General features: G+C 39.8%; 1 protein-coding gene and 1 long non-coding RNA gene across 3 annotated transcripts; one reads left to right on the top strand and one right to left on the bottom strand.

Annotated features, from left to right (window-relative positions):
• The first annotated feature begins 47,917 nt into the window (after positions 1 to 47,917).
• LOC127414033 (uncharacterized) lies at positions 47,918 to 49,584 on the top strand. Its single transcript, XR_007892727.1, has 3 exons — positions 47,918 to 48,024; positions 48,549 to 48,687; positions 48,803 to 49,584. It is a non-coding gene; the product is annotated as an uncharacterized LOC127414033 (long non-coding RNA).
• A 15,779-nt stretch (positions 49,585 to 65,363) lies between these two features.
• bcl11aa (BCL11 transcription factor A a) lies at positions 65,364 to 135,687 on the bottom strand. 2 transcript variants are annotated; one of them, XM_051651694.1, is made up of 3 exons: positions 135,118 to 135,687; positions 131,013 to 131,348; positions 65,364 to 70,659 (listed from the first exon to the last, which is right to left on the bottom strand). In XM_051651694.1, the coding sequence occupies exons 1-3, from the start codon at positions 135,170 to 135,172 to the stop codon at positions 68,603 to 68,605; spliced, it is 2,448 nt and encodes an 815-aa protein (XP_051507654.1). In that variant the 5' UTR covers positions 135,173 to 135,687; the 3' UTR covers positions 65,364 to 68,602. The 2 variants fall into 2 exon arrangements, with proteins under 2 accessions (XP_051507654.1, XP_051507655.1); XM_051651695.1 differs by lacking the exon at positions 135,118 to 135,687 and adding an exon at positions 134,326 to 134,382.
• Positions 135,688 to 144,179: the final 8,492 nt, after the last annotated feature.

Raw genomic sequence — 144,179 nt, 5'->3', positions numbered from 1 at the left:
TGGAATAGATTAGTGCTCTGCAGCATCACTTCAGCTCCCAGGCCAGCCCGTGTGTGTACCCCCACTCCACAATTGTGTTTAATCTTATTTAAATGAAAGGGACTTTGGCAAGAAGGCGACAGGGAGTGCCAGCCTGCACTCTGAAGCTGGGAGGAGGATAATGCCCAGCTCGGTGGCAGTGAGAGCAGGGTTGGGGGGAGGGGGAGGCCGGAGGGACGGGAGTCCAATCCAGCCCAGCAGGAAGCTCCAGATGTGAGGCCACTGAGCTGACAGCGCTCGCTCCCTCTGGGAAAGAGTGTGGCTAGCACAGCAAAGAGAAAGAAGAACACAGAAAGAAAGACAAAGGGAGAGAAAGACCTATAGGCTTGTGTAATTTATTCTTGTGAAATAGACACAGTTTTCAGTAAGCCATAAGTGGTGAAGAAGAGAGAGTCTATGAACTGTAAAGGCATGAAACCACCAGCCCCCTTTTTTATGTGCAGAAGAAGTGATGATAGAGAAAATGGTGAATGTAGCCAATCCAGAGGTCACTCAATATGATCAAACTTACAGTACATGGACTTGTTCTAACCTAGTCTCAGAGAAACACTTTACTATACCTACATTTTTGTAAAGTTATTTTTATGTGGCTTATATGTATCGTGGCAGTTTTACTGGTGAAATGAACACTAGAGGGACTAAAACAGCTGTGAGTTTTATTCTCTTTCACACAAATCATGAGTAAAAGGGCATGATTATCAGTTTAGAAACATTTAATTTTCACCCTGTTCCTAAAGCAAAGCTATCTTATGACATCAAAACAAGTGTTGACACATGACACATGACAAATGACTTGTAAGGCACTAAATTTAAATTTTGCATTACATTACTGACTACATTTACAAGATTGCTCAAGAGCAATCATATTGTGAGGTAGCTCAACTGACAGAGCATTGCCCTAGTGATGCAAAGGACCATGGTTTGAGTCCTAAGAAGCATGCAAGTTGACACGTGAGCCAAAAGTGTCATATAAATACCACAAAATTCATGAAACACAAGCAGAACAATTTTTTGTGTTAATCTTTTGTAAAGCTCTTCTCATGTAAATTCCTGGATTCATGAAAGTTTTTGTATTGTCAAAATGTTAGTTGGTACAAACAAATTTACACCTGCTCCTAACCATGAATCATGTGTAAGACATCCAGACATTTTGTGTTCTTTCAGACTAACTGCCATGACTACATTTTGACAGGAGTTAAAAATTGGGTAATGAAAAAATAACTATTAATTAAATGAGTAAAATTAACCTTAAAAAAATATAAATTATGGGGGAAAAGCAGTTAGTTTTCTTTTTAAACCGTGTACTTAATTGTAAAACGTTTCTTTGATGCTTGCATTTATTTTTTCAAAATGTATTCCCAACTCTGCTTCATAAATTTTATATTGTTTTTCCAGCAAGTACTTTCCATGGGGTGAAAAGTTTGTGGAAAGACGTAGTTTTTGTCTGATTTTACTGAAAAATGAATGCCCTCTAACATGACTGGTTAGAACGTGTGGTCTATGTTAATGCTGTAAAACCTATAAATAAATATACACTATATTACCAAAAGTATTCGCTCACCCATCCAAATAATTGAATTCAGGTGTTCCAATCACTTCCATGGCCACAGGTGTATAAAATGAAGCACCTAGGCATGCAGACTGCTTCTACAAACATTTGTGAAAGAATGGGCTGCTCTCAGGAGCTCAGTGAATTCCAGCGTGGTACTGTGATAGGATGCCACCTGTGCAACAAGTCCAGTCGTGAAATTTCCCCGCTACTAAATATTCCACAGTCAACTGTCAGTGGTATTATAACAAAGTGGAAGCGACTGGGAATGACAGCAACTCAGCCACGAAGTGGTAGGCCACATAAAATGACAGAGCGGGGTCAGCGGATGCTGAGGCGCATAGTGCGCAGAGGTTGCCAACTTTCTGCAGAGTCAATCGCTACAGACCTCCAAAGTTCATGTGGCCTTCAGATTAGCTCAAGAACAGTGCGTAGAGAGCTTCATGGAATGGGTTTCCATGGCCGAGCAGCTGCATCCAAGCCATACATCACCAAGTGCAACGCAAAGCGTCGGATGCAGTGGTGTAAAGCACGCCGCCACTGGACTCTAGAGCAGTGGAGACGCGTTCTCTGGAGTGATGAATCACGCTTCTCCATCTGGCAATCTGTTGGACGAGTCTGGGTTTGGCGGTTGCCAGGAGAACGGTACTTGTCTGACTGCATTGTGCCAACTGTGAAGTTTGGTGGAGGGGGGATTATGGTGTGGGGTTGTTTTTCAGGAGCTGGGCTTGGCCCCTTAGTTCCAGTGAAAGGAACTCTGAATGCTTCAGCATACCAAGAGATTTTTGGACAATTCCATGCTCCCAACTTTGTGGGAACAGTTTGGGGATGGCCCCTTCCTGTTCCAACATGACTGCGCACCAGTGCACAAAGCAAGGTCCATAAAGACATGGATGAGCGAGTTTGGTGTGGAAGAACTTGACTGGCCTGCACAGAGTCCTGACCTCAACCCGATAGAGCACCTTTGGGATGAATTAGAGTGAAGACTGCGAGCCAGGCCTTCTCATCCAACATCAGTGTCTGACCTCACAAATGTGCTTCTGGAAGAATGGTCAAAAATTCCCATAAACACACTCCTAAACCTTGTGGAAAGCCTTCCCAGAAGAGTTGAAGCTGTTATAGCTGCAAAGGGTGGGCCGACGTCATATTAAACCCTATGGATTAAGAATGGGATGTCACTTAAGTTCATATGCGTCTAAAGGCAGATGAGCGAATACTTTTGGCAATATAGTGTATGTCACTGGCAAGTGCATATACACAATACAATGGAAAAAGAAAAAAAAAGAAAAGCCCTGTACACCGTCGTTTAGCTTGCAAATCTTTATTAGCTTACAGCATTTCGGTCAAAGATCATCTTCAGGCATTCTATTAATTTCTCTAAAGATTCTTCCAGTTGCAACAGAAATATTAATGTTACCATCATTATTTACCCGAGAAGTTTCACCAGTGATGCTGGCAATGCGCTTAACTGAACGTGGTGGACATCCTCCTCTCAATGCGAACTCTTGGACTGTTTGATTCAGAAAAGAGCCTCCAATGACAGCAAAAACATGCAATGATTGTAATTTAGGCCAATACCCTGTCAGTCATCAGTACATTCATGTACTACAATAAGAGTCCCCAAACATTTATGATCAAAAGATTATGTTTCTTACCTGCTCATCTGAAATACCTGCCTGTCTGCTTTCCTCGCCCTTTAACATCTCCACTGACTCCACATTTGACCCGTGTGATATATTTCATGTTTTCGAAATTAATAGGATAGTTTTGTGTGGGGAACAAAACGAATCTTCTGTGCATCGGCATTTAAATCTCAGCATGTTTTATGTCTTTTTGGAGGCGTTTTTACACTGGATAGTATTTTTTAATAAAAGCTGATAATTGCCAGGATTCATACTTGTGAATGAAAATATGCCTCAGCGTTATCTATGAAAGAATGTTTTTAAATTCTCAGTCAGTAATAATAAACGACTGTGATTGGCCCATCCTGGTCACTGCTGAGAAAAGTTACAACAGAGGGGGGGACTTCAGTTTTTTGTCTGATCTGTGTCTCGTTTGGAAGGCTGCATGCTAGGTAAGATGTGTCCTTTGAAGGCTGCAGTATACCGAGTGTCCTCCTTTAAACAAGCCTCGTTAAAAACGAGATGGCCTTTGCAGGACAAACGGAACGTAACATGGTTGCTATGACAGCACGTCACTCGTTAACAAGCGGGAGCGCTTTGAGTGAGAAGGGAACAAAGTCCCTTTAGAAGGGAATGCATGAGGTACATTTTAGGAGAGTTAAAATGATGTAAAGAGAAAAGAAAATAGATTTTACAGGTGTACTTTTAGTCTAATACTTTATTTTAATTACATATTAATATAATTATACATATTATATACTCTGCACCCATCTACTGAGGTACCTCAACTTGGGAATTTGCATTCCTTGCGTTTGAACAACATATTTACAGGCAAATTGGCATCATTTTTTTTAGACATTTCCGTTGAAGCAAAGAATTGTGGGTTATGAGTGCCCACGAAGGATACACCTCATGCATCCTCAGAATTCCTGTGAAAGAAGGTCACATTCGAAGGCTGCATACGAAGTGTCCTACTCGCTTTTCTGAAACGAGACAGCCTCGATGATGTATGCGGCCGGCAAATGCGACCTCCGGAGGACGCATCCTTCCAAACGAGACACAACCTATAACAGACTTACAGTCAGGCAATTGCAAGGTATCTCATACTAAATTATTTTAGTATGACACACACACACAATTCTACGCCACACACACACACACACACACACACACACACACAATTCTACGCCAATGAGTCACGATTATAAAATTATATTATAAAATTTGGCTAACAATAATTTGTTATAAAATTTTTATTATGATGATAAATTGTCATTCTTCTTAAGATTTATGTGTGCTTAATTTAATATAAATGTTAAAATATTTCCAAATACTTAAAATCATCATTCTCTTTGGACAACTTTACATTTATATCATTTTTAATTAGTGCTGTCAGCGTTAACGCATGCGATTAATAAAAAAATGTTTAACACGTAAATTTTTCACAATCGCGATTAAGGTGTGTACTGATTTGACATTAGATTCTGACATTTTATTCAGCTCCATGTGAGTTTTACACACTGTTACAGGGCGGGGCCTTTGCGATGTGTTTAGTGGGGACATTACACTCGTATACACACTAAAAACAAACACACAATAGCGAGACCTAGCCAATGATCAAGTGCTGGAGAAAGAACCTCTTATAAAACTAATACTGAAGGGACTTCACAGGACTTAACTGAAGTCCTTCACACATCTTTTGTAAGTCAGCATTTTACCACATAATCATTTCAATTCTTACAAGCCCGCTGTGCAGCTAGTTTTTCTCCCTGTTGACGCTCCACTCAAATTTAATATAATTTCAACTTTGTACCTGCTGCGCTGAGCTTTTGAATGGTCAGCTAATGATCATCGGACAGTTTGGATGAATTATCTTTATATTGGAAGTGGCACCCTTAAAGCAGAACAAGATGCGCTTTTCAAATGGAGTTCAATACAGCGCTGGAATCCCTGACACGAATCATGTGCTTTCCATATCTAAAGTGAAAAGACAGCCTGCTGACTGATTAATATTAAATGAGGGTTTAATGCATTGCAATAAATACTAGTTCTTTCAGTCAGTCAACATCCCGCTTAGACTTTGGAAATGTTTAATATTACTCAAATTGTTGCTATTTTAGTGAATTTCTGTCTTTATACTGTGGAGTTTGGAAACTGTTCATAAAGCATTTTTGTTACATACTGTATTGTTTTCATCTATTGTGTTGTTCTTTCCAAAGAACAATTAAATGCATTATGACTGGAAATAAGTATATATAGTCAAATTTTACTACTTTTAAAATCTGAGATTAATGATGAAAGATTATGAGATTAATCGCAATTAAAAATTGTAATCTACTGACAGCCCTATTTTTAATATAACCTAAACAATTTTATTCCAATTTATTTTCTTATATTATGCACTAGTAATATATTTCTGTTCTAAATTATTCACTTCCATACGTTATGTTAAGGCTCTCCGATTAAACTCACAAACCCTTATTTCGCATGAAGGAAGACATTTGAGATTCGATGTGTATTTGTATATATGGGTTTTGTTTTTTTGTTTTTTGTTTTTCGTTTTATCATCTCCACAGGAATAAAGCAGGTGAATCCTCTTGCGTGTCATTAACACTGCGTGTATGAGTTAACCCAAAACATTTGCCATTACGCGAACATTAAATTAAAGTGAAACAGAGCGCTTTACATTCACTATCTAAATCCTACCTTGTATTTTCGTGGGAAATACAGTGCTTCAAAAATGTTCATCTTTACGTGTTCTTCAGTAGCTGCTGTAATCGGAGCCGGGCCACTATTCATTGGACTGGAAAATGAGACACAACGCGGTCATGGTTATATTGGAATTTCCATATTGGTTTAAAATTACATTATTTGTACATAAAATTTGTATTGGAATTTAAAGTACACAATAATCGCTGTTAGATCAAATAATCTCATCGGGCGATGATGCAATGCAGCTATTGTTGGCAAGCGTCGAGGTACTTATGTCATAATGAAATACAAAGCAGACTAGTAGGCTAAAAACCTAATCTGTTTGGGAGAAAATTTAACTCGCTTTTAGCGCCACTCAATGGATGTTTCACCTTGGAACTGCCGCGATACGTGTAAGGAGCCATGTAATATAATTTTGCAAAAATCTTGCCACAGTCACGTAATTTGAATAAGATCAGGCTCATTGTGATGGTCCCTGTGTGTGTGTGTGTGTGTGTGTGTGTGTGTGTGTGTGTGTGTTTGTGTGTGTGTGCTTGTGAAGTGGGGGGCAGTTTGAATGGGTGAGATATATAGCTATATACAGTATGTGTTCCATAACTTATCGTTCTGTAGTTACTTGTGAGTCAACAGCACACATATACAAATGTGCACACACACACACACACACACATGTAGTGTTGTGTCAATGTGGCCAGGGGCTGAGAGTGTGGTGTTGGGCCAGATAAGGGGCCAGTGGATCAGGCGTAGTGTTCCGAGGACAGTCTGAAGCCCGATAAGAGCAGATAAGATTAAGCCTGCAAGTGCTTATAGGAACATATAAGCTGAGAGACCCTGCCACCAGCCCCCAAGACTGTGTATGACACTCCAGAATCCCAAGAGGAAAAACCTCACACACACATTTACCCTCACCCCCAGCCCCCATATGGCAAAGAATCGAACATTTACATATTGTCATAAGAATAAATAATTTTCATATTTTTTTAATTAGGCACTTTAAATGCAATCAAAATCTTATGAGGTTTTGCAATGCAAAAGTGATTCTGTGATTCTAATTTGACCTGAAATGAGCTTCCCTACATCCACAGTGTGAAAGGGGAGGATCTTACACTCTGTTCACTTTAGGACCTTATCTGGAGGTTTACTTACAGACAAAGCATGAAATACGTCAGTGACAAAGGAGACATTTTGAAGGTCTGGTTGTGGATATTAAGGTCATGAATTTCTTACAAAACATGACCTTTATTTTCTAGGAGGAATTTTTTAAGAGCTCAACCACACCTCTTAAAGGGATAGTTCACCCAAAATTGAAAATTATTTCATCATTACTCACCCTCATGTTGTTCCAAACCTGTCAAAAATTGTTACCCCGTGGAATGCGACAGGAGTTGTTAGCACGTCAGGATGTTAACTTTAGTCTCTGTTCACTTGCATTTTATGGAGAAAAGATTAATTGAAAGTGAATGGGGACTGAGAGAGAACATTCAGTCTAAAATCTCTTTTTTGTGTTCCACAGAAGAAAGAAAGTTATACAGGTTTGGAACAACATTAGGGTAAGTCATGACTGAATTTTTATATTTGAACTATTCCTTTTAAGTGTCCAAAAGGAGGAGTTAGAAGGTGCAAAGGCCAAAAAAAAAAAAAAAAAAAGGTTCGAAGGATGCTGCTCATAAGTAAACGTCACTATCTCGTAAAAAGTGGCCTGTATATTTTTCTGTAACATAGTGTGTCTACATCCTGCAAACATTTTCTAGGAGGAAGCCACCACACGGACCAGGAGCTGCTTTGCATTTGATACAAACTATGTGTTTAGCTGTTGGGCCTTAGGTTTATTTTGAGACATTTATTCTAACACAGGTGTTATTTTTTCGGAGAATCAGGAACTAGACTTGTCTGCACAGAATACCGTGCTCAGCCAAGTGTCAAAAGGACAGCTTGAACGAAACTGGCCCCAGAGGATGTGCTGGCAGGGGCGGGGGGTAGAGAGAGGGTATAGATGCAGCAGAAGAGCCAATACGACCATGCATGCTCCCCTGAAAGGGAAGGAAGGAAACAGGGGCCAGTGGTTCCATCAAACAGAGAGTCTGAAGCCCTCCACAGTCTCATAGTTGTTACCACACCATCCCCCAAGCTCAGAGCTTGCACGGACTCTTGACTCTCTCACAGGCCAGAGAGTGAAAATAAACACCAAATTTCAGCGACCATACTCCATAGTATTTAATGAAAGGAAAGCATTTTAAGAGGTTGCTGAAAAGTATGGGGCATGATCTACATCACTACATCACTTTAAATTATGAAGACATCTTAAGAATTTATAAATGTTCCCTTTATATGGAATGAAGTTTATATCTTTATGATTTACACAACAAATAGTTACAGTCCTCTGTCTTGGACAAACAGTGTTCCAAGAGTGCTGATATTTAGTACAACTTTTGTTGGGAATTAAGAACCAGTTTTTGTTCAAAACTGGTTCTGTAAAAAAAAAAAAAAAAATTCAGAAATTACAGAACCAAATGATTTTCATGACTTTCAGTTTCATTAACGGTTCCCATTCTTTCGCTGAAGTGGACAACACTGTGCTAAAATACTCTGACAGTGTTTTCTGCAACCACTCAGGAGGACTGCAACACCACTATAGAATCAGCAACACAAAACAGACAGTGAAATCAGTGTAGTTAGATTCCAAAACGAATTACTCTTATGAGCCGGTTCTTATGAGCTTACCTACTGCACGAACACAGTAGCCTAATTCATGAACAAATGACTCTCGTGAGCCAGTTCTATTTAATTTACCACACTAAACATACAATGTGAACACAGTAGCCTGATTCCCAAACAAATAACTCTATGAGTTGGTTCTTTTGAATCAACTCCGTAAATCACACAGCGCAACAACTGAATGAATGACTCATCTTATCTTGTCAGCTGGCTCTTTTCAGTGAATCAAAAACCGCAAGACATTCATTTTCTTAATGTCCAATTCCAAATAAACCAAGAATTGTTTTTGTGTCATGTGTACTTAAAGGAATAGTTCACCCCAAAATTATAATTCTCTCATTGTTTACTTACCCTTATGTTGTCTCAAAATCGTATGACTTTGTTTCTTCCGTGGAACACAGAAAAAGATTTTAATGGAGATATGATATAGTCTGTTTGTCCATACAGTGCAAGTAAATGGTGACCAAATTTTCAAGCTTCAACAAGGACATAAAGGCAGCATAAAGGGAATTCATAAGATTTTGGTGGTTTAATCCATGTCTTCTGAAGTGATCCAATCAGTTTGGGGTGAGAACAGACCGAAATGTTCACTGTACGTCTTGCCATTTCTTCATTTACACTTCCTAGCACTTGAAGCATGCGCAGAGTAGGCTACTAGATAGCGCTGATCTTGCTTTTACTTTTTTTGGAACGTTTTTCATTGGCGAAGCAAAAATAAACTAATTAACTGCCCATGTTTTGTTTAAAATGTGATTGAAATGTGAATATTAGCCATGCTGAAATTCATTACAACAGCGCTCTTGCTTGTGTGCTACATTATACAATTTTAAAAGATTTATTTGTTCAAATAAGTTAACTGTTAACATTATTATTTGTAATCAAACTTATTTAACTTATTTATTGTCATCAAAACAATAAATTGTTGCTTCCACTGTACCTGGAACACTCTCAACAGTTGTGCAAAGGAACCTTGTGCAAAGCCTCCAACATGACTTTGAATTAACTGTGGGCAATAATGAATGGATATTAATTTTTAATATCTGGGACTTTGTAAAGCTTGTCAATCTGTCACGAGGCTTTTTTGAAATGGGAGTTTTAACATTAATAAAAGAGCTTGAAAGCCTGCCAATGAGCAGCATCTGCTCCCAGCACAGTGAGACGGGGCTTCTCAATGAATTAATACACATCCTGCTTCTCCCTACAATGAGACCAAGTCAAAGATAAGCTCCTTGTTGATGTCTGTCAATGGTAAAGGTGTCACCACTGCAATTAATCTCTTTAACAGAGAGCAGGATGTTACTTTGTTTATTTTGTTGGTTTCTGTCCTGCCTGGCTGTACTCCTCACGGCCCCCTGCACACACGTTTATCAGGCCCCTTATTTCCTTATCGGCCTGTCATAGCTGACCATGGCCTCTTGAGTAACTATGCTGAAGGAAATTATGAAAAAAAGGGGAAAGAAGCAAACAGCAAACCCATTCAGATTTCCACGAACTGCCTTATCAGAGGAGACCGGCCGACCTCCCTCTCCTCACCATATAGCTGAAGAATTACTAGACCTTCCTCTATATTTTTTCCCTCCTTCATTTACTCACCCATTTTCACCTCATCTCCTATTTGAGCACTCTTAACAGCACGCTTAACAGCACTGTAGTATCCATGTGGACCAATGCTTCCAACCTGCTTTTCCTCTCATGCATCTTTTTCTCGTATTCTCATGTTTCTGTGGACCCTTTTCATCATTTCCAGGTTTGGAACTTGGCAGTAAGCTATAGCAGGGTATAAACTTCTACAAAGGTAAATGGGATACCACAGCAAATATTATTTTTGATTTTCCATTGGCTCCAACAGCAAAATAACAATACACCGTTACATTTGTATGACTTTCCAATAGAGGATAAAAATTGAGATGGATTATGTTTTGTGTTAGACTATGTCCTCATAGTACATCAAACTATGAGAACAAGGACAATTGTGTTTCCAGGTATATAGCCCCTCTAAACCAACTTTACTGGACAGAGCTGTGTGTGTGTGTGTGTGTGTGTGTGTGTGTGTGAGAGAGAGAGAGAGAGAGAGAGAGAGAGAGAAAGAGAGACATTCACAGGTGTAGGATCAGTGTGAACAGTGGAAGAGCAAAATGTTCCAGAGACTGTGAGCATTCTCCTTTGGCTTTCAGATAAAGGCATGGAAATGAAGGGCAAGTTGGCTGAGCTGTAAGTACAGCCGACAGAGCACAGATCAGGAGAAATCCCTCGCTTCAATTAGTCATTCTTTTTCTTTCTATCTTTCTCTCGCTTTCTTTTTTTTTCCTGACATCTGATTAGAAATGTATTCCTGGATCTCACCGGCAAAATGAAAGAGAAAGAGAAAGAGAGATAAAATGCAGGATAAAGATAATCCAGCAGCTTAGGAGATACCCCATACAGTCAAACCAGGGCATAGAGGATGTTTAAAAAAACATCAAGACAATGGTTAAAAAATAGGCCAGCTTTAATGAGTCAGTGGCCAGAAAAGAGAAAAGAGGAGAAAGAAATTCTGGCTTTGAATTATCCCTCATTAGCTCCTCAACTGATGTCACACATTGGCAATCTCACAGCCATGAAGACAATAAAGCACCAGCAGCCATCTTGTGAGACTTAAGGAAAATGTGCAGCAGCAGTATGTATGTAAACAAACAAAAAAAAATTGCACTGCACTGTTCTAAATGTGTATCCACACATGTAGCATGTTACTTACTGAACGGATATCACACACTAACACACACTTATGCTTGTTAAGTTGAGTTTAGATGCTTTTATATATATAAATAATACATAAGTGTTGAGGAGGGCTACAAATAGCGAAGCTATTAGCTTAACTACATTTCTGAATAGCGAGGTAGTAGCTTCACTAATTTTTAAATATAGTAGCTTTTCAGTATTTTTTTGAATAGGTAGCGCGTAGTTTTGACAAAAGCTACACCGCTACAGTTTACTATTGCGAGTTTTGAATCAGAACAAAAGATGTATGACTCACAAAATAATCGCTCCATCTGAGTCGGTTCTTTACAATGAATTGGTCACACGTTATAGCAAAGTGGTCTGAATTGGTTCGCGATTCAATCTGAATGTCTCAGAAAGCTCATGCGCAAGCTGCTGAATCATTTGGTGTGCGCTCTTACTTGCCAACATGATCACGGAATATTTTAAAATACGGAAAATAAAGATAATGCTGGTTGCAGTGGATCTACAATCAATGGAAACCAAACCTGCAAATGCATCCTATCATTTGCAAGTGATGAAGAAGATCTTTATTAAGTTCAACACATGTACAGATCGAATGGCACTGCAGGTAAATATTTTACCAACGAAAGAGTGTCAAAGACTTAGTAGCCTACACGAAAACACATCAGAAAGTACCATGGCATTAACATGTTTTTTTGGAAATGCACAATTACCTGGGAGCACCATGTTAATACAGTGGTATACGAAGGTAGTCATATAGTGAAGTACCATAGTAGTACCATGGTATTCTTTGAATTACCTTGAAGCACCATGTGCATTCAATTGTATATGAATGTGGTAATCATACATCAAATTGCCATGGTAGTACCATGGTGTTCTTTGAAGTTCTTTGAAGCACCATGTAAATTCAGAATAGTACATAAATATGGTAATTGTATCTCAAAGTACCATGGTAATACCATCTGATACCATCAGATATCACATTTGTATTGCCCAGATGTGCTCACACACACACACAAACACACAAGAAATTTGGCCTCTGATCAGAAGCTTCCAGTACATACAGAAATACAACAGCAAGACACAGAATTACAAGATAAAATGAATAGTATATGTACAGAGTTTTTATACAGGAATATGTAAAATAAGTTATGTTCAAATGGGTATGGGGCTGTAGAGGTAGTAGTATAAATGTCAAAAATAAAATGTAAAAATAGTGATTTAACATGTTGATGTAATGATTACCCTGGCAACCATCAGGGGTCACTATGTATGTTTATTGTTCACTTCGTGTCTTTCGTTTGATTATGGGTTTTGTAGTTCTTTTCCTTGTCATTGTTCATTGGTTCTTGTGTTTTATTATTCCCAGGTGTGTCTTGTTAACCCTATTAGTCCTTGTGCATTTAATCCCTATGTTCCTCTGTGTTCTTTGTTAGTTCTTAACCTTTCATGGATTTAGTGGTTTGTTCTGTTTTCAGTTTCTTGTGTTTATTTTTCTGAGTTTATATTAAGAAGCCTGCACTTAGATCCTCTTTTGCTCATCTCATTCCTGCAACTATTATAGAAGAGCTGACCACACTATGGCTCTAGCGGCTTTACAACTGTTGTCTCTCAGACAAGGAGGCAGTACCATCGAGCAGTATACAGAGCAGTTCTGCAGTCTTGCCTAGGTTCTCAGTTGGGGAGATATTGCACTCAAGGACTGTTATCATTTTGGAATCAAGCCTGTGAAATCCTGTCTGCCAGGAGGTAGATGTGATCTTTTCTTGGTTGAGCTCATTGACTATGCATTGATGCTCACATTCTCCCCTTATACTGTGGGGTATGGCAGTAATGCCATGGTCAACGAGCGCCCGAGTCCCCGACCGTCCCAGCGCCCGAGTCCCCGACCGTCCCAGCGCCCGAGTCCCCGACCGTCCCAGCGCCCGAGTCCCCGACCGTCCCAGCGCCCGAGTCCCCGACCGTCCCAGCGCCCGAGTCGCCTCAGCCTCCTATTAACTATTTTTGTTTTGTGTTGAGCTTCAGGAGCCACTGCTTAGATTGTGGGGGAGCTCTGTAAGGATTACCCTGACGACCACCAGGGGTCGCATGTTTATTCACTTAATGTCTTGTTTGATTATGGGTTTTGTTGTTCTTTTACTTTAGTTCAGTGGTTCTTGTTTATTACTCCCAGGTGTGTCTTGTTAACCTTATAAGTCCTTGTGTATTTAATCCCTGTGTTCTTTGTCAGTTCTTAACCTTTTCATGGCTGTAGTGGTTTTGTTCTGTTTGTGTGTGTGTGTGTGTGTGGTGGGGGGGGGGTTTTTAAGGTTCTTGTGTTTATTTTTCTGAGTTCTATATTAAAGCTTGCACTTAGATCCTTTCTCGTCTCGTTCCTGCAAACATTAGTTGAACACATTGGTTTGTATAGGTAGCATGTCTAAATATGAATTAACATGTTTTTACGTGCACACTTTTGCACAATACTGTAAAGTTGTATACTGTATTGCATTAAACTGTAATATACTGTACCATGGCTTTGATAAATGCTCTTTATGACTATTCTGTGCATCTGGTTTAAGAAAGCTTAAGTGTAGCAAGCTATTTCTCGTGTGTAGCTTGTAGTGTAACTTGCTACTTTCTCAGTGTAGCTTTAGCTCAACTAATTTTTATGAGCTGTTGGTGGCTTAGCTTTCTAAATTTGAGTAGCTTGCCCAACACTGGTGACCGTAACTCAGCTGTATTTAAAGTTCTGTAACTTTGGAGGAAAGGGAAAAACTATCAAGCTACTTTGCTTTTTTTGGTCATTCAAATGAACAGGAAAATAAAAATTGATTCATGAAAGGAAAAATACATATAAGATACAAAATATGAGTAGCTGTATTTCATTTAAAGTTGCAATTTATGATTCAGATTAATTACATTATTTAGACAATATTTAGATTGGCCTACTTAATAGACAGGGTTGGGAGGGTTACTTTTGAAATGTATTCCATTACAGAATACATGCTGTAATTTGTAATGTATTCCGTTAGTTTACTCAAGGTCAGTAATGTATTCTAAATACTTTGGATTCCTTCAGCACTGGTAGATTTTTCTTCACTTGTTTTGACTATGAAAACTACCAGTACAGTATGACAAAATACACATGTTAAAAATACATTCTCTGAAAAACCTAAATATCTTATGCAGTGTTGTTTCTAAAACAAGATCAATCTAATTGGATTTTTAGGGATTTTTACAGGAAAACGATACAAAAATGATCAAGAATACGATTTCTGCCCTAATATCAAAGGTATTACTAGAAAAAAGAAATTATGATCCAAATTGAATTTTCTTGATAAATATGATCATGCCTGGTAACATGTGCATGTAAAATGGCTAGAAATAGCATTTTAGCTTAGCGTAAAGCTGACAATTTACACAAGGTTTATTTCTATTTCTTCCGCTCTAAACTTCAAACTTCTCTGTCTGCTCGTATGAATGTAACAAGCATTTCACCGCTGCTCAGATGCACTTTGGATTGCATCATTTATGTTTTCCATCTGAAAGGACTAAATATTAAATGAAACAAATGACAATGAAATGACAATGAAATGCAAAGTAATCTATTCAGTAATCAAAATACTTTTTGAATGTAACTGTATTCTAATTACCAATGATTTAAATTGTAACTGTAGTGGAATACAGTTACTTATACTTTGTATTTTAAATACGTAATCCCGTAACATGTATTCCGTACTATATTAACGTACAACCCTGTTAATATAGTACTTTAAACTTTACTGACATTTGTTTTTTCATTTCATCTTTACCTGTAGTCTACTATTTTCTGTTTGAAAATGTATGCAAGAAGGCAATTTGGCATAGCTCTTATATTCTCTTATAAGAGAATGAAAAACAAAAGCCATGATGTGTTTATGTCATGGAAATACGAAGACTTTCAAATTCTGGTCAAAAAATAGCAATGCATTTTGTGTTTGCTAACAAGTAAACTGTAATGTAATGTAATTCTCTCCAAAAGATTCAACCTCTAACCGGAGGAAGTATCTTAAGTCTTTATCAATATGAAATAGTTTAACCAAATCTTTCATTAATATTCTCCTGATGATGTTGTTCCCAACCCGTGGCATTCATTCTTCCATGGAACATGAAAAGAGACATTTTATCTTCTGAAATCCTGAAGCCAAATGTTGGTTTTGTGTGAGGAACAGATTGAAGTCACTATTCACTCTGTGCGTTCATGAACATTCATACAGAATCATTCTTTTGAGTCAGATGTTGTCAATGAATCGGTTGATGCAGTTCACAAAACCAGTCTGAATGATTCATTTAATTATCAAACTGATCTGGTTCTCTGATCCTGATGCATCAGTTACATTATAGGATTAAGATAAAATTATCAATGAAAAATAATTACTTAAATTCAGTCTGTTCCTCATTCAATCCTATTCTATGGCATAAAAAGACTTACATAAATGATGCACAGGTCATGTGGACTACTTTTATTATACATATATGATTCTTTTGCATCCGTTTTGAAGCTTTAAAGCTCCAGTCCCCATTATTTTTGATTGCAGGGGGAGGGGGGTGGGTTAATCCAAAAAAGGGACAAAAAAGTAATCCAAAGTATTTAGACTGCCACTTGTGTGTGTGTGTGTGTGTGTGTGTGTGTGTGTGTGTGTGTGTGTGTGTAATACATGTATGTCTATGGATGTGACTGAGTGACTATGACAGTACATACATAGTAGACAGAATTGATTGAAGATGAAGCTGAAAGAGGTCTAAGGTCATGGGTCTCTCCCCCTCTCGTGGGCAGGGAGCTGGGCTTGTCCGTTTGCTGAAGACACAGTCCTATCATGGCACGGCCACTCATTAGACTCTTGAGGAGCAGGAATAAGCCGGCTAGACAGGGGCTCACAAGGGGACAGATATTGATCAAGGATCAAACACACCCACACACACATACTCATCACACTCATACATTCTGACACACAAGTGCACTCATACACAGCAACTTGAATCAAGGGTGTAAATTGGGGGATGTGAACAGGAGAGATAGGGGATGCTTGATGAAATAGAAGCCAATATATGATCAATACTCCCTGAGATTTTCTCCCCAGTCCATTTCAATTGTCATGGTGCAAGCAATTACACAAGCCGCCGTTGCCTGTGAAGATAGTGGGCCAGATTTACCGCCATTACAGGGGCAAAAAAGTTACTGTTATTATTTTTCTTAGACAATATGCTTTGATTTTTCGAAATATAACTTAGCATGGAGAGATGGTGGAGAGATGTCCTTAAGCTGACAGCAGGCCACAGAGGGCAGGTCACTTATCAAAGATGTCCTCCTCCTGAGAGGACAAGGAGATGGTAATGTTTGGAATGGAATATTTGCTCAGTGGTTCTCAACCTTTTTGACTGTAAGGCCCCCCACTGTCCAAGACCATTTTCAAAGCCCCAGAATCAAGGAGTGGCAATAGATCAATATACTTATTAGGGATGTCCTGACACCATATTTTTGAGGAGTACGAATATGGATACTTTCTTTTTGGTTCTTGCCGATACCAAGTGCAATACCTGTTTTTTAAATTGTCTGTAATTTATTTAAATGTTATTATCATAATGGTGTTTTAAGAAATGAATTTATTAAAACTTTAATTAAATTAAAGAATAACAATTCATTTTCAACATCATTTTGTATTATTTTTATCAAATGAAGTGCTTTTATACAGAATCTCACAGCCCAATCCAAAATACAACATTGGAGTTATATTTGTGTCAAATAAAGTGCTGCATAACAGAGCAACACAGATATGAGATCTAACACAATTAGAGGGGGACTGGGTAGCTCAGTGGTAAAAGACACTGGCTACCACTGCTGGAGTTCGCTAGTTTGCTAGTTCAAATCCCAGGGCATGCTGAGTGACTCCAGCCAGGCCTCCTAAGCAACCAAACTGGCCTGGTTGCTAGGGAGAGTAGAGTCACATGGGGTAACCTCCTTGTGATCACCATGATGTGGTTTGTTCTCAGTGGGGCACATGGTGAGTTGAGCATGGCATGAAGCCTCCACACATGCTATGTCTCCATGGCAACATGCTTAACAAGCATAAGATGCACGGGTTGACAGTCTGACAGACTGAGGCAAATCACTACGCAACCACAAGGACTTAAAAGTACATTGGGAATTGGGCATATATATATATATATATATATATATATATAACACAATTACTATTGATTTATAATTATTGTTATTTGTAGTTGTGGTTGTACAGTGAATATTGCATAACTATACAGCAGTGATATATTCTGTCATACTTTTTTCCCTTTAAATTGAGCTTTCAGTTTAGCTGAGCTTTTATTTTGAAGAGTTTCTATGATGTTATGATCAAGGAGCTCTAACGTTATGACAGTAGCTTCTCAATCCGGAAAAGCTGGTCACTACGTGACTTTAAGTGAATATTAAACCACAAAAGGCTGCTATTTAATTAAATAAATAGTCTGTATGTGCCTCATGCTAAAAAGTGAATTAGCGCTCTGCCTGCTCTCATCTGCTACAAAAATAGCGTGTGATGCTCATTATGGTGTTTACCATGTTTGAGTCAAAGAGCTCTAAAAGGTATGAGATACAACGCCGGCTCCACACATTCACAAGTGCTCACATTTAAAGTGCTGTACATACAAACAATATATTTATCTCAATAAAACGCAGCTTTTGCTGTTAAATTATCTCACTAGGACATACAGTGATTTTAACTTGTGCGCTAAATGTTTACGTAATGACATTTATATGTCAGGTGGTATTGGTTTTTGGTATTAGGGCATTTTTACGAGCACGAGTACGAGGACATGAGAGCGGTATCGAACCCGATACCAGTTTCGGTATCTGGACATCCCTAAAACTTATCACAATTAATTTTGTGATTCCAGCCGTTTTAGGAACTGTCAGTTTATATGTTTTATGCCTAAATCATGATTTGATTTCATTTTAGCAATTACATGAAGTTATCATATTTTAATAAGTCAACTTGAGGCCCCCTTGGATGTTTGCTGAGCACACCTAGTGGGCCCAGCCCCCTGGTTAAGAACCACTGTAGCTTACTTACCTACTTTTTTTTATTTATAATTTTTTTTTTATTGTATGCTACATTCAGGGCTTGACAATAACACCCAACCACCCACCCACCAAATTCAGGTAGAAAACAGATGTGGCGTGTAACTCCGTCACCCTTACTAGCCACTTTGGCGGGTGGCCACAGCTGTAGCAAATTTAAATGTCTTCATCTCGTGTTCAGCACTTTATAAGCACTAAATAAGCCTCTCATAATGTACATGTGCATCTGTGCAGGCTGAATGAAGTATGCTTTTGTGTGAACCAGCATGCGTGCTCAGAGATAAGATCGCCAGAGCTCTGGGACAGCACAGAGCAAAACTTGCGTGATTCAGTCAGGCTTCACTTGATATCGCAGTGGCCGGCGGAGGACACAAAACTTATGTGACCCATTTGAATTCTACTGAGAATCTTTTACTTTAAAGTGCTATATGGAGGAAGTTGAACCTCTCAAACTGCTAGACAGCCTTGACATTATGAACAGCACTGATGAGGTAAAGAGACAACAGTGTGCCATGCAACCACATCGACTACAAGGTTTTTAAAATACACATCATCAGTAACACTGGTATTGATGCATATTAAATCGATTAGGCTGAATCTATAAGACTTCATTTTTATTAATGATTATTATTTTGTCATCATTAACTTACCTTTATCTTGATCTAAACCCTAGGACTTTCTTTCTTCCATGAATGTATTTTTCCATTTATGGAAAAAGGTGCAATAAAAGTGAATGGTGACTGAGTTTAATCGACCCAACATCTCTTTTTGTACTCCATGGAATTATTAACTGTGAAAGTTGTAGTTAAAGGTTTCTAAATGTGTTTAGGCTATTAGTTTTTCATAAATGAATCCTATAGTTTTATTTTTTAGAAAGTCTGTATTAGCCCAACCACAGTAATGTGGAGCCATCCATAGTCTGACCTGTGGTTATGGCCTTATTATTACAAATGCCACTGTTAAAAAAATAGAAGAACAATTGTAAACTTTCAGTGAGGCAAGTGCAATTTAGAGTTAAAGGGGTTAAAGGGGATTAAAATCAGGACTTCCATGGACAAATTGGCAAATAATTTTTTCGACTCGTGCATACGCCACAAAGAAGTTGTGTCAAACACATCTGTATTCGCTCGCTGTCAGAAGAGTATACTCACAAAGGCAACGCGGTCGACCAGGCGCGAGCTGAAAAACAAAATATACCTGGGCCTTTAAGCAGTCTTATGAGTCAAGAAAGAGATGTTAAAAATTGTTGCAGTAATTTATTCTGGTTCATTCGTCACTGTAAATTGAAGGTGAAGTCGAGCGCTTTGTTTATTATAAAGTATTCCATGCAGTGTGCTCTTTTGCATACTGCATATTTTGGCAAATATAGTACTCGTTTAGGGATTCATATGGACAATTCACTTACTGTGCATAGCATACATACAGTATAATGCAGAAATTGTAAGATTACTGTGTTAGTATACTATTCGGAATATAGCCTTTGACCAAGGTTAGACAGATCTGTTCACAACAGTTTACATGACACACACACACACAAACACACTCTTAGATACACACACTGTACTGGTTGACTAAGGTCAATCTGTGGAATCTCAAGTGCATAGTGTGAAATACTGTAAGTGTTGTACTGTAGTTGTCTTACATTCTCATCACATATCCAGTATAGAGCACACCTGCACACACATGAATAAAAGTACAAAGAAATATCAGCTGTCATGCATAGCATTTAGACTGCAGTGCATGTCCTATTGTACATACTAAAATGTAGGAAAAATCTACAATTATCATATTTGGTATTAACTGTTCTTTAGTCTTTCTAAATGTTTTTCCCTACTCCACTCAGTGTAAACACACCTGTTAAAATTTTCCAAAAGATGTCAAATTATTTAAATGGTGACATGAAAAGAGTGGAAATGTGATAGCCCATTTTAGCCTATACATTTATATTAGATAATTTAACAGTGCATTTACAGACAATGTGCAATGAATAAAAAACAAAAGCAAAAAAATAACATGAATTAAGCATTGCTTAGTTTAGTGCTGACATGAATGCTCTGTTTGGCTCTCATATGCATGCCATTGTTCCAAAGCACTGATATGTGGGGAAAGAAAATCTTGCAAGATCCTTCACATGACCTTCAGCGTCTGCATAGTCTGAAGAAGCTAAACTCCTTTTTCCAGCAGGAAATGTCACGCAGACCCGAGTCTTTATCTCCAACCCAGTTTTTCATGGACATCTTAAAGGGCTGTTTGAGTACGCTGAAGTGTTTGGACAATAGGTATTCATTAAGGGCCTGTGTACATTGTACAGGGCTGTTTTGTCTGAGAAAGGAAGATAACAAAGGGACATGGCAACCCACTTCAGTGTTTTTTAAATGATTGGCTGGGGCGGAGTGACAGTTTAGCATTCAGTGTCAGGTGTAAGCCGCAATGTACTTTCTTCTTGTTTATTTTTCATGGGCAGGGGCTGTCTTGAAACAAAAATGAGGTTCAAATTGGGCACTGTTTTTCTTTCTCGCCCTTCTTCATGTTTGGTGTAATCCTTTAGCGTTGTCTAAATGACACAAGTGTCAAAGCCAGTGATGTCAGAGAGCACAGGCTGCATTCTTTTTCCTGCCTCAAAACTCTTCTTCACAGAAAAATTGATTAGCAAGGGTACAGGCCTGGCAGCTCAGGCCTCAGCATGCAGAACACTCCCCAAACATAATAAAAATGAGGGAAAAGAGGGGGGATAAGAGAGATCGCTGGCAGAGTGAAACACACAACAGGACAGCGGGGACTAGCCAGTTCAAAGTCCACAGTTTGAAACCCTGGAGAACCCCCGCCCCCTCTCTGAACCCTGCCCCCAGCCCCCTCCTTTCTTGGCCCTCGTCTGGTTTGAAAGGTCAGTGCGTGTCTGGGAAAGAAGTCTGGGGATCCCCTTCTTTATTAAAGGTCACTATTATTCAATAGCTCTTAACACACTCCCGCTCTGCTGAGTCCAGCAAGCCTGGGCAGGAGGGGGTGCTGGAGGTTGCAGGATGAGGTGCAGACAAGCCTTGGGGATGAGATTCATCAGGTTTTTAGAAACTTTGGGGGTCAAATTACAGAAACATCTTCTCTATTAGTAAAAATGGGGATTTCTGGATCTCATTTAAAACACTGAACTCAGATCAAGACTTAAGATAGGATGTTTCTTCTAAAATGGCCCCTGGTTTCCAACTCTGGGAGACTTTTGGGAATGAAAGTTGAATATCTAAGATGTTTGGGTTTCAATTCTAATGTGAAGAAAATTGTTACGCTTTTAACATACATCATCAGAGCCATTTTGAAACTTTTCTACACTTTCAGTGAGGGCCACAGTGCAGCTCTCATGATAGTGTTGTTATTTGGTTATACTGGAGATGAGTTCAAATGTTTCTGAATGTGATTATTTGATGAAGATATGATGATGGGCAGTAGCATTTGTCTGTAAATTGAGCTTTGGGGCGGGAAGGTGGGGGTAAAATAAAGGGGAAGGTCTAGAGTTTGGGAATGCTGGTAGTTCCCATGTCATATTCTGTCTACCCAAGCCAAACTACTTTGCTATTTGTTACTGAGAGAGAGAGAGAGAGAGAGAGAGAGAGAGAGAGAGAGAGAGAGAGAGAGAGAGAGAGAGAGAGAGAGAGAGAGAGAGAGAGAGAGAGAGAGAGAGACTCATTCTCATGTAAAGCACTTGCCACACAAGCATTCCCCCAATCTGCGAGTCCTCATTAGGTATGCCTAGTTTAGTGCTGACTCTTTTTCATCAAGTGGCTCTATTAAATAACCTACAATAACCATCACCACTACTTTAATCATGTTTGCAGTAATTTCATAAATTAAGGGCCCTTTAGCAGGCCACAGGAGCTCAGGATTCTCTCATAGTTTAGTCCCATTTCTTCATAGTTACAGAGAAGAGGTGAGCCAATGGGGGGAGACTGGTCAGTCCAGGGCTTTTCACACAAGAGGGACAGTAATTATAACCCTGTGCAATGGGTGACAGGGGAGAATTGTCACTCTGATTCAAGACTAAAAACTACCTACTGTCTCCAATATTAAATTCTTCATCAGTGAACATTGTTGTTGTTGTTGTTGTTGTTGTTGTTGTTTCTGTAATTTAGTGCCAGATGTTGAAGGACTTGTATGGAGATGAACACTAATGGATATTTAAACAGAGGGGCATTCAAACTAATGTTCAAACTGGATGATTTTTTTTCTCATGAGGATGCACCTATCACATAGAGCCTCCTTTACAGATGACCCAAAAAAGTACAGGGTATGATTTCATATAACATAAAAAGTATGGATATGGTGAAAGGATAAGGACTTTATACAATCTGGCCTCTTTTTGAAAATATTTGTCAAAAATTGATAGTCCACAGAGAGAGTTTTGCTTAGTCTCAACAAGATCACTTGGATATAGAAATTATATTCTATATGTTATATTATATACACTACCAGTCAAAAGTTTTGAAACACTTACTCATTCTTTATTATAATTTTTTTTTTCTTCACATTTTAGAATAATAGTAAAGTCATCAAAATTATGGAATAACATAAATGGAACTATGGGAATTGTGTTGTGACTAAACAAAATCCAAAATAAATCAAAACTGTGTTATATTTTAGCATCTTCAAAGTAGTCACCCTTTGCCTAGAATTTTCAGAAATGTACTCGACATTTTCTCAACCAACTTCTTGAGGTATCACCCTGGGATGCTTTTTAAACAGTATTGAAGGAGTTCCCATCTATGTTGGGCACTTATTGGCTGCTTTTCTTTATTATTTGGTCCAAGTCATCAATTTCAAAAACTTTTTTTTTTTTAATAAAATTTTAGATTTATAATGAAATAAATTAATATGGTGGCACAATTATATTTTTGTCTACAAAACTAATTTCAAACATTTCAGCATACGCCTTCAGATCAAAAGATTTTTAAGATCATGAGAAACATTTCGGTCAAGTGTTTCAAAAATTTTGGCCGGTAGTGTAAGCTAGTTCACCCAAAAATTCTGTCATCATTTATTTACCCTCATGTCTTTTCAAAATTTAATCCTGTTATATTTTTACAGACCTTTTTGATTCTTTCACGAATAAACAAAAAGTAACATGTAAACTGTGTGCCTCTCTGTGATAGTGATGTCAGAGTCACAAATGAATCATTTTATTTGATTATTTTGATCAATTCAATTCTCTTGAATTGGTCAAATCAGTTCAAAAATCATTCTGAATGATTTGTTTCAGTGAATCAGTTTGCAAATCAAAAGCATCTATCAATGTAATTTACTTGTACTTTTGATACGTAAGTACATTTTTTATAAACCTAGCCTCATAGATTGAATATAACTATAACAAAATTTTTGCAAACTGACTTTTATGCACCACGTTCTATGTTTTGCTGTAGTTTCCTGGTGAAATTAACACTAGAGGTGCCACAACAACTGTGCATTTCACTTTCACACAAATCACAACTACAAATGCTAATTGTGACTTTATAAAAACAAATTTTCACTCTTATTTCTCACACACTGCTATTCTATGATATCGAACCACTTTTACTCTAACGCATCCTTTGAATAACAATACGTTTTAACACTTGTATTATAGACACTTACATTTACACACTAATTCCAATGTGATTAGCTTCAGTGGTAGCTTACTTGACAGAGTGTTGGACTTTGGACTCTGAAGATCAAGGTTCAAGCCCAGCCAAGCTGACAAGTGAGATGAATGTGTCATAGAAATGACACAAAATGATGTGGTTGCTTCAGAAAATGTGATTTTCATGTTGCATTTGCTTTTTTGACACTTTCACATTAGGTTAAAGTTTTAGGTTGGGGAGGTACATTTTATTCATTAAAACCTAATATTAAAATCATTAAAATCATTCAGATCACTCACTTTTGGCTCACTGGGAAACTGTAGCGAAATGTGTAATGAAGCATGTAATTTCATTTAGCAAAAATGTTGTCACGGTCACATAATGTTCATGGGATCAAGCTATTTAATATCAGTTACTGTAATACAGATAATTATTATTTTCTCATGAGCTATTGTAACCTTTGCTTGCTTGCTTTATGTCCATAAAGGTACATTTACTTAAAGGGGTCATGGCATACTCGTATATATTTATTGAAAAATATATATATTTTATTATCTTCCCTGAGGTCCATGTATAATGTTAGTATAGTTTTTTGCACCAAAACAGTCATAATTTAGTAATATATAATAATTTTCCACCCTGTCTCTGGCCCTCTGTCTGAAACACTCAGTTTCAAGCTCTCTGACCCTTTAAAACTTCAATGTAATGCCCACTGTTATGATTGTCTAACATCGTGCAGCCCTCCAATACAGCCATATTTGAAATGCAATCCGAAGAAAATGAACAAACTCCACAAGACCACAACGTTTATAAAATTAAATTTCAGGATTAACATATAACGCACATCTAACACATTTCACCTGAATATATTAAACTGTTCACGCAGCATCATAAACTATCAAACAGTCATGACATATGAAATAATTATGAATGAAATTGTTTACTTACGTTTTTGCGGTCCAATAGTGTTTTAACTGCCCCATCTTTCAATAACAGTTCCTTTGCAACCCTTGAATCATATCGCGACTGGTTCACAATGTTCTGAATACTCAAACGTAACACAATCCATGGTGATGTTGGGTTCTTCAACAGACCAAAGCAGCTGGTCTTCACATCTCACATCTTTTGTGTTTGTTTACACACAGAAGAGCATGTGTTTTTCCCAGACAGCGGTAGCAGCAGAATGAGATGCGTTTTCCAAGTTGTGATTGTACCGCTCTTAAAATGTGGCACACATCGCCAGAAATGCATAAAACAGATCAAAGATGTCCATATAGGTGCATGTTTACAAAAGACTAACAATTAAAAATAGCACAGATGGGTGCAAAAACAGTCCAGGACGCCTTCAAAACAACAAGAAACAGCGCAGCTAAATGAAACAAAATGGAGGTCTCCTATTTAGATTTTTAACTTGATATTGCGCCTTTTAAAAGCGGTGCAAGATGTATGATAACGGTCAAAGCCATTCATTAAATCCAGATAGGCACATGAAGTTGTCCTGTGTAAGTCTGCTTTGGATGAATCTTCCATGACAGGCCCATCTCTCTCCTCCTCACCTGTCTCACTGACTGCGAGCACCAGTGGGAGGGGCCGGCCTGGGTGCAATGACGAAAAATAGGCGTTGATGTCTTGCTGAAGAGGCAGTCATATGCAGATGTATTTGGTCCTTGTGATGTCACAAGTTCCACAAATTCCAAACGGCTCGCTTCTAGAACCTGGCTTAAATAATTGCTGTTTTTATATTAAGGAGGAAGTATTCAGTTCTGAAACTTACAGTATGTTTTTATAGTACAATGACCTATGTCAAAAGATCAAGGAAAAATGTTGATTCCTCATGTCATGACCCTTTTAAGTATGATGATTGGGTACTTCATATAACACTGCAAGTTTGGACTGCGACTTGACGGTGATCAAATCATTTTCATTTTTGGGCGAACAATCCCTTTAATTGTTTTGTTTGCTTGTTTTCGCGGTGCTTCTTTAAACAGCACTGATAAGGTGTACCATCCATTAGTGTCACTAATGAAGGACATTCTCATTTTCCCACTTGAGGGTTCTTCAAGGAACATTTGATGGTTCTCTGTGTGAGATTGCATGCTGGCAGAAGCAGATGGCTTCAAATTGAATTACATTGCATTGTTAATAAGAGTAAATTTTTGTCTTGTCTTTGGGATACAGAGAAGGCTTTTTTTCACATCCTCCAGGATTCCTTACTAAAACACCAAAACAGTATGGGTGACCCTGTCTAACTTACAGTATATCCCTATATTAGATATGGAGTCAACTGGTACTTCTCTCTCTCTCTCTCTTTCTTTCTGAATCTATCCATCCAATCTCTCTCTCTCTCTTTCTCTCTCTCTCTCTCTCTCTCTCTCTCTCTCTTTAATTCATCTCTCTTGCACTCTTTATATGTAAGCATACATGTAGATGTTAATTTGTATGGTTCTGTGTTTGCGTGGGTGTTGGGTTTGTCTGCACTGTATGTGTATCGCATGTCTGTGTGTGCCTGATTGTGTGTGAGGGTGTTCACTAGTGTTTGTCTCAGTGTCTGTGTCTATGTGATTGTATGGTGGGGTGTGTCTGGGTCTCACCCTGGGTCGGGAGGAAGTGTCTGGTCTCTCAGGCACAGTGTCTGAATTTGGGGCTCTGGAAGGGGGGCACCTCATCCTCTCTGCCTCATCCCAGAAAGAGCGCTCAGCTCAGCTGGGTCATCACACTCATTGAACGCCCCAACATCTAAACTTGATATGTCCTATTTCCCATATATGCTATGTCCTATTCATAATACTATCATAACCATTACATTACAGCCACACAAATCCAAATTCATAGGAGATGCTATGAAAGACATATTTATGTCTGATCCTCAAACTCATCTTCACCCCCCCCAGCCCCCCAAAAAAACAGCTTTGAGACCCAACCGTTGCTTCAGCCCCCTTTGCAATCCTGCTAAGGATAATTTTGTATAATGATGAATAATTTATGAAAATCTACCCCCTAGCTCAATTGGCCTTGGCATTAAGCCATTCATTCCTCTGTCTGGGGTGGGAGTCGCTCATAAGCAACCGCATAATAAAATCACATTTTCCCTCCTAAAAGCAAATGATGCCATGACTTAAAATCTTATGAATAATTTCTAAATCTAAATTTGGACACACTTTCCCCTTTGTGAGCTCTAAACAAGGATGGTCCTGCTTTTTGGAAGATTGTTATATACCTTTTTACTTTCTATTGATTGCTAATGCACTTTTTCTTCATTTTTGTTACTCTTCTTTTTCTAAATTTCCTCCTCTAACTAAAGAGGCTGTCTGTTCCAACATAAGGTTAATGACAAGTCAGAATTTGTTAAATTGTTTGCAGGGTGAACACTCCATATTGAGTAAAAATCACAAATGAGATATATTTAATATCTCAGTTGTGTCTCCTTGACAGCAATGAGATTAAATAGAGAGCAAATGGAGAAATGTTAGGTAGAACGTTAACCTTTGTCACTATTCACTTTCATGACATCTTTTCCCCCATACAATTAAAGTGAATATTGGCTGAGGGTGTCAGTTCCTAACATTCTGCATAACATCTGCTTTTGCATTCCAATGAAGAGAGAAAGTCATATGGGTTTGGAACAACATGAACATGATTAAATGATGATATAATTTTCATTTGGGGGTGAACTATCCCTTTAAGACTCTTGCTTAGACCACTAACCTTACACATGTTCCCTCTAGAGTCTCAGAAGAGATCTCAAACATGTCTCAAACTTTGCTCAGATTTGCCAAGATACCAAAGTATGCAAGCCAAAGACTGAGATATTACTTGTCCGTTTCTCCCAGGACTACATTTTCTGGGCTATGTTATCCATAATAATTTCATAGATCTATACTGTACTCTTACTCTATTTCAACAGTAGTCTCATTTGTGTTCATTTTTATTTGTCCTAAGGAATTTTCTGGAAACATCTGAGACAAAGATTATACAGGAAAGAGCAACTCTGAGCAATACATTTTTTTCTTTGTGTTTCCATAATCACCAAAATTTGGCTGTAGTGTTTGTGGTGATGTGGCCGTGGCCGAGCGACGTCTGTGGAGAGCAAGCCTGGGAGAGGAAGAACGGTAAGGATTGACACCTGTGGGAAATTATCTCTAACAGCTGTTCTGTGTTACAGTGAGAGCTGGAGAGGGATAAAAATGGACTCCAGACCGCCGGAGGTGGGAAAGAGACACACGCAGCAGTAATCGTGTGTGCATTTGATTATGTTGTGCTGGAAAGCAAACCATTTGTGATAGACTAAAAAGTGTGAATAAAAGATTCCCGAGAACTAGAGACTTCTCACACTGTTCAAGGTAAATGTCTGGCTATTCAAAGTCTAACTAATTTACAGTGATGAACAAACCTGCACTTGAGAATAATGACTGTGTTAATGTGACCCCAGGGTGGCCAGTCCCTAAGGCCAAACTAATAACACCCAACACTGGACAAGACACATCATACAGACTGAGACAAGTTTGAAACAGAGAGCAGAGGCAACGGTAAAATGTTTTGTGAGTGTGTATGTGTGTGTGAGACAGAGAGGGATTTAAAGAAAAAAGAGTGTTATCTGAAGCAGCAAAGCCATCTCTAGCTGCAGGGATCTTTGATGGTGGAAATCAATAGATACTCACAGCCTAGTGCCATAACCTTGGCAGGCCAGAGCAAGGGTACTCTGTCTAAAAATGAGGTGGAGAGGGGTAGAAAGAGAAGGACAGTGAGAGAAAAAGTGTCATGTGGCCACTCTCAGCGGCTTAGTAAGTGAGTGACCGGTAATCGGGTCATGGCCTTGCAGGCCTTTTAAAAGCCTTCCGCTGAAGCAGATCATCTGAAAGTGACCATGGCAGAGTGGACTGCTCAGTTCACAGCACATAATCGCTGGCACTACGGCCACAAACAAATACACATACACATACCACCTGACAAACTAACTTCAGGGGTGTGAAACAAGCAAACATCACACATACTGTTCCCTCAGTACATGCAGTCAGTGATGTTATGCACAGTGCTTGATTAATTCACACAAACACACCCTTATTATAAAGGCCAGCATTGCCGGTTACCAGCATTTGTTTTTGTTTTAGATGCTGGCATTCTTGTTTCTCTTCAAACTTGGTCACTTAGTTTCATCAGAAGGACAAACTGAGCAAGGACATGCAAAATGAGCATAAATTGGACATACATATCATATAATATTAGCACATTTAAAAATATTTGCAAATACTACCTTACTATACCTCTTATATTTCATTCTATATAACTCTTTTAAATAAAACATAGATGTGTATTATTAGCATTTTTCGCTGGTGCACAACATGACTATGCTGGTCTTCCAGCTAGATCAGCACCAGTCCAGCATTAACCAAAAAAAGCCAGCTGGTCCATTTTGCAAATTCATGCTGGTATAAGCTGAATTTTTTTTTTCAGCAGGGATATGTACAATAAGCCAACACACATTTCCCACAAATAGCAAAGCAAAATCAGGGAGGGATCAGTTGTGTGGCCAATTGAATTGGCCTAAAGGTTAGCCTGGTACAAGTGCAAACACATGAGCGCAGACTCATGTGCACACATGCCAGTGCTGGATGCCCACAGTGGAGCTAAGGGAAGAGGATGAGGCAGGTGGTATACAGGCTGACGGAGGCTGTGTCAGGACAGGGCTGATTAGGCTCCAGCTGCCCAGGTCACTCAGGCCATGGTGGTTTTACAGGGCGTTGCAGGTGAACCTGTAAAATCCTGAGGTCATCCCACACAGTCCCATATCTGCGCTCACACCTTCTTTTGGGTTTTAGCTAAGCTGAGAAACAGACAAATGCTACGTTCAAACAGTTAATGTTTGAGATTGGCAACAGTATTTACTAACAGGTGTCATTCTCAAAGTGTTCTGTTCATACAAGAAGTGGCCTTTGTTCTGTACGAATAGCCAAAGTCAAGTCCCTTTTCTGTTCTCATGAAAACCGTGAATAATGGCTCTAAGCATAGTGACAGTGATGAAAGTAAATATGAAAGATAGTGACTTCAGTAGAGCGCAACAGTCTGGTTCAGGAGGTAAAAATTCCATTAATTTTTTTTTTTTTTTCTAAAAGGGAATTGATTTTTTAAGATAACTGATAAACATTTAAAGACAGACCTACCGGGAGCTCTGAGGTTGTTCATCGATGGTATATGCTTCTGTTGAAGTCATCAGTCTGCCTTATATAATTGTAATTTTAAAAACAAATAAATAAATAAAAGAAACATGTTTCTGTTGAAGAGCTACACTACCCATGATCCTAAAGAGAAACAATCCACCAATCAAGAGTGTCACAGTAAACAAAGAGCGGCAAACAAACTCTGCAGGGACCGCCCACTCCCATGACACACTATGAATTACATAATCAGGTTAGTCTCGCTACACTCTAAAATTACTTGTTTATTATATATTATCTAAATATTTGGTTATAAAATCTAAATATATTGTTTTAATATTTACAATCAACTTTAAAACAACAGTTTTGTTTTTCCATCATTTGTAATACGATTACGTAATTCGCAGTGCTTTGTAGGATTGTAGTTCATGCTCTCATGAAAGACATATATAGTCTTGTATCTTGTCTTTTTGTCTGATTTTCAAATACTTATTGCATCAAATCAAAGTTTATGATGTGGTGATTCACCATGGACCTGGTTGGTTTGGTTAATTGATTAGATCTTTTAATTCAAGATTTTATGAAATCCCTATTAAAATATTTTATGGGAAAATACTTCCGGAACCACGATGGCTGAAAGAATTTCTGTTACATTCTATGGGTGGGTCTTTTGTTGTGTGGGTGTGTATACGTGTATGTGAGTGACAGACAGATTGGGAAAAAGAAAGCTGGATCTTTGAATGGGTAGGGGTATGGACAGGCCTGCAAGCAGTGCCAGGGGGCACAGCCATTGTGCCAGTGTGGGCTTTGTCTTTGAGTCCCAGCTGAAATAACAATGCTGCATTTACACCTGCCCATTTCCTTGCTTCCTCAATCTCCCTCTGCTCGCTCACTGTCTGTGGTGCCCCTGTTGTTTCTGTTTGTTTATGTCATTTAGCGTTTTTACATTCATTTGTTCTTGTTTATTTTTTTTCAGTATCTCATGCTTTTTGTGACAGGACATGGGGGGCCTTTGCCTCCAGGAAATAGCAGACAATTTACAGCAGCTGTGAAGCGCAATAATACAACAAATTCACTTACTGAATGACAACGGCTTTGTTGACAAGCCAATTCAATTAGCCAGTGAAACCAACGGGAGTAGCAAGCGGGCAGCCAGTCAGACTCTGGGTCTCTCTCTCTTTAGCTCTCTCTCTCTCTCTCTCTCTCTCTCTCTCTCTCTCTCTCTCTCTCTCTCTCTCTCTCTCTCTCTCTCATTAATTCCCCACATCTCTTTCTATCTGTCCAAATGAGAGGATGGCTGTGTGCCTGCGTTTGGCACTGAGAGAGAAGGCCAGAGCTTTGGCCGGTCTGCAGTCAATGAGAGCTGAATGAGTAGTGTGTGGATGTGTGTGTGAAGCTGTGTAATGCTAATTAATGGTAGCCTTTCACTCAGGCTCAGTGGTAATGGCAGCAGAGCTATTATAGCATGGCTCTGACCTATGCCCAGACAAACTGGCCTGCCAGCTTGACCCAGCTAATGGTGGAAGAGGAGTGGGGCCTGCTATTATGCCTTGATCAATCATTTTCACAGGGCCCCATGCAAAATGCATTGCACTTGTCCAAGCTAATGTATCGATATCAGACCTAAGGAGATGTCTTAGCCACACTCGCTCACTTGTTAGCTTAATTATTTCACCCCTTTAATATCCTGTTACTAACGTGTGTGTGTGTGTGTGTGTGTGGGTGGGCAGGTTTGGGTGGTTTAGAGGACATTTTTTTAGGTTACAAACTGGTAATTACAAGGGTATTATGCTATAAATGTGGTTTATGAGGACATTTCTAGTGTCCTCATAAATTGAAATAGTTTAAAAAGCATACTAAACGATGGGGGTTTTTTTTAAATGTAAAAATGCAGAAAGTTTTTTGTGAGGGTTATGTTTAGGGGTAGGGTTAGGGTTAGGGGATAGAATCTATAGTTCGTACAGTATAAAAAACATTATGTCTATGGAGAGTCATCATAAGGATAGCCGCACCAACGTGTGTGTGTGTGTGTGTGTGTGTGTGTGTGCTGATAGGTAAGGACTCTGGGAATTCTGCTGCCACTTTTTTCAGTCTCTCTTTCTAACACTATTTCTCTTGGTCATTTGTCATCTATCTTTTGTTGTCTGACAAAATTAGACAATCAAGTCGTCAATGAGAAGTGGCCATTTTTATTAAACATGGAGAGACCCAAAGCTGCTGGTTTTTCTACAGTCTACATTTGAGACTCACCTGTCATTTGCGGTTTTTAAACACATATTGCCCCTGAGCCTAGGGGTATCCTAGAATAAATGCATAACATCCTAGAATTTTGTGCTCACAGGGATCTAGGTTAAAATCCCTTTTATAACATAAAAGGGTTATGTCCCGATCCCTTTCCTCCTCTCTCTCCCTCCACTGTCATATACTGTATAATAAATGCAAAAGGCCAATAAAGAAATAACGAAAAAACAATTTAAACAGATTTCTTTCAGCAACCATTACTAAAAATGAATAAAGAATATTCATTTACTCATGCTGTTCCAAACCCGAATGGCTTTCTTTCTTCTGTGGAACACAAAAGTAGATGTTAGGCAGTATGTTAGTTTCTATCAACATTTACTTCCATGACATCTTTGTAATCCATGTAATGAAAGAGAATGGTGTCTGAGGTTGTCTTCTGCTTAACATCTCCTTTTGTGTTCCACTAAAGAAAAGAAAGTCATATAGGAAACCAGGGCCCCACTGTCCAAATGAGACATTGTCGCAAAGGTTTTAAATTAACATTAATGGATGCTAATACAGCTAATATGTCACCTGATATTTTTCATTTTTGAGAAGGAATATACAACCACAACTTCACAATGTCAAACATTACAGGCCTCCTTTATGGAAGAACAGCTAGCGCTATGGGTGCTCTGCCGGTGGAGGCCATGGCTGATTTCGTATTTACTGGATGTTCTTGCCTTTATTTTGCAGAGATTTAGTGGCAATGGTGGTTGAGTAGGAAGTCCTCTCTCAGGTGTTGTGGATGTCAGAGACAGGGTACAGAGAAAGGAGAGAGTAATAAAGAGCTGATGGTAATTTAAAAAGCAGGCATGCATATCTGAGCCTGGCCATGACACCCCTCTGCCCTCTACCCCTCTCTCTCTCTCTCTCTCTCTCTCTCTCTCTCTCTCTCTCTCTCTCTCTCTCTCTCTCTGTCTCTCGCTCTCTCTTTCTTTGCTTACCAGCCTTCCATTTTTCTTTTTCTCTTCATTTCCTTTCCCCCTGCCAGACAATCAATTTCCGCCCCTGGCATGGCGTTCATCTCTCTTTTTCTCCACCATCTCTCTCTTTCACTCACTCTCTCTCCATTCTCATGGTCAGATGATTGCAGCCGACCTTTTCACTATAACCCATTATTAGAGAAACTGACATTCAGTCCCTGAGCCTGGAGGACACGGAGAGCCTGCGTCAGTCACCCCGGCCCCTACTGCTGCCCCCGGCTTGCCCTTGACCCTTCCCTTCAAGGCGTGCACCTCCGTCAATCACACCGCTATTCTTAGGCATCGCCATACCACCACAGCCTCTGTGAGAAAGGTGCTCGCGAAGAAGTGGTCTTCTGGGTCATGTGACTATCACACCTGTAAACTGGTGTGATACTGCCTTCACGTGTTCGTCAGAATCTTGTACTTCCCACTTCGGAATTTGTAATTACAAATATGTCCCGTTCAAGTGCTTTGTGTTTGGAGAGAATAGGAAATATTGAGGATGATAATGGAATTTTTGTCCAAAACATGATCTTTTCTCCATGTAAACAAGAGATCAGTATGCAACAAATGGTTACAAATATTCATAAATGTGTATGACTGAAACTGCAACGGTTAGCAAGGTATTGTATTTGGAAGAAAACATCAGATTGATAAAACAAGAACATGGCAAAAAAAAAAAAAAAATACAGTATACAATATATCCAATTACTAGAAATTTTAAGCTATCCATGTCTTTATGCCACATATGGCATTTAAAATTTACGTTTAAATCACTTCGATTTTAGCCTTCTGACATAAGATTTAATTACATCCAGGGACGTATTAACCACCGGGCCGATTGGGCCGTTGCCCTGAGGGCTCTAAACCCAAAGAGCCCTGAGCTCTAAATCAGTTATTTATTTATTTTGAGATACCTATTATAAATCCACGTAAATGTCAACCTTATGTGAAATACCATTTGTTCGGCCGAATGTGTGCTTGATGACAGCAGCGCAAGCACAGACACTCGAGTGCGCGCTCATGGAATCTGCGTCTCACAATTGCAGCGCATTTATTTGAAGGACTACAAAGAACAGCCTTTGATTCACAAAATGCTTCCAAACATAAAGATAAGGTGAAGTTTACCCTGGCTTTGTACAAAGCTGATGGTTTAAATTCATGTAAGTGACAGAATTCGTGCAACAGTATAGAGGACTTTAAAATGTTTAAGTCCTGCATGCATTTAATGTTTAATGATATAGAGAAAGGTGCCTTAATATCCTAAATATGTGCACGGTAACCTCTTTGTAGGTTCTGGTTAACCGTGAGTGTTCACAAACGGTTATTGTGTTATTTGCCGGAGTCGGGTTTCAGGAATAAAGAGCGTTTATTGCCATGGATGCGTCAAACACAATCTCAGATAGCAAAGAATAAAGTGCACAGTGAGCTATGTGTCTAAGCACAATACATAGATCTTCAAATGATAAAATCATATTCAAGTCGAACAAAAATAATCTCTGTCACTGCCTGCAACATGGTAGGCCTATTCATAATAAATGGAAAATGCGTAATTATGCCCAGGCAGGTTCACTTTCCATGAGGCAGCGAACGCTACGGTTTATAGGACCAATTGATTTTTAAATGATTCAGCATTTAACTTGTATAATTATTGTCTGCACATCAGAGCAAAAGCGGGAAAAAACATTGGCTTACCGTTTATCGATTTGTGACATCAGCGCTGAAACATCTTGATGCAGTGCAACAAATGGTGAAACAGAATACAGGTGTCTCGAGATGCGTTAATAAATATAGAAATTATTTTTAAGTTCAAAGGGTATAAAAAAAATGCAGCGGTCCTGCACAACGAATTGTAAAACAGAACGCAGGTGTCTTTAGGTGTGTTTATAAATAAAAAAGTTATTTTCAACTTAACAGTGAGTTGTGGCACAACGATCAAAGACGTCTGTCCAGTGCGTGTTTACTTGGCCTCGACACATGTGTGAACAGCCCATAACTCGCCCTATAGCCTACTTGAAAAACTGACCCGAACCTGGCCCAAAACCTGTAGGTTTGTCGGGTACAGTTGGACTCATATCGGGTTGAAGACCTCTAAACGTGCAGAATAACCGAATATAGTGATTTTGGTATTTGAATACCATGCACATCCTTATTAATAACACATGATTGATGTAAACACTCCCAATTAAAATTTTTAGAGCTGTATATTTTAGACATTTTAATTATCATTGCAACAGATCCAGTAAAAACACAGTATGTGCAGAAATTAAATGCTCAAGAAACTTACTAAAGATTGAGTGGTTGTCTTCACATTTTTACATGCTATAAAAAAAGGCAAATTCCAAATGCCAAAATTAACAAGAGTAAAAAATTTAAAAAAAAAAAAAAGACCAAGTAATAAATCTTATCTTTTAGTTGAAATGTAAATGTAATGGATACCCCAATATGGTTTCTGTCTTTTTAAGAATATCGGACTTGAGCACATAATACAGTATTGAAGGCACTCTTACAGTTTGTTTCGTTTGGTTTAATCTTTTGCATTTTGGTACCATTTGTGCTGTTGCGTCTGTATGGATTTACCTATTCTTTTTTTTTGTATTGCCTTGGGTGAAACCCGACCCCCAAATTTGTTGACCGGGGGGGGGGGGGGGGTGTCCTATGTGGGTGCCTCGTGCTGCCCCCCTGGGCAACTGCCTGTGTTGCCCATGCCTAAATCCGCCACTGAGACTGTCTTCTATAATATGGAAAGCAATCCTGATACCTTAAATGGCGGCTGATATGGACGGTTGGCAACTGTTGTGTGACACATGACTGAAAGTTTATTAACCAACATGCGGACCTGCCGGCTCAAATTTTGAGCGGCCCACCGGGAATTCTCCTGGTCCTCCCGATTAGCCACTCCAGCCCTGCTTTAGCATAATAATATAAAAATCCTAATAACTAGTCTCCACTTCTGTGCTGGGGTTTTAAATACAGTTGTTGAGGGAGTGATTTGGCATCTTTGGTATCTTTCTCTCTTCTGAGTACTATCCATTTTTTCCTCTTTTGCAAAACCATGGAAACTTAATGGATGGAGCAAATGAGAATGCAAAAAATAAAATATGCTTTGGTCTCCAATTTAACTCTACAGACGTTTACCCTGCTATAGTTTACATCTGCGTTCCTAACCTAGAAATGTGAAAAGGTACAGATCAGGTATCAAAATTATCTCTGAAATTCACAGTTGTAGCCTCTATTTGAGGGGGCGTTCATGTGCTACTTTTAAATTGGCATCTCGTATTTACAATAATTCAGATGAATTATCACATAATTATCATCATTCATTCAGCATTAGTTCTGTGACAGAAATCTCTCCACAAAAACAAAAAGTTGTGATGGAAAGAGAAGGCAGAGCTTCCCAGAGCCCCACCTTTTTTTAAAAAAAGGGATTGGGACTTTGGGGTTTTTACAGTTATCCCTTTTGTCTTCACACACGTTCCTACGAATGTTTGGAATCAAGGACGGGAATGAGAATAAATAAAATCAGGTTTGCTTTAGCTTTAAAGTGTTCTCATTAAATGTTTATTACCACTGGAGTTTAATGAGCTTTTGAAGAAAGAAGAAAGGATTCAGTTGTAGGCGATAGTGAAAATTTTGATACAGAAACAAAAAAAAACGAAGCATAATTTGCTAGGGAAGCATTTTAGCAAGTTACTGTTTATTGACTGACCAGATGAGACACAGACACTGGCAATCTGGACAGACTGCATATGTGGTTTACACAATGAAAACACACTTTCTCACACTAATTATTTGGCCTTTGCCTTGGCAGAGAGGGGCTCGGGTTATGATAATTTTATTATTTTTAGGTAATTGTTTCCAGTGTGTAAGTTCATGAACATTAAAGGGATTGCCGCAGTTTTAAACTAGTAGATGAAGCTTTAACAGCAACAGCTATTTGCTCTAATGACAGGGGAGCCAATCAACAGCGCTGCCTTCATGCACACGGCAGAACAAATAAACGGCCACTGGGCTGGGCTTCCTGCTCTCTCAAACTCTCAGTTCCTGCAGAGGCTTGCGTGAAGTTCAATATGTGTGTGTGCTTACGAATGTGTCAGTCAGTACAGTGCAGGTGAGAAGCAGGTATGTAGGACGAGGCGTGGTCCAGGCCAGTTGAGCAGGTCAAGCATGTGACCAGCGCCAGCGGGCAGAGGGTGTGGAGCAACCCGGAGCTTCTGGGAAAAATGTGAGAGAGATAAGCGGAAGGAGGGCCAATCAGGGCAGATTCAACTTCAGGTACAAAGTGTGCCTGCGGGAAGAGGAGGAGAACTAATTCTTTGCACACACACACAAGCCTTCGGGCATTTTCTACTGTTTCACAAACAAAAATGAAAGAGAGGAGTCTCTTGCTTATGTTCAGGTTAACCTTTTAGTTCCCAGGGGACAAAGGAGCATAGAGACTGAGAAAACACACTTGTACAGTGCACACACCAACAAATAAACTAGTTTAAAAAGGCTAGCTGTTATGAGCCTTTATATGAACAACCACATTTGATGCCCGTTTTCAGATGACCTATATGGTGTAATTGTGTGAGTAGGAGTTTTTGTCATTTACATAAAGCTGAGCAATCAAACATATCGTTGTCTGTAATGGGGGAACCGAAGGCTAGCGAGTGTTGAGAGTTTTTTATATCTTTTTTACTGTGCAAGATATTTCCTTGTCAGATTGCATAAACATCAAGACGTCATCAACGGTAAACGGTCTGCACGGGCATTAGGTTTAAGACCAAACCCAGCTCAACCCAACCAATAACATCACATTTTAAGCCTGAACCCGAAATCGCTCACTCTTTTTATAATTTCTTCTCCATGCTAGAAATTTGTTTGAAATACACTGTATATTAATTAAGCATCTTAGACAACATTCAGTAAACATACACAGTTTTAACAAGGCAAGGCAGACACTCATCACATCAGAGAAAAAGGGGAAAAAACATTGCCTTACTGTTCATCAAGCACTGAAACTTTGCTGGGTGAAGAACAATCTGGAATCATATGTAACAGTATAACAGTCACATGAAGCCCTCTTTGCATCCTGAACTTCTTCAGAACGATTCATCTTTGTGACACCAGCACTAAAAAAACAAAGCTTGACAGTGCAACGAATGAAAAAGAACGCAAGTGACTCTAGATGCCTTTTAAAAAAAATTTAAAATCTTGAAAATAGTGGTCGACCGATATATCGCAGATGCCGATAAATAGCCAGATATTCATAATTTTTTAATTATTGGCATCGGCCAATACATTTTCCCGTTTGGCCGATTGATTCCTTAAGGCCACGAGGGCACAGAGAATTGCCTGCTTGCATGTGAAGGAGTGTCTTAGACATGTAAATGACCAATCACAGTTCGTTTTGTTGTTATGTGCCACCGTGTTACTACAATAATATACCGGTGTGCAACACAGTCTCATTTAAACGGTCCGCATATCAAAGCCACGATGCGTTAAAGTGTTCGCCTGTTTCCTTCTCCATATCTCTCCTCAACATTTCCCTGTATCTCTTCACTGTCTTGTCAAATGATTAAAAGGCAAATATCAATAAAACTTCTATCATATACTGTCTGCAAATATAAGGATATCTCATTTAAACAGATGTAATTCACAAACCTCACGAAAATCCAGCATTTTCTTCCCATCCAGCGCTCATCTAATATCATTCTCTGAAGTGCATATTCCATCAGCCAGAATCAAAACTTCAGGATAAGGATCAAATGTTCCTCTAATAATTCACAAATCTTGATGGTCAGTCCGTGATAATCCAAAAAGCGATCCACAGTGTTTAAACTCTCAGTAGATTGCTGCTGCTTTCGATAGATCTGCACGAGCACATGAGTGCAACTTCAAAGTAAAAGTGCTTCACGTGCACGAGTAAATGCCATATTCACTGTGTACTTTGTGTACAATTGGTTTGATTGGGTCTTTTATGAGAAAATGCAATTGGTCATGCGCAAATGCCATCCATTGTTGCTGGACTACTGTGTGTACTGTCATTTCCTTCTTTCTAATATAGTATATTAACAATGTCTTCATGCAGAAATAAATTACTAAAATGTTATGACTAAACAGAAATCAGAAGAAACTACTATCTACCATTTAAAATACAATCTTATTTTTTAAATACAATTAAATATAATAAAAGTTAATTAATTTAACTTATTAAATTAAGTTTTGTGTGAAATTTAGTAAATATAGTGCTACTTAAGATTTACTCATTTTTAGCAATTTTATGTTTATGTTATTTACTATATTACATTGTGTGACATATCGGCATGGTATCAGCCTATCGGCCACCCTGCTCTCTGGAAAAAGTCTCAAATTTTGTCTCAGGCAGAAGAACTGAAGCCAAAATGTATGTGCACTGCTAGGAAATACAGTACCACTGCACCAATGCCACTTGCTGGGTGGGTAAGTGGCACACATTAGTGGGCACTGCAGGAGCACAGCATCAGAATCTACTTGAGCTCTGAGCACCTCAAATCTGCTGGTCATAAACTTCTATTATTAACTACTTGTGAATGAAAGCCCATTGCAAGGAAAAAAGGACTAGAGAGATTTAGAGGGTGATCCTTTCCCCTTTTCCAGAATGGTCTCGTCTCTGAGAGTTCCGGAATGTTGACCGAGCTGACCCGAATCATTTAGCATGAAAAGTAATGGGCACCTGTGGCCATCCCCAGCATTCCACTCTGAGCCTAGAAGACAAAACCACTGATATGATCAGTTACTCCAAACACTGCTTTCTGGGGCCGGAGTGCAGAGGTCAGCAAGTACACAAAAACACATGTACATATATACACAAAAGCACACATGTTTTAGCTTATATATTCACAGACTCAGCAGCCCAAAAATACTTACAGTATTTAACTGTAAGTATACCTACAGGCACATATACACATTAAGAGGAATTTCAACCGGAAGATCAGAAGGAAGATGTCTCAGAAAGCCAGTGCTTGATGGTGTACACACTGTTTGAGTGTTCACGACATGTATGTGTATATGTTGAATGAGGGGCCATAGGAGAGGGTTTTTGGTGAAATAAATATCTCTACCTGTCAGACTGTGATCTCAAGTTGGCCACTGGCCACCTGACCTTGGCTTTGTCATCGCCATTCAAACACACACACACAAACACCAGTCAGTTGCTGATGACACCACAGCTAATGGGCCCCCACCCTTCCAGCAGGAAATGAAAATGTTGATGAAGAAGGTATCGACCGGTCAAATTAATTCGGCCCTGATGACCCAATTGTCATGGTGTGGGTGTGTAAACAGAAAATCCCTCACCCAAGAGGGTAAGATGGAGACAGAGAGCAAACCTCATCCACTCACTTCATAAACCAAAGTCTACAGAGTCAGGTTTCAGACATCAAGATTCAATGTATTGTTTAGTCACATTACCAGACAGGTTTATATAAGGGCTTGTCATGAGTTTACATGTTAATGTAATGTATATGTGCAATAAAGACAAGAGCAGGAAGACTAGAAAATGGAGATAAATGAGTATGAGACTCAATTGAAGCTTAAAAAGCTTCCCAATGTTCACCAGGAACTCCCATTATCACTACATCAGGACTCAAGATGGCGCCGAGTATGGCTGCTGCATTGCAAGCTCCGACAAAATGTTGCAGTTTTTGGTTTGTTTTGTCTACAATTCTTATGTTTTTTGTCTTGGATGTTGTCTGCCTTATTGTCTACGATAGACAAACACTTTTGGACATTGGTTCTGCAATAGCACACCGACAACCGGACTCAGTGCCGACCCGCTGTTTACAAACACGACAGCGGAGCCCTTTGTCTGGGCAGCCGGAAAAAGGGAAGGAGAGCCAGCATTCTCATCACACTAAGACGTCAAGCAAATTGACCACCGCTACCCAGTATTTTACTGGCAAATGTTCAGTCTCTGGACAACAAGCTCTGCGAGCTGAGAGCGCTGATCTCTTTCCAAAGAGAGACGAGGGACTGCTGCATTATCTGCCTTGCAGAAACTTGGATGTCTGCAGAGATTCCTGACTCAGCCATCGAACCCACGGGGTTCTCCATTCGCTGAGCGGATAGAGCAAAAGACCTCTCAGGTAAAAGCAGAGGTGGTGGTGTATGTTTTATGATCAACAAATCCTGGTGTGATCAGAGGAACGTACATTCTATCAAGTCTTTCTACTTCCTGATCTGGAATTTCTCATGCTTCTGTGTCGACCATTCTGGCAACCGAGGGAATTCACAGTGGTCTTTATCACAGCTGTGTACATCTCCCCACAAGCCGACACAGACTGGGCACTCAAGGAACTGTATGGGAGCATAAGCAAGCAGGAGACTGTGCACCCTGAGGCCATGTTCATTGTGACTGGGGACTTTAACAAAGCCAAACTCAAGTCAATAGCACTGAAATACTACTAACACATCAGCTTCAACACACAAGGGGACCGGGTTTTGGACCATTGCTACTCTCCCTTCCGGGACGGCTACAAATCCCTCCCCCGTCCACCATTTGGCAAATCAGACCACTCTTCTGTTCTCCTGAAACAGGAAGCACCCACCCTCAGAACGATCCGTGCTGTTCAGACAAATCAGATTATATGCTACAAGACTGTTTTGATCACACGGACTGGGAGATGTTCCGGTCCGCCACCGATGATGACATCGAGCTCTGCGCTGATAGCATAACATGTTTCATCAGGAAGTGCATAGAGGATGTTGTACCGACCAAAACAATACGGATCTACCCCAACCAAAAACTATGGATTAATAGCGATGTTCGTGCGGCACTTAATGCGTAGACCTCCGCTTTTAATTCTAGGAATGTGGAGGAACATAAACAAGCCAGTTATGCCCTCTGCAAAACTATCAGAGCAGCCAAACGCCAGTACAGGGACAAGACTGAAGGATAGTTCAACACCAACTCTAGAAGCATGTGGCAGGGAATTAATATCATCACGGGTTTCAAAAGGAATAAAAAGTCTGCCGTGAACACCGCTGCCTCTCTTCCTTTTTATGCTCGTTTCGAGGGAAATAACACCACCCTCACAGAGAGAGCTCTCACGGCCGAAGCTACAGAGGTTAGTTCACTCTCCGTCTCTGTAGCAGATGTAACCCGATCCTTCTGACAGATGAATATCCGTAAAGCTGCGGGTCCAGACGGCATTCCGGGCCGCGTCATCAGAGTGTGCGCAAACCAACTGGCTGGTGTTTTTACGGACATTTTCAACATTTCCCTCTTTTTCTGTAGTCCCCACATGCTTTAAAACATCAATCATTGTGCCTGTACCAAAGCCTGTACCTGTACTTGCTTAAATGACTGGCATCCTGTTGCACTGACCCCCATCATCAGCAAATGCTTTGAGAGACTATTCAGAGATTACATCTGCTCTGTGCTGCCTCCCTCACTGAACCCACTGCATTTTGCTTACCGCAACAACCGCTCCACTGATGATGCCATTGCATCTACACTACACACTGCTCTCTCCCACCTGGAAAAAAGGAACACATATGTGAGAATGCTGTTTATAGACTACAGCTCAGCATTCAACACCATAGTGCCCTCCAAGCTTGATGAGAAACTCCAGGATCTGGGCTTAAACAGCTCGCTGGCAGCTGGATCCTGGACTTCCTGTCAAGCAGACGCCAGGTGGTTAGAATGGGCAGCAACATCTCCTCATCACTGACCCTCAACACTGGAGACCCGCAGGGCTGTGTTCTTAGCCCACTCCTGTATTCCCTGTACACACATGACTGTGTGGCAACACATAGCTCCAATGCCATCATTAAGTTTGCTGACGATGCGACGGTGGTAGGTCTGATCACTGACAATGATGAAACCGCCTACAGAGAGGAGGTGCAAACTCTGACACGCTGGTGTCAGGAGCACAACCTCTCCGTCAACGTCAGCAAGATCAAGGAGCTTGTGGTGGACTTCAGGAGAAAAGACAGAGAACACAGCCCCATCACCATCAATGGAGCACCGGTGAAGAGAGTCAGCAGCTTCAAATTCCTCTGTGTCCACATCACTGAGGAACTCACATGGTCCGTCCACACTTAGGCTGTTGTGAAGAAGGCTCACCAGTGCCTCTTCTTCCTGAGATGGCTGAGGAAGTTTGGAATGAACCACCACATCCTCACACGGTTCTACACCAGCACTGTAGAGAGCATCCTGACTGGCTGCATCACTGCCTGGTATGGCATCAGCACTGCCCTCAACCGCAAAGCCCTACAAAGGGTGGTGCGAATTGCCAGACACATCATTGGAGGTGAGCTTCCCTCCCTCCAGGACATATATACCAGGCGGTGTGTGAAAAAAGCTCGGAGGATCATCAGACACTCCAGCCACCCGAGCCATGGGCTGCTCTAACTGCTACCATCAGGCAGGCGGTATTGCAGCATCAGGACCCACACCAGCCAACTTCATGACAACTCTTCCCCCAAGCAATCAGACTTTTGAACTCTATATACATCAATATACATCAGCACTGCACTTTATTAATCTTAAACTGCACTGTCATAAATTGTATTCTCTCTTAACAACACACTGGCAACTGACTATCAACCGACAGTCTGAATGTCAATACAGCACATACAACCTACTGTATATTTTATATATACTATTTTTGTTGTATATTCTATATTGTGTTTATTGTATACTGTACATTGCATATTATTATTTGTATATCGTGTTGTGTGTAATTATGTGTATATTAGATATGTAAATTGGGTTGTGTAAATCTGATGTTTATTGTAAATTGGTATATGTCTCATCACTGTCATGACTGCTATGTTGCTCGGAACTGCACCCAAGACTTTCACCCACTGTTGCACTTGTGTATATGGTTGAGTGATAATAAAGGGATTTGATTTGATTTGATACATCATTCTTTTTGACTTGCATCTCATTTTTGTGTTTATACAGAAGAGGGAGATTTGACATAAAGTAATAAGTTTAGATTTAGTTCAGTTTAGAAATGTTATTTTCCACATTGTGGCAAATTTTCAAATTTACAGCTTCACAATAAAAGTCAAGCATATTTATCTATACTATTTATCTATTATACAAGGGCTGTTGATAAAACACATTAATTCAGTGCGATTAATTATATAAAAGTAATGTGTTACAAAAAATGTATCTTAAAAAATTTAATATATTTTGTGTTAATCATGCCCCCTGACCATAATAAGGAATATTTCTCCCATCTGAGCAATTCAAGCTTTAAGTTCACCTTCATGTTTTTGCGAGTCCCAGTCAGTAGGGGGCAGTAAGCGCTACTCCATCAGTTCAGGCAATGTACATGTGTACAGGCAAAAAAAAACCACCCGTACAGATAGCAGACAGCACAAGATAGTGATGTTTATTGTGTTCAAAAACAGCTGGATGGAGTACAGCTCCAAATGCAGAGCTCTCAAGACGTATTTTTCTAAGTTTCAAACTATATTTAACTTGACACAGCATTCTATAAACACTGTGTTTATGACACCACACAACTAAAATGAGATGCTGCAAAAGCGTCTGTCTGATGCATTTGTACATCACCGCATCCTTAGAAAAGCCCTTGCAATAACTGTAATCAAAGTATGTGTAATTTCCATATTAAAGCATCTGAACTTTGGTTATTGGAATGGTCAAAACTGATTGACTGAACACCACTTCAAACTCAAGTGCAACCTTTGCTGGGTCTCCCCTTTCTTTCAGCAGCATATGTCAGGCCAGACGTATTGTAGTCCATGAAACGGTCTGGGACACTAAAGATCAACAAGACTGTGTCACACACAGAGTTCAAAACAGCCCCCTCGGATAAGCAAACATGCTGTATGAGACTAGGGGGAAGGCATACTGTGATGATGCCCAAACTTAGCACAAGACACGATCCACGATCCTTCTCTTAGTCTCAAATATGCAAGACCCTTCAAACACTTCCTTTCTATTGGGCCACTCCAACAAAGGTGTTCAGTCATGTGAAACTTAATCTGTAGCCTTGCCGTACTGACCCTTCTCCTCAAATGCCTTAAGACTGTAAGAAAGAAAGAGCAGTGCTTAGAGAGTGCTAGACAGAGGGACATTGCATGGAGAACATACCAGAGAGACCATGAAGTTGTAAAATGAAGATGGAATGCCCTTTTGGAGTCCCTTACAACACATGAGAAATGTTCATGGTGTGTTCCTTGTGTATTGCACTCTCTGCTTGTTCATGCTTGTGTGTATGTGTGACTCAGGGGATACAAAGGAAAGTGATCGTCAAAACATCCAGCGTCACCTATGTGATCTTTCGAAGCATGCGCAAAATGCTAAGGGTGATTTTGGTCTAATTAACATGCATATAGTTCATGCTGGACAAAACCGAGCAACAGTCGTATTATCTAGGTTGTGTAGTCCAACATCGCAAATATCAGACTGGTATAATCAGAGGCGATCCTAGGGACTCTGGGGGCCCTAGGCAAAACACACACACACACAAACACACACCACAAACAGGAACATATCAAACAGAACATTTGCAGTAAGCTATATTTAAAATGCATGTATATTAAATTCATGCAACAATAGAAAAATGGTTATGGTGCACATTTTAATACAAAAAAAAAATACAAAAATAAAATAAATTCAAATTTCACTCAGGACTCCTTTTTCATTATTTCACAGCATCACTTGACACTTAGCCATAGTACAGGTCATCTGATAGTATTACAGAGATCTGACTGCCTTCTGTTGTTGTGGTGATGCTGCTAGGGAGTGGTGTGGCCTCTTTCTATTTATGAGGTGTTGATGTGACGGAAGTACCTGCTGTTGTGGTATTAATGATGGCACTGCTAGATGTGTGAAGATCCTCTTTATCATGAGCAGAGCAGGAGGCTACACTGGAAGTCCATGGAACTGCTAAATAATTAAAGTAAATAATTATATAAATTCAGATATCAGTAAATAATTATATACATTCAGACATTCAGATATCAGATCAATTTAGCTTGAATACTCTCATTCAGCATGAATATTCTCATTGCAACACACAGAATTAGGTCAAATAATTTTTGAGAGAAGGCCATATCGATATCAATAATACCACATTGTGATATATAGAATTCACATTCAATATGTGCTTGTCTGGGGTGTTGTTAAGACTTCAGTAATGCTCTAAGTGAGAGAAAAGAAGGCATGGAGCATTTAAACCACTATCTTTCACTAACAAGCATTAATTTTTATAGGTTCAGTAGTATAGATTCAAAAGCTGGAAATGCCATCTTATGACCACTCTTTTCATAAAAAATAAATGATCTAATCCATAGTAAAAGTTGCTTATCTAAACTCGACAGAAAAAATAAACTAGCTGTGATGTAATAACTCTCTTCTATATGTGCCCCTCTCTTTCTGTACATATGTAACACACACCATGAGAGTCGCATTATTTAGAGGAAAACTGAATGACAATCCAATCTTTTATAAAGAAATGTGAAGTAAACGTGATAAGTCATAAAACTGTCTCTAAATGCACACATATTTGGACTACAACTTCTAATGGACATTGATTACTGAAGCCTCGCAATGACAAAAAGACGTGAGCTTACTGGCTTTAATGGACATGTGCGTCTTTATTGCATGTTTATGTCTGTAACTCTCATTTTGATATTCATGTTAGATGTGTACTCCTTATATAACTTAAAAAATTACTCTTACTGTAAAATGTATATTGTAAAACAGTGGTGAAATATAAAAACGCCTTTCTAATGATGTATAATTTGTTGTGATTAAATAAGAATTGTAGGTAGAATAACGTGAAGTGAATGTAATTGGCAATTTTTCCATGAGAAGGGATAGTTCAGTAAACATTATAGATTCTGTACCAGTCAGCACTGTCATGCTTCTTCTCCTCCTCCTCTTTCTTTTTTCCTCTTCTGACTCCCAGATAGGTACATCTGATATGGAGATAGAATTGTTGCATATTAATATACAAATGGAAAGAGATTCACAAAAAGAAAGTTGGGTTCACAAATAAATTGAATGAGATCCACTAATAAATGTAAGGAGTTTCACAAAAAAATAAATGAATTCACAAATAAAAAGAATGAAATTAATAAATATATGTTAGGAGTTTCACAAAATTAAAGTGAATTAACAAATAAATTAAATGAGATTTGCAAATAAAAAATATATTTTTTAACTCACAAACACAACTCTGTCCAGCATTCATTTGTGAATCATGCGCATTTATTTGTGGATCGCTTCCTGTGCATTTGCGGATTGCTACATTAATTTGTCAATTTTGAAACAAATCAAGCGTCAAGACAAGCACACATAGAAATACAAATACAAAAATACATAGACATACAAATAGGTGGACTCCACCCATCATCTACTCAAGCCAATCAGATAAAGGCCACATTACTCAGACAAATCATGACACATTCTATCTTCAACCAATCACACTTCATTTTAGTATCAGGGTGGGACCAGAGTCACAGTGCTCCCATGAGCTTGGAATCAAGCACATACAGATCAGCTCCAAGGCTGCAAACTCTAAGAAATGGATGCCAACAGAGGAATACTGTGATTTAAGGTTCGTATCATTTTCTCTCAGTTATAAATCTGTGTAGTGTCTTGTTAAATGTCGACAGCTGAAAATTGCCCATTTGTAGAGTGTCCTGATCATTAGCTTTATAGCTAACCTTGCTGACTGTATGAGTCTGCCTTTTTCATTTTAACCAAGTTTCTTGACTGAAATGTGTCGTCAAAACCTTTACTCTTAATGTTACATGGCAGATCCAAACAGACACACTACTAAACACTACAAAAATCAGTAGTACAGATAGTATCTTTATAAAACATGAATCATATTAGATGATTTTAGGAGCACAAACCAAAAATGAATACCCTATATTACACAGTGTACAAGATCTTCTATGGTATTAATTTGGTTTCACATTATGTTAATGTATATTTTTTTTTTAAATAATCATATTTAAGTAATATTTCAATGGATTTATATTTTTAGCACTTAGTGTTATGGCAGACCAGTCCATTGTTACTCATATGAAATAATTATGTTAACCCTGTAAAACAATGTGTTTTTCACTTACTCAGGAAGTATATGGGCTGTGAGATACAGGAGAACAATAATAATAATAATAATAAAGAGTTGTGAGGATACTGGAGAACTGGTGCTCTCTGCTCCACATCACAAAAAGACAGAAACGGTTGTGGGACTTTTGTGCTACTGGTGGTAAGACATCACAAAGCTCCATGGCCCAATCTTGTTTGTGTAACATGTTCTTTTCTATACAGTAATGGACTTTGTTTTTAACGTGTAACTGTTATTTTTCAAATAATTTGTGCAGAATGCTCTTACCCTGACTAGGAGTATCCATCCCAGACAACTGATACAACACCATGTAGAACAAACTTGAGCAAAATGCAAGCACTCCAGTTGTAATGTTCAATTCCAGTGTTTGTGTGTGTAAATACATGTACTCCAATTTATTGTCTTTTGTAGTTACTGTACATGCATGACAACCTGTAATTTGTAACCAAAAAATCATTCCTTTTAGCCAACAGATTTGCTTTAAAATGTAAAAAAAAAAAAAAAAAAACGTGTGGCGGAGAGAAAATGTGCCCTGACTCTTTAAGGATCCGCCACCAATCCCAATGCTGAGAGTATAAAATGGCTGCTCATTTGCATGTACCAGGTGTGTGAGACAAGTGTGGAGTGATCAGAGTTGGAGAAAATTTGCCCAGGGTACGTGTGATATCAGGAGCACCATTGGAGTGGATTACAAAAAGGTACTAGCTAGTGCTTAACATCGTTTGCCTGGATTCAAAGAATGGACCGAACCATCTAACCATTGATTCAATGTTTAAAACAAAGTGGCGTGAGTAGCAGAGGATCGCTGACCCGCTGAAGTGCTCTGTAGCAGAGTTTAGTTGGATGACAAGTGTCTGAAGTGCTAGGTGATCACCTAGGTTTGCAGACCTACTCCATACACTCATTTGTGACTCCCTCAACCCACACCAAGTTTTCAATACTTATTGTTGTTTGTTTATTTTGATTTATTGTATTATTCATCCATTTGTCTTTCATTTGTGAGATCTGTTTGCCTTATTTCTTTTGAAATAATAAACAAGTGAGAATTGAACCTTTTTTGTATGTGTATTCTTTGAGTTCAAACAAAACTGTGTTCATTTTAACATTGTGCAACTGGTGGCTTAGAGCTATCCAGGGTCAAATTACACTTTGTGGCAGGCCTAGACCTGTCCGGTGCCCAAATTTGTTTTAAATTATTTACATTTATTCTGGGGGCTGCCACCGTTGCAACAGCCACTCTTTAAAACCTATTTCCCTTAAAATGCCTTGATAGAACTCTAAATGACAGATTTTATCAAATGAGATGAGTCATTTATACTCGTATTTATGTTGTTCCAAACCCAGATGACTGACATTCTTCTGTGGGAGGAACTCGAAAGATGTCAGGAATAATGATAGGCACTGACAGCCTCGCTTTCATTTTAGCCTCATTAGCAGCATCTACATTGTTTAATGTATTCTCATATTCCACAGAAGAAACTAAATGGTACAGGTTTAAAAAAAAAAAAACATTTAAATTTGTATTGCACTTTCATTTCAAGACATTGTTAAAAGAAATCTGACATAACAGAAAAATAAAGAATCTTATATTACACATTTTAAAAGGTGTCCTGTATTGGAGCTGGAACTACGGAGTTTGAGCAGGTGAGTCAAGTGCTCCAAGTTGATGGACAGTACACAGGGGAAACATCTGAAAAAGATGGCAATAACTAATAAGTCAATTATTACTGTCAGAACATGATGCTGTATTTTAGAAAGGGACCCTGTTATAGTACCTCCTAAAACATTAACACAAAAGTGCTAAAATATTACCTTACTACTGTTTTCATTAAAACATTAAACTAAATTATTGGCATAGCAGATCTTGTACACTTGTGTAATATAGGGTATTAATTTATGGTTTGAGCTCCTAAGATCATCTAACATGATTCATGTTTTATAAAGACACTATCTGTACTAATATTTTGTAGTGTGTCTGTTTGGATCTGCCATGTAACATTAAGAGTAAAGGTTTTGATGACACATTTCAGTCAAAAAATTAAAATAGACTCATACAGTCAGCCAGGTTCATTATAAAGCTAATGATCAGGACACTACAAATGGGCAATTTTCAACTGTCGACATTTAACAAGACACTACACATTTATAACCGAGAGAAAATGATATAAACCTTAAATCACAGTATTCCTCTGGTGTCTGTTTCTTAGAGTTTGCGCCCTTGGAGTTTCTGTATGTGTTTGATTCCATGCTCATGAGAGCACTGTGAATCTGGTCCTGCCCTGATAGTAAAATGAAGCGTGATTGGTTGAAGATAGAACATGCTATGATTGGGCTAATGTGGCCATTATCTGATTGGCTTGAGTAGACAATGGGTGGAGTCCACCTATTTGTAGATTTGTGTGCACGTCTTGACGTTAGATTTTTTCAAAATTGAAAAATGAGTGTAGCGATCCGCAAATGCGCAGGAAGCGATCCACAAATGAATGCTGGACAGAGTTGTGTTTGTGAGTTAAAAAATATATTTGTAAATAATTTTTTTATTTGCAAATCTCATTTTATTTATTTGTGCATTCACTTTATTTTTGTGAAACTCCTAACATATATTTGTAAATCTCATTCTTTTTATTTGTGAACCAGTTTTCTAATTGTAAATCTCCTTCCATTTGTATGTTAATATGCAACAATTCTATCTCCATAATCAGACATCCTCTTCATGATTACTGCATCCCTCTCTTACTTGAAGTAGTAGCTAAAGGGATGGGGGCCCCTCCAGGGGGGTGTCACAGAACATTCAAAACATGCAGCCTGATCTCATGAAAATTTTGTGACTGTCGCAACATTTTAAATTCTGCTCTTACTTGAATTTGTAGCTAAATGAATGGGGGCCCCTCTAGGGGGGTTTTCGAAAATGTCATTCTAGTCTGCTAAGAATTACCAATCATTGGTTTCAAGTGTCCTTGCAGTGAATAACTATTATTGCCGGGGGGGGCAGATTGGGGCCTCAGGCAATTGCCTGCCTTGCCTGTCCCATAGGTCCGCCTCTGGGTATAATTTCAGACAGACTTAAGCATTACATGACTTATTGTGTTAATCAGTTATTGTTGTAGTCTGACTGTAATTAAACTTTTAAAATACATGTAAACTTAGGCTACTGAGTGTGTTACTGTATGGCAGTAAATCACAAAATGTAAAATAATAATAATAAAAAAATTTGCACGAGATGTCAGCACTCATGGTTAAATATTTTAATCTCACCAGTCACCACAAACATGACAATTGGAGCAGAATACTTATTTTTTAGGCCACATCCACACTTATCCATTTTCGTTTGAAAACTAGCATGTAGTTATAGAAAGCATTTTCTAGTCTACATTTTCACATGTGTTTCTGAATACCTCTGAATGTGTTTTCATTGATCTACTCAAAAAACATTTAGCACCCTGTTTACACCTGTATTTATCGCTGACCACTTGTTTGAATTACATGAGACTACCAGTTAAGACAAAGATGTAAACGGGGCCTCCCTCTCATGCTTGTCCCATCCTCCCCTCTCTTCTCCAGCTCACTACTTGCCACTAGGAACTGTCCTGAAATATCTGAGGTTCAACTTTAGCTGTCCTCTATGATTACCTCATTTTTTTCCCATCTCTTAGGTAGTGAAGGTGACCCAGGCTGTTCATCTCTGCAGCTGCAATTAACCTAGGTCACCCTACACAGCTCCCAGAGCTGAGCAGGGACAAGACATGTTAACAGCAAGCACAGACAGTTTTTTTTTTCCTTTTTTTTTCAGCAGATTAGCTCCAATCTGCCTGGACACACTGTTTCGCTTTAAATCATCGGACAACTCTGGGATTAAAGGAATGGTTCACCCAAAAATGAAAATTTACTGATAATTTACTCACCCTCAGGCCATCCAAGATGTATATGCCCTTCTTCATCAGAACAGGATTTAAGATTTTTAGGAAAGTATCACAGGTTTTTAGCTTCATAAAATGCAAGTGAATGGACACCAATTTTTGATGGTCCAAAAAGCATATTTAGGCAGCATCAAAGTAATCTACATGACTCCAGTCGATTAAGTAATGTCTTCTGAATTTAATCGATACGTTTGTGTGAAAAAGGTATAGCTAATTAAAACATTTTTAACTTTAAATCTGCGCTTCCGCCAGCTCTCTGTAGTTGTTTGAATTGACCAAACACTCGCATGAAGTATGTTCCTCTGTGGTGAACAGAGCAGTACTTCTGAATTCTCGCGTGAACGCGTCAACATTCTGTAGCTACAACATACAAGCACTATGATAATGAAAAACAGATTGTTGCACTGTCATACAGACACAACTACATTCAGAGCAAAACATTTTTACCTTAGGGCAGTGGATCCCAACCCTGTTCCTGGAGGCCCCCCAACACTATACATTTTGGATATCTCCCTAATCAAACACACCTGATTCAACTCATCTGCTCGTTAGTGGCGACTCCAAGACCTGAACTGAGTGTGTCAGAAAAGGGAGATATACAAAATGTGCAGTGTTGGGGGGCCTCCAGGAACAGGGTTGAGAACTACTGCCTTAGGGAGTGAACATGGTTTTCTGATTTTTAAACTCCAGACTGTCCACACACACACACACACACACACACTGCCCTTCAATCCACACAGTCTAAACTTTATCTCAGTTGTCTACAACTTGCATTCCAAGTCTCTTGTCTATCTATAGACTTTAGCCTTCCCAGCTCTGCAAACAGCTAGGGTGAGAACAAGGCCAGCCATTAGTCCAACATGCCCTAGGGTAGAGAGAGAGAGAGAGAGAGAGAGAGAGAGAGAGAGAGAGAGAGAGAGAGAGAGAGAGAGAGAGAGAGAGAGAGAGAGAGAGAGAGAGAGAGAGAGAGAGAGATTGATTGATTAATGGTTATGATACACAGTGTTGACCATACAAGGGCATGGCACTCAGGTAAGTCACAAAACTTCCAACTCTAACACCGGATGTCTGAGGTTCAACCTTGTGTTACAGCCCCTTAAGTGTTCTTTTCTTAAACAGAGTGACTATTTGCACTAGGTGTAAATAGCAACTGCCACACAGCATGGCTATTTGCTCTCCAATAGTCTGGTGGAAACGCAGATATTTAAGACAAACTGTGGCCCTAGTGTCGCTGCAGTGGCCTGGGGTGTAATGACGGTGTGGATATGCTTTTTTCGTGCAGATGACTCAGGTTGGATTCCACTTTTTTCCCACTTGCCAGCAGCCATATCACCCTGTAGCTCAATATCGGTTGTCCTCTGAAGCTAAGCATGGTTGAGCCTGGTCAGTACCTGGATGGGAGACCTCCTGGGGAAAACTAAGGTTGCTTCTGGAAGAGGTATTAGGGAGGCCAGCAGGGGGTGCTCATCCTGTGGTCTGTGTGGGTCCTAATGCCCTATTATAGGAATGGGGACACTGTAATGTAAAAAGGCACTGTCCTTCAGATGAGATGTTAAACTGAGGTCCTGACTCTCAGTGCACATTTAAAATCCCATGACACTTCTTGAAAAGAGTAGGGGTGTAGCCTGGATGTCCTGGCAAAATTCCCCTCATTGGCCCTTTTCAATCATGGCCTCCTAATAATCCCTGGTGTGTGGTGAGCGTACTGGTGCACTATGGCTGCCGTTGCATCATCCAGGTGGATGCTGCACACTGGTGGTGGTTGAGGACAGTCCCCTGTTCACTGTGTAAAGCGCTTTGAGTGTAGTGTCAGAAAAGCACTATATAAATGTAACATTCATTCATTTTTCCCTGTATCCACTCTTTCCTTTAATACTACTACTAATAATAAATAAAAGTGTAATTAAAGGTTGATTGCCTCACACTGATTTGGTCACGGTTAAGGTCGGGGAGTTGAGAGGAAGTTAGATCCGGGTCAAATTAACCATGGTTTTACTATGGTAATATTTTAGAAACCATGTTTTTTTTTGGTAGAAGCCATGTTTTAATGCAATTAAGTATGGTGTTACTACAGTAATGTGGTGTTAATATAGTAACCATGTTTAATTTTGTTATTACTACAAAAAAACATGGTGATTCTATAGTTACTGATGTAAAACCATGGTAAAACATTTTTATGGGAAGGTTAGGGTTAGGTTTAGGGGTAGGGGTTGGTGTAGGGAGTGGGACTCTAAATAAACACGGTAGCACTTTACAATAAAGTGGCATTTGTTAACATTAGTTAACAACATTATTTCCCTTTCAAGGAAACATCGATGTTGTGTAATGATGCAATTGGGACTACGTCAGTGGTCTCACGTGGTCTGAAGCCTGTATACAATCACGGTAATTTATTGGCTCATGGTACTTAAGCAATGCCCATAGGGAGCCACATCATATATAGGCGAGCACTTGGAACCATCTCGCCAGATTTTCTTACTTCAGTGAACGAATTTGTCTAAGCCTGTGTTGGTTACTAGCGACTCAGGCTGAAGCGAGGACTATGTTCTCCCTTGAGTGACACCACGTGAGGATGTCGTTGGAAATGAGCAGTTCGTGTGCAGATTCATCCACATTGTTAAACAGGCCCGATGGCACTTCAAACCATGCGGTCTCTGAAAAGAGCCATATGAGCCTTGAGGATCCAGTTCTTGTTATAAGAAGAAGGATTGAAAACAGGCACCAGATTTTTCCTTGTGTTTCTCTCTCCCTCCAGATGGATGCACCGTTCTCACCGTCGAGACATGCTCCTTTATCTGGTGTGCCCTAGTTCAGCACCGTTATGCGTCACGCAGACCGTTTTCCATCAGGAAACGCTGATTTGGGGGTGTTTAAACAATGGAAAAGGTAGGCACTTGTTTAAAAATACCTAATTTCTTCTATTTTGTTGCCCTAGAGAGTTCACAGAAACATTATGTGGCACGGGGTGCGGCCCCGGCTCCTCTTTTTTTCTCTCCCGTGTGATCGGTGCTCAGGCCCGGGGACTTAAGAGGCTCAAAAAAGTGCATTTTGCTCCAATAAAATATTGTGAACTGATGTGCAGGATGCTTCGTTGGCATTACTGTTCTCCCTGGGTCCCAGGAGATGGTGAGGCTGTGAAACTCAAATGGTTGCGCGGCCTTCTTTTCTATTACGGGTGAAGAGATGCAAATGCTATCTCTGTCCTTGTTCAATGGCGGCACGTACTTTGCACTCCTCGCTCCTTTTAAGATGTGTTAGTTCCGTACTCACTGATTTCGCAGTCTTTCCGTTGTTAAGGAGTTGTGTTTTGAGTTCTCCATCGGTCACACTCATGCGAATCCACCATTTGATACGCATTGGACACTCGAGATGTAGTGTGTATGGATGATCAACTAGGTCATAAGAAATCATTGGGTCATAATGTGTATGGAGGCAAATCGGTATCAAAATTCGCTTATGGAGGCCAATTGGTATCAAACTTCGCCTATTAAATGTATGTTATGCCTCCATTTTCCCCCACGACTTATGCTGGGGAGTGATTAATAAAAGAAAAGAAAAGAAACCCTCATTCCAAATCCAGCCTGTTCATTTCTTTCCCATGTTCACACATTCTAACCTGTTCTAATGCTAGGGAAGATGGGTTATCTGGCGTTCTCTGCTGTAAATACATTCAGAGTGACCCATTCTTTATATTTGCCTGATCGAATTCGGCCTCTGTCCCCATGGCCAAGGGTCTCAGGACAGGTATAACAGAATTTGTTGTGGCAAAACTACTTGATCTCAATTCCCTCCATGTTTGCACATTCTTCCCCGTTCTATGCTAGGTAAGATGGTTTATCTGGTGTCCTCTGCTGTAAATACATTCAGAGTGACCACTGTCCCAATGGTCAAGGGATTCGGGACACGCATCACAAAATTCGATGTACAATAAGCACAAGTGCTCTTCCTTGTTCAAACACTCTTTCCCTTTCAAAACACCAGGAAAGATCTTTTTTCTGTAAACGTTCCTGCTGTAAGGACACTTCAGGACAACAGTCATTATGGCTACATATAATAAGGCAAGCATTGTTAAACCCCATTCAATCAGTCACAATGATGGAGGCGCATGGGCTTTCTTCCACTATGCCACTGATTGGCTTACCGCCAAAGGTAAGCCAAGAGCGCCATCTAGTGGTTACTCCTTGTGCAGCAATAGAGAATCATGCATTCATTCCTCTGCCTGCCTGTGTGATGGCTTGGCAGCAATTACAAGGCATTCCGAACTGGGTAATCTGAACAAGAGAGAATGCGTTTTTGTTTTACAGCATAATGTCACAAGTGCAGTCAGGGGACTGGTTTGTGACAATAGATTTGAAGGAGGCTTATTTCCACATTCAAATTACGTCAAGGCACTGGCGTTTTCTCATGTTCGCTTTTGGGGGCAAAGCGAACCAATTTTGCATCCTTCTTTATGGACTAGCGTTAGCACCTCGTATGTTCACAAGATGCATGGATGCAGCATTGATGCCCTTTTGGCTTAAGAGCATCCACATTTTGAATTATCTCGATAATTGGTTGGTGTTGGCTCACTCAGAGTGTTTGGCTGCCCAATACCGAGATGTTCTTCTCAGACACTTGAACAATCTAGTGGCTGTGAGTCAACCTAGACAAGAGCATTTTTTTGCCAAGGCAACAGACGCTATTTCTAGGGGTGGAGCTAGACTCACAGACAATGCAGGCATGCCTGTCTCCAACTCACTTTCTGTCATTTTGCCAGTGTCTAGCGATATTCAAAGTGGGACACATTCTTCATGCAAGAACCCTTTTGGGGCTTTTGATCATGGCATCCGCTGTCATTCCCCTGGGTATGTTGCATGTGAGACCTTTCTAGTGTTGGTTGAACTCCGTAAAAGGACTTCAGAATGACGCATTGGTGCTATTGGTGCAGATCAAGCTCTGTTACCATAGAAGCGGTACTGCTTTCTGCGGATGGATGTTCCATTGGGACAGGTGTGTCGCCGCAAGGTGATAACCCTCCTTTATGGGTTGGGGCGCTGTGTGTGAGAACCGTCCTGCTCAAGGAGTATGGCTGGGTCAGCAGCTGAATTGGCACATAAACTGTCTGGAGATGCTAGCGGTGCTGTTGGCTTTGAGGTTTTTCCTTCCGGAAATTCGGGGCAGTCATGTCCTCATCCGATCGGACAACAGGTCGGTGGTGGCTACATCAACCGTCAGGGAAGGGTGCACTCTCGTGCCATGCTAAGGCTGGCACATTGCATTCTTCTGTGTGTCACATTCAATGTGCTGTCTCTACAAGCAGTACATGTTCCGGGCTGACTGAATTTGGGGCGGATCTCCTGTCCAGACAGGTTCTGATGCCTGGAGAATGGACATTACACCCGCAGATTGTAGAACAAATCTAGATAAGGTTTGACAGAGCGGAAGTGGACCCGTTTGCATCAAGTAAGACATCACACTCTCCCCTCTTGTTTTCTCTCTCGCCCCCTGGCATACCAGTGGCAGACAGCGCGTCTTTACACGTTTCCACCGATCAACCTGACGAGGGTTCGGGAGGATCGTGTTCGGATTCTGTTAGTGCCGCTGTATTGGCGATCTCAAGGATGGTTTTCGACTCTGGTCTCTCTCTTGGAGAGAATGCTTTGGGAGATTCCAGTCAGAATGGACATGTTGTCTCAGGTGCAGGGCAGCATTTGGCACCCCCGGCCTGAGTTATGGAAATTGTGGGTTTGGCCCCTCAACGGGGCCCTCTTTTGAATGATGGTTTATCCCCTGCTGTGTTTGATACCACCTTAAATACTAGAACTCCGTCAATGAGAAGGTTATATACATTTAAATGGCATACTTTCACCTCTTGGTGCGCAGTGTGGAGTGAGGATCCAGTCCACTGCCCAGTTGGTTCAGTGCTGGATTTTTTTTTGTAAGAGCGTTTTGGGGCCGGGGTTACCCGTAGCAACACTTAAAGTTTACGTGGCCGCTATAGCGGCTAAGCATGTGCTGGCGAATGGAGTTTCTATTGGAAGACATTCTCTCGTCTCTCGTTTTATGCATGGAGCATGCAGTCTTAGAACTTTTCATCCCGAACACATCCCTTTATGGGATTAATCTATGGTGTTAGAGTCGCCCTCGGCTGCTCTGTTTGAGCCTTTAACATCAGTATCTGATAAATATTTGACCCTTAAAACTGCACCAGGGTTATCTAAGGCCATGCTGAGACTTCGTTTGGGCTATTTACCTAAAGTCATCTCTACATCCTTTCGCTCGCAGATTATTTATTTTCAGTCCTTTTCTCCTCCACCATTTTAGTCGGAGGAGCATAAGAGGCTGCATATGCTATGCCCAGTAAGGGCTCTGCAGGCTTATGTTGACCATACTAGCCAAAGGCGTTACTCTAGCAGTTGTTTATGTGCTTTTGTGGTCGCAGCAGGGGTGTTTCGGTGTCCAAGCAGAGACTGTCTCATTGGATTGTGGATGCAGTCTTGAGTGCTTACGAGACACGTGTTTTGCATTCGCTTCTGGGTATTCAAGCCCATTCTATAAGGAGCATGGCATCTTCATGGGCGTTGGCTAGAGGTGCGTCCTTGGAAGACATTTGTATGGCGCCAGGATGGTCCTCTCCGCATACTTTTGTTAGATTTTATAATTTGGACGAGAGTTTGTCTCCTGCTTCCCAACTTCTCTCTGTTGGATCAGGAGTAAGTTCTTGAGATTTCTATTTATTTAGCTCGCTAGTGCACCACTGTAAGCTTGCCACACTGGCTTAGAGAGTTGGCAGCTACAGCTCGCATGGCGTGATGGTATCTCATCCCAATTGTGTCGTTACGCAATGTCGATGTTTCCTTGAAAAGGAACGTCTCGGCTACGAGCGTATCCTAGGTTCCATGAGAGGGAACGAGACGTTGTGTAGCTGGCCATACTCTCTAGTTGCTGCACAGGCTCGTGCCTTTTACAGAAAATCTGGTGAGATGGCTCACCTATATAGAGCCCGTGACGTGGCTCCTTATGGGCATCGCTTAAGCGTCATCACCCAATAATTTGGCGTGATTGTATATAGGCTTCAGACCATGTGAGACCACTGACGTAGTCCTAGTTGCATCATTACGCAACTTCTCGTTCCCTCTCAGGGAACCAAGGTTACGTTCGAAACTGAGATGTTAACATAACTAACACTGAACAACATATTTACAGCATTTATTAAAGTTCGTTAATGTTAATTATGACTAATATAGCTAATAGATTTTTAAAATCTAAAGTTGTATTTGTTAACATTAATTAATGCAATATGAACTAACATTAACTAACAATGAACAACTGTAATTTTATTAGCTAACAGTAAAAAGGCTTAATAAATTCTGTAATAAATTTAATAGTCACTGTTAGTTAATGCTACCTAATGCATTAACAAATGTTAACAAAATGGCACTTTACAATAAAGTGTTACCATAAACACAATAAACATGCTGCAGTGATGCCGGGGTTGCAAATAGCATCTAACACTATTTGCTCTTCGTGCAAAGAAGCTGCTTTTTGTTGCCATTTACACTTATTGCAAATAGCATCTTCCACTATTTGCACTTTGTGAACACTTAGTGCAAATAGCTTCTGCCTTTAATAATTATTTAGGCTAATCTTATCATTTGGCTATCAGTAAGATTAACATATTTTACTATGTTTAAATCCATTCCACAGAATTATGCAGATTTTCCCCAAATACGTGAAAAAGGTCTGCAGATTCAGCGTTGACATGCAGATGACTAACCTCTTGGTCTTTTTGAAAGTATTATATTACTCAGATGGGTTTAATGTGCTCAGTGACAATTTAATAAAAGTCATTTCTCATTCGTTTTAAATATGTGAACCTATAACTGTTCATTATTGCACACAGGAGTTATTCTGACTGTATATACAGTATGTTCTAAAAATGACTCATCTCTCCAGGGCCTCACACCACTGGTGAGAAAGAAAGAGAGAGAGAGCAAGCAAAGCAAGTTTAGTCCATATGTGAAATACTTAGGTCTGTTCATATGACACACCACCTCAGAATTCAACACGCCTCATTCAAACAGGCTTTTATTTCCAAACAGTTCTCCGTGTGGGCTGCAGGCTCTGTTTATTCAAACCTAAAGGGCATTGCAATCTCCACAACAAAGTGTTCACCTGGGATCAATCAGTTAGCTTATTAAAGCACTAACATATTCAAATGATGCCGCTGCTGCTGCTGTTTGTGTGTGCGGTGTGCATTTTTCTCCCCTGCACCATTTGTGATTAATTATCCCTCACAAATCTAATCATAGAACACACGGTTGCTCCTAACTATCTATCTGTTGTCCTGTGCTTGAGGGGGAAAAACAATAATGAAGAGACTGATTCCACCTTTAATGAGATTGGAGTCAGGATACTAGCTCTTGTGGCATTGCTCGACCCCCTTTCAGCAAGCAGGTGTCCATTTCTAATGACTCCAGAAGCCTGACAGGCTGCCACTGAAGAAAGTGAGAGAGAGAAAATATGTTGGCTATGGCTCACTGGAATGAGGATAAAATGACACTTGACCTTTTGACCCCATGGACCTTTGGTCAGGACTGTCAGGGTCAAAGGTTGAGCTCAATGTTGCATTTAGTCTGAGAACTTTAATGGTGTCACAGAAGAACTGGTGCTAATCTAGTCCCAATAACCACTTCACCACACCCATTCGACCAAGGGTAAAAAATAATCTCCATTATTTCATCCTTATCTTGGTTTAGATTAATGATCAAATTGGTTTGGAGGCCATGCCTGTGTTCTGGAGAGGGTGTGTGTGATAAGAGTGGAGTGAGTGGAGGTGAGCAAACATTTTCTAATAGTTCCCTATGAGAGCTGACCAACAGTCTTGCATGGGGTACTGTGGGATTGACAGCAGAGCAAAACAAGTGGTAAGGGCATCAAGTAGTTCAGAAATGCTCAACTTTATGCAAATGAGATGCAAAAAATACTGAACGCATTTTTGCACCCACTCAGTATTAGGGGAAGATAGTGACATTTGTCATGAGTGTTTGTAAATAGTACTGCCGTTTATCATCTTTTAAATGTAGTTTGTACGGTTTCATTTTGGCTAGGCTTTGGCATGGTTAAAAAAATTTAGTAAAGGAATAGTTCACTCATTAGTTCAAATGAGAGCTCGTTCACAGTGGCTGGCCAGAACTTGCGTTATTCTGAGCTAAAAACGTGAGCAACTGTGAACACATTTTTCTCATGGCACTCATGACCGCAGAATGTATTTTAACATTTTCACTTAAAAAGATGACTTCTATTTTAGGTTGTTTCACACCATAAACCTTTAATGCTTTTATTAAACCGGTCTCATGACACGTCGTAATAATACAGTAGTGCAGTAAGAAATCGGACAAGTTGGCTCATACAAAAACATACATTTACTCCGATAGAAGAAAATAAAATAACCAACGAACCATGTAATTATGACTTCACAGGAAAATCACTGTTGTGTACCACAGAAGAAAGAGAAACATCAGGTTTAACCCCTAACAGAAACCTTAACCTAATCATAAAATGTAACCCCTTACCCAAACCCTAAACGTAAAAAAAAATACATGATTTTAATTTGAAAAGAACTTTTGTGTTCCACAAAATAAAAGAAAACTTTGGGGTTTAGAATGAGATGATGGAATTTTATTACAGGGTATTCACACACATTAGTCATTTGTATTGCAAAGCCTGAATAAATATAGAATAAGCAAATATGTTTCCTTTCGTAAAATAAGGTGTTAGAAATAAAGCTAGCTCAAATTTGAGGCCTGTATTGTATTGATTTGAAATTCAGTTTGTTGATTAGTTGGTCTAAAAGGTGTACCTTTTCGTTCCAGCGAAGCTATGTTCCATACCAGCAAAGAAATCGTTCATTTTTTGCCATCTAGTACGGTTTATTATGAGTTCTCATGTGACTACATTGGTCCTCAGAGACTTAGACATATTCCCGGATATATTTAATGTCATGTGGATTATTTTATGATACTTTTTGTTCATTTTTTAACTTTGAAGTGAGTCATTCTCAGTCGCCATTGAATTGAATAGACGGACCAGGGTATTCATTATGTTCTACGGAAGAAAGTAAGTCATTTTGATTGAACGACTTGAGGGTGAGAAAAATTATACAGTTGGGGTGAACTATTCCTTTAAATTTTCACCATACGTTTACTTTTAGCATCTTTTCTACTACAGTATAATTGTGCTGATATATGAAGATTTTATTGACCATGTACTGAATGCAATCTTAGACAAAACACACCCACTGTACATTTTACAAAAACACCCCAAAGTGTCAGATCTGTAGCATTTGAGTGATGTTGGGCAGATTTCTTCAGCCAATGGCCATGTAGGTTTAGAGCAGTGAGAGTAGTTTATGTTCAGCAGGTGCAGATGATGTGCTGTAAATCTGAGTTTGGTTAACTGCCATGTACTTTGAGAGGTGGTCATTGTCCATTAAGATGCACTCACATTGTGTCCATTCACCTCCCCTCACCGCACAATTAACAGAGCCAAGCTGGAGTAAATAGAGCCAAACTGGAGTAAAGGAAATGATGCAAGGCTAGTTGAACACACAGTCAGGCACTGGCAATGAGGCATTTGTATATAGCTGATGCTGCAAACTCTTAAACTGACAAGAACGTTCACAACGTGTAATGTTTAAACAACCATGTCAACCTCTGTTTAGACAGCGGTACAGTCCACTTTGGCAACCCCTGTGCTGAAAAGTCCAGAGAAGATTGCCTCCCAGCGGGCCATAAACACAAGAACTTTTGATCTGAAGACCAATCTGCACAGCCAAGTCCACACAGAAACAAAACTAAAACAAACCATGCACCTCAGTGTTTTGAGACTCTCATTTTCAAAGTCACTGGAGAACTGTGGGAAAAGAGAAAATTTAAGAAGGAGAATAATCTGGGGATTTCTGGGTTGTGATTGTATTGATTTTTTTTTTTTTTTACAGTGCCCTTCTAAAAAAAGAACCAACCTAAGGTTGTTTGCCGGTCTTTGCTGGTTTAAACTGGTCTACCAGTTCTCCCTACCTGGCCAGGTTGGTCTTCAGCTTGACCAGCTGAAAAGTGCCCATGCTATGCTAGCCAACAGACCAACACGATCAGGCTGGGAGACCAGGTAAGACCAGGCTGTCTCTCTTAGGCTGGTTTAAGCTGTTTTATTTAGCAAGTTGACCAGGGAATTTAGCCCATAAATACAGCAATATAGTACCCTACTTATAAACTTGAGGGAACCAGTGTAGTTTATTGGTTTATGAGAGTATTTATTCATTCAGGCATGGAGAGAAAAGTCACTGATTTGTTTTATTTGTCTGTCTGGAGTAAAGTATTGTCTGACTAGAGTGACACACTGTCTTTAAGAGTCAGATTAAAATGGGAATGACTGGTAAGGGAGGGGTTGAAGCTTTGTGTCTTTCCTACCTGCCAGAAGACAATTGGCCTCTTAAATACAAGTGGCCATTTCTTTCTTGTGTTGGAAAAGGAACGTTAAAGAACAGCAACTCTGTATGGTTTGACAGATTTTGGTTTTAGACAAAGGAGAAAATTTGAGTGTGCATCACAAGAAACAGTGTTCAGTAGTCAGTGGGTTTGTGGTCAAAGTTTCATTCCACTATTGAGGACAACTTTCTGTTGATTGTTATGCAGATTTGTGTGAAAGATTTTTGTAACATGCAGTCATTGTGTAGGTTATTATTTTACTTTGGTAAGCCTAAAGTGGGAAAGCAAAGGTGTAGAAAAAGATGATATGACTTAGATCTTGACAGTGACAAATGGGGGAGATTGGGGCTACTTGTCACATTGGGAAGTTGACATAAGTGTTATATCTTAGCAACTGTAAGGTTTTGAGTCAAAATTCCAATTTCATAAATTCTTTGTGAAGAATTTGTTGTATGTTGGTTTTAAACACCTAGTTTAAAATGATCTTAAAGTAGAATGATTTAATGTATTCAAATGTCCAAACTAATATTCCAAAATCATATTTTTTGTAATAGCTCTTAGGTAAACAAGTAAAACAAATAACATTTGACAAGAGTCAAGAGTCAACTATAGATTAGTTTTGGGTAGATCTGGGATTAAGTAGATTTTAAAATCTACCTTTTTTTGTAGGAAAAATAAAGCTAGCTTGAGAAATATTCACATTTAGTAAAAAGTGCGTAAACGAGCCTCTTTCAGTGTCTGTGTACAGACAGAGTATGTTGAATGATAAGCTGCTCATCTAATTTATTGGAACAGGTAGTTCCAATAAATTAACTGGGCAGTGGTAGCTCAGCGGTTAAGGCTCTGGGTTACTGATCAGAAGGTCGGGGGTTCAAACCCCAGCACCGCCAAGATGCCACTGTTGGGCCCTTGAGCAAGGCCCTTGACCCTATCTGCTCCAGGGGCGCCGTATCATGGCTGACCCTGCACTCTGACCCCAGCCTAGCTGGGATATGTGAAAAAGAAGAATTTCACTGTATATGTGCAAATGTATAATGTGTGATAAATAAAGAAAATTATAATTATAAATTAGTAAGGTAATCCTTTTCAAGTCAGTTGGTCACATGACCCCAAAGATCTGCAGGGCAGCCTGATGGCCCTCCTACGCCCAGGGGCTGAACACACTGCTGCTGAACCACACACACAAGAACACGTACACACAGTAGCAGGGCACAGGGGGAGGGGTGCCACGAGTGCAGAGCTGCTCAAGACTACCGTCCTAATTATTTGACACGTATACACCCATTGGAGCTTAAGCAATTGAAAGTTAAACACCATCACAGCTTTAGAATGATACTCTGAGCTGCATTCCATTCCCCTACTGTAAGTGTGTGTGTCTATGTGCGTGTGGGTGTGTGGGAGCAAATGTTCCTCTACACTATACAGGAGTAATCTAAGATAAAAAAAAAAAATGCAGACAGAAATCGTTGCCGCCACACACAAACGTATACTTTAATTTTTTTATTAATTGTTTTCAATAAAGGGACAAAATTGGTTTGGTGAACAGAATAATGTAGACAACTGCCAGAAAACACAGACAGAGGTTTCTCCAACAAAACTTAACATAAGACCAGAAACAACAACAACAACAAAATATCAATGACCTTTGGTCATTCTTTTCTTTAAAAAAGAAAGAAAAAAAAGAAAACAAATGGACAAAAAAAAAAAAAAAGGATTCGTTCTATGTCTCTGTTTTGAACAGAGTATTTAAGCAATAATAAATAGTGACTCCCATTGAAAAAGATAAAGTTCAAGTTCAAGTTACAACAAACAGCTCTCATAACAGGAATAGAAAAGGCTGATAACAAAATATTCCGCATTGTCATTTACAAAAGAGTATGAACTTAAGTGGGCTGCTCCTTTAGTTCCATTTTATTTTTAAATATGCTTTGCATATTAAATTTGTCCCAATCTAAATATAAAGCACCATTTAATATTTGGCAATGAAAAAAAAACACCTGCAAAACATTATTTTAATTCATTTATTTGAATGATTTCTGTTTGTTTATTTACTGGTATTTTACTGCATTTTTTTGAAGAACTTTTTTAAGATGTTGGAATGTATTCAGGTGAGACAGGTGAACAGACAGAGAAGCACACAACAGAACAACCCAACATTAGCTTGCTGTACTGCATACAGAATGGCAGCAGAGGAGATAAAAAAAAAAAAAAGAAGAACAAAAGATATGTACAACCACCTGTTTTAGCTAGTGTGGACATTCTCAAAAGCCTCCTCGAAGAAACCATTGAATGGCCTCCTTTGTACAATGCCACATATTTTCATATTCATTTTTAAATGTGATTTTTTTTCATTTTCTTTTTTTAAACATACAAATAATTCGCACTATATTATCCTGCCAAATTAAAAAAATATACCGTGGCAGCTGTGTTTTTTTCCACTACCAAAAAAGGTACAATAATACCTTTTGAGAGAACAAGCAACAGTTAAAAATACAAGCCTCAATATAAATACTGTAGTACCTACACTAGGTGAACATTTAATTCAAATACCATTCTAGAAATACAGAAGAAAGTAGACCATAAATGTGTTTTAGCATAGGAACTGACATGATGTGCATTTTCCTATATTTAATTTTCTCTATTATATATTTTATATATAATCTTAATCCTTTCCCCAATGCAAGTTTTTGACCTGAAGAGCTGTGAAGAGCCAAGATGAAAAAAGAACAAGAACAAAGAAAAAAAAAAATCACAGATTTATTTCCCCATTGTATATATATTGTGATCAAGTCTTGAACACCACCAAAAAGAAAAGCAACAAACTTAAATACAGTTTCCCCTAAGATAATGAAATGTTACTTTTTAAAAAATGTATTTTTATTTTCATACTTAAAAAAAGATTTGTACAAAAAAAAAAAGTTCTTGCAGTGAAAGCAGCAAGTTTTAATTGTCCGTACTTTGACAAGCACTGGGCCTTGACACGTTAATATTATATGAGAGTTGGGCTTCATGAGATGAGAGGAGGGGTTGGCTTCTTTACATCAAATAATGACAACGTTTATTTATTTAGGAAGTTTTCCCTCTCGTGAATACCTGTAAACTGGGAAACTTTAACAGTGCACTTTGTTGTCCAACAGGCAAGCAATCTTTATTTATACTCAACCACTATACCTCTAATTAGCTTGTCAAATACAAAAGAAGGACAGAGTGGCAGACGCTGTTTAAACACCAAACATGTGTAAATTTATTGATGTCATAATGCAATAATGAAAAAGAGTCTCCTTGAATGTCAACATATACGACGCTTTGTATGAAATTAATATAAAACAAAGAAACAAAAATTATGTGTATGGTTTTTCCCTCTATATTTCTCTCGCTTGGTCTTTCAGGTTCCTTTCTTCTTTTTAAGAGCTCAGACATAGCCAATAATAAAGAAATAAGATTTAGACTCACACCTGTAGGCAATTCATAGTTAATCATCACTGACAGCTGCAAATATTTGAATGTTTTCTTAATAACCAATTCTCAAATGTTCATTGCATTAGTTCGGTCTAAATGCCCTCAAGTATTCCTTCGCAAAGGACGTTCACACAAACACTGGTCATCAAAGAATTATCAAAATTTTGTGCTACTGAACATAAGACTTTAACAAACACAGAGAATGTTTGTGGATTGAAAATGAGTACCGCTGAGTAAAGTACCTTCAATTAAGTAAACAAGGCTGAATCCCACACAATATACTGCATGTGCCATGCACAGGACATAAAACACAATAATGATTAACTAGAAATTTCCATAGCTTTTTGATTATTACTGTTTCTTACTAAAGTCACAGTTGACTGTATCAGTCAGGTACTTGATGCAAGAACCTTTTCAATCAATTCAATCCTTTTGTTGTATCTGAGACTCCAGAATTACAGCAGATGAGAAGATTAACCAATGCAATTTCAATATTTCCAAGGCACTCTTTTTGTTTGTTTTACCAAATGATAGTAGAAAATCAAATCCTACTGTTTTTCTTCCTTTTATTAAGAAATTCAAAGACTGTCATTAGTTTTATTCCATAATAGGGGCCAATGAATATTTCAACCCTATGTGGACAGAACATCTTTTTGAAAGATTAGTTTAAGTGCGATACCCAGCCCATCCAAAGAGGGTTAAGCAATAGACTGTAGTCCTCCATGTTACAACACAAAACTGTACATGATATGTATTACAGAATGTATGCATCATGGTTTTCTTCTTGTCTTTTCTTTTTCTTAGATCATAAAATAAAAAAGAACAAAAGAAAAAAAAACATATTTAAAATAATGAACAATAAAACAGCAACACATTTACTAAACAACTAACCAACTAGGGACAATTTATTTGTAAAATTAGTCAAAACATATGCATGCTGTCAAATTTTCGAAAATGGGAAATAAAAAAGAAAAAGTACACAACATGTAAATTATTGCACAAGAGAAAGGCTCCAAGTTTGCGTCAATGCAATAGTATTGCCCCGATACAGATCATGCATTCAACGGTACATGAGAAGGGTGTGCTGGTGGTGCCAAGCACGTTGTCTTAGCCGCCACTGGACTACCGAAACAGGGAAATCTACAAGGGTGAGGGTGGGGTTGGGGTAAGGTTTTATTCGCTGTTAATAGGCAAGTAAGCCTCCACACGCCACCGCTACTCAGTTTTTATTTCGTTGTTCAATACACGGTCACTGTGCCATTTTTTCATGTGTTTCTCAAGGGTGCTATACACACTAAAAGGCATCTGACAGATTTCACATTTGTAAACGTCCTTGCCTACTTGCCCATGTGTTTTCATGTGCCGTGTTAGCTTGCTGCTCTGGGCGCACGCATAATTACAGAGCTCACATTTATAAGGCCTTTCGCCCGTGTGGCTACGCCGATGCACTGTCAGGTTGCTGCAGTTTTTGAATATTTTACCACAGAACTCACAGGTGTCACTGCGTCGGCCATCTTTTGAGCTGGGCCGACCAGGACCGCCGAGATGTGGTGTACTGCCGCCACTGCCAGTCCCACTGCGGCCCGAGATGCCGCCATCGAGGTCCCCTGGTGGCGTTGAAAATCGCAGGCTTCCGTTCTCTGAGGAGTGCTCTGAAGACGAGGCGAAAGGCGATTGTCTGGAATCCCCGAAATTCAGAAATGGGTCCTTGAGCTGCCGAGAGGCAGCATAGCCAGCCAACCACTGGGAATAGACATTCTCAGTGTTGGGGATTGTAGGAGTGGAGAGGTCAAACTCCTTCTCCAGCTTGATTCGTTTGGATAAAGGACTAAGTGAGCTGGGGCTGCCCAGTAGTAGCTTCTTGGACAAACCTACGGAGGCTGACTCGCTTGGGGACGAGCCACGACCATTGATAGCTGAGCCACAGCCCTCATCCACTCTGTCTGATTCCAGGGCTGAGTCATCATCACACATGTCTCGGTGTGCATCATTATCAGAGTTTAGGGCTCCTCGCTTGTGTTGCCGGAAAGCCTCGCTGTAGTGCTGCATGCTGGCAGCCAGGCCCATGCCCTGCATAATCTCAGGTAGTGAGCGTGGGATACTATCCTCACCGGTGCCCAGACGCCCACCATTGTTCTCGTGGTGCCGTGCAGCCTCAAGATTGAGGCTGAAGTGGTAGTTATTTTGACCTCCTTCTCTCTCTAGCTCCTCCTCCTCTCCTTCCTCCTCTTCCTCTTCCTCCTCTTCCTCCTCTTCCTCCTCCTCTTCCTCCTCTTCTTCTCCATTCTCCGGAATCAGACGGTCATTTTCAGTCTTGAATTTGGCTACCACAGACTTGAGGGCATTACTAGCACTACCCACTAGGTCGCTGGTTCCTGGTTCAGGGGAGCTGGCTGTAGACAGACCATCATCTGATTTGACTGTCATGGGCGAAGACTTGTTCATGTGTGTCTTCATGTGGCGCTTAAGCTTGCTGGCCTGGGTACAGGCATGGTCACACAGGTGGCACTTGTAGGGTTTCTCGCCCGTGTGGCTGCGGCGATGTACAATAAGATTACTCTGGAACTTGAAGGTCTTCCCACAGAACTCACAAGACTTGGTCTTCATAGGCGTGTTGGGCTGCTGGGTAAGAGGGGTCGGGGTGGACTGGGAGCCAGAGGGGGACTGCATGGAAGGTAGGGGAGGGGTGGACAGAAAGGGCGGCTTTGTTCCCGACTGGAATGGTTGAAGTAGCCGTTGCATAGGGCTGGGCCGGTTGGGTGAAAGGGGAGGAGTTGACCCTGAGGTGTTACCAGCCAGCTCCCTCAGCCTACGAGAGAAGTCCATAGCTGGGGGATCCAGGGGTAAGGGATTGAGGCGCAGCACCCTGTCGAAGGCACTAGGGTGATGGGTGGCCAAGACCAGCTCCTCCTGGCTCAGGTGCTCCATGCGATGGGGATCCAAATGATGGCGAGATGGAGGGCTAAAGAGAGGTGGCGTTGGGGGAAACCGACCCTCCCGGAGAGGGGGTCCATCACGTCCGGAGTTGGGTATCCGCAGAAGATTGAAGGGGCTTCCCTCTGAGAGATGGATGCCATGCAGGGGAGGCTGAGAGGAGCAATCTGTGCCCATTCCCGAAGGAGCGCCCACGCGGGGTGTGAGAGGGCTTCCGCGCTCACTCTCAAGGTAGATGCGGAAGCCATGAGTGTTCTGGGCGTGTTGCAGCAGGAACCAGGCACTGCTGAATGGCTGCTTACAGGTTGTGCAAGTGTAGCTGCTGGGCTCATATTTACCTGCAAAGACAAAACAGAGAAGAGTTTTAAGAGTTAGTCCTCTAATTGTACGCCTTTTACTGCAACCAATTTAAAGGATAATCATTAGATTAATACATTGCTACAAGAGATCTGAGCTCAAGAGTTGCTCCATGTGTTTGTTTTCTCTCATTCTTTTCCTCAGCTGATCCCTGGTACATTTTGGTCTAACAAAAACACTACAGATTGGGGCTTAATCATTTATTAACTCCCTCATTTTCAACCTAGACACCAGGCCTGTGTAGCCCCCTATACTGGCACTCTCCTATTAGCTGTAGCCACTCACCAGGCTAAAGACAGTATCATGTAACAGTAAACACAGCTCTTATTATAAACATGCTCCTAAACAGCACTACAGGCCAGAGACCAGTGAAGCAGGCCAAGACCTAGACAAAGCACAGTCCAGCAGAGAAAGAAGGTGTGAGGGTTTCCCTCAGGTCTGTGCATGGGGTGTGGAATCAGAAACCTCCAACCCCTGCTTAGAGCTGCACACTGTTCAGCCAGTTGTTCTTGCAGCAGTTGTCAGCATGACTGTAAAAGCAAACTATAGTGCTCTCTCAAGCTGAACGCTTTCATCCGTGTACAAAAACAAATGAACAGGAAGAATAAACAAATTTTGGAAGGACTACAGAAATAGATCCTGAGAGGGGCAACAGAGGAAGTGCACACACACACAAGATTTGTCAAAGGTTACATTACACAGACTGTGTGTAGACAAAGTCAGGATAATTGATGAAAGCATCTCTACATTCATCTCAGCACAACACTTTGAAATAATAATCTTTTTTGTTGTTGTTGTGAAATTGTAATTGTTTTTAAAAAAAAGTGATGCTCTTTTCAAAGAATGCTTACACAAGTAACAGTTGCTTCAAACAGAGATAAAGAAAGCTACCTGCAGAATTAAAAGACTAAAAAGAGAGGGTGTCTTCTCTCTTACAACTGAAACAGTCAAGTAGACAATTGTCACAGCAAAGGAACATTTAAAACAATAATTGATTTTCAATGGCACTTCGACAATGACCTGTGATTTTCCTCCCATTGTGTTAGCAATCTCATTTAATGTTCCTGACTCCTCCACCACCTCATTTAGGAGATTAGATAATAAAGGAGGATGGATACAAGAGTCTTTCAAAATTAAACATGCAGCGTTGAAGCCTGATTCTTTGTTATCCATCTATGAAATATTTTTTGTCATTGAGTTTTGGGCCTTCACCTCACAAATAAACTAGCAGGCATCCAATTATACACTCAAAGACACATGGTCACACTCTCATTTTCTTTTCAGGTGAACATATTAGTATACATAAACAGATACACCACACCATGATGGCTGGAGAAACATTTTAAGAGAAAATCTGTATTTACTTATTTAATTTTAACATGTATTTCATAGCTTTCATTTATGTATTTATTATTTTATTTGTATTTTTTCAACTATTTATTTAATTATGAAATATAAAAATGTCATTTATTAACTTTTCACGAACCCTGATAAGAAGCATGTGAATGAAGCCTCCTTTGTGTGAGTGAAAATTGGGACATATTTCACAGGGTGGCCTGCACTATTTCACTACTACTTAATTCAAATGTTACTGCAGACATATTGAAATAAAAATTATAATTTATAAAAATAAATGTAAAAAAAAAAAAATAAAAAAAAAAATAAATAAAAAATATATATATACATATAAATGGACTGTGCAAAATAGCAGTCATCTCTCTAACCTTAAATCTAAATGCTTTATCTAGACCATCCAGATGGAAAGCTGTCAAAAGCTACCAAACCATTTTTGATAATTACACTAAATAAATTCCTACAGTAAATAAAAAAACAAAAAAACAAAAAACATTAAAGTGCTGCAAATGGCTTTTACTCCATCAACAGGTTCAGAATGCCCATATAAAAAATATAAAAAACACGATTAACTCACAAATGGCAATGAAATTTATATTTTACATGAGGTAATGAGTGACAGTTTGAACTTTGAAAATTAGCAGCACTAAACTGGATGTTACATGCAACACCATTTTATGCAGGTACAGATACTGTATCTGCCTAAACTCCCAAAAACGCAAGGTCAAGCGGTCAGGAAAAGAGCCATCATCCACAGAGGAACCACAAACAACAAACAGCAAAAATGGACAGGGGAGATGGATTTAACTCCCCCCACAAGCCAGAGGTCTCAAAACTGCTATCATGCACTGTTTACAACCATCCCGGTAGAAAGAGGGAGAGAGAGGAAACGGAAAATGGAGAGAGAGATGGCGGCAAGAAAGGCAGAAAGAGGTGCTGAACAGAGCCGAACAGGCAGCATGCACTCTTTCATCTCGTTTGTTTTACTCAGAGGGACTTTCTCTGAAGTCTTCAATAGCCAGCAAAGCATGTAACGAGGTAAGGACTTTATGCTGCTCAGAGGAGGGAAGGGAGGCCAGAGCCACTGTGGGTTTCTGGGATAATCCTGTTAATGCACACAAATGGGGGTGGTTCTGGAAGGCTCCGTGGCGCCACCTCCAGACATCGCTGCACCTTTTTGTACTGTCATCATTTTGTCTCTGCCTTGCCAAATGAAAACACACCCACTCTACATGAGCAAGGTATAAGACTAGAGAACAAATGGATGATGGTGTTTAAGAATGACATTTAGGAATGGAATAATTAGGGATGTCCAAATCTACATGTTATCAAAATCAATTCAAATTCACTAATTGGCCTTAGGCAAGCCCTGACACTATTATAGGCTGGGTGTCAGGGTTCACCTGATTCAACTTATTTCTCACATGGGTGTTTATAAGACGTGTTCATGCATTAAAAAGCAGCTACATGGAACTCAACAAAATAAAAAAAAAAATGTGCATGGTTGTGGTGACGGTGCCTTTAAAGACACAACTTTTATTAAGACTTCAAAATGGAATGTAAATCAAATTTGAAGAACATCTTTAAAAATAAACCAAGGTCCTGAAACAAGAGAGCAATGGTGACAATATCACACATTGGATTTAAGCTGAGAGTGACAGGTAGAGAGGGAGATGATTGGTTCTATGATCAGAGAGAAAAATAAAAGCACATTGCTGTTCTGTGGCCCTGCCACCCACGACCACCTCCCAACAATCTCACTCATGACCAACAGCTGAAAGCCCTGCACCAAATCAAGACTGCACACTACTTGATATCAGGGGGCTGATGCAAAGGCCAGCTAAATTATGGATCATTACAATCTGCAGAAATTACATTTAATTGTTGCCACCTGCATTGGGTTTAACCTAGTATACATTTTGTATTATCACACAAAGGGTATTTTGCATGCTGTCACATAACTAAACTGTAATGGCAATCTCTTGTTGTTAATGTTGGGAGAGAGTTTTTAAGGAATAGTTCACACAAAAATTAAGATTCTGTTCCAAACCCATTTTCCTCAGTCACTTTCATTGCATCTTTTTTTCCCCATAAAATGAAAGTAAATGGTTACTGAGGCTAACATTCTGCCTAACATCTCCACTAAGAAAGTAAGTCATCTACCCCTGATCTACCCCTTTAATTTATCTCTTCTTGAACACAAACCCTATTCACTTGTAAGCTTGCTTTAAGAATATGGTCTACACCAGGTTCTGAAAATACTGGGTCACATTTTATTTTTCAGTACTAATGTTACTGTGTACTTGCATAGTAAATTACTGTGAGAAACGAACTAAATACATGTAATTACTGTGTAATTATTTTGTAGAGCTACTTACGCTTATATAATAATAATAATAATTAATAATAATTTTATTTATTTATCACACATTATACATTTGCACATATTCAGTGAAATTCTTTTTTTTCACATATCCCAGCTAAGCTGGGGTCAGAGTGCAGGGTCAGCCATGTTACGGCACCCCTGGTGCAGATAGGGTCAAGGGCCTTGCTCAAGGGCCCAACAGTGGCATCTTGGCAGTGCTGGGGCTTGAACCCCCGACCTTCTGATCAGTAACCCAGAGCCTTAACCACTGAGCCACCACTGCCCCTCACCTTATATATTGCTATGTTATTACTATAGTAGTTCATAACAACAACATGTAATATGTGTAACATGGAGACTGTAAAATAGTTTTGTTCTTTAAATAGACTTTGTATTTGGTGAAAAAGAGTTTGTTCTTTTCATCTCCTCACCATCCACAGGGACCTCTGGGGGACAGGTTACTGCATCGCCATGTTTAACAAGACCCACTTCATTTCATTACATATGGCAACGCTCAGTGGAATATGTAATCATCTTTTTCACATGACATTTTGAATATCCAACTAGACAAATAATTGCAGCAATAATTGATAGCTTCGTACAGGGAGCAGTATTACTGACTGGCACGCCTCGTGCAGACACCGGCGTGTGCCATGCAGCCATTGTGCTTGGCACGCTCGCAGCCAGGTTCTTCTTCTGACAAAACTGTCACAATCTGTTCCGATGATGGGAGTCGGCAAGCCAATGACACTGCTCCAATAATCTGCTATTACACTCTGAAGATTTTACTGAGAGGAATTAAAAGCAACAGCCTGCCAAAGAAATTAGCGTTTCTGTCTAATTTAAATTTTGTCAAGAGAGTTAAAAGAGTATTCTTTGTGTCATTGACTGTCTTTTTGAGAGGAGAATTGGAGAGCTGAGCATTTGAGCCGGATGAACAGTAAAAGCAGGCTAGGGACGCTTGGGTTCACAGCTGTTTAATTTGTGTAACAGAGAGACAGAAAGAGAAAAAAGACATCCTCTCTGCATCACTCTAGTCTCACAGTTACTGCTGGGTCTACAAGTTTCTTAAATGTAATGATAATCTGTGGCTTGATACTTGGAGAAACATTTAAGAGAAGTCAAAAAGTGGCCTTGCTCTAATTTTATGAATTCCTTAGTTAATTAGAAAGCTCTCCAATTTGCAGCGAAAGCAGGTCAGTCCGGACAAGCTGGCAAGCCATGGCATTTGAGGCAGATACTGCTGGTGACAGTTGTTGGACTGGTCTGTGGGAGCTGGCAGCGGCACGACTGCTTACAGACGGATGCGAGCGTTCAGTGCAATGCTGGCAGTTGTTACACAGGGAAATGTCAGAGCAATGTAACAGCACAGAGCCACGGGAAAAACAAGAACCCCCCCAAACTGCCAACCACATCCTCACTGGACCGACTAATCCAGCTAAATCGTCTCACACACACACACACACACACACACACATATACACACACACATTAAACTGCAGTTAGATAAAGCCGCACTAAATGATCTTGACAAAAAGTGAGGCTGTATTACAGAACGGTGATGGCTTGGCAGAGAGTGAGAGGTGCCCATGGTGAAATCGGAGACTTTGAGGAAGGAAATATGTTGTGAGCCCCCCAATACCCACCCACCCTGCTCCCCTCATGCTGAGATGTGCATCTCACTCAGAAAAACTCTACCACAGCATACAGATAGCTTTACAGGGCAGAAATAACAAAAAAGTGTGAAGTTATGACTCTTGCAAATTTCAGACAGCTTGTCTGTGGCACGGAATGTTTTCCCAGTGCTAACCTTCACTGCAAGATAAAATATCAAGGCCTCAGGACAGATCACACACACACACACACACACACACACACACACACACACAACACACAATCCTTAACCTGTTTGTTAGTATTTGCTTAGAACCATGTTAGTTACACAACCGCATTTACAAATGAAAAATATTTTTTGCGTCATTCCAATATCATTAAAATGCAGTTTAAAAGCGCTCTTTATTAACTGTAAGCCTTTCTACTCGCCGCGGGAGTTTTCCTAGTTTATTCTGGTGTGTGTATATCGCGCCAAATGCATTTGAACACAGCACTGCAACAGCTGGCTGATCAAATCACAGACATGGAACAACAATACCCGGACTCAGTTATTATTATTCTTGGGGATTTTAACAAAGCAAATCTCACACGTGAACTGCCCAAATACAAACAGCACATCACATGCCCCACCAGAGACAGGAACATACTGGATCACTGCTACACAACAATAAAGGATGCAAATCGCTCTGTCCCTAGAGCAGCTTTGGGACTCTCTGATCACTGTCTGGTTCATCTTCTTCCAACCTACAGGCAGAAATTAAAATCAACCAAGCCAGTAGTAAGGACTGTAAAGAGATGGACCAATGAAGCAGAGCGGGAACTACAAGCCTGCTTCGATTGCACCGATTGGAGTGTTTTTGAGGCTGCAGCCACAGACCTGGACAAGCTCACAGATACTGTTACATCATATATCAGTTTCTGTGAGGATATGTGCATTCCTACTAGGACTTATTTAAAGTTCAACAATGACAAACCGTGGTTTACAGCAGAGCTCAGGCAGCTTCGTCAGGCCAAAGAGGATGCTTACAGGGGTGGGGATAAAGTCTTGTACAATCATGCCAGGAACACACTGAACAGAGAAATCAGAGTGGCTAAAAGAAGATACTCTGAGAAGCTGAAAAACAAGTTTTCAGCTAACGACCCTGCATCAGTGTGGTGTGGCATGAAACAACTCACAAATTACAGGACTCCTACCCCCAACCCTGTAGGGAACCAACAACTGGCTGACGACCTGAATGTGTTCTACAGCAGATTTGAAAATCTCACACCCCACACCCACTCTGACATTCACTTCACACAAACACCAACACCTCCTGCAACCCCCCTCCTGCTACTCAACCTGCACTTAAGATCTGTGAAGATGATGTGAGCCGCATCTTTTGGAAACAAAAGAGGAGGAAGGCTTCAGGCCCAAATGGCGTCTCACCAGCGTGTCTTCGATCCTGTGCTAACCAGCTGGCCCCCCTCTTCACACAGATCTTCAATAGATCACTGGAGCAGTGTGAAGTCCCATGCTGCTTCAAATGCTCAATCATTATTCCTATCCCAAAGAAACCAAAAATCACAGGACTTAATGATTACAGACCTGTCGCCCTGATGTCTGTGGTCATGAAATCATTTGAGAGACTGGTGTTGGCCCACCTGAAGAACATCACTGGACCCTTTCTAGATCCCCTTCAATTTGCTTATCAAGCAAACAGGTCTGTGGATGATGCAGTCAACATAGGATTGCATCATATCCTGCAAAATCTGGACAGACCAGGGACATATGCAAGGATCCTTTTTGTGGACTTCAGTTCAGCTTTCAACACCATCATCCCAGCTATACTCCAGAATTAATTTCACCAACTCTCTGTTCCCATGTCTATCTGTCAGTGGATTACCAGCTTTCTGACGGACAGGCAGCAGGTTGTGAGACAGGGGAAACTCACTTCTACCTCCTGTACAATCAGCACTGGTGCCCCCCAGGGATGTATGCTCTCCCCACTACTCTCCTCCCTCTACACCAATTACTGCATCGCCAAGGACCCCTCTGTCAAGCTCCTGAAGTTTGCAGACGACACCACTGTCATCGGCCTCATCCGAGATGACGATGAGTCTGCATACAGAAGGGAGGTTGAACAGCTGGCTGTCTAGTGCAGTCAAAACAACCTTGAGCTGAACCCGCTCAAAACGGTGGAGATCATTGTGGACTTTAGGAGAAACACCCCAACACTGACCCACCTCACCATTCTAAACAGCACTGTGGCAGCAGTGGAGTCATTCAGGTTCCTGGGCACTACCATCTCACAGGACCTGAAGTGGGAAACCCACATTGAAATTCAACCTGCCACAGGTGCTGCTGATACAGTTTTACTCAGCATTCATTGAGTCTGTCCTCTGCACTTTAGTAACTGTCTGGTTTTGTTCAGCTACGAAATCAGACATCAGAAGACTACAAAGGACAGTTCAGACTGCTGAGAGGATTATTGGTTGCCCCTACCCCCCTTCAAGAACTATACACTTCCAGAGTGAGGAAAAAGGCTGGAAAAATAACTCTGGACCCCACTCACCCTGCCCACTATCTTTTTGAAATGTTGCCTTCTGGCCGACACTTCAGAGCTCTGAGCACCAGAACCGTCAGGCACAGGAACAGTTTTTTGCCTCAAGCTATCCATCTCATGAACAGTTAAACTGCCTCATTGAGCAATAACTATGTGCAATACACAGTTTAGTCTTTCTTATATTTATCCAACACATCCAACCTCTTCTGCCATTTCATTCCTCTGAAAAAAAAAAAAAAACATTTGCACTGTACATAACAGATTTGTATTTGCACTGTACATAACAGATTATATTAGATTTGCACTACCCATGTGTATGTGTGTATGTATATATGTGTGTGTCTGTACGTATGTGTATAATTAGTTGTATTTTGTATTATTATCTATGTCTTGCTGCTGTTTTTGTATTGTTTTTGTATTGTTGTACACTGGAAGCTCCTGTCACCAAGACAAATTCCTTGTATGTGTAAGCATACTTGGCAATAAAGCTGATTCTAATTCTGATTCTAAGTGAATGTGTACAGTATGTGTGTGCACGCCTCTGCATGTGTGTAGGCACAAATCATTCTGAACAGATTTATTCTGTTCTGTGTGTGTATGACTGACATGCATGACTGACACATATACATGAAGAGAGTGTATATTTGAAATAATGTCTACAGTTGGTCTGTCAAGAGAGCGGGGTGCATTTCTATGTGTGCTGTCTGGATCGATGGTGCTGGCAGACTAAGATGAATGCCAGATTAAAACAGCTCGGGCAGTCCAATATCCCAGAGATGCAGATTCATCCATTGTTCATCTTCCTCCCACCACTGAAACCACCCCACTCTGTCTCCCTTCACTCACACACGACATCCACGGCAAACAAAATCATCAGACAAATACACACACTTGCATGCACTGATTCACAACCTCCTACATACGGAAGTGCAGGTCATTTTTTGGACAGGCTCTGGCATTTTGCGAGCTGTACTCTGTTTGATCTCGACAGCTTCACTGCTGTCACTTGCTAAGACAGCAGCTCCTTTTGTTTTGTCCTTGACGATTGTGTTAAGATTCAACAGCTCTCAGAGATAATGGTAATTGAGGTAATGCAACAATGCAGTAACAGGATTAGTGAATGCAGGGGGAGAAAAGACAATGCCACGTAATATCATTTTTGAAATTTATCAGTGGCTTATGCTTTCAAGAGCCTCTGCATAGATTTGTATTCGAGGTGTCCCTTCACCTCAGTCTAAGTCTCAGATTTTTGACATGATCATTTTTATATTATATTTTCATAAAGTGAATTAAGCATACTGGATATGAATCCTCTATGTAAAATAAATTACATAAATCAATGAATTCCAATCAAGGCTGTTTTTGTATAGCACAGTGTATATGTACAGTTTATGGGTAGTTGATGTATAACATGTTTACTGACTTTTTATTTAGGTTGAAATCTTTGGTCCTGTAATTGGTTACCATTTCTTGTAAGTTTTTTCACCATTTTTTATTTATTCATTTTAAGAAACAAACATTATTTGCTGGAAATGTCATTGATTAGAGACACTGAATTAAAATATTGGCTAAATATATCCAGAGTGCAAGCTTTTTATGAGTCTCTATGTGTGTATATGTGTGTAAGGTTTAATGCTTGTGTATAAGTACTCGGGTCATGTGCGTCTCTCGCTTGTATCAGTATTCCTTGGAGCAGTCTGGCTGGGTCGGCCCAGCAGCGCTCTCACACACTCGGCTCTTTGTCTGGTTCCAGATTCTTTGTGGTGTGCTGAGTGACTGGCCACAAACAAAGGCCTGTTTGACCAACACTTGTTCATGGACAAAGCCGGACAGAGGAAGTGCCATAAAAATCCCGCAAGAGACTCTAAGACACTTCTCACCCTGTGTGTCCTCCAAACCCAAACATTATGCATTTATCTCCTCTGTGTCAAAAAAATAAATAAATGCACACTAATATCTAAACAATGCAGTGCAATGTGCCAATGAACTATTTTTTTAAACCAACAGGGTGGTGGTGGGGTGTGTGTGGGTGGGGTGGGGGGGGTAAGAAAAAAGGTTTGCTTAAAAGAGATTTGGTGATAAATGGGGCTTGTGCTACTGGGCAAAAGCATGTCAGTAATTAACCTGGACAGGCAAGTAAAAATCTGACTTTCGTTCTCCTGAACCCTGATAAGAAGCATGTGAATGAAGCCTTCTTTGTGTGAGTAAAAAATGGGATATATTTCACTGGGTGGGCTCAGTTAAGTGACACTGTGCCAGTGGCTCATGAACAGAAGACCCCCTCGCCAAGACAGTCAGACACAGTGGCCCAAACCAAAGTACGATCCAGAGAGACATAGTGACAGACAGTCATTACTGACTGAGAAACTCATTTCTGCATGTGTGTAGTTAACAGATTTAAGAGACATAAACTTTAACCAATAAAGTAATTTAAGGATTCATGATAGGTCAATCGTTCTGGGCACAAAAAAGGTTGAAATTAATGAAGGATCTCCATCTCGTGGGAATTCCTTTCCATATTATTTGAGTAATCACTGCATCAACTGGCGTACACCATCACATCACCCGCCGCCTGCCTGCTGGACAGCGAGCACAAATAAGCACAGGAGAGATTTCCACACACCTGACTCCCATCTCCTTATCATTATTACAACGAGAAGTGATGTGTGATATTCTGTTATTGCTGAATACATGAAGTTGGTTTCAGTATTTAAGAGCAACAGTGAGGCTAATTTCACAATCCTCTTGGTGTGTCATTAGGCGCTGCCCTACAATCTGCCACACGAGAACTAAGACAAAACACAGAGTGCTTTTGTAGAAACCGGTATTATTTTGGCGAGGAGGCCAATCAGGACTTTGTATGTGTGTAAATGTATATTTGCGTGTGCGAGCCGCACTGAGAGAGAGTATATGCACATGTGTGCATGTTGTAGTCAGTTTGACATGAAATGAAGGATTCTGTTTGGAAGAAATATCAATATGGTGCCCCACAGAGTTCGGCTTTCCTGCTGAGATCCATATTGTGTTCCCTGGCACCCCTTGGTACTGATGCTGGGTCATTCACACAGGACACACACACCATATATACTGTTCACACACTATTGAATATGCATATATACACCCAAGCACACACAAACATAGAGACATATTGTAAATGCACCAGATATATGTACAAGATATTTGGCTACAGTGAAGCACATTTTCTTTAAAGTCCAACAAACTCTCTAATTATCTTTAATTATCTGTGTTTACTGGATAAGGATTTTTAAAAATCATTTTGATTCAGACTGATTCACAAATAACCATTCAGACTGATTTGAACAGCAGAAAAGAATGATTTGATCACAAATCGGACATCACTATGACTTGTTGTGCACGAGTTTTAGGCTAGAAACATACTTTATGCAAGCAAACGTATGCAGATACATGTGCTTGGCCAACGCATTGCCAGCACGTGATCCGGTTAAACATACAGACCTCAACCAGAAATGAACAGTTCACATTAATGAGAGTGCAACACGTACTTGCTTTGTCATAATTTGCAGTCTGACAGATATTTCTAGGCTTTCCATGAACATGGGAACCCTGAATTATGCAGGCAAATGTGGATATGAAAGCAGGGAGTGTGCGTGCAATATCACTGCATGAAGGAGCAGGCCAGGAGCTGTGCTTTGGATATGCTGTACCACTGGGGAACAAGTCTGGAGAGCAGCAGCCCCAGAGGGACAAATGGAGTACTCTTGGCGGAGACACCCATGAACAATGAGAAAAAACTTTGTTCCATCACTCGGATTATTGTAACTGCCCGTTCTACCATTCCTACACTTTGGGTGTGTGAATGTGTGTGAAGCACTGTTTAATGGCTTCTGTAGACACTGGATAGGATCGTTTAAAAATGAATTTCCACATAACCTCGTAAACATAATTTTAATAATACAGTCAGAGCCTCTTAAACTGTGTTTATGATTGTAATTAAATGGCTAAACCTTTATATAACCATCAGAGTGTAAAACCACGTATGCGCATCTATTCTCCCCTCCCATCCTGTGACTCTCTCCCTCGCTCTCTTGCGAGGAGTGAACCTCACTGCTGATGGCGGCAACTGTAGACTACACTTAACCAAAACCAAAATGTCAAAATTATAGAGCACAAATTACAGCATATGAGGGTTGTTGTGTTTTGCTCTTTTCTCTTTTTTTTAAGATAGGAAAATATAAAAACTGCTCAAAGAAATACCACACACTAACCTGCACCCAGATACACATACAGCGAGGTTCAAAAGTTGCTGTGAAAATGCTTCTATTTTGCATTTTTCTAATTTTATATCGTTTTTTTTTTTTTTCAAAGAGTATTTTGTGTGCTTTAATGACAGCAAGGAAATCATGCTGAAGGAGTTAACATGGTTAATGCCACAAATACGCCTATTTGATTAGTGACCAAAGAAAGGTGCAGAATCTTAAAGTCTTTGTCATTATGTGTCTTTGTTTTATTTTTATTTCCAAAATCTTAAACTTTTCCATTTATTTCAAGATTGAAATTAGATTTTAAATCCCAGCTTTTTTAACCGCACTGTACAGTATATGTGGAACTTGTGAAAGATCGACAAGATGGGGACAAGACCATTCTCTTCAGTCTAGACTGTGGAGGAGAGACAGGGTGAGAAGGGAAGCTGAGGGAGTGACATTCATTGTCATAAATAGCCTAATTAATCATTGTGCAAACTACACTGCTCCAAAGGCATCAATTAATTAAAACAAGAATTATTTATTCCGATGGAAGGAAAGAGGAGTACAGGCTTTGTACTCATAATCATTACTACATGAAAGTCATTATATTCTGAATTATTGCTATAAAATAGATTTTCATCAGAGGTATCCCCAAAGATTTACATAAAGCACAAAGCACAAAGCTACATTTAATATATATATATATGCTTGCTACTTATTAGGCTCACTGTATCCAATAGCCCACACTAGATTTGAATTAAATTTGAATGTAGGTGAGTGCTAATTAAGCCTTACCACTCATTTAACCAGCATAAATGCCAAACAGTATCAGTGTTGCTAACATAAGAGCCAAATACACAGATCATTCTCATTACAGAGCAGGGAGAACAATGCAGACAACAGCGCACAGCCAGGGGGGTGGGGGGTCACATTCTGCATAAATGTATCACTGCATCTGTAAGGAAGAGAAATTGGAACCGCGCAGCGCTAGGGCCCGGGGCATGGCTTCAGACACTGTCAAAACATTTTCAGCCATTTTAATTAGAGGACCAAAGCCAGTTCCGAGGCTCCATAACATTTGCTTTCACATAATTGCACTTCACTCAGCGTTTTCGCCCTTTCTATCCCCCCTTCGTATTCAGCTTGGGCAGTTCATATTTCCATTAAGGCTTTTTTGTGCTTTTTCAATTTGAATATATTTTCTTATAGGGCATTCAAACATTCATGAATAGTGTGTCCTACGTTAGCAGAACAGCTGGAAGTCTGTTCACTTGTACTTCATTAATTCTTCAGCCACCTTCTCCTCTGTCACTGTGGTATATATGAAGTACAGTACGGAACAGCCGGCGATTAGGGTGCAATCTTTTTTGCAAGGTATCTAACTCTCTCATTTCGCTGTAATGCTTTTAGAGTGCATCAATCCCCTTTTAATCTCTATGGTTATTTTATCTTACTAAACAGAAAAACAAACAAGCTCACATTCAGTGGGGTCCAATTGAAAATGTTTCTATTTGGCATTTTTCTTTTCTTTTTCTTTTTTTTTTTCTTTTTTTGCAGAATAATCACCATTACAATTTGAGTGAAAAGCTGAAGTGAAAAATGTTCATGAAACTGAGAATTTTGTAGTATTTGATATGTCACTCTTTCTGCTTTAATTACAGCATGCAACTCAAACTGCCATGAACTCCACAAGTTTGTGCAAAACCTGGTAATTCATGTTATCCCAGTACAGAATGTTCCACTTCCAAAGAATCGGCAGCAAGGAAATTGGACTATTGTACAAGGGGGTTAACATGGGCAATGTCACAAATGTGCTCATTTGATTAGTGACCAAATGTTGAAATATTGCATCTTAATTATTTCTTCTTTTTTTGTCATACTTTTTCTTTGTTCAACATTTTTAAATGATAAAACTTTCTGTTTATTTCCAGGTTTAAATCAGTTTTGTAATCCCAGATTTTTACACAGACTCTTGTGTGAGCCTGTGAATGGGAGGATTCAAAATTAATTCTGGGAGGTCATTTTTTTTTCTATTGCTTCACACACAATAGGTCAGCAGTCACCTGCAAGCAAACACACAATGAACACAGATACACACATGTACAAGAGAGAGAGAGAGAGAGAGAGAGAGAGAGAGAGAAGGGATGTGCAGGGACATGTAGACCAGTGCAGCAGGCACCAGCTGTCCACCAGAGAGGATCACTCATCAGCCTTAAAGAGCTGTGTGCCATCATAAAGCTCGACAAACACCGGGTACTGGCCACACGCCTTCGGAAAGACACATACATGCAAAACAAATACTTTCCCCCTGAAAAACAACATATTTTTCTTTTTTCAGCCAGTCTCTCTTCCTGCTATAGTTGAATTCTATAGGAACACAATGCACAAACAGGGAGCAAGAGCATATCAGGGCAAGATAATAACCAAGGCTTGGGGGAAAATACCACTAATAGTGACAAAAATGCACCATCAATTTAAATGTGAGGGCAAAAAATACCCCTTTTTGTGAATTGCCTCTAACATTATCTAACATTGGATATATTTCCTGATATTCTATTCTAGGTCCATCTAGTTATGCGTTTAGTGTCTCTGCAGACAATATAGTTTCAGATATTTGTATTCGCTGATTGTTCGCGTACAGGACACGTGACGCAATTCACGTCATCAGCAGAGTGCTCGAGCACTGAACGCGCTGCCTGATTTTTCTAACATGCAGAATGCACATGCGCCTGTAATTATTTGCAATAATTAGTGGGTCCAAAAGGTGGCAACACTCACATTTGAGCCATTGCTGTCACGAAGATGTGCTAAAAGAAGATTTAATCACCAGTAAACAAGAGATCAAGGTAAAAACATCAACAGTGTGTGGGGAGGTCTGGAGATACCTGTATTTGTATAACTCCGGTCTGAAAGAATATAGAGTATAAACTCCTGAGAAGAAATAGTCCGGAATCTTGTAAAGTTTTGCGTGCATGCGCCAACCGCCTGCGTCTGCGTCTGAGTATACTTTGACAAGCTTGTGTTCAACTGTACACAGACGCTGAGCGTTCATGTCAAAATAGAAGTATGTTTTGGGCTTTAGAGGTAAGAGTTGTTGAATGTGTAGTAATTATAATATAATATAAATATAAAGCATTTTTAAGCAAAAACTATTATCAGATCTGAAAACAAAGAATTTGAGGAAAACTTTCCCAACAACTACAAAACTTAAAACAAAATCTACTGTGACAGAAAACATGCCCTCACAAAATGTAAAAAAAAAATGACCCTGAAAATCAATTTCAGGGGGAAATATTGCCCTTAATAATAATTAAGTAAAATGTAAAATGTAAAATGTACACTACTGACACTGTGGCATGTTCATGCTTCTCAGCCTTTGTGTATCTGACTCTTTCATTGTCTCTTATTCATTTGTCCATCGGCATCAGGGGACTGTTCAGGTGTTTGTTTTTCCGGGCCCAGACTATCTTTGGACATATATTTTTCTCTACTATCTGGCTGCAGGTCTGCACTGACTTAACCTGAGGGGTTCAGAACAGGGCAGATTGGAGGGTGGAGTTGATGAGAAAAAAATAAATAGAACAAAAGGAAAAGCTAAACCTGTAACTCAAAGCCCTTTTAGCTCTGAAGTCTCAGGAGAAGAAGCACTTTAGGAGAGAAACATTAGGAAGACTGACCCTCTATACAAAAACACACTCTCTAACACACACCACCACCTGACCAAGTGGCTGCTTTCTACCTCATGGATGCCCAGAGTTCTGAAAATAACAATAAAGAGAAAGAGAAACACTACTGGATGGAGAGACATGAAGAGGGTGGGAGTTTAAGGCATTGAAAATGCACTGATTGGAAAGGACTACCAAACACTAAAGTTCAGAGCAGGGCTTAACAGTAAGAATATTTTCTGACTGCCCAGTCGGGCCAGTTCAGATTTTTATGCTACATGCCATCATTTTTACTGGTCCCACCACAAATAATAATAACATGGTTATTTTTAGCAATCTTTTTTAAATGTGCAAAAATATGAATATTTTTCATTACATTTTAAGTTTTCTTTTTACATGTACACATACAGATATAGGATGTAGTGACAATGTGGCACTGACCTGATAGGGCAAGTGACAGCTACACCACTTCATCTCTTGTCTGCTAGCATTTCTCCCTGTTGCTCTCTCTCTCACTTTTCCCTCTGTATAAGAAAATACACTTCAAATATATTTAACTGAGAGCAACAATCAATAGAAGGACATTTTTAACACAGATGTATAACTGCTGCCCCGTCAACAGTAAAATCCCCTCAATGATTCTGATGGCAGTAAGGGTGGTAAGGGAGCCATAAAAAAAGTTTATTCACATAACTGCCTCTTACTGCCTCCTGGAGCCACTGACCCTTTAGCACTAAAAGAGCTGACAGACACGCTCTCAGAGGTGAGAGAAGATTGTGTGTGTATGTGAGTGTATGTGTGTGTTTGTTCATAAGTAGTAACACATGGCTAAACCCCTGAGATCTGACTGGATCTAGCTGCTACGCTAACAGACGCTAATACTCAAACCAATAGCAGGGGAATCTCTCTTGCTTACTGGAAACATGACTAAAACAAACATAAAATCAGATCCAAAACCCTCTTAATCTCTTTAAACAGTCTTTACACTGATTAATAATGGGAAGTTTAAGGGACTAATGCAGGAGTTGTGTAGGTTTCTGTAAAGAGCTATGCAAATTGTTACTAATAATAGGCCTATGTGTCCCTGCCTGCAAATCTTGAATATTTTTAAATAAAAATTATTTTAAGTGTGATATTACATGTATGTAACAGTTCTATAAACAAGAAGTTCATGTACTGTAGAGTAAATGACATTTCAGACACAATATGCTTATTACATAAACAAACTATTTAGTTTGCTCCGTCAGTGCAAACAGTTACCAAAAAGAAAAACAAAGCCAAATCAGAATCAGAATCAAGTGGAAAAGCTGAATGATACAAATGTTCCAGTGCTGTTTTACGAAATATCAGCTCTCTTGGAACAGCGCTTGTCCAATCAAATTAGTGGACTGGAACTAACTATTGTACAGTAAACTTTTTATAGAAAGGGCCAAACACCCCCCCCCCCCCCCCCCCCCCACACACACACACACAAAACGTTAAAAAATAATGAATAACACTGGGTTTTCCCTTTCAAAATAAATTAAAAGGTAGCACTTTATTTTACACTGTCTGCTATACGTATGACATGTTACTATTTAATTACTACAGCAATAATAATGTGTGTAATTATACAGAAGCGCTGCAAAAATTAATACACTGTGAGTACATGTACTTCATTAGTATTACACACAGCACTTATGTAAACACACAGTAACATGAACTGTAACAGTTAATAATAAGTGTGACCAATAAAAATAAAACATCAGAGACTGATAGAACAAAGAGAGAAGATGTTTGTATAAGTGAGGCTTGGTGAAAATGAAAAAGGAGGAGAAAAGACCCAAATAGATAGATCACTCACTCTGCCTCATGGCCTAGGCCTGTCTATGAGAGGAGGACAAAAATGTCTCTAAATTATTCAGAGTGAACAAGCACATCTACTGGGCACTGCTCTAAAAAGAATACATCCAGAGAGCGAGAGAGTAAGCGAAGGGGTAGCAGGGGTTGAGAGGGAGAAAATGCAAAAGAGAGAGAGAGAGAGAGAGAGAGAGAGAGAGAGAGAGAAGTAGAGAAGTAGAGAAGTAGCAGTTTGATGAACATCAGAAGAAAGGCAGTATTGCAGCAGCAGGCCGCCTGGGGCTAGTTGTGTAGGAGAACACAGAGGCACACAGCCGTTACAGAGCAGTCAATAACGACACAGCCCCTGACATTTACACAAACACCAAGGCCCCGCCACTAGCGCCAAACAAACACCCCCAAAACACATACACACAGATACTGCCTTTAATGGAAGCCCACAGTAGCTCCTAACATGGCTGTATCAGAAGCAGACAGAGAAACAAAATGAGGAAGCAATGGATGTCAATGAGATTTAAAGAGCACCGGGGCTAGTTGTCACACTTTTTTCCCAGAGAATATTTTTGAAGGTAGATCTATTTTAGATCTATTTTTAAAAGTTTCTGTATAGACATATGCCACATACCTTAATGTCTTGGCTACAAAAAATCTATTAAATATTTTCACCATCATTGCCCAGGAAAAAAGATACAGCTCACTGAACATACTCAGACTAATAGCAGAGCATTTTGTCACCCAATATGGGGTTTTCACAATGAAATTTTCAGCTGAATTTAACCAGTAAAACACTCTCAGAAAGAAAGTACAGTTTAAGGTACACGGCCATCACTGGGGTGGTACCCTTGTTTTGGGTACAGATACTGTATATTTGTACCCTAAAGAAGACGAAAGTTTTGTTTTTTTGTTTTTTCCCCAGAGGAACAAGACATAAATGTCCCTTTAAAGGTACAACTATGTACCCAAAACAAGTTAGAAGTAGAAAAAGGGTCCCCTTAGCGTACCACCCCAGTGACAGCCCTTACCTTAAACAGTACTTTTTTCTGAGCGTGAAAAATTACAAAAGAATTCATGATACAACAAACATTTAAAAAGTAACATTAAAAATATCAAATGATTGTTTTGTCCAACAAGTATTGTTATTTACAAATTGTATATATACATAACATTTCAAATGTGACAACATGCCCTGATAACAACTTAACAACTTGCTATTTTTAGAAAAATACTCTTACCCAGAAAACACATTTCAAACTTTCAGTTAAAATCTACATTCATTATATGGTTAATCTTTCTTAGAATGTATGTCATAGTCGACTTTGTACTTAAAACCTTATAGTTGTTACTGAGATATAGCCCTTGTGACAACTTCCCCATGTGACAACTAACCCAGGTCTCTCCTACATATTGGGTAATTTCATTGGTTGATTTAAAGAGTGGGCATGTAAGGCGACTGAGAGGTGTTGAAGAGCTTTACTGCTTTCTCTTATCATCACTTTTGTCCAGAGAAATTTCCCGGCCATCCTGGTTTAGTTTTATCTTAAGAGGGAAGGAATAGGGCAACTAGCAAATTACAGAAATATATAAATCACACATTAAAAAGTTCCAGAAAACTATTTGCAATGCTTTTTTTAGTGGTGTGTGTGTGTGTGCTTTGAGTGTGAGTGCTCCATTAGGGCATTTTGAGAGCAGTCTAATGTGGCTAATGCTCCCATCAGAGATACTCTAAGTGCTGTGCCATTCATTTCCCTTCCACCCCCCTGAGCGCAGTGGTCACAAGCCCTCCAAATGCTTCCCTTTGAGGAGTGGCCAGCGCCTTTTAGCCAGGCCCAAAAGATTGCACGGCCGCACAGAAGAGCCAGGGCCCGACCACCGACGCCCTCTCCCAAAGCTATGGGTCTACTAATTACCCCCATCTCAACACCAACAAACAACTTTTAAGACCTATTAGAGGACAGTTGTCCGGGAAGGGGTTTTATATCCCATTAAACCAGGAGATTAAATTGCTATTCACATAAATTCACCCGGCCTCAAATACCGGTAGGATGCTAATAATGTGTGGCCTATCACTGCTAAACAGGCTACGGCAGGATGCCACCCTTCTGGAAAATAGCCTCGAGTATGTTCGCATAAATTAACTCAGTTGACGGGACTTTTCCATTGAAGTGATTTCAGGTTTCAGAGGAATTCCTGTTCTCACGTCTCTCCTAACCTGTTTTTATCTTTGCCGTCCCCACAGTACAAGAATCCCCTCAGTGTTGACTATCTGGGTTTCTTTGTTGCTCTTGCCTTTCTCCACTTTCATTAAGGCCTGGAGGAGAGGAGTGGGGAGGGCAAACAGGCTGGATCTGCCGGGACAAGAACTAAAGGTAGTGTCAGCCAAGGCCAGAGAGAGCGAAACCCAGCAACCATGTCAAATCCAACAAACACTCCCTCTCTCACTCCCAAAGGAACAGAGTGACTCAGCCTCCAGCTAGACCCCAGTTCACTGCAAACCTCTTAGCGTAGCCATAACATACATGCCTTACATTTGGTATATAAACTAAAGCGACAAATGTCAGAGATATGTGGACTGGAGTGAAGAAGGGTCAAGATCAGGGACATAACAATCAATAAAATTGGGAGGGGTGTGTCCTCTCAACTTTTAGAAATCTTTAAGTTCATCCTCCCCACTTTTGGTGAAATAATCTTTGTATTTTAAGAGTTTCGTTTTGTTTAGCACAAAAGATCCGTACCAAAGGAATGTGTAAATGTTAAGTGTTAATCCTAATTTGGCTAGCACCCACTTACCTGCCCAATCAGATAGGATTACGGGGCAAATGTTACATCATCCAATTAATATTTATGAGTTAATTTGTTACACACACACTTTTCAAATCGCTCTGACACCCTTGACGAAGACATTCACTAATGTTGAACAAGATGAACACTTCACTGCTATTATTCATCTTCTAAGAGAAAGAGCACCAAACCCTACAGAACTCCAGCTGACCTGATACATAACACCATCCTCCTGACTGGCGCCGCAAGCTGTGTGACATGTCCACTGGATCTGGAGAGAACATGTGACATCCATGCCTTTGAGAGAGCACTCAGCATTTCTATCCAGTGCAGCGGGGACAGGGGAACACACACAAACACAGCACTGTTTCAAGAGCAGACAAGGCAGGGCTGTTTCACTTCTTACGACTGGCGCATGGCGGTCGCCCGGCCTGCAGACCTACCCTCATTTTGAATACTCATACACACCAGGTCTGCTCTCTCTCTCTCTCTCTCTTTTCTCTCTCTCCCCTGTTATGCATGTTTTGGCAGCATGGACAATAATACTGGAGCAAATACCTGCAAATTACATGTTCATTTAAAGCTTTCACAAATACAACACAACAGAAATGATAAAAAAAAAAATCGCCTCCTGGTCTTAAGCCATAAAGGTATTCCCTGTAAACTGCAGCACATAAATAGAGTTATTTAGGATAACATATACTAGTGTCCAGAGGGCAGTGAGGTAGACCAGCCTCTTACACAGTTCATGAAGTGTGCATGAATGACCCTGCCATGAAAAATGTACTCTCTATCTCTCTCTCCTTCTCTCTGTCTATCCATTTTAAAGTCATTTATTGCCATTATTTGTTATACACAACATTGCCAAAGCATCAATATACTGTATCTATATCTATATCTATCTATCTATCTATCTATATATATGTATATATATATATACACACACATACACACACACACAAACAGTAACAGGAAATAATAATAAAAAGCAGCCTGTAATGTTAAATTAAATTAAATTAAATTAAATGAGAAAGTTTGCCTCCATCTTAACTACACCAGTGTCTCAATGTCTATCAATCACTGTCTTCTTTCACATTAACCTTTGAGCTTTAAATCTTTACTTGCTTCCAGTATCCTCATTTACAGTATGTGTACATGTACATGTTTGGCTAGAGAGGTGGAATAGGTGAAATGACATGCTTCTCCATCAGGGCCAAGGCCATAGAGGTGTATAAAAGTAAGAAAGCAGACCTGGGACAAAAGGGTGGGTGTGAAAATGATAATGAGAAAGTCATCAAAGCTCAAATCAGGAAACAAACTGCTTCTAAACGCTCATAAAACAATTTAAGCCATGCATCAACACACTGATAAGGCCCATCAGATGCCCGTGGTGGTGAGAGTGAGCCAGAGGTGAATGGACCAGCACTTGTCCGTGTGTGTGTGCTTTATTAATGCAGGACAGAGCACATGACTCAAAGCTACTCTGTCGCCCTGCACTTTATCAGGATAAAAAATTCAGGCTAACCCTTCCACTGCTCCCAGGCCACAGCCATTAGTAGAAATAGAGAGAAGACTAGACAGAAGGATAGAAAGATAGCGCAAGAGAGACAGTGAGAGAGACCTTTAGGATTTTGTGACACCAGATAACCTCCCCAACAGTGTGTTGTCCATTTATGTTTAGAACTTCATCAACTATTTAATCAACTAATTGAAATGAATTCTCATTCTGAACAATCACTGCATTCAACAAAAACCTATTGACATTAGCTACATATTCAAAACACTCGGCTCTGAGACAGCAATTAGACATATCTGACAACTAAAGGTCACTATGGTGTCTGCAGAGGCACTACACCCATAACTACTTGTAGATATGTCTACAATAGGATATCATGAAATACAGTTTATGAAAAGGTTATGCCCCTACATTTTAGCTAGATATATCTATAACAGAATCTTTTAAAATAAATATAAAATATAGTAGTTTACTACAATAGCATTTATTGCCCCCAAATTTTAAACATCCCTTATTAATTTCTGACCCTGCTCCCCAATTTGTCTGCTATGACAGTCTAAAAAAAAACTGTGAAAATGTGTCTCTCACATAATTTCTGTGTGTGTGTGTGCGTATGTGTTTTAGAAGGGTTTGGGGTACATGCATTAGAACTTTGTGGTAAGAAGACGTTAATACTACAGTATAACATTTACCATCAATAATGGGGCAGTAAGGTGGATGCTGTGCATGTGGGTCTGTGGCTTTTGCAGCTCAGTCTAATTCTTCATGGCAGAGCTTCTCCCCACATTTACTCCCAGTCCCACAGATAATTCAATACAAGTGTTCTAATCCATATCATACCATCATATGTTACCGCTGACAGCTCAGCACTGGGGCTACAAACACAGCATCTAACAACCAGTGAGTATGGCCACAGTCCGAGCAGAAATGAACATATTACCATTTGTTTCATCTCTCTCCATTTTTCTGCTTGGAGACGGAGTTAGTGGTATAAGTTGGATACAAACCAAAAGCTTTGAGCTCAGCTTGAGGGCCTTTTCATGTATTAAGACCAAGAAAACCAGCCATTCATCAGCACAGATGTGACCTGTTCTAGCCCGGGATGCTTACACAACTGATATAAAAATCATAATTACCACAGCTGTACCTGCAAGCCCTCTTCAGCGGCTAAAGTCAATAAATCAGGCTTTAACACGGCACGGAGCCACAACTCAAAGCATGCTGGAACATTACCTGCGTCCTCTGCCAAGAATGTGTTCAGGGTCCTATAGATCAGAGACCTCATAGGGGTGGCGTGAAGCAGGGTACGAGGAAGTGAAGAGAGCGGAGGGGGGAAGAGCTTTCTTTAAGGTCACTAGGGTTGACTGCACATATCTCAGATGCTTATCTCAAGCGCCTGGACTTCCCAAAAGTTTACCCACAGCGTTTTCTCAAACTGCCTTGAGAAAAGCATGAGGTGTGTGCTTCGGACATTTATTATGATGCAGTGTTTACCATTTAGAAAATCGGCCTCACCAGACCCGTCTGAGCAAGAGCCCTAGACAACGGTTTATTTCCAGTAGTTTAGATGACTAAATGACACTGGTCTCTCTCGTTGTGAGCGTGTGTGGGCGAGAACTCTCTATGTGCATATGATCTTGTTTCAGCTTCCAAATTTTTGACCTCATTCTTGCACTCCTGAGCTTGCTACTCTGCCCCAAGTTGCATTATGGAAAACAAAGTTATATAAAGGTACATAAGCAGAGCAAAGCACAGGCTCCACAGTTTCTGCCCTCTGTGGCTACCAGCCAAATAGATAATGTAAATTCAGGCTGCGGTACACACTAGATCTGTATTTGTAAATTACACAACTCTGTACAGTATCAGGCATCTAAAATAATGTTGTTTCACAGTGGACAAGTGGAACTAATCCATTTCATTAAAAACAGACAATCAGATTCCAGTCACAGAACAGAGCACTTAGCGCAGACTGGCTTCAAACGACGGCTGACATCAATACTCTCTGCCCCACAGTAGCGTGACAAGGCAGACTAAAAGCGATGCTGTTCGCAGTTTCCTTTACTTTCTGCACTCACAACTGTCAGTTTTTACATTTTTCATTTGGGCTGGGCAAGGGCCGCAATGATAAGAGCACAGCCCCTCACAAACTCCAGAACCCTGAGACAATCATGAGCATACACACATTGACTGACAAAAAGCATTTGGACACTTAAGGCACATTTAAAATGTCTTTGCCTTTCATAACAAAATATCAAAGTAAGAGTTATTTAGTTGAAACAAAGTCAGCACAAACACTTTTCAATCAAAACATTCACACAAAAGAGTTTGCAAGTTTTTTTATAATTATAAAACAAGATATGGTGTTTAAAATGAAGAAAGAAAGTGTTTGGACACTTTGTGCTTGTCAAACATCCACAAAAAATCACCTTGACACCTGTTGCTTAAGAGTGATTTCGAAAATGTCACAGAAAATAGAAGTTAGTGACATTCAGACATTTTTAAGTATGACTTAAATGAACTGAAGTATCCAATTACTTTATAATCAGTGCGGCTATATATGTATTGAAAAAGAATTTACTCCAGCTTGTACGTAAACACACGTTACACATCGAGTGCTCAAAGATAACGAAAAGACATTGAAAGAGTACAAGAAAAAACAAGGCGTCAAAAAACTTTGGCATGTCACTTGATAAGTGCTGGGCAGGGTGTGGTGACATTGTACGGTACAGTCACGGTACAGTAAAGCAGGCCTGGAAATCCCCTCTGACCTACACTCTTGCACACACACACACACACACACACACACACACACACAAACGCACATTCATAAAGGCACAAAGCTTCTTCTGCTAACTGCACCTTCTAACTTGGACATATGGATGTCACCCTGATCTAAGGAAAACACAAGAACATTGACAGAACAGAGCATAAAAATAAGTGTATATGAAACTGTTGAGAAGAAAAGGCGGGGGAAATAAGATGTTCTGACAGAATCACTCATCAACAGGGTGTGAATCGTAACTCACAGTTTGTCCAACTCTGGGAGGACAGAAAAAACAGTGAAGAGAAAGCACCGGTTTCAAAAGATTTTAATCGTTTAATGTAATTTTGAGTGCGACCATGGTTTAAGGAGGGTGTACCTGTATTCTGGGTTGGAAATCTCAAAGATTAATAGTGGTGTTTTCCTTATTACATCAAGTGTCGTTCTGAAAACGAAAAGAAACAAATGAAACACGGAATGCAGGCTGTCATCCGCACAGCCTGACCAAAGCAAAGCGGGTGCGTTTACTCACGCGATTAACCAAACACTGCTGGCTTGTGATGCACAAATGGCTTGCACGCACTGCATGAGTCTGTTGGATATACTGCAGTCTCGTCACATTTTAACTTTTTGTTTAGCCTCCCATTCAGCTCATGAAAACAAGCTGCGTGATCATGAGGAAGGATTACATCAAGATGTAGATTGGAATGCAGGTGCGGAATTTATCTAAATAAAATAGTCTACTCTCTCGCTGTTGCTGGCGTGCCAGTGATTACCCCTCCATGTGCCGATGCTGGCACGCGTGCCACAGGTTGCCAACCCCTGGTCTACTTTGTCTTTTCCTTTTAGGCTCTGTTGGAAATAAGGCGGCAGATAGATCGAGGGAGACTTAGTAGGCAGCGTCATCTATGGCACCCTTTTCCTGGTGGTGCCAGATTAAATTTCCAACAACAGCTGCCTCCTTTGTCTGCTCGCAACCAAGCCAAACTGCGCCTAAAATTTCATTTAATCTGCTGCAAAACCTGAGTGTCAGCCACTTAAATGGCAGCTAAAAGCACTACTCTCAGATAACTGACTGACACTTGCTAATAATAGACCCTGGCAAAAAGGGAGCAAAGGCGGACATTTTGTGTAACCATAGAGAGATGCCAGGTGCCTGGGAAACAGGGGAAAGTATGGTCCCAGCTCCCCCAACCAGTGGGATCCTCCCACAGGCTGGCGTAACCAGCCTGCATGCATACCCCCACCCTGGTGGCCTTTAAACTCCACCCCTCCCTTGCCCGTATTTGCCAATTCTAAATCCACCAATGACCCGCTTTCTCTTTTTTCAGCCCTGCAACAATGGGCCTACATGCTTTTGTCTGAAAGTCTGGGGGCAAGTAAGAGGCAAGGAGGTGAAATTGGAGAGTGAGAGATAGAAAAGCGGGTGGGGGGGGAGGGGGGGTGAGACCAGAAGATTTATAGGTGATATAAAAATGTCCCCTTTTCAACCTAAGCCCTATTTGTTTGAAAGGAGACTTGGCTCTCCGATCTCAGGTCCGTCTGTGATGGTTAGCGCATGGAAGAAGGGGGAAATTGGAGGAGGAAAAGGGGGGACAGGTTGAGCAGCTTCTGTGGTACTGTGCACAAGGTCTCAACACGCCCTTCGTGGGAATCTGAGATGGGCCTGGCAGGCCGGGGCTGAGCTCGGCGCAACAGAGAGCCACACTAAAACCACTGTGTGTGTGTGTTTAAGAGCCAAAAGCCCAACGGACACATCATGCCTCTCTCTTTCTCTCATACACACAGTATTTATAGAGAGGGGGAAACACCCTTTGACTGAAAAATAAACAGATTCACTGTAAAAAGTGGAGGCAACGTTAAAAAAAGCGTTCCAGCTCAGTGGCTTCACAGACACTGCACTCTCAGTTTTGTTTTTCACTACCTGTTTTCTGCTCTCCTTTCCTCAGGTGTGGAGAGGTGAAGCCGTCTGGAGTGGACACGTACAACAGGAAAACCTCGCCACAGAGAGAGAGAGACAGGTTGAGAGACAGACAGAAAGTGACAGAGGAATGAGATGGTGCAGGGTTTGAAGTTCCAATAAACTACGTTAATGAGGTTTAGATGCAAACAGTTTAGGCAGACACAACAAGTGTCTATAAATGCTTATAAACAGACTGGAAATTGATGGACAGAAAGAGAAAAGAAGAAGAGAGCGGACAGAAGGCCTCTCACAACCTCTGATAATGACATAAAGGGGAGTGGGGGGGTTTCACTTCTGCATTCTTATCATGTCCAGATGTTCTCTTCCAAACACACACACATCAACACACCTTACTGTGTCCACATGTACCCAAACAGAGACAAATGCATCTCCTCGACTGACTAATGCATACTAGTGGTCAATCGATATGGATTGTTTTCCCAGACCAATAACCAGGGTCGGGGAGTAACGGAATACATGTAACGGGAATACGTATTTAAACTACACTACAGTTACAATTTAAATCATTGGTAATTAGAATACAGTTACATTAAAAAAGTATTTTGATTACTGAAGAGATTACTTTGCATTTTATTGTCATTTGTTTCATTTAAAATTTAGTCCTTTCAGACGGAAAACATTTGTCCATATAAATGATGCGATCCAAAGTGCATTTGAACAGCGGTGGAACACTTTCTTATGATGTGTTACATTCATACGAGCAGACAGAGAAGTAAGTCTGAAGTAAGTTTGGAGCAGAAGAAATAGAAATAAACCTTGTGTAAATTGTCAGCTTTATGCTAAGCTAAAATGCTATTTCTAGCCATTTTACATGCACATGTCACCAGGCACGATCATATTTTTTTATAAAGAAAATTCACGTTGGATCATAATTAATTTTTTTCTAGTAAGACCTTTGATATTAGGGCAAAAATCGTATTCTTGATAATAATATTTTTCTTGTTTTCCTGTAAAAATATCTAAAAATCCTTAAAACAAGATCAAATTGATTTATCTTGTTTTAGAAACAACATTGCATAAATATTTCGGTTTTTCAGAGAATGTATTTTTAACATGTGTATTTTGTCTTACTGTACTGACAGAGTTTTTATAGTCAAAACAAGTGAAAAAATCTACCAGTGCTGAAGAAGTAATCCAAAGTATTTAGAATACATTACTGACCTTGAGTAATCTAAATACATTACAAATTACATTTTACAGCATGTATTCTGTAATCTGCAGTGGAATATATTTCAAAAGTAACCCTCCCAACCCTGCCAAAAACGATATCTAAAGAATAGGGTGGGATGATGGCCGATATAATGCAGATATATGTTTAACACAATTTAAAGATAGCAAATGATATGAACACATATTATTGCAATTAAATGAACACATTTTTTTTACACAATATTTACTCAAAATTAACTAAATATTGGAAAACAGAAAATATTTATTATCCAATGACAAGGCTGTGAAAAGATTTTGGAAATGACACAAGGTGGAACAAACACTTTAAATCGCTAACTATTTAACTTTTTTTTTTTTTTTTCAATGTGGCCAAGACATTTATCGGTCAGGCCGGTTAATCTGCCAATATTTGAAAGCTAGGAGATTGCCTGAATTGCCTGATTAATCGGTAGGTCACTAATCAATATTGCAAAACTTCAAAGGGTGATTTTCACAAAGCCTGTCAAGAAAATGTCCTGGTCATATTTAACTCCAAGTCATTACAAAAAAATATGAAATTATATTTTGCATAATGAAAATGACACCTACATGTAGGACCATTAAGATATTTTGTGTTGTGACATGAACAACATGCCCCCACCCTTAAAACTCAACCCTGTGACACTCCATACTTAACTTTTGTTTGATTTGACAATTCCTCGTTTACACATACAAAGTCAGAATCAGAATGAGCTTTATTTTAAGGAATTTGTCATGGTGACAGAAGCTTCCAGTGCAAATGCAACTGTGTATACATACAAACATATACATTTAAACATATATACATACAGTGACATAAAAATAAAAAAATAAGATATAACAAATGAAAAAAAAGATACATTTACAATAGAGCAATAATGTTGTTCGAATATTTTATATACAGATATACAGTTCTGTGCAGGTGATGTAATGTATTGAAGAAGAGGTAAGATATGTTAAAGATTATAAATTAATTATGAATATAAATAGGAATGGATGGACTGAACATTGCACATGGTTGTATTGACAAAAGGAAAGTATTTGGGGGTGGTTTTAACTGTTTATGTGGTGGATGGTCTGAGGGAAAAAACTGTTCCTGTGCCTGGCTGTTCTGGTGCTCAGTGCTCTGTAGCGCCGGCTAGAGGGCAACAGTCTGAAGTGTGCTGGGTGAATGGGGTCAAGAGTGATTTTACCAGCCCTTTTCATCACTCTGGATGTTTACAGTTCTAGCAGGGTGGGTAGGGGAGCACCAATAATCCTCTCAATAGTCAGAACTATCCTTTGAAATCTTCTGATGTCTGACTTGGTAGCTAAACCAAACCAGACAGTTATAGAAGTGCATAGGACAGACTCAATAACTGCTGAGTAGAACTGTATCAGCAGTGCCTGTGGCAGGTTCCTCAGCCGGCGAAGGAAGTACAACCTCTGCTGGGCCTTTTTCAAAATTTAGTCTATGTGGGTCTCCCACTTCAGGTCCTGTGAGATGGTAGTGCCCAGGAACCTGAATGACTCCACTGCTGCCACAGTGCTGTTAAGATTGGTGAGCAGGGTCAATGTTGGGGTGTTCTGTAGGTTGTTTTGACTGCACCAGACAGCCAGCTGTTAAACTTCCCTTCTGTATACAGACTCATCATCATCCTGGATGAGGCCAGTGACAGTAGTGTCGTCTGCAGACTTCAGCAGATTAACAGAGGTGGTGTAGTCATTTGTGTACATGGAGAAGAGTAGTGGGGAGAGTACACATCCCTGGGGGCACCAGTGCTGATTGTACATGTGCTGGAGGTGAATTTCCCCATTCACGCTAGCTGCTGCCTGTCTGTCAGAAAGCTGGTGATCCACTGACAGATAGAGGCAGGAACAGATAGCTGGGTTAATAAGTCCATAGGAGAACGAGGTTGATGGTGTTAAAAGCTGAACGAAGTCAACAAATAGTATCCTTGCATAAGTCCCTGGTCTGTGTAGATGTTGAAGTATGTAATGCTGTACCATATTGACTGCATCATTCACAAATACAATGTTTGCTCGATAGGCAAACTGCAGGGGATCCAGAAAGGGTTAAGTGATGTCCTTCAGGTGGGCCAACACCAGTCTCTCAAATGACTTCATGACCACAGACGTCAGAGCGACGGGTCTGTAGTCATTAAGTCCTTTGATCTTGGGTTTCTTTGGGACGGGGATGAATGTGGAACATTTGAAGCAGCAGGGAACTTCGCACTGCTCCAGTGATCTGTTGAAGATCTGTGTGAAGATTGGGGCCAGCTGGTCAGCACAGGATGTTAGACAAGTCTGTGAAACACCGTCTGGGCCCTGTGCTTTTCTTGTCTTCTGTTTCCAGAAGACCCGGCACACATCCTCTTCACAGATATTAAGTGCAGGTAGAGTAGTAGGAGAGGTGAGGAGGGGGGTTGCAGAAGGTGTAAATGTGTGTGTGCTGTGAAGGTCAGAGAGGGTGTGGGGTGTGAGACTGGGCTTTTCAAATCTATAGTAAAACACACCCTACAGTGTTGGCGGGTGGTGTCTTGTAATAGGTAAAGTCTTTCAGGCCTCTCCACACTGATACAGGGTCATTAGCTGAAAACTGGTTTTCAGATTTTCAGAATAGCTTCTTTTAGCCACTCTAATCTCCTTTGTCAGTCTGTTTTTGGCCTGATTATACAAGATTTTATCCCCACTTCTGTAAGCATCCACTTTGGCCTGATGAAGCTGACTGAGTTTTGCTGTAAACCATGGTTTGTTGTTGTTGTTGTATGTTAAATAAGTCCTAGTAGGAATGCACATATCCTCACAGAAATGGATATATGATGTCATAGTATCTGTGAGCTTATCCAGGTCTGTGGCTGCAGCCTCAAAAACACTCCAATCATTGCAGTCAAAGCAGGCTTGTAGTTCCAGCTCTGCTTCATTGGTCCATCTCTTTACAGTCCTTACTACAGGTTTAGCTGATTTTAGTTTCTGCCTGTAGATTGTCTGTGATCTGATCAGCCAGCTGTTGCAGTGCTGCACTCACACACACGTGTGGAGGAATATAAACACACACAAGGATATACGAGGAAAACTCCCACGGTGAGTAGAATAGCTTACAGTTTATGAAGAGCGCCTCTAAATTAGGACAGCACATCTTCTTCAGTGTTGTTTTATCTGTACACCAACATTTGTTGATGTAAAAACAAATTCCACTGCCTCTCATTTCCCGTTAACTCTGCCGTGCGATCTGCTCTGAACAGCTGGAAACCTGGTAAATGTAATGCGCTGTTCGGAATGGTTTCACTAGGTTTCCGTGAAACACAAGGCAGCAGAGTTTGAAAAGTCCTTATTTTTGCGGGTGAGGAGAAGTAATTCGTCTGTTTTGTTAGGAAGAGAGTGGAGATTCGCTAGATGGATGCTTGGCAGCTCTGTTCGAAATTCCCATGCTTTCATCTTTTAATGCTCTTGTACAGCACCGCTGCTCCTCTGACTAAAATGTCCAGCAAAACGTCCGAATAATCAAAAACCGGTAAAAGATTGTCTGGCGTGTGCTGCTGAATATTCAGCAGCTCATCTCTGGTAAAATTGATCTGAAATAAATTACTAAACACAGGACAAACAAACAAAAACAGCAAAAGAACTGGAGAGCTCCATACCGAGGCAGCCATCCACGGCCATCCACGGCGCCATGATGTAAGTGGTAGCGGTCTGATAAATAGGACCTGAACCATGCTAATACAAGTCCACTAATGCCAACATAATTCTCCAGCCTATTCAAGAGAATGTTGTGATCTATGGTGTCGAAGGCAGCACTAAGATCTAAAAGCACTAGACGAGAAATGCAGCTGTGATCAGATGATAAGAGCAAGTCATTTGTAGCTCTGATAAGTGCAGTCTCTGTACTGTGATGGGGCCTAAATTCTGACTGAAATTGTTAATATATACTATTTCTCTGTAGAAATGAACATAGTTGGGAGGACACTACCTTTTCTAGTATTTTCGACATAAATGGGAGATTTGAAATCGGTCTATAATTAGCCAATTCGCCAGGATCAAGCTGTGGTTTTATAAGTGCCATTTTTAAGTTTTTTGGGCATGTCCTAAGGATAGTAAGGAGTTAATAATATTAAGAAGAGGTTCTGAGATTACAGGGAATACTTCTTTTAAGAACTTATTGGATCCAACATACATGTTGTGGATTTTATTTTTTTTTTAAGTTTAGTTAGCTCTTCATGACCTATGACAGCGAAGGATTGAAGTTGCTCGTGAGGAAAATTATGAGACACTGTTTTCTGAGGTGCTATGACAGTTGATTGCATAATTCCAATTTTATTTCTGATGATTTCTATTTTATCAGCAAAGAAATTCATGAAGTCATTACTATTGTGCTGCGACGGAATATCTGGTTCAGTCGAGGCTTTATTCCTAATCAATTTAGCTACAGTACTGAATAAACACCTAGGATTGTTACTATCATTCCATGCACCGTGAAATACCTCTAATTTTGTATTCTTCCATTTGCGCTCCATTTTCTGAGCTGCTCTCTTGAAAGCATGAGTGTGATCATTGTACCATGGTGCGGGGCTTTTTTCTTTAATTTTCTTTAATCGAAGGGGGCGACACAATCAAGAGTGCTAGAGAAGACTGTATTTATATTTTCTATTATTACATTAAGTTCTTCTAGACTTTTTGGCTTGCTGAGTATGTGAGACAATTCTGGAAGATTATTAGTGAAGCTATATTTGGTGGTCAAAAGAATAGTTCTACCTGAACGATAGTGTGGTGCAGATTGAGTGACATTAGCTGATCGCAGCAAACAAGAGACGAGGTAATGATCTGAGATGTCATCGCTCTGCGGTAGAATTTCTATAGTATCAACATCAACTCCATATTACAGAATTAAATCTAGCGTATGATTACACCTATGAGTTGGTCCTGTCACATTTTGACTGACTGCAAGAGAGTTGAGAACATCGATAAATGCTGATCCCAATGTGTCATTTTCATTATCTATGTGAATGCTGAATTCACCAACAATTAAAGCTCTATCTACAGTAACTACTAGATCTGATAGATAATTTGCAAATTCACCAAGGAAATCAGAATACGGCCCGGGTGATCTATATACTGTAGCAAGGGCAAAAGATTTTTTATTTATAACTGACAATGTCACATTAAGCATTATACTTCAAAAGACTTAAACTTATATCCTGTTCTCTGAGTAACACAAAAAACTTCACTGTAAATTGTAGCAACACCTCCTCCTCGACCCTTCAGATGAGGCTCATGTTTATAGCAATAACCTGGGAGAGTAGATTCATTTAAACTTATATATGCATCCAGTTTAAGCCATGTTTCAGTGAAACAGCGCATCCAAACTATGATCTGTAATAATTTAATTTACAATTAGTGCTTTGGTTGAAAGAGATCTAATGTTTAGTTGCCCTACCTTTATATGATGTTTATCTTCAATTTTGTAGTTTTTTCAAGTTTAACCTTAATAAAAAAATTCTAAATGATTTAATGTGGGGTTTGTGTTTGGTAGTTCGGGGAACAGACAAAGTCTCTATATATCTAGTTGATACAGTCTCTATGTTTTGTAGTTTATGTGACGTTTCAAGGCAGCTAGCAGACATTCAGATTAACCAGTTTGTCTGCTTCCTGACCTGGGCCCCAGTTAGTCAAATATTATCACTATTAAGACTATGAGCCAAATTACTAGAGAGGAGAGCGGCACCTTCCCTGGAAGGATGGAGTCCATCTCTTTAGCAGGTCAGGTCTACACCAAAAACTCTTTGCTATTCTAACTATGCTGTTCTATGGACACCACTCAGACATCCAGTCGTTCAGTGACACTAATCTACTATAAACCTCGTCACCACGATGAGCAGGGAGGGGGCCAGAGCATATTACAGTGTCTGACATTGTTTTTGCAAGTTCACACACCTCTTTAACATTATCTTTAGTGATCTCCGACTGGCGAAGCCGTACATCGTTAATGCCGACGTGAATGACAATTTTTGAAAGTCTACATTTAGCATTAGCCAGTACTTGTAAATTTGATCAGATGTCAGACGCCCAAGCCCCCGAAATGCATTTAACAATAGTGGCTGGAGTCTCTATTTCCATGTTCCTTACAACAGAATCAAATGGGTGCATTCGGAATGCTTTGGGGTAATTCTCACGAAAGCTGTCAAGAAGATGCCCTGGTCCAATTCCACTCCAAAATCAAAAGAAACAAATAAGAAATTACATTTTGCACAAAGAAAATGAAGCCTGTTTTACCACAACACAGTCATTTTTTACTGTATTACATTAAAGAATGATGCTGCTGAATGATTTTTTTAACATTAAAATCTTCGAAAATGAATGGCAGAATGAAGAGAGTACTGCTATGATGTATAAATACTTTACAATTTAATGTGTATTTCTTTTTTTATGTTGCAGTAATGAGAATTTCATAATGACCATCTTTTTTTCAACTGGGGTAATTAATATGTTAAAAAGTACAAAAATCATAATGGACCTAAAAACAGGCCTCACTTTCTTTGTACAAAATTTAATTTCTTATTTGTTTCTTTTGATTTTGGAGTGGAATTGGACCAGGACATTTTCTTGACAGCTTTCGTGAGAATTACCCCAAAACATTCCCAAGTTCTGATGTCCGTGACATTATTAGAACTGTCTTGTGTGTGTCAGGTTCAAATATAGAGAGGAACATACAGTAGAAGTGAGTTTTGCTCTTGTACAGTACGCAGGATGGTGGGGGAGTCACCAGTCAGGCAAATTAACCTCCCTTATCTCCACTGAGAGCGTCGCTCTTCGGACTAGGCCACAACAGCGGCGGCCCGTTTGGCGCACGCAGATGAGCGAGGGGAATCGCGCACTGATTACTGGCAGCTTGCCTCTCTGACTTGGCAGCTAGTGGTCACTGGGGGAGCAGGACATGATAGAGGCAGGATTTAGCCTCTGCTACACACACAGGGTAATGAGAGCCAGCCAGCGTGTATTTATGTCCATTACGAGGCACTGGGCTACCCAGCCTGTGATACATTTATTTGGCTTTATTAGCCTTGTGGCATATACATATTGGAGGTAATTTGGTTAAGGCTGTTAGGTCCATTATGCAGCGAGCATCGTCAAAGGAGGGAGAGGGCTGTTATTAGTGGTTATCAGATGAGAATTATGAATGATAACGGAGGCTAAGGTCTCCATTTAAATTATTCATACAGTGCACAGCCGATAAACAGCAGGGTATCAACGCAGAGTTGCAGCCGCTCATGTGGTCAAGAGAATACTCTTTAAAATACACATACACACACACTTACAAATGCACACATACTCCCACAGAAAATCAATCCTGAACTGTGCCTGTCTTTTGATGCTATAAATGCATTCCTATTGAGAGTTGTTTGTAGTGGCTGGGCTGTCTCTCTGTGGCCGGCGCAGTGTGGCCTGCTGGCCAGACTGCTGTCCTGGTTAGATCGGTGTGTGAGGGGAAATTGTGGACATGGATCACAGTTTATTGACTGATCAGATTAAAAACAGTTTATCCATCAAATTGAGTACATAGCGATGGACAGCAGAATGGATTATTATATTAGTTCATAAAATTATAATAACATTTTGTAAATTGCTACAAATAAGATGTCAAATACTGGACAGATAACTCTCTTTCTCTCTGTTAAATGCTCACCTCCACCAGGGCTGGTGAGCACTCAGTGTCAGAGAGTAAACCTCTTTTTTCTGTGTTTAAGATAAATAAATAAAGGTACAAGGGGATGTAAGACAGGTGAATTGTTGCACAGTTCTTTAATCTGCAGGGCAGAGAGGTCACCAGAGAATTGTGCTCTTCACTGCTAACAGATCAAGAACAGCACTGTCTGGTCAAGCAGAAAAAGGCATCTGTGTCTGGTCACAGGGGCCAAGAGAGAAAAACAGGAAGACAAAACAGGGGAGAGAGCAAAAGAAAGAGAGAGAGAGAGAGGGGGGGGGGGGAGGTTGCTGCACACAGGATGAGTGAAATTCCAGCGGTCATCATGAAACAAGCATGTACAGCATCCTGTGCAGCTGTAGGTGTGAGTTCAGCCGTGTGTGCCTGTACATGTGTGTTCACCTGCTTCAGTGTGTGTGTCATTAAAATACAGACAAAACCCAAAAGCCCACGGGCATCAAATGAAATTTGAAACCTTCGAAAAATCAATATGCACTTAGGAAATCAAACAAGGCAAAAGGGTCAGATAAGACAGTTTAAAGCTCTGTGACTTGCTGTTGGAGCTGTTTTTGGACACTGGTGTCAATTTCAGCTTGAACTCACAGCAGGTCTTTCAGCCCTCTGAACAAACTTAGGCCTTGGAGACTGAAGTGTGTAATTTCTGCACCTAAGCACTCATCCTGTCTTTCATTGAGGTCAAACAAATAGTCCCGCCCCAAACTCACGCCATTGGTTGACCCAATGTTGCTTTGTCGGGCTGGTCAGTATACTCAAACAAGCAGAGCAATGTTTTGAAAGCGTCATAGAGCCACAATGTTTACAGGTTTTGGGGAAGTCTACCTACAAATAGCTTACTTATAATTAGTGGTTATAGCTGTTAATTTCTTATTGTCTCTGCATACAGAAAGAATAGTTCACCCAAAAATGAAAATTCTCTCATCATTTACTCACCCTCATGCCATCCCAGATGTGTATGCCTGTCTTTCTTCTTCAGAACACAAATGAAGATTTAAGAAGAATATTTCAGCTCTGTAGGTTCATAAAATGTGTATGGGTGCCAACTTTCTGAAGCTCCAAAAAGTATATATAGCCATTATAAAAATAATCCATATGATTCCAGTGGTCTAATTAATGACTTCTGAAGGGAAAAGCTAAATCAATATTTAAACTTTTTTTTACTAAAAATGTTCACTTCCAGCCAGCTCGTTGAAGAGGGTGGAGTTCAAACTGCCTCTCGCGTGATGTAAGCACGTAAGCCTCCTCTGCATAGATATTCATACATAGATCCCTTATTAGCCTCTGTTTCTATGGACTGCAATACTGTTTTGACACAAAAGCAGTTTATGCAGCAGTCTGAGCAAGGAGCTCGGTCTAAGGCATCTCCTTCCCTTACTCGCTTGCATTCAAACCGATTCAAACAGCTCTCCTTGTTGACCGTTCCAAGATGCCACCGCAGTTGATGTATCCAAACCAGCCGAATGAGGCATCTACATATGATTATCTATGCGCCTCTGTTGTAAACAACATTGAGCTTCTGTTTTTATTAATGGTTTTTTTTGTATTTCACGTGTCAGTTCTCACGTGAACTTGCCAACGCGATTGACCCTCGTGAATTTTTAGTAAAAAAATGTTTTAAATATTGATACATTTCTTATGCACACCTAGCGTTTTGCTTCAGAGGACATTAATTAGTCCACTGGAGTTTTATGGATTATTTTTATGATGGCTATATGTGCTTTTTTGAACTTCAAAAGGTTCATTCACTTGCATTTTATGTACCTACAGAGCTGAAATATTCTTCTAAAAATCTTTTTTTGTGTTTTGAAGAAAAAAAGTCATACACATCTGGGTAGGCATGAGGGTGAGTAAATTAGGAGGGAATTTTCATTTTTGGGTGAACTAATCCTTTAAGTAAGAAAAGGATAAAGTATTTTAACATAGAAAAAAATTACAACTTCAGCTTTAAGAACATGAAAGATTTTCTGCACTCCCACCACATTCAGTCTCAAACAATGCAAACAAACATCCATCCAGGCCCTGATCGGCAACAGGAACATGCAACAGGGGAATCACAAAATGCCAGCCACCCCGGTCTCATCACAGCAGAGTAAAACTGCGTTTTTAGAGTGCAGTTACAAGTACAGCTCCCCCATCATGTGCAAGAACTACCGTACTGTTAAAAATAACTGAAGGGCCAGTGACTCTGGCTATTGATACAGCCTCAGCTCCAGCAGTGAGGTCACACACAGTCTCCTCCCCCACGGCCCGTCCACGCACGCTCCCTCGCACATGCAGCCGACCCGCAACTTATCAAAGGCATTAACAACTTTTTGTTAAAAGGCTATAAAGTCTGCCAGAGGTCAGAGTGTACAGCATCAGCTCTCCAGAGCAGAACAGCGCAGGTTATAGTATGGGTGTAATGCGTTTAACAGCGCAGAGTTAAAAAATGGAATGTAAAGAAAAAAAAAGAGTGTGAGAGGGAAAGAGAGATACACTCCTACACAAGCCCCTGTGAACAAAGAGCAGCCAGGCTGGCATGATGTGTGTGTGTACACAAAAAAATAGAGAGAGGGTAAGAGTTTGCTCGCGGCATGCCGAGATGTCAGAACTGTCTCTCAGCAGCTGCAGAGAGACTCAGACAAAAGCAAAGAGTCAGCCACTGCTGCTATTGATTACTTCTCACTGGAGAACAGTGTGTGAAGAGAGAAGACAATGGAGCAGATCAAACTCACACGCTCACCTCTGCACCTCACACAGAGTGCCACTGGTCTCTGCTCTTATGCAAACCACAGAACCTGCGCCAAAAACTCCACCATATTCCGGAGTTTAAAAATACTCCCACATTTTACAACTGCATAGATTAGTTACTTCCTATTAAAAAGACCAGCATTGCTGGTCATCAGTATATTGTATGTTCTGCTTTGGATGCTGGTCCCTGGCATGGGATGCTGGTCTCGTTTACTCACCCTGTTTTTTTTGTTTGTTTTTTTTTTATATACAATGAAAGTGAATGGTGACTGTGGCTAACATTCTGCCTAACATCTTTTGCGTTCCACAGAAGTAAGTCAAATAAGTTTGGAACAACATGAGAGTAAGCAAATTCTAACAGAATTTTCATTTTTTGGTAACTATCCCTTTAGTTGCAAGCTTAACCAGAAATACTTCCTTCATCAGAAGGTGAACCCAGCTGGACCAGCACCAAACCAGTATAAACCAGCCTGAACCAGTATGGTGCAAATTAATGCTGGTCTAAGCTGGTCTTTTGAGAAGGTCTATATTCCATGTCCTATATCCTAATGAATTACATACACATTGATGTATGGTCAGATAGACAAGTGTGAAGTTCCACACTGCTCATGCAGGTTTATGCTGGTTGGTTTTTTAGCAATGCTGTTCACCAGCAAAAAATCTTTTTTTGGTGAAGCTTATTGAGCAAAGATGTCTTGCTGGCTCAGCTAGTTAACCCAGCTAGACCAGCACAAAACCACCACTAATGACCAGCATAAACCAGCATACACCAGCACGGAAATTCAGCAGGATTTGTATATTCCATGTTCAATATGAAAATGAATTACGCACATAATGCAGTCTGGTTATTTTAGTTATCAGGATTATAGTTTTGTTAGACACACTGAAGTGATCAGATGTGGACTGGGTCCCATTAAGAGCACTGATGTTGCTTTTGATGTCCTTCTGAAGAAGTAATAACTGTGGAAAACTCTCTCTCTCTCTCTCTCTCTCTCTCTCTTTCTCTCTTGCTCACACACACACTCACTCTCACTCTCTGCCTCAGTGCCAGAGAGCTCTTGTCCCTGCAAACTGTTAACAAAAGGCACTTTAACAAGGCTCCACACAGCCCAAAAGCAAACTTCACAGCTACTCTGGCCCCTGTAAGCAGAGAGACTACACGTTTGCTAAACTAAACAGAAACATCTAATAGTGGGTGAACCTGTATCCAAGATAAACATGGCTATATCCTTTCATGGAACTGACAGTAAACAATAGAAAAGGGTTATATAAACATAATTTAGAGGAAAACAATATTCTGCAGCCTCTTTGTCTCTTTTTTTATTTTATTTTATTTTATTTGAGCCAATTATAGCCCCATAAATGGTGGTGCAATGGGGGTGTGAGGGGGCAGTTTTGGCTGCAGTGTTCACGATGGAGGGAAAGAATGGTGCGCAGGTGCTGATGTGAATCTGGAGGGCATGTCCATTCATCACACGGCCCAATCTTACGGCCCCCGCACACAAACAAAATATGCCACGGTAAACATAATCCATACATCAAACTCCAACACCAACAACCCCATTAGCCTGCTCTCTCTTTGCACTGACGTGAACAGAAGCAGCTGAAGTTCAGAGCTGTGGATGAAACTCTGGGAAGGGAAGACCAGTTTAAAGATCACTCACTTTCTGTGTTCCTCAAGTGTCCAAGCATCCTCTGCTTCTGTTTAAAGGTGCACTCAGTCATTTTATTCCTAAAGAAATTAATTGTAATTTTGAAACATATGTATAAAATCATGACCACTCACATAAGATGAGGACTCTAGTCATATCAGTAACTTCATAAAAGCTGTTTTATTCTACATGGGGGAGGGGCGCCCTCATGGGGGCTGCCATTTTAGAATCACTTGACCAGCTTAATATTACTCGCTTAATCTCAGTAACCGTGTTGTTATTGGATACTTTCACTCTTGAATTAAATTAATCATGGCTGATTGTGAATAGTGAATTTCTACAGTGGCATCTGTAACTGAAAACTCTTGATGATGCTGAATACACACCACTAGGTGTCACTGTAAGTCCAAGATGACACAAGAAAAAAGTTACTGAGTGCACCTTTAAAGGGATAGTTCACCCAAAAATGAAAACTCTGTCATCCTTCACTCACCCTCATGTCATTTCAAACCTGTATGGCTTTGTTTCTTCTGTGAAACACAAATGGATACATTTTTAAGAATATACTGGTCACACTTTTCTTTGTATGTCAAGTATGTTTGTGTGAGAAATAGACCGAAAGTTGTTAAAAAGTCATATTTGGAATCACTGGACGTTTAATGATGACAGAATTTTTGTTTTTGGGTGACCTATGCCTTTAAAAAAAAGAGTGATAATAAACACAAGACAAGTGAATGTGTGGAAGGAAAGACAGTTAAAAAGCCAGAGAAGGAAGTAGAGAAGTTAATTTTTTCAGTTGGTGTCAAGGAAATTTTGTTTTTGAAGGTTCCTGTTTGTTTAGGGAGTGTAACGCTTATACCAAATAAAGCACTTAACAAGACAGACGTGTGCTTGCAGTCTGTTGGACTTTGCATGACTGCGTGTTCAGCATGGCCAGAAATAGCCTGTTGACCAAAGTTGTGAGAAATAGTATCAAGTTTGCTCTGTGCCATTTAATACACGCATAGCCAGATCACATCTATCCTTAGAAATCCAAGCCAGCTAAGATGGTGGGCAGGGTGTAATGAATTCCATGTTTAGCCTGTCCTCCTCTCCATGTCCAACCGGCCTGTCAATCTGGCCCAGGGTTTAGCTGTATCTAGCCTGTGGTTACATCTGGGGTTCAGTTCTCTGACCCCAGACGGGTTACATGTTCCACAGCCCGTCTCTTCCACACACATACATGAGACAACATGAACACACTTTGAAATGCCAGCTGTCTCATGTGGCACACACACACTGTGACCCGTGTATCTGCCACCAAATCATTGCTCAGGGTGATGAACGTACACATGTATGTGTCTGTGAATGTGGTTTTTTTTTATTAATTATAGGAAAATGGATATGAAAATGTTGTTTCCTAATAGTTTTGCACACAAACACACAGACAACTAACTCACACTTAAACAACCAACATTTGACCGAACACGGTTTGTGTTGGTCTGTCCCTGTGACTTCAGGAGAAGAGGTGGAGAAACACAGAACTGGTTCTTAAGGACTAATTGAACAGACATTCTGAACAAACACACAAACACATGCACACAGGCATATACATGTGACTTCCCTCTGGCAAGCACATATTTGAGAGAGAAAAAAATAATTTCACTAAAACTGATTCAGGTTTATAAATACAAAAGTGTCAATAGGCCTTGCATGTTCTGTCTTAAACACTTATTAAAAAAAACATTTACACATTCTAAAGATTGTAAATTGTATGTATAACTTAGAAGTAAGGAATGATTGATGACAGACCATTGAATTGTTTAAAAATAATGCACACCCAAGGTGCAAATGCGGTCACGACGCGCAGCGTTACACCTCGGGTGTGCATTATTCTTAAACAATTCAACAGTCCATGGTTACCACACCTTAATGCATCGTTCAGGGTTTTATCTCAAGACATTTTCTGGTTTTCATCCCTAAACACTCTTATGAGAGGAACAACTTTCTTTCGCCACAGATTCAGCATCCTGCTTTAATATAGTCCGAGCCTTCGTTGCTAATTCTAAAACGTCACTTCAGAGCTAGCAATGGAGGATTGCGAGGCTTGCGCTGCTTTACTGGAGGACATACTGGAGTAACAAGTTAGTGCATTTGTGTGTGTGGGGGGGTGGTCAGGTTTAAGTGGTTTACGAGGACTTTGCTTTAGGTTACAAACTGGTCATTACAAGGGTATTATGCTATAAATGTGGTCTATGAGGACATTTCTAGTGTCCCCATAATTTAAATTGCTTAAAAAATATTGAACAATGTTTTATTGAAAATGTAAAAATGCAGAAAGTGTTTTGTGAGGGTTAGGTTTAAGGGTAGGATTAGGGGATATAATCTATAGTTTGTACAGTATAAAAATCATTATGTCTATGGAGAGTCCTCATAATGAAAGCAGCACCAACAAGTGTGTGTGTTTGTATGTGTGTGTGTGTGTGTGTGTGTGTGTGTGTGTGTGTGTGTGTGTGTGTGTGTGTGTGTGTGTGTGTGTGTGAGTTAGTGTGTGAGCTTGTATTTGAGGGATCGAAAGAGAGAAACTGAGAAAATGAGATATCTCGCTTCTGGGATTACCATTTTTTGTTGCAGCTCTTGTCAGAAGTAAAATCATTTCAAAATCGCCAAGATGCGTGTCGCCATATTCCCGTTGTAAACCATAATAACTTTTTTCATCCCCACTGAGATGCAGGAGTGCGCTGACGTGACGAATCTGTTTTTCTCTCATGAGTATGTTTGGGCCTTAAGTGTATGCGTTACATGTATAATGTATGTCCACAAGTGTGGGAGTGTGGGAGTGTGTGTGTGTGAGAGAGGGGGAGTGCGAGGGTTTTTCGCACAGATATTTCAGATAATATAGAAACTGTTGTATTGATCAAGTGTATCTAGCTTTGATACAGCTCAAGCCTTCATTTCTAATTCAAAACGTCACGTTAGAACTAGCAACGGAGTATGCGCTGCTTTTCGGCATAGGAGTAAAAAGGTAGTGCATGCGGGTGTGTCTGTCTGTGTGTGTGTGTAAGTGCAGGGGAGACGAGGGAGTGCAAGGGCTCTTTTTAACCGAAACTGAAATAAATGTAGGATATTTTAGACATTGTTTTGATGTTCTTAAACAATTTAATTTAACCAATGACTTTGTTTTAATTTGTTATTTTGTTGTGGTAGCCTGTAGGGCTCTTTGAAATAAATTAAATAATTTGGTGAACTGATATGGAACCGTTATGGGGTCAAGACCTGGAAGTACTTCAAAGCCGTGCATTTCCTTGAAAAATAATTGCACACCTTAGAACGTCCGTGAACCAATCAGAATCAAGCATTCAACAGACCCGTGGTATAATGTGAATTAATGAATGAATGAATACTTGGACACCTCCAACGTTTTAGTGCTGTGGGTGGAATTTTCAGACAGTCCCTTACAAGCACTGAAAGCCCATCGGAGCCTTTTTAGGCATAATTCTCTGATTTTCTGCTTTATTGAATGCACCTGAGCCCAAATCCTTATAGATCGCTCTTATTTGGCAAGCATTCATTATAAAAAATAAAAAAACAATTGTTGGGTTTTCTTTTCTGGAACAACATATAGTACACACTTATTATAAATAACATGAAATATTTTTTCTCTGCTGTCTTTTAATTTATTGTTTTGCACTGTACAATGCAGAAACATGACAAATGTAGTGCAACAAGTTTTGCAAAACAAACAATGAAGCGATGAAACGAGAAATGCTCTTACCATACACTAAGCTCACCACATCAACGCACTTCATCCTAATACTACAGTATATACAGATTAATATTAGTAGGCTACCACTTTTGGGTACAGGCATGAGAATAAAAAGCAAACACGCAACTAACCAGGAGAGAGAGAACATAGCTGCAGAGTTGATCCTGCTGCTTCTCTTGCAAATGAAAGGGAAGAGAAGCACTAAATAATTTACAGGGAAAATAACAAACAAAACGTCCTCTTTATGAACACCATTTATCAATCAAATACTTAACATGCGGCACACCAATCACAAGGGAGAGGCACATGTGTGCTCAATAAAGAGAATTGAGCTTTATATTAGCAACAGCATTCTCTAATAAGATGCACACACCAAGCGCGCTCAATAAGGAATGTGCAAAGACACTGACAGACATAATAATGATAAGGGAAAAAAAACACAATAAGGCATCTTATTGGTCACTTATAATTACGATTCATGCAACTTTTTTAAACTCGTAATAGAGATAGATACATGCATTTAAAAATTCACTTGTTACACAGGACCATTTAAAATGAACTAGTGAATTTAAAAATGTGCTTAAAAATTCTTAAAAGAATCTTAAAGGAAATGGTGACCATTTACAAGACCTGTATTGATTATAGCCTACTGCTTAAATTCTAACCTAAAATCTTGATGTAGCCCATCATTTTAGTTTACTAGAGGTGGGAAAAAATATTGAAATATCGATATATCGTGATATTTTTCCTTGTAATACTGTATCGATATTTGCAGGCCAAGTATCGATATTATAATTTAAAAAAAAATAACATTATGGTGATAGGAAATATTATTTCTCTTTGCCAAATCGATCTAGGAAATCATCATCAGTCCCTTAAAAGGTGCAGTTATCATGCTTTACACATAATCACCCACCGTTACTAAAATGTATTACAATTTTACAGTAGTAACATTAGCGGAGGTATTTTGACAAAAACATCAATGATCATATTGCTAACCTTTTAGGTGAAAACTATTATACTTTGTGTATTGAAACTGCGTTGTAATAAATAATCATTTTAAAGTGTTTAGGCTACTATTGTATTCATAAATACTATAATTTATTTTTAGAAAGACTAGCTACACTGACCTAACCACAGAAATAAGGACCCATTATGGTCTTATATGCTTATAGCGTTGCATTGTACTGTACATGGATATTAGGGAATAAACTCGCCTTGTTTTGTAAATTGGCACTTTTATATTAATTTAACAATGCATTTGGTGATTTGGTAACAGTTCTCTGAAATCCAATGAAGATGAATGAGAAAAATTTAGCGAAATATCACAATATATCGTAGTTTTGAAATCGCAATACACCAAAAATAAAGAATCGTAATAATATTGTATCGTGACCTAAATATCGATATAAGATCATATCACCAGTTACCTTGTGATTCCCACCCCTACATTTTACCCAAGAATTTTACTGCATTAGTCATTCTAAAGAACAGCATGTCAACATGGCTTAACGTTTGTGGGTACAACCAGAATGTTAGGGAGTATTTACTAATTGAAACATTTGTCATAAGCCTGTTTGTTTATATATTTTAAAATTACAATTTGTACTCAAATTTGGTGAATCCATGGTTGTCTTTAAAAAATTGCATGTCCGCAAATATTAAAACAGCAAAACAAATTTTAATATGTGTACAGGGGATATTTAAGGTATAATACAGTTGCCCCCTACAAGAACACCACCCACCCCCGTGATTGACAGTTGAAGGTCAGTAGAGTGATCCACTGGATAACTGATACAGCTGTGCTAGAGACTAGCCCAGTGTATGAGGCAGGTGTGTGTGTGTGTGTGTGTGTCTTTGGCATGGCTGATTCACTGTTGAGCAGACCAGCACTGACCTCTGTTCCCTACCTCCAAGCTCACCTTTGATATGGCAGCTAGCACAATATGGGGAAGCAGGGTGTGGTTAAGATAAGAGGAAACACTTTTATGACACATCTTTCCAGAAGGAAAAGATATAATAAAGAAAAAAAAGAGCGCTGTGTATAATATTTATAGATTTTAAGCAATAACACACAAGCAAGAGTGAATATTAGCCCAACAGCATGATGTAACTGCATGAATGAGTTTCAAACCAAATTTTAGCCAGTGCATTTCGCCGAATATTTTTCTCTGCCAATGAAAGTAGTTCCAATAGAAGTTAAAGCATCAAGCTTAATTAATGGGCAAGAGGAGGTTCATGTTTTAATAGAGGACAAAAGGACACAACAAAACCAACATAGAACAGTGCCTCAAATCACATCTCAAAGTCTGAGCACACACTAGGAAGCAAATATGAGTCATAAAGCACAGTCCAACTGATGAATTGCTGTCCCTGGGTCAGCGCTGGCCCAGGGTTCATTGGCCATTCCTCAGACAAGAGGGACAAATCGATGGTGTCCTCCTTTGGCCGAGGGTAAGTGGGTCATACATAAGGGGTCCCAGGGTTCAGCGAGCTGCTTAGCAAGTGGAGATAAGGCAGGCAGACACAGCGCAGCTGAGTGGACAGTGACAGACTCCACTGAGGAAATGCCCTTGGTATGGCTCACTCAATATGTGACCCAGTCCAGCCAAAGACACATGGCACTGAAAGCCTACAGGTCTTGTTTAATCCCCTGCTATAACCTCAGCTCAAACCTTGTCTCACTTAATGGTCTAAAAAGTAACAGAAAGACCACTGTAAAACATTGAAAATAAACTATTTTCTCAAAGCGAATGTCTTTCTCTTAATAATTTGAACTGGCTCTTTTCTTTCAAATCACCAGTGAGGACCTTTGGGTCACCAGCATTACCAGAAATGTGCTTTCATTTTCTTTTGGAGTTTTGTTTTGCTTCTCAAAAGTCTTCCAAGCAAAAGCAAGATGACAGAGCCCAGGCTATAAGGCCAGCTAACCGGTCTAAACTGGTTCTGACATTGGAGGTGGGGTGCAGCTGGTGAAGTAAAAAGTTGCATTGTATTCGCCTTTAGCAAAAAAGGAACCTGGAAGCATTTGAGGTATTGTCAGTAGGTACAGTGTAAAAGAGTAAGAGAAAGAAAGAAAGAAAGAAAGAAAGAGCTGATGAAAATGATAGAAAGAAAGAAAGTAAGAAAGAAAGAAAGTAAAGCAGACAGAGCGACAGAGGGCTGCAAGAGAGGAGGGTGAGAGAAACTGTAAAGGCTACAGGGAGTGCGGGCTATGACACTGTCTCATCAAACAGTTGGACCTCAGCCAAGTTCATCTGTTAATGGACAACCACCATAGGGCCAAACCCCACCTCCTGCAACCAGCACCAACAACTACACCAACAACAACCCCCCCCCCCCCACATCCCCCCCCCCCCCCGCTCTCTCTTTCTCTGAAAAAGAAATAGATGTAGATTATTCCAAAGCCTTTCTCCTTTTTGTTGGAGATAAACAAAGTACTTGAGGTTCAGAGCTCACCCTGGGACTCTGACAAAGCAATCTATCATCCTGTCTGGCTGAGCCAGTTTGACCACACTGAGCACAGGGAGGCTAATGGACCCACTGGACAATTTTGTCTTTGTGTGGCTGCCCCCTCTGTTCTGCCACCCCCGTTCAGATGCTCCCTCACAGGCACAGATTTGCTTGACCAGTCCCTCTAAGACCTGGAGCAACCCCTTACTCTATATAATAACACATACGGTGGCCCAAACTTAAAAATGTATGAATGTCTTTGTGTTATATAATAAAATATCAAACCATTGGCATTTATTTGAAAGAAATATAGCACAAACACCCTTTTTAACTGAAAAAAGCAATTTTTAAGAAAAAGAGGTTATCAAATAAAACACTATCCAATATTATGAAATTATCAAAGATTTCAAAGATATATTCTTCAAAATTAAGTCTTTCTGGTTGTAAAATGTGGGACATGTCCATAGGTAATGTGATGAATTTGAGGAAATTTACTTCAACATCCATTATAATTATTTTTTTTTTCCAAGTAATTGCAGTTCTAGCTAAGTTAGTTCTAGGAAAAACTATAGCATCATTTGTTTGCCGATACCACTTGGTTTGATATTTGATTTGAAATGCAATGACATTCATGAGCTACATTTTTTAAGTGTGTATTAAGTGTCCAAATTCTTTTTAAGACCACTGTATGTGACTTCAAAACAGGACATTTAAAGACGAAAGCAGTCAGACGGAGTGTGTTAGAGAAAGATACAGTAGAAAAAAAGAATGGTTAGCATTAGCCTGAGACGTGTCGAGACACATACAGCTCCTGGATTTTCCCTGGAATGACATGCAACTGAGTGAATGAAACTCAAGAGAGGGAAGAAAAGTATAAAAGACCAGGGGAGGTAGAGAGAGAGTGTGTACAGGAGAGAAGTGGGGGGGGAAAAAACTGTGGACTTAACAGTGCCTTTTAGTCCTTGCATGTGGGGAATTTGAAACAGAGGGCGATTTTACTCACTTTTTGTCTCGTAATCACAGACGGCATTATATATTCTTTTCATGCTTTTCCTCAGTCAGGTATTACATTTATCATATAGTCAATTTCTCTACGCATTTGATATATAATGTGGCATATGTAAAAGGAAATATGAAGCTTCCGCCGTGAGAAACCTCCTAACTACCAGAGATGTTGAATAATGCTGTGCACTGAAACAGGCACAAGTTGTTAGAATGGCTTCAGCTGATAACTGATACAAGGATTAAGGCAGACACAACATGAGCATGTCATCTATGTATCATGCATGGTCCAAATCCACCCTGAAAATATGTAGGTAAAGCCCCAATGCGTGTTTATGCATGCATTTGTGTGTGTGTTGTATGAGCTCAGGCGACAGACTAGAGACAGCAGCACCCATCGGGGATAGGTTCCTGTTCAGAGCACAAACAGACACGGTTCACAACCCCCACTGTGAAACAAACAGTCCAGAGCCTCTGCCAGGATCTCATCTCACACTTACACTCACACACGCACACACACACACACACACACACACACACACTGCATGCAGTCCAGTGCAAGACATCTCCATCAAACAACACACATAATTCCCAAAGGATGACAACATTCCCTCTGCTACAGGTAAAAACAGGAAAGACAGAATGAAAGAAAGAAAGAAAGAAAGAAAGACATAGGTAAAATTAGCTTAGAGATGAATACAAGATTGAAAGACACAGATGGCCAATGAGACAACCTAAGGACGAGGAGACAAACAGATAAATTGTGTGTATGAATGGTGGTTTGCTTTTCAAGTCTGCTAATCAAGGAGAAAAGAGGACTAATCAGCCCATATTATAAAGATCAAACTGAGTCAAACCGACAGTCAAGCGCTCTTCCCCCCACACTACGTATCTGAAACCCCCTAAACATCCACCGCCGTTTCCGTCATTCTTTACCCATTTTGAGACGATAAATTATCCATTAGATTTCATCATATCTTACTAAGGCAATTACATCAAGAAAATGATAGCGCGTGTGGAATCAATTATGCATGCCCTTGGCCGGAGACCAGAGGCTGGGAAGTCGGAAAGGGCAGATCCACTTTGTACATACACATACACACACACATATGCAAAGAAACCCATACTACACCACACTACACACACAAACACACAAATAAAAAAGACCCTGGATCTCACAGATGTGGCCCATCAGTTCATCTTACTGCCTAAAAAGTTAATGCACTTAATAATTTATATGTGTTCTGGATACGGTTTCCCAGCTGAATATTAACAACTTTGAAGCGTGCTCACAACCAGGGTAGGGCTAAAAGAGTCCTGAGGAAAACAGTGCCTGCTTGAGTCCCACTGGCCCATGCAATCTCCTCCTCACCCCTCCCCTGTCCTCCCCTACTTTCCTGAAACCAGCGTGTCCGTTCGAGGAACGAACTGTGCTACTCGGCGCCGTACGCAATGTACTTTTTTCCTTGATTAAGAATTCTTTTTCATCACAATGTAGGTTTCAGCACTCCCTTGAAGCACTTTTGAAATTATAAAAAATGTAATATATGAAAAATGAAGAAAAAAACAGCAACGACAGAGAACCAATAGAGAGAAAAAACCCTTGGGTTTTTGGTTTGTTTGTTTGTTGATTTTTGTTGGTTTTATTTATTCAATTGTTTTTATTATTTAATTATTTTGTTTTAGCTCTCTTTATCTAATTGTCTGATCTCATTATAATATCTGCATAAATGTATTTGATTGACATTCTTTTCACAAGCCTACTCACACTCTCTTTCTGGTTCAATTACATATGACAGTCACTCTTTTGGGAAATGCACACACTGAAATGGGGCAAGATCAGTGTATGTGAGAGTGTGTGTATCTACATATGTATTTCTATATGGGTCCAACTGTACAAGCGCATGTTTGAGATCTGGAATCATTACAGCCACATGTCCACATGCAGAGGGACACACACAACGTGCTGAAAGATTTAATTAATTTACCTCAGCATGTTAACACAGAGCCTCACTTAGTAAGACAAATCACTCACAGAAAATGGCACTAGCAGTAGAATCCTAGTAAGAGGGTGTGTGTGTGTGTGTGTGTGTGTGTGTGTGTGTGTTTGGGGGTAGGTGTTCAACATCTGCTTCCTTGTTGGGAAAGGGGGTTTATGGGGGGCTTGGAACATAAAAAATGCCAGAGATGTCTGCTGGGCTGCACACATGTACCAGCCTGAAAAATTATAAAAATGCCTAGGGCTCAGTCATCCTGTGTGTGTGTGCGAGTGTGTGTGTGTGTGTGTGTGTGTGTGTGTGTGTGTGTGTGTGTGTGTGTGTGTGTGTGTGTGTGTGTGTGTGTGTGTGTGTGTGTGTGATTTGAGTGGTTAGATAAGGCTCTCTCCACTATCTCTACAGTGTGTCAGGCGTTCAGGCTGAGCCGGGTCTGATCAGTAGTGATTAAGTGCACTGCTGTAAGTAAAGTGCATTAATGAGGGTGTGCGGAGTCATCAAGTAAATTAAATATGTCAAATCTCCCGGTGAACTTTCAATCTTTACGTACAAAACGTTGCTTTCATTTACATCCTCCATTTCTCCCTTAAAATCCAGGATGAAAAAAAGCAAACCACAGAAGTAATTTATACCTTTGCTGTTTTGTTTTTTCACAGGACCCCCTCCCCTGTGTAAGCATGCGCACATACACACACACACAAGCTCTCACTTTCTCGTATGCAGCTCCTTGCAGAAGGTCTGACAGGCCGTGCTGATTTGTTCAGAATGCGTATGGTAATAGGCCAATCAAAAATGCAAAACAACTGGCAATTACTGAGAAGACCTAATGGTCATTAGAATTTACAACTAGGTAATGAACTAAAGTCTGCCCACACCATGCATATTCATAAAGCAATTTAGGCTTTGAAGATTAAAGAAGTGCTTAAAATTCAAATGAGCCAGAGCAAATTATCAGTAAGATTCAGTCAGGAAGTAGAGGCTTTGTGTGTGCGTGTGTGTGTGTGTGTGTGTGTGTGTGCATGCGTGCGTGTGCGTGTTCGCCTGCACATGTGTTTTTACGAGTAGATGTTGCACTATTTTCCTCATGTTATGTTCACAGGAAAAGCTGCTGTATGTATGTGTGTGTGTGTGTGTGTGTGTGTGTGTGTGAGAGAGAGAGAGAGAAAGAGAGAGAGAGATCAGCAGGCCCTGTGGGCCTGGTAAAGGCTACTGAGGGTCTAGGTGTGAGCTTAGAGACCAATCAACACAATAATGGCTGGTTAACAAAGAAGGGTCACGGCTTAACTCAACAAAGATCTTCTGAATCTTTATTTGTCTCCCTTCCTCTTCTCTCATTCAGATCAGTTAAGTTCATTCACAGAAAAAAATAATAATAATTGACAGTTTGGAGACAGTGAGTAAATGATCATTGGATAAGCAATTCAATAATTGTGGTTTTAGATGTCTGAGGAGATGCCAGAGGTTGAGCAGTCAAAGAAGTAAAAGTAGAACTAGACATAGTGTGTGGAGATAATAATTAGTTAAAATAGCTTCATAATGATTTACTATTAAGCATAACAACTACAGCTGCAATTATGTTCCTATCAGTTTAAGCAGCATCAGTCATTCCACTTATTACATGATAAAACAAAGCAATAAATAAATGCAAGAAAATTATACTTATCAGAAGACATCTTTTGTGTAAATGAGGTGTGAAGAAGTGAGAGGGGAAAAAAACAAAGAATCTCTGATCGTGAGTCCAACACTTAAACCAAACGACAAAATACAACTATAAAGCACAATACAATTAAATCAATTCAAGATCTGCAAGGAGCCATATCTCCTAAAAAGAAACTGAATTCTTCTCATTTTAACTGACAGGACAAGGTAAGCACTTATAAAACATCAGATCTCCTAAAAGAAACAATTGAAAAGCAGATGCTTCTGTCCATTTCCTTCCGCCCCTGCCCCTGGTAAGGCCTGTGCACATCTCTGCAATGTACACAGATCAAACATAATCTGTACATAATCTGTACACCGATCAAATGTAGTCTCTGTGGTCACAGGTAGGTTGTGTCTGTATTGGGCTGCAGCTGGGCTCTGGGCTGCTTCATCCCACTCAAATCTAAAAATAAAGCAATTAACTTATTGGCAGGCAGGAGGGGAGAGAGTGTGACAGCCTGTCCTGCTCTGGGTGAGGGGTTGTGACCCACACAGGTCTCTACTGCAGTAAAGAGGTTCAGGCAGAGAGATACAGAGCACAGTCACCGCTCACCCTCATGGATCTGAAAGTTCAAGACATTTCTGAACATTCACACAGGATCTATATACAGTATACACACAAGTGCACACACACACATACAGGCATACACAGCCATGGCAGGCTTATCGCACTATTTATCCAGGAGTCCAAATGTACAACAATAACAATAAAGATGAATCATACAAACAAAATGAACAATTTATCTCACTGTAAAATGTGGATACAGGCAGTTGTTACCTTAAGTGGTTGTTTCTAGATCTTCTATAATCTAATGTAGTTAGGTTGATTCAGTCATAGAAAAATAACATTTCGAGTAAATTTAGATTTTACTACCTGAAGCACATTTGAATTTACCTGACAAAACATTTACAATATTTTTTATCTTATTAAATATATTGTTAAACTTAATTCATTCACTTGTTTTCATTTGCTTAACAATAATATCAGAAAGAAATGTGCACAAAAAAAAAAAAAATCACTAAGGAGAGTATGTAAAATTATAAACAAAAACAAATCTTCTAAATTTCCACTGTTATCTGCCATCATTAATCTCTTTTTCTCTCTTTCTTTTAAAGATCCGAGCCCTCAATCATCACGCATCATGTCTGCGTACAATCACCGCTGCAGAGTTTAACCACATACACACACACAAGCACACGTGCATGGACACCCGCACACACATACGCAAACACTACAACCCACTAAAACTAGGCAGGCGCCCAAGACCAACATGAGCAGAGCAGGCAACCCCCCAAAATACACACAAACACAGAGAGGGAGAGACGGACATCAGCTCCAGTTGTGGCACGCACGCTCTCGAGGACCTCACATGGGTAACGGGTAAGAAGTGGCCTCAAATAAAAACCCTGCCTTGGTCTTAGCGAAAGGTTTCGACAGAGATCCACCAAATCGCCAGTTTCATTGATGTGCTGGCAAGAGAGAACCTGTCTCTGTGTAGTCTTTTTTGTTTTTATTTTACATAACCAGACCAGCAGAAACAGGTATCCAGTATCCAATATTTATAACTTAAACTAATAAACATCAGTTATCAGTTCTTTAATATTAGGTTTACCAATAATGTTAGACACAAAAGACTTAACATTTTCAGTAATAATAATTTAATTGAGGAGCCTTAAAGGAAAAGTTCACTCAAAAATCATTTACTCTCATAATTTACTCACCCTTATGCCATCCCAAGATGTGTGTGACTTCCTTTCTTCTGCAGAACACAAATAATTTTTTTATAAGAATATCTTAGCTCTGTAAATCCATGCGTGAAACAGTACCAAAATTGTGAAGCTCCAAAAGCACATAAAGGCAGCATAAAATTAATCCACACAACTCCAGTGGTTAAATCCATATCTTCAATAGCGATATGATAAGTGTGGGTGAGAATCAGATCAATATTTAAGTCCTTTATTACTATCAATTTTCACTTTCACTTTCTTCTTTTCTTTTTAGGGAGGAGAATTTATAGTAAAAAAGTACTTAAATACTTATCTGTTTCTCACCCACACCTATCATATCGCTTCTGACGATATTAATTTAACCACTGCAGTCGTATGGATTACTTTTATGCTCCCTTTCTGTACATTTTGGAGCTTAAAATGTTGGTACCCATTCACTTGGAATGGACCTACAGAGCTGAAATATTCTCCTAAAAATCATCGTTTGTGTTCAGCAGAAGAAAGAAAGTTATACACGTCTGGGATGGCATGATGTTGAGTAAATGATGAGAGAATTTTCATTTTTTGGGTGAACTATCCCTTTAAATTAGTGTATATTGCAAATAAATAGGGTTAAATTAATTATTTGTAGACTGTGCACAATATTAGTCTCATAAAGCGTGCTGTTTACCTTTAGAGGTTAGTGATAAAGGAATGCTGTTATTGTGCCTAAAAGCAAGAATAAAACAAGAATTAAAAATTATTTATGCATATCAGTTATCGGACACTAAAACACAAATGTAATCAGAATCGGTATTGTCATTCTCTATCTGAGTGCACTGGGAAGAGGAGAGACATTAGGAGAGACAGAATGATAGAAGGAAGGAAAAAAACAGAAAGGAGAATAAAGAAAAAACAACGCTGAAGGTGTCTGTAGAGACTCAAGTCCTGCCATCTGTAACCATTAGAGCCCAGATGAATTGATTGTATTGAGCGACCCGGCTGGCACAGGGGCATTGCTGGTCAAGGTGACCTCATAGTGAAGTTGTGTCTGCCCGGTGATACCAGGAGAGATAGAGCAAAAGGAAAGACAGAAAAAAGACAAAGGTGAAAAAAAAAATGGATGACAGAAACAGTCCAGCCTAGCATGCAGTGACGAGGCCATTGCATGTATCTGACAGTCAGTGAATATTGTTGCAAAGTGTGTGTGTGTAGGTAAACATAGTAGTGGAGAACATCCCTCCTGAAGCCCACCCGATCCCTCCAGCCCAGCACTGTGCCAACTTCTCTTTGGCATTGGCCACTGAAGGATGTCCTGCAGCACCACTGCCAACTCACACACCCTTTTATGTACACACACACCTCACATGCACGGCGGCAGGAAACCACAAACAAATGCACGGACCTCTCTCAGCCACACACACACACTCACACACAGGCCAGTAATTCTGCACCATTCCTCTCATCTTTATAGAAGCCCAGTCTGTAATCCACTGAGATTTATAAATATGCTTTGTAGTACAGACATTTTTTTCATGGACACGTTCTCTAAAACATCTGACACAATTTGAGAGCTGCAATATGACAGGACCCAGTGGGTCTATGCATGTCCACCCACATACAAACACACAAACATGCATGTTCGCACAAATAAGACAAGCAGTTCAGACCAGAGGGAGCTTAGATATCTGTAAAATGATCATATCTCTCCACAGAACAGCTAACGGCTCTGCTCATAGACCCAAATTCAAACACTACACCCTTTTACACCTGCATGTACATGCACGTAACAACAGACACTGCGTATTTATCTACGGAAAGCAACTCTTCTTCCCGGTGGTTTTTATATCAACTAGACGATTTCTTAAATACTTTATTTAATTAAACATCTGATGAAAAGAAGCGATCGCTCGAGGTAGTCCCGGAAAAACCTGTGATCAGGTGGCATTATTGAGATGAGGACAGGCAGGCTGGATTGAGCTGGGTATTTCTCCTCTTGTGATGGAGAAGGCGATGCCATTGTCTGCAGGAGGGAAGGATGGGGGGGTGGGGGGTGAGAGCGTCATTGGGTGCTAAGAGCGTATGAAGGGGTGCGGGGGTGGGAGAACTGAGACGGAGCGGGTGGCACTGTGCCAGGCAGTGCCCGTCTGGCTGCTAAATACCTTTGTTTTCCCGAAAGCTGGCTCTGCTGCAAAAACAGGTAAAAATGTTTACTTGACCGTGATTTTTCAAAGACATAAAGGGATAGTTTACCCAAAAATGAAAATTCTGTCATAATTTACTCATCCTCTTGTTGTTGTAAACCTGCATGACTCTTATTCTTCCATGGAACACAAAAAGGAGATGTTAGATAGGATGTTAGCCTCAGTCACAATTCACTTTCATTATATATTCTTTCCATACAATGAAAGTGAATGACTGAGGCTAACATTCTGTCTAACATTTGTGTTCTGTGGAAAAAAGAATGTCATACGGGTTAGGAACAACATGAGGGTGAGTAAATAATGACAGAATGTTCATTTTTGGTCAAACTAAGCCTTTAAAATAAATCCACATATTTGCAATTCACACATCTTTCAAATATCAAATATAAAAACGGGGTATAGCACAACTGAAAAAATGTATCCTGACTTGACTGTGTTTTTCTCATTCTTTTTGTTTTTGGATAAACAGCAGAGGCATTTCTTTTTTCCCAGGCAACACGAAATTCCCAGTCCAACAAAAGTGTGCGCTATAGCCCATTAGATGAGAATGGCAAATGAAAGGAAGCCGTCCACCCCCACAGCACAGTGTATCATGCAAATCAAGCCAGAGGATGCAGAATATCGCAATGTTTCTATGAAGGATGCCACGAGACACATCTTTGCATGCAGCAAACAGCTCCAAGAGAATTAAACATCATGCTGTGCTATTATTAAACCTTATCCCCATGGAAAGCTATGCACACCTCTTTCACACACCACACACATGCACGGAATTGCTTTTTTTCTATGATCAGACACAAGCTAGTACACATTCACAGGTAGAGCAGCGACTAGATGCATACACAAACACATATGGGCATACACCCGCATACGATAGCTTGATGTTCTTTGAAAGGGGGGACAGGTCTTGTGTGTAAAGCCCTGGCATGTGAAGAAATCCTGCCCATGAAAGGAAATAAAAACCTTTTGAAAATTAGAGATGAAACCCTCCCCATTTGAATACATATTCATAAAGAGCTGCTTCCAGAGCACCATCGCTGCTCGGGAAAGACATGTCTCTTTGTTGCTTCCTGATAATTCATTTTCCTGATTGTAAAAAACAGGACATACTGAAGAATGCATGGGTGTCGGCCCATATTAAGCTGTGCGAAGGCACACAAACCTCCGAACTGCACAAATCAAATGAACTGAGCTGTTTTTGTACACATGTAAATTTCCACGTGTGCTTCTGAAGAAAGCATGCACATACTCTGAGACAAATATGTGCACACACTTTCATGTGGCATAGGATTATTCCGAAAATAATAACAACAGAAGACAGACATTCTTGTAACGTCAGCTCGCAGTGATGACCGAACATCAGCTAATGCCGCTCCTCACATTACTAAATACTCCAAGTCCTTTTAAAAAACGATCAGTGTCAGCACACTCTCTCCCTCACTGCTGAACTCCAGAAAGGTGCTTTGATGATAATTATGATCATGACAGATCGTCAAGCTCATATAATATGTTATTTAAAAAGGAGGAAGAAAAAAACAGTAAGTAAAAAGTCTAAATTGCTGGAGTCTTTGTTAAGCCGCTCATTTGGGTCACATTTTCCCAAAGAAAATTGCAGGCAGCTCACATGCCAGACAATCGCACACAGTGTAATTGATTCAATATTAATTGGATGCCCCTGATTTACATTGACTGCTGCAGCCATATGCATTGCAGAGAAGGAGATGAGCATGGATGAGAGAGAGCGAGCACGAGAGAGTTAGAGACATTAAAACCAACCCAGCAAAGGCCATTTAAAAAACAATTATCTGTATTGAGGTCCGTGTTAGTGTTAGTCTGATCTAATCTGCCGATTTATTGAAGAGCAGTCATCATTTCTGATGGGCTGCCGTGGCAAAAGACACAGTCTTGGAAACTGCTTGATAAAAAAAAAAAATGTTCAGTGCTCTAAATGGCCCCATAAGCAAATTCAATCTGTTCCATCGATATGCTTTTGGACAACACATTCCTAACAGAAGATCATAGAATGTTACTTTGCATAATTTTTGCATTTCATTAGACGTCTTACAGTGTGCGTTAAAGGACAAGATACAGATTATATCAGCAGAGCGAATTCAAAGCTCAAAGCACTGGGAACAACATTAAATCAACAAAACACATGAACATTGTCAGGGAATATGAAGATTCAAAATGTCATTTAGGGATTAAAATGTAAATAAATAAAGGGTATGTAAAATTAGAACTGTCTGTATCTACACAACATGAAGGAGAAGAGAGGAGAGCAGAGGAGAGTATTGCCTCTTTTTATGCACACACAGCAAGTCCATTACTCTGTGGCAGGTACTGCCTTTTGTTACACTATATGGAAACTAAATTGTTACATCACACTTAGAAACATACTTATTTGGTTGAATGACGATGTCTATAACAATAATAATTATAATAATATATGTTCCAGAAAACATGTTTTTCAACTATTAAATTTTCATCACCCTTTCAAATGCAGCTTTTTGCTGTTCTAGCCCATCTCTAACCCACATACACACACACACACACACACACACACACACACATACTAACAAAGTATTCTAGTTTACATATTCATGGTAAGCTGCAGTTAAAACTAACCTTGAAGACGTTATGTCTGAAATCATTTATAATATGGCTAATTAATATCTCTTCCCCGTCTGATCTGCCATGGCAGCAGATTCAGTAACATGCTGAGAAACTGTTATGGTCCTAAATTGTTTAAAATTTACATTATGATGTAAATGAGTTTAATAACCCAGTTTAGCAGCTGACAGAAACAAGAGACGTGTGCGATAGCCGGCTTGCATAAAGGTTGTATAATTTGTGCTGAAACTGCATGAACATGCTTAAAACAGAGGGTAAGCAGATGCAAATGACCTCATTCAGCCTTTCTATCTGATCAAATTTAAATATACGTTCCACAGCAGACAACGTGATTCTTTTATATATTTTGTGCAAAGGCTAATGTGCACATATGCAGATAAACTAGGTGGAATCATTCTTTGTTTTCTCAAATTGTGCTGTCTCCAAAATGCAAGTGAAGACTCTTGGAAAACAGCTTGATACTTGAACTCAGCAGCCGATAATTAGCCCAAAGCAAAGGGTCAAGTACAAATGACTGCTGATGGGGCTAACCAGACCCAGACGCTTCCTGGAACCTGATCTTTGAGACAGACCAGAGAATGGCCAAATGTAAAAGCTGGGCAGAAGGAAAAAAAAACAGACTGGAAAGTCTCACTCTCACATTTTTGTACATAAAAAAAAAAAAAAAAAGAAAACAGTGGCTTTAAATCACCTAACCAGCCAAAGACACACATGGACATGACAGAGTGCTCATATCTAATAACCGCACTAGTACTTGAAGCAGTTCATTTCACTTCACGCTTATGACTACATTAGGTTGTATTTTAACACACGAGATTCCAGAGATTTTTTTTTAAAGTTATTTACAGTCGGAATGTTGAAGTGTCTTGTTAGTTGTTTAGTTTTTTCTAAGACTATTTATTTCCCATGTTTTATTTAGTGCACAAAGTCAACCACTACAAGCTAACCCTTATTAAAATGCACTGTAAAGTAAAACTAAAACAAATAATTAGCATTGTGTTATTGTTCCTTGACAAACCAAAATGACTGAACGGCCTTCCATTTCCTTTCCCTTTTTTGACAAAGTGAAAATGTGCAGGCGTGCATTTATACGGATAAGATGTGGCTGTGTGAAAACCCACAATGAAATCAAGATACATCTGTCGAGACCACATAAGAGAGGTTGTGCAGCACAGAGAGGCATTTCCCATGAGCCTGTGGACACACACCAAGGGGAATGGCCTCTCCTGTCACACCAAGAGCTTCTCAAAACGCCCCTCCAGCACCAAAAATTCCCCCTTTCACTCCCTCTCTTTCTCCCTGTACAGCTGGGCAGTCCTCTGTGCCATAAAGAAACACCCTCTGCACTCTACTTTGGCCAGTAACAACATAGCAACTTTAAGTCAAAGTCAGCTGTGCCACTTTGACACTGGGCCGCATTTGATTACTGCCGGGGAGGAAAACGACTACCATGTTAAACCAGGGTGAATCCTATAACAAGTTACCAGCTTAACCTCTCAGGAGCAGCAAAGATATCTGAGAGGAAACGGATTAAAACAAAAAGTGCAAATGTGCTAAACAAAAGCATGCAGCCAGTGGGAATGTGTGATCTATGGCTTGAATCTGAGCTTAATTATCCCACAGAGTCAAAGTGAATGCGATCCTTACTGATTTCAAACAGCGATGACCTCTAGATAATAAATCAGTTACTAAATGTGTTTTTTACGCTAACAGAGCCCTGCTATGAAGTAATGCCAGTTCCTCTTTTGGTCTTCATAATGGCTTCTCACTCTGAGGTTTGATTGAATATACCCCCTTCCCCTTCCTGCCCCACAGCTTTTAAATATTCAGCTCCCAGATAGGACATGTGTCTACGATGTGGCCCACACAACAACTCGGCTCCGTTGAGTGTTTAAAGAGTGCATCGCAAATGTTCTTCTCACACACACGCACACATACAGCTTTGCTATCATTTCATAGAAACAAATAGCTTTTGAGATGAGGTTACCTGTAATGTTTTCCTGTTTGGGACAGATTCCTCGTGAAGACGTAGATAAGCAGTCATCATCCTCTGGTGTGACCTGGACGCCCACCTCTACAGGGTTGGAGGCTCTCCTTAGCTCACTGTGCGAGGGTGATGGGGGCTTATCCACTGCTTTGTCCATGCACAAAGTGCCATTGCACTGCTTCCTTTTGTGCTCAATGAAAATAAGAATGTCTCCCAAAGGAAAGTTCATCTGACACTGGCCACAGGTGAGCAGGTCCTGGTCTCCCTCTGGAGCTACCTGTACCAGCCCACGCTGTTCCTGCCTCTCCTCCGAGACCACGGCTGACAGGGGCTCGGCTGCATGTGGGAAGAATCCATATGCGACACAGAGGGAATGAAAAGCAAAAGGAATATTAGAGACTATGGGTGCTGTAATGAATGCAGCCAAGATGAGGACGCACATATCAGGGGAAGAAACATGCATTACTTCACACAGGATTACATTTGCTATTTTTGTTTGACAAAACTGTTTCTCTACATTAACTGACTATGGATGTTCATACCAAAATGTCCCATAAATGTAATCCAAAAAAAAAAAAAAAAAAAAATCATAATAATAAATAATAAAAAAATCATAATTAAAATCAATAACTCAGTGGATGTCTGTTGTATAATTTCTGAGTGAGTTCAACTTTAATTACCAATACAAACATAAAATTCCCATACCTATGATAGCAGTGGCATAATAGCTTATTCGTTTTTGATTTATTATAATATAATGTAATATTAGTAAAGCCAACATTTTTTCGTTTATCTATTATATATATATATATATATATATATATATATATATATATATATATATATATATATATATATATATATATATATTCGTTGTAGCATTACCATCTGATCTGTGTCTGAACTAAATTCGTGTCATTCTGACTGTTTCACTCGACTGTACACACATCTGGATTATCAAATAACTGCATGGACAACACGTGTAGATTCGGTACTCAAGATAGCCAGCTAACCCACAGTGACTGTTACTTGCCTGATAACAAACTACTGCTCAAAGCTGCAACAAAATACGCTTCACACAACAGCAATGTTCGTTTTTTCCCTCATGATAAAGTTAGCTATAAGGTTATCGCACACATTTCTCTAGTGACGTGTGAAATGCATTTTTATTATGACTGTTTAGTTAAATCTTTTACACTATGTTAGCTTCCTAATGGTTAAGCATCTTGACCTTCTTTATAAACTGCCAATTTCATCCTTTAATTAACCTAAAACCACAGAGAATCAAAAAATAGATTTTAATTTTAATGGGTGATGATTGGTACAGATTTGGATTTTTTTTTTTTTTTTTAAAGGTGATGGGATCATGCGCACCGCAATTAAATTAACTTCAGCCCAGTCTGGGGCAGATTTTGAGGGGCAGATGTGCTCATGAAGAAACATTCAGCATATTTGCCCCTGAAATACCACATAAATATTTTGTGTGAAATAAAAATGCCCTTGTCTGCTTTTGCATTATTTATTTTTCTTATTGTTATTATTATTTTTTTTTTCGAGTTCAATTGCTCGCGATGCAAATACATAAAAGAGGGCCAACTCAAGTACTCAAACTATTTTAAATCTGATACAGAGTGATTCTGATATGAATTTGTCTATGCATCTGGATGTTATCGTTTCCCAGTGATAACAGCTGTAAAGCTTCCAATTATGTGTGATTATGATGAAACAGAGAGATAATCAATAAACGCAAGACTTCAGTCTAGATTATATAATAATAAAACCGAGCGAGTAGCTACTTATGTTGGCAAAAAAAAAAAAAAAAAAAATTATTTCAGTTTTTGTCTTTGGTACAATAAAATAGGCTACATCACATAAAACAATAGCAGATTCAAGTCTTGAATTTGGCTACGATAATTAGTCGTACTTTTTATACTTATTTTCACATCTGACGTCTTAACAAATGCTCACACGTATGCATACATACATATTTCTAAATGATAGCCTATCAAAGAATCTCTATACAACCGACCTTGTAAAAATAAACGAATGTCCGATAATTATGTTGCAAAAGAATATTTGATAATCCAGAGAATTACACAAAATCAAACTGTGATGACTCAGAATTTTAAACTGAATACGTGACCGACACAACAACTAAAAACAGTGCAAACTGGACATAAGAGCTTTCCCAATTATTTGATAAATTCCACTGCACTTAGCGCTGACCAGCATATTGAATTTATTTTTATTTTATTTCCAATATATTTTGGCATTTTACAACACCTACTGTGTTTGATTTTAAAAGCAGGTAAAAAAAAAAAATCCAGTAATATTACAATTTATTTTTAAATGGTTCTCCTCTGAAAATTAGGCTATCTCTTTGTGTTTAAAGGTGAGCAATTGAAGCTGGTTTTGAATAAAAAGAATACAAGTTGGACCTGTTAGTAAAACAGCTCATTCGTTCGAATATCTCTCACTGCCAAAATAACTGCCCTCTGTGTAATTATGAATTAAATGGCAAAGTTTATCAAGATCGACATTAGTCCATGTGTATTGCCTGAACCTCCTGTTAGTTTTCCGAGGATTTACTTGTACTAAATACGAGGTATAAAAAAAATCAACATTTCATGCCAGGTCAGGAAAGGACGAGGAAACAATAGTTACGAGTTCATATAGCCTGCAATACGTTTCTCTCTTGCTAACATATGGTCAAATATAGATAAAGATAGCGGTGAAACTGATCGGGTTCATGTCTAGTTTATGATCGTCCTCTGCCCCCTAGTGGCGGATTTCTGACACCTACAGCAACGGACATACTGAGTAATCCGCGCGCGGTGAATCCAAAGCCTGTGTGTGTGTGTGGAAACCCTATAATGTTACACGATACGTTACAATGTAACAACAACTCTGGATTTGTGTCAAACATGTTTACCTAATAAAACGTAGCCTAATACTGTTTGGAGCTTGGCGTTTGGGACATCAAAAAGTGATAATCTCTGAGAAAGTGTAATGTTTTCTTTTCCTCTTGCTCCGGAAAACATTTTTGATCCATAATATAAGAAAGACACTTGTATTTACAACAAGGCAACTTACCACAACCCTTCACGACACATTAAAAGCACAAAAAAACCAACAAAAAAAAAGATAACTTGACCAACCTTTTCGAAGAATAGTTCGAAAATAAAACTCTGTGGCCTATTCATGAACACACATGACTGGTTTTCGATAAGCTGCAGTTATATCTAAATATCTGCATTACATTTAGGTTTTGCCTTACCTTTGTCATCGACATTTAAAACAAAATCAGGCTTACGTAAAATAGCATTTGTCCTTGCATGGCATGCACGCGAAGCGTAAATAGTGTGGCTTAGAAGCTTCTCCTATTGCTTTAAAACGAAAGCACACGCGAGTAGACCAGAATTACGTTTTAACCTCAAATGTAAGAAAAGCTCGAGTTTATAATTCAAATGCATCAAATACGTTTTATATTTAGATTTCTGTGCAATGTTAATCTCAGAAAGGCAACTATCATTCTCTATTAGCTGGCAGTACGCGCACGCGGCGCTTGTAAACAGTCGGGTACGCGATTTTTCCCAATCAGAATTCAATTCCACTCTTTGAAAATCTTCCAAAAATAGCGCGAGAGGGGGGAAATCCTGCCCAGAATCACAGACAGGCAGCGTTACGGGACATTCCACGAGATGAGAGTCTAAATAACCGAGCTAAAGCATGCATGCATATACCCACCACAGTCCGTATATCTCTTAAGTGGTCAACGCGACGAGGGCACGAGAGGCAAGACATGCGCGCCTAAAGACCGATTTGGCATGAACTTCTTCACATTGCATGGAAAGTATCGCAGTGGAAAGGAAACTTTTCTGGCATTGCAGCTGAGGAAGCTGCGCGCAAAGGCATTTCATAGATGGAAACACTCTTCTCTGAAGTCCACTTGACCACGATCTGCGCTGTCCAGTGTCCAGTGTGCGTCTTCACCGAGAATTACGCTCCTCTTCACTGCTTTTTCCTCCGAATTCAATAGGCTACTACAGAATGGACCCAAAAACAGGTAAAGGAGAGGGTAGAGAATATATTTTCGTTTACTTACGCGAAAAATCCCGTTTGCTTAAGTGCTGGGGTTTGCCTTGCTTGCGGCGAGACATGGTGGTTGGTGGTGGCTTTCAGCTCGGTTCACATCGGGAGAGCCGGGTTAGAAGGGAGGCTCCAGAGAAAATATCTTCATCAATGCCTTTGACATCCAAAATAAATTAGAAATAATACAAAGATGGCGCAGGGAAGATGGATTGTGGGATAGCCGTCATGGCTTTTTTGAAACGAGAGAGAGATGAAAAAATGGCAAAAGCCCCCCTGAGCTGCAAGTTCAAGTGCGGACGTGACGTCCCTACGAACTTGAACGTCAGGAGATGGATGGACACAGACATACAGAACATGGGCAGGGCAAAGCCGTGGAGTGGGAGGAGGGAGTGAAAATAACAAAACCAATGGACACTCATTAGGGGTTGGACATGAAAAATAGACCCGAAGAAGCCAATGGACAGAAAGATCAGGGGGCCGGACAAGAGGCGAGCGAGAGAGAGAGAAGGGGAGAGAGACTCAAACACACACACACACACAGAGAGAGAGAGAGAGAGAGAGAGAGAGAGAGAGAGAGGGAGAGAGAGTGAGAGATATGTTTAATGAAAGCAATGTGTGTGTGTGTGTGTGTGTGTGTGTGTGTGTGTGTGTGTGTGTGTGTGTGTGTGTGTGTGTGTGTGGTCACAGGAAAACAGACCACGAGGAGCCAATGGACAGGAGATTCAAGGGGGCCGGACATGCTATATACAAAGGGAGGGGGAGAGGAGCCCCAGATATAAGGTTTCGTAGTGGTCATTGATCGGGGCTTCTGGAGTAGACAGTGCTTGAAACACAGTCACTGAAGTCCTGGTCACACAGTCCGAGGCACTACACGCTGTGCGAGGGCTGGTAGAGTGAAGCTGTTTCTGAAGCGGAACAGTTAGCGAGAGACTATATGGGTTGCATGAACAGGACAGACAGGTTCCGCGCTAGGGCATGAGGGTTCAACCGCCGCGTGCGCTGATCAGAAGGGCGCGTGATGATTGCACTTTCCTCCTATGGGACATCACATAAAAAATGGCAAACTAGCTAACACACTTTGCGAGTGATGTAGGTGGGACTTAAATACTACAAGAGTGTAATTTTAAAAATATAACAACACACTGACGAATAGATCGAGGGAGCAGCCCACTATAGAGAGGGGACGGGGTAATAGGTTTCAGATGTGCTCAGATTATAGAGAATCGTGGCGACTGGGGGAGGAGAGGGGGTGTTAGTAAACCACCGCGTAGATTTAGAAATATATAAAGATGCTGTAAACAGCCGATGCATTCGAAAAGACGAAAAGAGACATAAAGCGTAGGCTATAACAAAACCTGATGACAAGCGCTGTTCCATGCATGAGGTGGGAGGAAGAGAAATACACCCCTGCGAACTAGTTGAAGTGCTAGACTAAGCGAGTGCTCCAGAGACTCAATGCAGAGGCTGCATGCGTGAAGAAGTGACAGTTTGTGAGGAACGGCACAATTCAATAGGAAACCAGTATGAAACAGATCGGACATTGAAGTCGAATGCTGGAGATAATTCGTGACCCGTGAGTGAGTGAGTGAGTGAGTGAGTGAGTGTAGCTGTTTTACAGGCTACGCTGACATCTTTATATCTGGAGCAAGACTGATCGATGTGTTGGTAAATGTTTTTCAGTGCGATGTTTCAAGTTTACGCGAAAGTTAGCTAGGCGCTCGTGAGTTAGTTTCGCTGGGCAAAAGGTCAACTTTGCGCGAGACTATCTGGGAATGCAAAAGGATTTAACTACAAAACTGTGCTGATGTTTCAGGTCATTATCATAAAAAGAGCATAGCATTAAAAGCACCGTGTCGACTGTAAATGTGTTTCTGCGATGCCAAGCCATTCATTTAATGTCAACGTATAGCGCACTATACATAATTCTTACTTCATGCATGCAAAGGGAATGGGCTGCGATCCAGCTGCATTTTACAGCACTTTCAAGTGTCGCGCGTGGAGAGTCTGGAGGGTTTGTTTTTCTGCGATTTTGCGGTGTAATTGATAGAAATACACCACTGATCCATTAGAACCTCTTGAAGGTTATGCTCTTTATTCGCGCGTCCTATAGAGAAATACCTACTGCATTATTAATCCAAGCAGAAATGTGCCGTTCGAAATATTTCATGTAGCTATTAAACAATATTTTTAACGAAATAAAGTATGCATCGTTTAAGAGAAAATAAAGGCATTCTGGGTTTGCATTCTATCCTGAATCTTTTATGAAAACTTTGATGTAGGCTACTAGTTTTGCACGAACCAGTCCTTATAAAATCAGACTGAGTGAACAGCAATTATTGGTAGTCAGATTACGACGAAACGTGTTGCAATAGTGACTTTTGACTGAACAATTAGTCGTCTACTTTATAAGTGTACAGTCATACACAGAGTTGCGCTTAAGAGAAAGAAAATCTGAGTTTGAAATTTCAAGCTTTTATTCACTTGATGTGCTGGACTGGACACATTTAGGGATGTTCATGCATTCCAGTAACGGCATGCTATGCCTATAACCACTCACTTCATTGGCTGGTGCAAAGACTTTTTTTTGTTTTTTTTTTACGTTCCAGAAAGTCTGCCCCTGCTCCTAGGTGAACACTGATCGGAGCAAATCGACCGTTTACACCTCCTTCAGCAATGGAAGCTATCAGGCAGCAACAAAACCCAGCGTACAAACAGAATCTCTATATGTAAATGACAATGCGACTGATCCCATCATAAATCAGCCAGACGTTAAATGCATTGCAATATCCATCTCTCCAATGCACGGTCGGGCACGCTTCAGCCGCTCTCTCGAAAAGAAAAATGTGCTTTTTGTGTGTGAGAGAGTGACAGAGGAATGGATTGAAAATGAGAGTGAGGGGAAAGTGCGATGACAGATTCATGCTTAAAAGAACGTTTCAGCTCAGTGCCCTGTGGATAACACAAAAAAACCTTATTACCAACCCAGAATAAAAAGACTGTTGCTTCACTGAAATGATACCACCATGTAAATATTAGGTTATCACTATGGCCACCGAAAATTAATTTTTGGCCTATGTGACAGAGGGAAATCGAGACAATTATTTTTCGATAGAAAGAAATTTCTCTTGGACATGTGCATGCCTTCAATTGGTAGTGGCTCAAGGAAATTGACTGACTGGCCCCTTGGGCACATTTTAATATATGGAAATAAGTAACCGAGGGCTAATGCGATAAATCGACGTCCAACGACCTGTTCATGCTTCACTCCTCTCATTTTCCCACTGGCTCTGGCAATTCATCAGCAGATCTGTTTGCCTGCAACTGTAGTCCAGCGTTGATGTCAAGTTGAATGAGGTGTTTTTGGCATTTATGGTTTACCAGTCGCAAGATTAGCACTGAAAAGCGTCGCGTGCACGAGTGTGCCTATGTTTTCATATAATTAATGTCTAGCTATAAAGAATATTCAGAAAAAGACACACATACTGTATGTATGGTTACTTTTGCTTGTCATTTTGTATGATTTGATCGCATTTATTCCAATTGCAAACTTGCTAGATGTTTGACCATAACAGACACTATTCCAATTACATTATCCTACATTAAATGGACAAATGTAGGCTATGCCAACTTTTTTTGTTGTCAGTTTTAGTGCTTTAACTACATCAAAGAGCGCCTGTCAGCTCTTTAATATTGGTCTCTCGTGATTGATTTAATTGATAAACAGCGTGTCTGGAACACACACACAAATAGATATGCAAAATGAGTTCATCAGTGCTTTGGTTAAACACACCAATATCAGAACAGAGAAAACGTTTTGTGAATTCTTCTGGGCTAGATAATGAATAACGCATTATTCGGTCAACGTTATTTTTGGGCAGTTCATTTCAAAGTATTTCCCACATTATTGTTAATAATAACTTAACTATGTACATTTATGTTCTTTTAACCAAGCGACGTCCAGTGGAGTTCACAAATCACAGGTCAGGCAGAATGTTCAACAGCAGTCACATGTTTTACTGTTTTATTGGAAATACAGTGTCAATGACTAAGTAAAAAGTAACGTCTTGAGGAAACCCACTCTACAGAATAGTTTAGAAAGTAAAAACATTTTTTTTTTAAAAATGTGGCTATTAGTCTATATAAGATCTCTCATTCTCTGCGCGTTTAGACAACATCAGGTTATTTGTGTAGGTTATATCAGGCCCTAACATATAAGGTTACAGGCAGATGAACAGAGAAGTTATCTTCCAGGACATGCACAGACCGTCCTGGATGGAATTAAATCAGGTATTTTGCCTTGTTAGTTGTTGTCTTAATTAAATGCCATGCATCTTTCCAATGATTGTAAACATGATATTATCCTCTTATGTGCTCCTTTGGGACAGTCAGTCGTTGTAAAATTAACCCTATAGGGCCTAAAATGCCACTTGCAAAAGTGAGCATTATTAACGAAATTATTTTGTCTAAAGCTTGTAGGCTATAGCCTAATTCGTACAAACAATCCTAAAAAAGTAAGCACAAAAAATATTCCGTAAGGGATATAATGACAATATTTTTTCACTTGATTCCAACAATGTTGCAAGGACGGATATAATATTTGACACTAAAAACAGACTGACCATAAGATGAAAATCTATACAGTAAGCCTTGTCGTGTCGACTGTGGAAGACTGTTACTACCTTAAATCCACATATCCCACTGGAGACAAGTTTCAAGGACGGAGAGAGACGAAATGGGAATGGTCTTAAAATCCCTGGTAAGTCAAGCCTTGCCTTTTTATGGGAATTTTAAGCTTCAGCAGTTCAAACAAATTCACAGACTGAAAATTAATATTAATGGCTAGATTTCACAATGTGGCATTATCACACGGAGCGATGGGTGGGCATGTCATGGGTTTTGGCTGGTATTAGATATAATCTAAGGGATTACGTCTCTGTAGGTGAAAATTATTAACGTGAGTACTGGTTCTTCCACGAAAAGCAAAGGTGTGTGAGTGTGTTAGATAGAGGAAAAGAGTAGAGAGAGAAGTAGGTGTGAGAAAACCAGATAACCAGAGAGTTGGCAACATGTTGTGGTCACATGCTGTAAGATATTAAGATAGCACTTATTGACAAAAAAATTAAGCTTCAAAAGGAAGAAAGAAACAGAGCGAAGTAAAATGCACACCCTTAAAATATATTGTATATTTGTTGGTAGGCTATATGTGACGAGTCTCACAAAAACTAACATCAGCTATTCGTGGTATTAAGCCGTCAATGAAAAGTTCATGCCTGTTACTGTTGCTGTTCTTGCATTAATCAGCTAAAATGATGATTCATGAGGCCGACAATTATCACATAGGGACGCCAGCCGTTTATCTGCTGAACTAAGGCTTTCGTTTATTACCATGTTTAGCTTTAGATTGCATAGAGATGCTTCAAAATACTGTACTGATAACTGCTAAAATAACGAGATAAAACACATGCATAAAAGTGGTGAGGACATAGGCTGCCTTAACATGCGGACAAACAAGTTGAACACAGCGGTTCACATCGGCTAACCCAGAGCATGACAGTTATCCTGTGGAATAATATAAGCAAGTTTTATAACATTATAGTCATTAATTAATGATATAAGTGCTATTAACTGGACAAACATTGGAGTAACTCACAAGAGGTTTCTGTTGCACATGGAATCGCGGACTTTGTGTGAAGAGATGCAGAGATACAGAGTCGGCAATACCAATTTGCTGTGGTCCAAGCTCCCTCTAGTGTTCAAACTTATGGTGACAAGTGATTTCTCTCAACAAATGCTTGATTTAACATTTCAAAAAAGAAACCAACGCAGTTGAAGAGGTGACGGAACCAACTTGCCTTTTTAACAGCTAGATAAAGCGCAACTGTTAGACAATAACATTTTCCCAAACCCTATAAATAATAGCATACAATTTATTGAGCTAGATTTGGGATTTAAATTGTCTGTTGTTGTGTGGAATGCAGGTTCCTTTCCTCAAACTTGGAATGCTTTATGAACTGGTGTGAGTAACTTAATCATCATCAATTTTTTAAAATTATTATTATTTTCATAATTCTGGGTATTAACAGTTAAAAAAAAAACACTCTGCTTGACAATATATGGTGCAGAGGAAGTGCATGTTTGCTTTTATACAATTATTGTTGCTGTTGTTGATGATGAAGAGAAGGAGGATGATAATCATCAGCAATAATAAGGCAATATGAAACCTAAACGGTCCCAGTTGTAACATTGGCTGCGTCCAAAAGCTGGACAATGCTGCCTATGGAGGTTGTACGGAGGTAGGATGAAAATAATGTGCCTATAAACTGTTCTGAGACCAGTTTTCTTAAGACTTCCATTCTTACAAAAAAGCTGTCGGTTAAGCCATTAACTGATTAGGCAGCAAGTCAGCTGCCTATAAGCTTTCAGATGCATGTTTTTCCGTGTGAGAGAAACCTGCATGCTTTCGAAGCTTTTTGAAATGGGATGCATTAGTCATTAACTGTGCCAAGGCAATAAAATATTAATATTTTTCTAACTGAAATGTGTTTTGTGTGTGTTTTTGTTTTTTTTTGTTTTTTTGTTTTTTTTAAGGATTATGAATCAATTGAATTATACTGTTTTATTTAATTCCTGAAATGACAGCTTTCAAATTCCTTTAACTCATTAACATTGCTTATTCCAGTCAATAGTAATATGGTCAATTGAGCATTTATTTCAGAATTAATCAGACTGAGGAATTCTGGTCGCTATTATTGCTTCAGAACCATGGACAGCGACACCACAAAAACGGACTCTTGCAAATGGTTTCGACATCCACAGAAACTTTGCCATTGTATAAGCTTGTCTGTAAATACGATACGACATGCTCGGGATAAACATTCGTTTAAAATGCGCACAGCTGTGCAACGATATACTGCAAGAGGAATTTATAATATAAGTGGACGTCTTGAAATACTCCATCGAATGACCTGTACATCTCTATTCACAGCTACAAAGAACATGCCTTAATTTATTCCTTCATTTTGACCACGCACTGATTCTGATTGATAAATGTTTTCCAGCATTAAACTACATAGCGGCTATGCTACATCAGTATAGGATATTTGCTAAGAACATGTGGAAACGTTCAGCTGTTTACCTGTTGCAATTAAATACATAAAAAAATAATGCAAGAAAAGAAAAGAATGAATCACACAGGTGTCATTCCAGTTGAGAAAATCGACATTAAAGATGTTAATTCATAAATTTGCGCAGCAGTGTCTAGTTTTAATTGTAATGCTGCACAACGTGGTTCCTTTGTCAAAGTGTCTTTCTTGTACACACAGGTTTTCTCTTAATTTTTCAAAAGGAACACTGAAAAGCAATCGCACGATTTCGGGTCCTTGAATTATGAAATGGATTATTTGGGTGACGAGGTGTTCTTTTACCTGTCACCTTCTGCTCCCCCCCCCCCCCCCCCCCCACACCCACACACCCACACCCACACCCACCATGTTCTTTGTAAATATTTTTTCGTCCACCTAAAATAAAATGAATATTATTAGTCAAATTTCCATAACTGAAAATGTTACAGATTGAATTTTGAAAATATATCTGAATGTTGAAAAATATTAAAATGTCTTAACCCGAAAAAGGTTGTTGTCTGAGTCGTTTCTCTACCTTAATTTTGTCTAATTGTCCAAAGGTTATAACATATATAAATGTATATACATATAAAGGCCTACATTTAACAGATATATCAAATACAATCAATAAAGCAAAAATCTGCGCAATCAACTGCAACATATAAGGGTCAATAAAGAATGTTTTGGAGGAACCACAGTCAGATGTTTGGCATGTCTTGGCATGGCAGCACTACAGAAGAGTTAAAGCCTGATTAACAATGCACATTTGTAGCTGTTTTTACAAATCTGCACTATGTGAAACATATAGCTAATACATGATCGAGTATAAAAATATAATTTTGTGCTATGGATATTTATAGTAAGTTTGAGATCGGGCATTTATTACACAAGCAAAGCCTGTGACAGTCTCAAAAACGGCATTGCTGCTACAGTGTGGGGGGGGGGGGGGGAGGAAAAATCTGAACTGGTGGATTTTAGTCTCATAATCATTGGAACACAGTAATATGTTTTAGTAGGCTATTACATAAAGCTTTGTAAAATTTGGGCCTATACATAAAAAGGACACGTCTTTCCAACATGTTGGGAAATCGTATTCCCTAAGATCTGCGGGTTTGTTTTATTATTAAAAAAACATGGTCTATTCAAATGTGTACAAATACGTATAGAAATGCTCTTTTGGCGCACTATTTGGCTTTGAAATTAAGCTCGTGCAACAGTGCAATGCCTCGGTGTGAAAGAGGCATGTTCAAACACCCAGACAACGGAGTAGGCCGATATTAGTATGGTGCCAAACCAGTTAAGCTAATGATAATAATCAAATAATTTTTACTTTCCTAAAAGACATCAAAATAGTTTTGCACGCACTACAACAACTCTCATGTAACAATTAACTTACAGTCCCATGTGGTTTTATTGAACACTGGCAATAATGAGCCACTAGACAGGGCTGTGGACACATTATTATGCATAGCATACAAATTATTAAAGCCTGGTTTTTGTGTTATCAACTCTACAAAAACATACACTAGTAGGCCTACGTGAAAGCTCATTTGTAACTAAATGTATTAAACTCTATGTATATTTATGTTTTCATGTTTTAGGCCAATGCTTTATCTATAAATGCGTAGTCTGCATGTGTGCTTCTTCATATTTTCTTAATAAAATAAAAGCATTCCCTGTACCATTAATAGCATAGGCCTATAGGCTATATGAATCCCTACTTCTTTTTTTTTTTTTTTTTTTGACCAAGAATTGCAGGTTATACGAAAAGCAAATGTTTACTAGTATATTTGAGTAATATATGTGTCTAATTTCTGAGCCACTAGCATCAGCAGATGGAATGTATAAATAATCTTTGCCTTAAAACAGGTTCCAAAAACTGCTCCCGTCTTCCTTTGATTGAACAAACAGATACTGCCGATCCAAACTCACACCAGTCGAGCCAGTTTTGCTG

Source organism: Myxocyprinus asiaticus, chromosome 23 (genome assembly GCF_019703515.2).
Source record: "Myxocyprinus asiaticus isolate MX2 ecotype Aquarium Trade chromosome 23, UBuf_Myxa_2, whole genome shotgun sequence".
Taxonomy (NCBI): Eukaryota; Metazoa; Chordata; class Actinopteri; order Cypriniformes; family Catostomidae; genus Myxocyprinus; species Myxocyprinus asiaticus.
Note: the sequence above shows the minus strand (reverse complement) of the source record. Positions and strands in the feature narration are given on the sequence as shown.

What these genes read in the sequence shown, in the direction of transcription:
- bcl11aa (XM_051651694.1), bottom strand. Translation starts at nt 135,172, where the DNA reads ATGTCTCGCCGCAAGCAAGGCAAACCCCAGCACTTAAGCAAACGGGAT. An exon ending in AAGCAAACGGGATTTTTCGC is followed by an intron (nt 131,349 to 135,117) that starts GTAAGTAAACGA and finishes TCCCACATGCAG; the next exon opens with CCGAGCCCCTGTCAGCCGTG. An exon ending in CAAACAGGAAAACATTACAG is followed by an intron (nt 70,660 to 131,012) that starts GTAACCTCATCT and finishes TTGTCTTTGCAG; the next exon opens with GTAAATATGAGCCCAGCAGC.